This window comes from Juglans regia, chromosome 10, assembly GCF_001411555.2.
Source record: "Juglans regia cultivar Chandler chromosome 10, Walnut 2.0, whole genome shotgun sequence".
Lineage (NCBI taxonomy): Eukaryota > Viridiplantae > Streptophyta > Magnoliopsida > Fagales > Juglandaceae > Juglans > Juglans regia.
Genome location: NC_049910.1, coordinates 11,012,012 through 11,156,190, shown reverse-complemented (window position 1 = coordinate 11,156,190; position 144,179 = coordinate 11,012,012). Strand labels below are relative to the sequence as shown.

Genomic DNA, 144,179 nt, shown 5'->3' with positions numbered 1-144,179 from the left:
GTTAACTTGTGATGTTGCAACCTCTTTGGGACATGGCTTTTAGCAGATTTAGGCTAAGCTGTTTTCGTTTCACACTTGGTGTAGTACTTGATGATATTTGCCTTGATATATGGATGTATGTGATGTGGTTCCGAATGTGTTCCTCCAAGTGTAGATGTGTCAGGTTGTATCAAGGATAAATCCTTGATCCTATTCCACGGGAACAAAAGATTATCAAAACAATCTTGATAATACTATGTAAAATCTGATGGTATATGTACAAATGAACAGAGAATGAGAGCTTTGTAAAATCTTTTAGGAATTTTTACGATTACATCAAAACAGAGTGTATGAAAGGATTTTTGTAATCCTTTTTTTAAGAGTGAGCTGTAAGCATATCTACATTCGAGTCCAACTCGTATTGATGAAGTATCAATTCCATTCCCACAACTTTAGATTTGGAGGACTCTTGAAAACAAGAAATCTGGTTTACTAGAATCTTTAACTGGAGTGGAAACAGAAAAATGTGAGACTCTCAAGAAGTGGTTTTTGTTGTCTAAGAGGCAAACTAACAACTATATCTATTGGTGTCACTCTTCATGGATTGTGTTCTAAGTAAATCTCAATTCCTTAGAACCTTCATATACTAACTCTGTCAAGAGAAATATATTCAGAAAATCCAACAAATAAACCCCAGTCTCCAATTAAAATTGCCAATACGTGCTTATAAAATTGCAAAGCCCACTTCAGAATAAGCATTTGAACAATTGATTCATATTGTAGACCTTAGCTTCTATTGTGCCCCATTGTCAACAACAAGTTGGAATCTAATGATTAACTGCTTGTTGTTTCTAATGTAGACTGCTTTGTAACTTCATAGGATGACGAATTAAAAAAAAAAAATCAGTCTAAACAAGCCACATTCCAATACCAACTACACCAACCATGCTTAGTTACAACACTACTCACTCATTGTGAATGTTCAATTCTAGCATTGATGATTAAGATGATGAACATCAAAAGAGCTTAAACTTGAGATGAAGCTTTTAATGCTGGTTTGTTCGTGTCATTTATAAATTCATTATGGGATAAAGGTACACTCTTCTTTCTCCTAGTCATAGCACCTCCACCTAGATGCTTATAGGATTGACATGCATGTTTATTTTTTCCCGAGTAAATGTTGCATATGTTTTTTGCATTTCATTTTTGCTCATGTAGTAACATAGTGATCTATGGATGTGGTTTGCAATTGCATCTTTAATTGATATTTTCACCTCAAATTTTAGTCGTTTTCACTACGTTGAAATAATTTTTCATACATTAAAGTATCTATGGAGTTTAAAATCATTCGACCAAACATGTCCAAATGCATGATTCTTACCCATACATAATGAATTATGTGGGGCCTGACCAAGTCTATAGCAATTCATTTCAACTACTTTGCACAAAATAGATTACTTCCTCCACTTTTGCCATTATGTCGATTGAATTTTAGTCTCCTATCCATTGGTTCATGCTCATTCCGATATGTCTATGTTATTTTCTTATATTGCCGTACCATCCCTGTATTTGTTGTACCAAGGTCCAATGAATATGTCGAGGGGGTTAAGCAATTCATATCCATGGCTCAATTACGTGCCCTTGCGAGTTCTATTAGGTGTCCTTGTCGAAGATGCTATAATAATTTTTTTCATCCAATTAATGTTTTGAAAGATCATCTGTTCTTGAGGGGGATTGATACTAATTATAGTCAATAGATATTCCATGAAGAAGATGACCCTTTCAATGCCAGGCGGTCACACAATGAGGATAAAGGACCCAAGCTCGGTGACTACATTGATGATGTAGACGAGATGTTAGATGACATCCGGGTAGGATCCTTTATAGATAATAGAATCGGTTTTGATGCTGGCGGTAGTGAAGATGGTACTGCACAACACAACTTTAGTGCTCCAAGACACTAGACCTTTGAACAGTGTTTTGAGTATGCATGACGTCCACTCTCTATATCATGTACAAACTTATCGAAGCTATCATTTATGGTGAAGTTGCTCCACATCAAGAAAGTTAGGGGTTGGGACGTGAAGTCCTTTAACATGGTGATAAAGCTATTGAAATCCGCATTCCCGAATGCTTTCTTACTTGAAGACTATAACGATGCTCGTCGCTTAGAGCGTGGATTGTGATTTAGTTACACCAAGATACATGTATACCCAAATGATTGTATCTTGTTCTGTAAGGAAAATGTCGATAAAGATAACTGCCCTAAATGCAACGCATCTAGGTGGGTCTCAAGAATAGGTAATCAACGAGTACCTTAGAACGTGATGTGCTATTTTTCTTTGAAGACAAGGTTGCAACGCCTTTATATGTCAAAGAAGATAGCACAAGCCATGCGATGGCATAAAGAAGAACGTATCGATAATCTGAGTTGTATGAGGCATCTGACAGATTCTAGGGTTTGGAGATCTTTTGATAACAAACATGATTGGTTCACCAAAGATGGTCATAATCAGGCATGCCAATCATGAGAGAAGGTGCATATTTGTTGTTATCTTGATTAAACTGCATGCATCATATATGTATGCATGCGTTGTTTGAATCTCACTTTGATGTAGTTGCGTATGGGTGATTGGCAGAATGGACGTGACGGTCATATCAACCACATGCATAAGCTGGATTCGATGAGTCTTGTAGAAAACAAATAGACATAAACTAGGGAAGCTCATAACAAGGTATGGTATTGGTATTTTTGCACTAAAATACTGACATATATACAACTATTGCGGCATAGGCCATTTAGCTCTTGATATATAGGCCTTTCTATAAAACTATTATAACATATATTCCAAGTATATATTCCATACCATATACCTAGAATATATGTTATAATACATATATTCATAGTTGATGCAATAGATCATGCGTGAATCTACATAATGACTCAAGCATTTTGGTCTTATATGCAGATGAAGGTTGTTGTGGCATCCAAGTAATTTCAAAATTCATGTGCTGGAGTTTCATTAATAGGTATGCTCTAGGGTGTGAATGAGAAGCCGGATTATTTTCTTATTCTAGCAAAACTCTGTCTTATTAAGTAATGGTAGACTTTTAAGTGGTGGTAGCTAGATAGTAATGAATAATCTCCTATTTCTATTGACTATGTTATTTATCTTCTTTCAGAATTGATGTGATTTTCATAGAATTAAGATGGTTTGACAGGTCGAAAGGACTTCAAAAATCATAAAATCCTCTTACAACAACAGGTTACTACCTCTCCCTCTACATATGCATGCCTCCTATAAATACCAATAATGAAAGGGGCCGGTATTGATCAGAATTTTTGAACATCCAATATCAATATACAAAGACATGTGATGTAATGCATTAACATTAGGTATGTGATGACAAGGCAATCACCCTAATAAAAAGCCAATGGACTTAATATGGTTTTGGCTAGTGCATTAATAATTTGCTGGGTTTAAAGATATTTAAAGGCTTAAGATGCAATAATTCAATTCCCCGCTGATTACATATATAATTCCCAATGAAATGATTGAGTTTGTTGTTGTCGTCTTCCCTATAAAACTAATATGGAGTGATGGGGTATGTTGAGTGTGGGGCGTTGCTTGGTGTTTGAGTACTTCATTAGTCTCCATTAGACATTCATGCAAAGAATGACAATGCAGATGTCCTCATATTTCTACTTATAAAAAAAAAAAAAAATGTCCTCATATTTCTGATGTTACCACGCCTGTTTAGATGGATATTCAAATTAACACTTTATACAATAAAATTATCCAAATATGCAAATTAACTCATTTGTAAAGGTTGACATTATTATTGATTTTATACTTCTATTGTCCATTGCATCTATATAGTTTGTAACAACATTAATAACTGTTGACAACTATTTGTAAATAAAATGGAAAAAAAGACATGCACGTATATATTAAGTCAAGGCAATGGCCATAGGTGATAGATCTAGAAAAAACAGGCTAACCCTTAGGGGTGGGAAAGTCACAAAAAACAGGCAGGATATATATGGGTTTACTAAAGTACTATGCAGAGTTTTTATCTTAAATTTGTTACCCAAATCGCAACTGATTGTGTAACACCCCGTATTTTAGTATATTTTAATGAAGGAATTATTTTTATTGATTCAGAATTTACTCTCTTGTTTTAAAATTATTGGATTTTTAATTAGGCTATTTTTATGATTTTTAGTTTACGAAAATTATTTTTTTGAAGTGCTTTCTTTAAATTAATTATTGTTATGTGTTTAAATTTCTTCTCGAATTAATTAACTTGTTGTTGGGTTTAATTATTTATTTTCATTTTAATCACTGGGTTTGAATTATTTTATTTCACTTGCTGTTTTAAAATCGTTTCCGTTGGATCATTTTTGTGATCCAAGTTATGAGGATTGGACCTCATTTCTTTCCCTATATTTTCTCTTTCATCTTTTCTTTTTCCTTCCTTTTTCTTTTCTTCCTTTCTTTTCTTTCTTCTTCTGCTTTCCCCTCCCGCGCGACCCAGCCCTTCCCTCTCCCCCGTGCATTTTTTTCATCCGCCCAGCCCACCGCCACCGTTCCGCCGTGACTTGCACCGCCCAGCCCAGCAGCTCCTCCACTCACCGGCGACCTTCCCCCTTTGATCTCAGCCTCCCCGGCGCCGTCGTTAGCCTCCACGCGCCACACGAAGCCTTGACCTTCTCTTCACTCCAGCGCCGCCGTCGCACCACCATTGGCCGCCATTTCTTCACCACATCATCCTCGACCTCCAAGCAACCCATTGGACCCAACCCCACCTCCGATCCGTCACCGGTGAAGCACATCCAACTCCATTCCCATTTTGGATATTTTTGCACTTCAACCACCCTTTGCGCCACCCCCCACGGCCAACCACTAGTTTCACCGACATCCCTAGGCCCTACCCTATCAATCTTTGGTCTTCGTTTGCACCCGTTGAAAAGTGGGTATCTGTGACCCACGGCCACAGTGTATTTTACACTGTTATGCAGCTGTTTTTCCACTTCTTGCGCCTCTGTGATCTCCAGAAATTATTATATAGCACTGTAAGTATTTTCCTAAGAATTCTCGTGAATTTAATGTATTTTTTTTTGCACTAGCACATTACACTGTATTTAATTGCTGATTGGTTTTGTCGGACTGAGTCCGAGGAGTAACGGGGTTGATTGGATTGGGTGATGGAGTTGTTAGTATGATTGGTTTAGACCATGAGATTTGTTGGCTGTTCGGGTTTAAATATTGGTGTTTTGTGTATGACGTGGGTTGTGACGGATATTGATGATTTTAGAAAGTGATGACATATTTTTGGAATTACGAGGGTTTTAAGTTTTGAGAAATTAAAATAGGTTATTTTTTTTAAATTTAGGCTTAAATATCGAAATACGTGATTGATTGGAAACTTACGGAAATTACGTCATTATTTTTATAGGTGACGATCTATAGTCGGCTCGACATTTTTTAGGAAAATTTTGGAAAAGTTAAGTCGTCTAGGTAAGCGGGGTTCCTATGCTAGATTTGCATAAAAAGAAATTAACTGAGGTTGGTTTGTAAAAATGTGCATGTTGTTTTAAAAAGAAAAAGTGAAAAACAACCTCAGAATATGTTTCGCATTCCCTCATGAGATACGTATGAAAGAGAAAAGAAATGTTTTTTACATGAAATGTGTAGACATGAGCAATATTTGACATGTTTATGAAATATGAAAAAGAGCGAATATGATATCATTGAGATTTTTATGCATGTGATATGAAATGATTTGGATCTGTTTTGATTAAATAGAAATGATATGAATATGTTTTGCACGTGTTTTGATATGATATGGATATGATGAAACTTTGGCATACTTATCTGTTCTGAATATGGTTCTGATATGATGATACTGTTCACGTGATATGGTTGGTACCACCATAATATGATATGAGTGCACCCACTTTGGAAACAAAGTGGTCTTTTTACGTGTTTTTTCCTGTGTGCACACTCGGGGCTCCGAGATTGAAAAAGGGGAAGTTTACCACATGATACTGCCTGGTTTGGCCACCGGGGATAGCACAACCCTACATGGGGGTTAAACATGGTATATAATATGATATGATAAGATGAAGATGTTCAGTTATGTTATGCTAAAGCGTTTTTGAATATGAAATGGATTCTTAAATATGAATTGTTGATTTTAAGTATGAAAAGATTGAAAAGTCGCTCTGATTTTCTGATAACACGTTTTTATGAGATCTGCATATAAAAAATAAAATGTTTTTGTTTCTGCATACTAAACTTTCTGAAAAGGCTCATGTTTACATACTAGTATATGTTCTCTGCTTACTGAGTTGTTAATAACTCATCCCTTATCTCCACCATCTTTTTCAGATGATTTGAATGTTTCAGTTGAGGATCAAGGATATGGAGCATAGGTGAGAAGAGTTAAGAATGATGGTTTAAGCATAGAAGGTTTATTTGGGTATTGAAAATTTTCATTCAGTAAGCTTGTTATGTTATGATGTTGTGATTTGTTGAGAGATTGATGTTTATATTAAGATTTTGTATTGTCTTAGAATAGTTATTCTGGAGTAAGTGATGTAAATATATGAGTATTTTGTGCGATAGAAAAAAATTAGAGTATGTACTATGTGGAAGAAAAATGATTTTTAAGTGACATGAGTTAACTCTCCGGACCCTCGGGGATGGGGCGTTACAGATTGCCTACCAAAGGGCCTATACAGTGGTTAAGCTGACCACCCCAATTAGTTCTTATCACACAAAAGAGGCAGAGACCAATGCAATTGGTAGGTAAAAAGATAGAGTGGAAGGAGTACTCTGGGAACGAGAAGGCTTAGGTCACTTGCAAGCCAAAGATCCTTAGAAGTTCCAGTAGATTTGAAATCTAATTTCCAGCGTGGGCTTCTTGCAAAGAAAGGAATCACACTACACCAAGTTTCCCACGTTTGAGCTTGGGGTTTACTTTCTCTCTCTGCTCTCACTCCCTCTCTCTCAATGATCTTTTTTCTACTTTTTTCTTACCATTCTGATGGTAATGTATTAATAATATAAATTTTTCATCCAAACCATTCTAGTTTGGGTAAAGTTTATGCAAGATGGAGTGATGGGTGTATTTCACTTTCCAGTTGATGGAACCTCTTCCAAACCATTCATCTCAATTTTGTTTTCCCTGTTTTTTAGCTAACATGTTTGCCGCATTCTGGTAGGGATTTTCCATGTAAATTCTGGTTTATTTAATTTATTTTGCATGCAAGTAATGCATGTTTCCAACATCATGTATGGTAAATTTAAGCTTTTTTATTTTTTATTTTTATCTATGTGGCCTAGCTACTTGTATTCCCCTTTTTAATTTGATGGTAGTGTTTAAAATTTGTTTTACCTACTCACCCATGCAACTACGAGTCTCTTAAAGGTTGATCTTGACTTAACTCGTGTGCAATATCAATTAGAAGTATTTTTTCCAGTAACTTTTAGTCTGGGTTTTGAATGAAGTTGGATTAGTTGTGGTAGTTTGTAATTAGTGGAATATGTCCATGTTGATAGTTTCATATAAAATATGTTCGAATGATACTATGCTGGAACTTCCTCTAATGTTCATGTGGGTTTTCATATTTTTTGAGTATTTGCACGTTTCACCTATAGTAGATGATCCAAGATTCATATATGTTTTAGGCACAACCCACAAGGGCATTTGATTCATGCATCTTTGCTGTGTTAACTCAGTTGTTGGGTGGTACACTGTACTTGGTCATGAAAACAGGGGAATAAAATAATAACTTGCTTATCTACTTATTATTTAGTAGGACTACTATTGCATGTACTGACAATGGTGAGATGGGTAAGAGGAAGAGTATGAGGTGGATGTTGTGGGGATGTTTTTGGTGGTAGAGTATCAAGGTTATGTCATGGGCCTCCACTATTGCATGACGTAGAAGATACGGAACATGACACATCATTAGATGATTCAACTCAACCACCAAATGTGGGTGTAGAGGAGGCTAGGGAAGAAGCTAATGAGGCGCATGATTGTTACTAATGAATGTAAGCTAAAAGATTGATACTTATAACCCATTGTAATGTTTATTCCACTTATTCACTTGGTCGATATAGATCTAATAAAGTTAATGATATTGGGTGCAGATAATACAGATTTGCCTACTAGAAAACGTGGTCGTGGACCAGCAAAAGACAAGCTATTTGAACGCATTCGTAAATTTGGGAAAATATCTTTGAACATTAAGGATGGACAAAGATGTCCATTGTGTGAGAATTACAACATATTTTCTGGACGAGTGACAACGATTGTGAGACTTCATGCAAATATGCGACATGCAAGCTGGAAAATAGTAAACAAAGAGAAGAAAGATGAGCTCATAGAGCGTGTTCGGGTAAGACATTTTAAATTGTAGTTGGCCAGAAACCTTTTTACTACCGCAAACAAAAAGTATTAAAAGACATGCAATCTTTCACTACCTATATTTTTTTATAGGCTGACTTGATATTGGATTGGACACAAAGTTCTCATCGTGAGTATGTGACAAATGCACTTGCTTGAAAATACAATGCATTCCACTACCTCTTACACAAGCACTACCTGGGGTATGCAATGTACGAATCGACACACTTTCTGGTTGGACAACCTGGGTGGAGAAGCCCGTATGAGAACACTTATGTGCAATGTGGTCAAAGGTAAATGTTGTTGTGCTTTGTAAGTTCTACTCGCAGGTGATACATATGCTTTCTTACTTTTTATTACTAGTGTAGTAGGGATCATTTTATAGAATGATATAGTAATGTTTGAAAATTTAATCACAGAAAATGTCAAAGAGAAATAAAAAAAATAGGCGAAAACAACGGGTCAACCATACTGGTAGGAGAAAGCCTTTTGTTAGGATTATGTAGGAAATGGTAAGATATAGTTAGTACATTCATTATTATTTCTAGTTGAGTTATTTCTTGCATATGTGATTGGAGTACCTAACAAATTCTTTGATGATAAAGAATGAACAACCCCCGAACTTGATAGCTTTTTATAAAGAAGTGCATTGGTCAAGAAAGAAAGGTAGATTTATAATCGACATAGTAGAACACAATTACATAAGTGGTTGGAGGTTTTGATGTTTTTAAAAACCTGTTTCTTCTTAAATATTACATAATGGTGTGCATTATCTATAGATGTAGAATCTGATGCTTGAGCGGTTGGATGAGACCGAGATTGATGCAGGGAACACTGATGAAGCTAGTTATGCAATGTTCAAGGAGGTTTTAGGACATCGATCAGGTTATGCAACAGGACTAGGCCACAGTGTAATACCTGAACCATCTCTTTCATTACGTAACAATAGGGATTATCAACACATTGTTGAAGAGAACGAGAAGAACAAAAATGATGCAAATTTGTACAAAAGTCAATTAAAGCCACTGAGAGTTGATTTACTAGAATTCAAGAACCAAGTGAAAGACTATGAGAGATTGATGAACACTCGCATAACTAATCTGGAGTGCCAAAGGGAGTCTCATCAAGAGACTCCCATTGATGCCTAGGCATCTTGGGTACATGAAATCATCTCTTGTTTTGATTTTTAGAACTGTTTTGGAAGGTTGAGTAGCCAGTTGATGGGGATGATGTTATTGAAAAAACTTTTGTTGAGCAACTTAGGATGTGGCTTGGTTGGAAGTGTTAGGAAGATTTGGCCAGTCCATGCATATTGACAGGTGCATATTACTCCAGTCATGCTTGGTTCGTGTATGCAATTACATTTGCCATTTGATATTATCTGCTTATGTCCTCAAATATACATAGATAATTTGTATGCGAATTATGTGACACATGGTAGGATTGGTAGTTGGATATGACCTGAAAATGTCGAGACTTTTTTTATTTGATTATTCTCTATTTTGATACATACCTAGGAATCACTAAATTAGTCCAGAAACTATCCTTAAGGGTAGTTTGTTATTAATGAGATGACATAAATTAGACTTGAGTTTGTCAAGTCTGCTAGTTTGGAAATTTATTGTTAACATGATAGTAATGGTTAACAGTGTTTCTTGATATTTTTATGCAGTAGGTCTATAGCTGGTAGCAAGGGGACTGGAAGGGACTAGTGCTAAAGACACAATGCTACCTGCAGAGAGATAAGAAGCAGTATCATTGTGAAGTATTTTTGAGCCAAGACCACATTTGCTTTTGACAAGTAAAGCAGATCATAGTGGGCCACGATTTGCAAGTTGCCATATACTTGGAAATGCTTTATGTTTTGCTATGTTATTTTATATTGGCTGCTTGCAAAGTTGAACTTTTATCATGTGGAACATGTTTAATGATGATAGAAGTAATATATAAAATTTGTGTATATATGCTGGTGCTGTGTCTTATTTTGGAGTTGATAGAGTTTATATCATACATTTGTACATGCATTTGATGATGGCGATTTATGCAGCAGGGTTAAATTAAAGAATATTCACTATGTTGCTTGAACAACCTATTTCTGATGATTAATGACCATGATCTCATATTGATCATTAGAACAATTGTAAAGGCTAGACAAAAAATAGTTGAAAAAATGATGGCCTCATAGCAATATAGGTGGCAAATATGGGCATTAAAGGTGACTAATATGTAATTAGAAATAATATTGTTGAGGACAATGCAACCCAACAAACAATTTGTATATGAGCTGGAGTGTTCCTTTACCTACAATGTATCCTTGAAGAAAAAGATGTTGTAGTGGCTGCATTAATTGTAGGGAAGTAATGCGTGCATTGGATGTATAAAGAATATTCAGTAGCATTCTCACAATATCTATTTTCCAACACCATCTATTTGTGGAAAATATACATTCATTCAATCTACAAACTATTTCTTATGATGATGATTTCCGGAAATTAGTCTTTATCCATAACTTATAATCGTCAATAATAGTATTCATTCAATGGATATTCTCATCATTAAATCACAACATTATTGATGATATATCTTTGCTGAAATTCGATTTCATGAGAAGATCAACTAATTCATAAAAATAATTTCTGGCGAAACTTTTTGTCTAGAATCATAACTTGCGGCAATTAGCAATTGTAGTAGAAAGGAAATAGCGAGAAACATTCTTAACGCAAAACATCTTTTGTGGCAACATATCACTGCGGGTATTTAGTTTATTGTATGATGTTGAATGCATTGATAGAGGTATTTCTGACAAATTATTTTGTTATTAGCAACGACTAGTGTTGTCGTAATAAGTGTACATTTTCGACCAGTTGGCCTTTTGCCGAATTTCATACTTAAATTGGCATTTTTTTTTTATCTACAAACATGCAGCCATGGTATTTTACCAATATTGCTCTTTCACGACAGTTTTTATGCCAATTGCGGCAAATGTCGTCGCAACGATTAGCCAATTTTGTTGTAGTGAGTGTGTGAGGGAGGGAGGAGCTGAGGGGCTTCGGCTGGCTAAGGGAGGAGGAGGGAGTGGCCAATGAGGTGGGGGGCTTCTGGTGGTGGCGCGATTGAGCCACTGTCGACAGATTTGGGTCGTGATGAGGAGAATACCGAGAGGTCTAGGGGGTTTGGGCTGCGTGAGGGGCAAATCAGGGAGATGAGTGGTTGGGTTTCATAGAGGGGAGGGTCGCCAGCGTGAGGGGCTCTGTGCGGTGGTGCTGCTGGGCTGAAGAGAAGAGACATCGGGAGGGAGAGAGGGGCATGCGACTGCTGCAAGGGAAGAGAGAGAGGGAGAAAGGGAAAATGAGGGGAAAAAACTAGGGTTTGGGGCTTTAAATCCTTACCCTTCATCTTGAGTCTTTAGATTTGATCCAACGGTGGAAAATTAAACACATAAATAAACTAACTAAAATAAGAGGAATTAAAATAGAAATACAACATGATTAATTTAAAACCCAACATTAATTCTAAAAACATAATCTTTATCATTATATAAAATGATGAAGTTTGCTAAACATTTTTAAGAGAAATAACTTCATCTAAATAAATAGAGTTTTTAACATAAAATGAAATAAGGAATATTCAATAATACTATTAAAGGACTAAAATCATTTAAATAAAATGATTTGCTAAAACTATATATTATTCTTGGGGTTTCAAATTATAAAAGGCTCACTTTAAAATTTGGCTTGGTTTAATAACGCTAAAAATACCCCATTTAAAATAGTTTTTGGACATTTAAAATATTTCGAGGGCTTTAAAACACTGGGCTTGCTTTTAAAATCACCCACTATATTTAAAACCACTGCTTCAATATTTAAAATGCGTAGACGAGACTCGTGACCAATCGAGAGAAAAAAGGGGCAGGTTGTTACAGAACCCATGTCAAACCATATATTATAAACAATTAGTACGATGCGTGAATGCAGATAGATAGAAGACAGAGAGAGAAAGAAAGTGGGTTGCATGCCCTGCCAGAAATAGCAAGGTTGGGGCTACGAAGGAGTGGACATAGAGGGATAAAGAGGCAGAAGAAAGTTTCAAGATTCATGTTGTTTCGTTGGAGTTGAGGGCTGCTGTCTAGTTTTTTGGGACATAAGGAATTGTCCAATCTTGTAAATTTCTTTTTATATTTAATATATTATAATCTTCCTGATTAATAGAACTTGGTTCTACAGGTATACTTATAGAGGACCTAGATGAATTTGAGCCGAATAAATAATTCATTGATACAAAGAATTAAGAAAAGATATCTATTTTAAAGAGAATGGGTAGATCAAGATCTTGATGGAACGCACTTGAGACCACCCTTAAAGCTTCCTAGCATCCATAGGCGGATCAACGAATTTTTCTTGGCTTACCAACTCAAGACTCTTAATGTATTCTACGAGCTCTTAACCCCTTTTTTTTCCTTAAAGAGAGGATGCTCATGTGACTGAATTTGTTTATGTTCCTTCCGTAAATCATTGAGGTAATCTTCTAATTCAAGTATGACAGATTGTCATGGTTTCAATATTTATTAACATTTTTTGTTGTTGATTTTCATATTCTTTAATTCTATCTATTACGAAACTTATTTGAATGCTTAAGTTATAAGTCATATTTTTTTTAATTCTATAAGCTTTGGATATCCTATACCATGAACAAAGTAATATTCCATAGTGAAATTGATAGCAAAATAACCATTTTCAAGATGATTTGTTAAATAACAAGATTTTACTTAGAATTGATTGCAAGTCAGCCAACATCTTAAATTAAATGGACTGGTTGAAAGGAAGAGGCCTAAGAGGGAGAGGCCTATTGGACTGAAGATAATTTGGCTTGTTGTGATAGAGAGGCAAGTTGTGCAGGAGAAAAATTGACTTGAGATTGACCCAGTGTAGGATCTTCCTCATCATCACTATTTGAGACCTGTGATATTGTCTCGGTTAATTTTTTTAATTCATTTTTGTTGGTTACTGATGTTAATTGGGTTTGAAATCTGCTTTGTTGAACGAAGACTTCAGGAGCTTTGGTAATTTGAGAAAACATTTTTCCAACATGGTCATAATTATACTTTCCCATCATTTATGGAAACTTGGTGGGCTAAGAACTTAATGTTGTTGTGTGTGGTTTTTTTTTTTTTTTTTTTTTGAGAATAAGGATCACATTTCATTCATAATAGTGAACATACAAATATGACTTAAGAAATCAGTTACAAACGTTAATAGCTTCCCAGCACACTTCCGTGACTGATATGGTCTAGTTTAGACGACAGATCTCTAAAGACCTAAGTCTAAGAGATCCGTCGTGCACATCTCTGTCCCCGACAGAGTAACAGTAACCAGGTGACAAAACCCATACCCCGACCACTCAGAGTAGGGTGCACCAAACCCCATACACCGCCTAAACGGAGAGGGGAGGTCTGACAGGACAAAATTTTTTTTGGATTTTTATTTTCAATAAAAGAAGAACAAGACAAGAAATAAAATACAATGAAAAAACTACTGTAACAACGGACACAGACACTGCTCCAAGCGGTTGCGGTGGCGCATGTAGAACACGCGCCGCTCTGGGAGAAAAACGTCGACCGATCTTGGAGGATCCAGACTCATAGAACCCAGTGGCGCCGCGCGTGAAGATAGCAGAGGACCTCCCGGCGGCGCTAGAGGGCCACTTGCCAAACGTCTCCGATAACTTCTGGCCGCGCGTGCGATCAACTCGCCGCTCCGTTTGGCACCGCCTTCGGTAGTCTTGAAGATCGGCGACTGGGCAACGCCATGGAGAGGCGCGTGCTGATCTATGTTTGCTGGAGGATCTGAAAACAATCTCAATTATATGTTTCCGCATATGCATGAAAGTTGTATAAGAGAAAATATTTTCTGTCATGACTAGTGTATACATAAGCTAATTTTATACATTCTGTTTCTGAACTATGCAAAATGAGTGAATATAAAATTTATGAAAATTTTTACATGAGATGTGAAAATGTTCTGAAATTATTTTTTGAATATGTGAAAAGATCTGAATTTGTTCAATACTCTGTTTTGGATATGTTGTGACATCTGGAAATCTTGGCATGAGATTCTGATTCTATATTCTGATTAAGTCTGATTATGATGTTCTGCTCGGTTTCCTTTACGGCCCAACCACGGGTTATAATAGTGGATACGACCCAACCACGAGTTATAATAGTAGATAAGGCCCAACCACAAATATAATGGTGGTTTATAATCCTACCACGGGAGTTAAACATGGTATACGGCCCAGCCAGGGATATAATGGTGGTTTATAATCCTTCCACGGGGGTGAAGCATGGTACACGGCTCAACCACGGGTATAATGGTGGTTTATGACCCTACCATGGAGGTTAAACATGGTATTTGTCTTGATGTGATGCCCCGATATGATGAAGATGAGGTCTCAGATTTGATATGCAAAAAGATTTTGAATAAGAAAGTTTTATGAAAACTTCGCTCTAAAATTTTTGGTAACATGTTTGATTTTGCATTCTGAAAGTAAATATTTTGTTCTGCATTCTAAATTCTGAACATGCTCACCCCTTATCTGCACAATATTTTTCAGATGATTATGATGGTCCTGCTGGCAAGTAAGGGTAGGCAGTGTTAGAGAAGTTGTGAAGTTCGTAGAGGAATAAGTATCCAAGAGTACAAGTATTTATTAAGGAGTATTTTTCGTTGATTTATGATTTTGTATTATTTTTGGTATTTTAAGTTGTGGAAATCTCGAGACTGTGTATTTTGATGGAATACTAGAGCATATAAATTTGTAATGAAAGACAATGCTAGGTTACAAGAGCTAACTCCTTGGACCCACGGGGGCGAGGCGTTACAGTGCAATGAAGGGTAGGCCTACTGGGAGAGCCCCTACATCTGACCCACCCGACCCTTCCTTTCGCCCCCCACCTGTGCGAACAGGGGCCTCCACCAGCATACCATCAAGGATGGCTTTAATTCACCCATTTAAAAATCGGAAGCACTAGTTCCGGCTAGGCCTTAGGCCGCCCAGGTTTAAACCATCCGCACGGCCCTTAATTTATATAAATATAAATATATATTATAAGTCATAATATCATATATTTATAATAATATATAAACAAAATCCTAACTATAAATACCATTGTTTGTTTCGCATCACATTTCTCTCATTCCTAATTGTTGTGCTCCTCTTCTCCACTTTCGTTTCAGGCTTTCATGCCTAGTGCCCATCATCCTCTTTTCTCTTCTCGTTTGTCTTGTCATTTTCTTCTTCTCTTCCTTTAAGCAAAATTCTGAATTCAAAGACCCACGACTATGACCAAGAGTTATGGGTCTGCAAGTTTATTGGCCCACGACTGCGACCATGTTCACCCTAGACTATAGGTTGAAGATTTGTGCACACATCACTTTATGACTTGTGACGTGGGTTTTATGCACATATTTGTGCGATTATTATTTGATTCTGTTTATTTATTTAAGTTGATTTGTAAATGGGTAAGTTCGAGTCGGTATTTTGTTGGATTTGTTTGATTTTTGTCAACTATAAGTTTTTTTTTTTTTTTTTTTTTTATAGGGATTTGTAAGATTTATAATTTTACTTCGATTGATTTATTTCGTGTTAGACAGGGTGGTTGGACAGGTGTTGGTGTTAATCAAACCGCTTGTCATCCGAACAGAGCACCTGCCGATATTGGCACATGCCCAACTCATCCACCCCCTCTGCCCAAGTGGTGAGTGACGAACTCTACAACCACCCTTTTGGGGGGTGGGTTGCATTCCTAATGAAGACTGATGCTTTTCCAAAATGGTAGTAAAATCTCTTATGCCTATTTCTATCTCTAATTTTTGTTCGATATAAAAAATATACATAATCATATAGCTTTTAGTGTGTAAATTAGAAGGTGTAAACACATTTGGTCAAGTTCTTCTATCTGCACAAGAATGTAAGAGGCAAAGTAAACCAAAAAAAATGATAATAATAGAGAATACAAATGACAATATAAAAGTTTTACAATAATTATTTCAATTTGTTATGCAGATGGAAGAAGAAGATAAAAAACCTGTAATTTTATAACAACTTCAAGATAACTTCGTCTCTTAATAACCTGTCATCATAAAAGCTTTTGCAAACATTAAGAATAAATTAAAAAAATATTAATATACAACAACAACAAATATCACTAACAACAATAATATAAAAACAAAAAATGAATTAAGTTTCTCAAACAAATAAAAACTATGTACAAATATCATTATCAAGAGTATGGACAACGATGTAATGACAAAGATCGTTATGGTTATGAAAATGAGGATGTGATGAGATCATGATGATATGATGAGATGATGATGAATATAATAATGATGTAATGAGATGGATGATGGTTATGATGATGAGGATGAGATGAGATCATAATGATATGAAAAGATGATGAGATGATGATTACTATGGATAATGATGTAATGACATGGATCGTGATGCTTATGAAGATGACGGTCTTATGTGACCATGATGATATGAAATGATGATGAGATGATAAATGATATGAAAATATGATGAGATGAAGATTAGTATGAATAATGATGTAATGACATGGATCGTGATGCTTATGAAGATGACGGTGTTATGCGACCATGATGACATGAAAGGATGCTGAGATGATAAATTATATGAAAACATGATGATGAGATGATAAACGATATGAAAACATGATGAGATGATGATTAGCATGGAAAATGATGTAAGACATGGATCATGACGCTTATGAAGATGACGGTGTTATGCGACCATGATGATATGAAAGGATGATGAGATGATAAATAATATGAAAAGCTGATGAGATGATAATTAATATGGATAATAATGTAATGACATGGATCGCGATGCTTATGAAGATGACGGTGTTATGTGACCATGATGATATGAAAGGATGCTGAGATGATAAATGATATGAAAACATGATGATGAGATGATAAATGATATGAAAACACGATGAGATGATGATTAGTATAGATAATGATGTAATGACACGGATCGTGATGCTTATGAAGATGACGGTGTTATACGACCATAATGATATGAAGGAATGATAAGATGATAAATGATATAAAAAGATGATGAGATGATCATGATGATGAGTATAGATCATGATGCAGTGAGAAGAATCGTGATGGTTATGAAGATGATGATGTGATGAAGTGGTGATTATTTAAAAGATGATAAATGATATGAACAAATGATAAGATGATAAATGATAAGTTAAGTAGGACAAAAGGGTATCGGTGACCTAACACCTTAACCCACGATGCGATGGAGAGTAGGCACTGGGTGAGCCCCTGCATCTGACTTGCCCGACCCTTCCTTCCAGCCCCAGCCATGTGCGAACAGGGGCCTCCACCTACTTACCATCTGGGAGGGCTTTAATTCTCCCACTTGAAAGCCAAAGGTGCTGGTATCTGGCTACACCATGGGCCGCCCCAAATTACAACCGCTCGCCCGGCCCTTAATTTATATAAATATAAATATATAATTGAAGTCATCATGTCATATATATTATATGTCTATATATATAATAATATATAAACAAAATCCTAAGTATAAATACCATTGTTTGTTTCACCTCGCATTTCTCTCATTCCTAATCGTTGTGCTCCTCTTCTCCACCATCCTTCCAGCCCAGCCTTGTGCGAACAGGCGTCTCCACCTGCATACTATCGGGGAGGGCTTTAATTCTCCCACTTGAAAGTCGGAGGCACTGGTATCTAGCTAAACCATGGGCCGCCCCAAATTACAACCGTTCGTTTGGCCCTTAATTTATATAAATATAAACATATAATTGAAGTCATAATGTCATATATATTATATATTATATATCTATATATATAATAATATATAAACAAAATCCTAACTATAAATGCCATTGTTTGTTTCGCCTCGCAATTCTCTCATTTCTAATCGTTGTGCTCCTCTCCTCCTTCCTTTCAGGCTTTCATGCCTAGTGCCCAGCATCCTCTTTTTTCTAATCTCTTCTTGTTTGTCTTGTCCTTTTCTTTTCCTCTTCTTTTAAGCAGAATTTTGAGTTTAGAGACCCACGACTATGACCAAGAGTTATGGGTCTACGATTTTATTGGCCCATGATTGTGACCATGTTCACCCTTAGCTGTAAAGATCTATAGGTTGAAGATCTGTGCACATATTTGTGCGATTATTACTTGATTTTGTTTATTTATTTAAGTTGATTTCTAATTTTGTATGTTTGAGTTGGTCTTTTGATGGATTTGTGAGAATTTTGTCAACGATAAATTTTTTTTGCTTGTATATGGATTTGTAAGATTTATAACTTCACTTTATGTGATTTGTTTTGGTATTAGACAGTGTGGTTGGATGGTGCTGGCGCTAATCAATCGCTCGTCATCCGAACAGGGCACCTGCCGATATTGGCCGATGCCGAACTCACCCCCCCGGGCCCATGCGGTGAGTGACGGTGTCTAAGACCACTCTTCTAGGTTGCGAGTTGCATCCCTAATGGAGACTGATGCTTTTCCAAAATGAAAGTAGAATCCCTTATGCCTATTTCTATATCTAATTTTTGTGCGATATAAAAAAAAAATACTTAGTCATATTGTTTTTAGTGTGCATAAATTAGAAGGTTTACACACCTTTGGTCAAGTTCTTCCATCTACACAAGAATATAAGAGGCAAGATATAAATCACACAAATAATGATAACAATAGAGAATGTGAATGACAATATAAAAGTTTTACTATAATTATTTTAATTTTTTATGCAGATAGAAGAAGAAGATCAAAAACCTGTAATTTTATAACAACTTCAAGATAACTTTGTCCCTTAATAACCTGTCATCACAAAATCTTTCACAAACATTAAGAATAAATTAACAAAATATTAATATACAACAACATCAAATATCACCAACAACAAAGATATAAAAACAAAAAATTAATTAAGTTTCTCAAAAAAAAAAAAAAAAACTATGTACAAATATGATTATCACGAGTGTATGGACAACGATGCAACGACAAAGATCATGATAGTTATGAAAATGAGGATGTGATGAGATCACGATAATATGAAGATATGATGAGATGTTGATGAATATGATAATGATGTAATGAGATGGATGCTGGTTATGAATGAGATCGTGATGATATGAAATGATAATGAGATGTTGATTAGTATGGATAATGATGTAATGACATGGATCGTGATGCTTATAAAGATGACAGTGTTATGAGACCAAGATAATATGAAAAGATGATGTGATGACATAGATCGTGATGCTTATGAAGATGACGGTGTTATGTGACCATGATGATATGAAAGGTTGATGAGATGATAAATGATATGAAAACATGATGATGAGATGATAAATGATATGAAAACATGATGAGATGATGATTAGTATAGATAATGATGTAATGCTTATGAAGATGACGGTGTTATGTGACCATGATGATATGAAAGGTTGATGAGATGATAAATGATATGAAAACATGATTATGAGATGATAAATGATATGAAAACATGATGAGATGATGACTAGTATAGATAATGATGTAATGACATGGATCGTGATGCTTATGAAGATGACGGTGTTATGCGACCATGATGATATGAAATGATGATGAGATGATAAATGATATGAAAAAATGATGAGATAATCATGATGATGAGTATAGATAATGATGTAATGAGATCAATTGTGATGGTTATGAAGATGATGATGTGATGAAACCGTGATTATATGAAAAGATGATAAATGATATGAATAGATGATGAGAAGATAAATGATAAGTTAAGTAGGACAAAAGGGTATCGGTGACCTAACACCTTAAACCACTATGCGATGGAGAGTAGGCACTGGGCGAGCCCCCGCATCTGACTTGCCCAACCTTTCCTTCCAGCCTTAGCCTTGTGCGAACATGGGCCTCCACCCGCATACCATCGGGGAGGGCTTTAATTCTCCCACTTGAAAGTCGAAGGCGCTGGTATTTGGCTAGACCATGGGCCGCCCAAGTTACAACCGTTCGTCTAGCCCATAATTTATATAAATATAAATATATAATTTAAGTCATAATATCATATATATTATATATCTATATATAATAATATATAAACAAAATCCTAAGTATAAATACTATTGTTTTTTTCGCCTTGCATTTCTCTCATTCCTAATCATCATGCTCCTCTTCTCCACTTTCCTTTTAGCCCCAGCCTTGTACGAACAGGGGCCTCCACCCGCATACCATCGGTGAGGACTTTAATTCTCCCACTTGAAAGCCAGAGGCGCTGGTATCCGGCTAGACCTTGGGCCGCCCCAAGTTACAACCGTTCTTCTGGCCCTTAATTTATATAAATATAAATATAAATATAATATATATAATAATATATAAACAAAATCCTAACTATAAATACCATTATTTGTTTCGCCTCGCATTTTTTTCCTTCCACATCGTCGTGCTCCTCTTCTCCACCTTCCTTTCAACCCCAGCCTTGTGCAAATAGGGGCCTCCACATACATACCATCGGGGAGGGCTTTAATTCTCCCACTTGAAAGTCGAAGGCGCTGGTAGATATCTGGCTAGACCTTGGGCCGCCCCAAGTTACAACCATTCCTACGGCCCATAATTTATATAAGTATAAATATATAATTTAAGTCATAATATCATATATATCTATATATCTATATATATAATAATAATATATAAACAAAATCCTAACTATAAATATCATTGTTTGTTTCGCCACGCATTTCTCTCATTCTTACTCGTCGTGCTCTTCTTCTCCACCTTTCCTTTCAGGCTTTCGTGCCTAATGCTCAACATCCTCTTTTATTTGATCTCCTTTCGTTTGTTTTGTCCTTTTCTTTCTCATCTTCCTTTAAGCAGAATTTTGAATTCAGAGATCCACGACTATGACCAAAAGTTATAGGTCAGCAAATTTATTGGCCCACGACTGCAACCATGTTCACCCTTGGCTATAAAGATCTATAGGTTGAAGATATGTGCACACATCACTTTATGATTGTGACATGTGACATGTGGGTCTGTGCACAGATTTGTGCGATTATTACTTGATTTTGTTTATTTATTTAAGTTGATTTGTAAATTTGTATGTTCGAGTTGGTTTTTTGATGGATTTGTGAGATTTTTGTCAACGAGAAGTTTTTTTATCTTTTATATGGATTTGGAAGATTTATAACTACACTTTTTGTGATTTGTTTTGGTGTTAGACAATGTGGTTGGATGGTGTTGGCGCTAATCAACCGCTCGTCATCCGAACAGGGCACCTACCAATATTGGCCAATGCCCAACTCACCCACTCTCCCCCCCAGCCCATGTGGTGAGTGACAGAGTCTGAGACCACCCTTCTAGGTTGCGGGTTGCATCGCTAATTGAGACGGATGCTTTTCCAAAATGGTAGTAAAATCCCTTATGCCTATTTCTATCTCTAATTTTTGTGCGATATAAAAAAAATACTTAATCATATTGTTTTTAGTGTGTATAAATTTGTAGGTTTACACACCTTTGGTCAAGTTCTTCCATCTGCACAAGAATATAGGAGGCAAGATATAAATCACACAAATAATGACATTATAAAAGTTTTATAATAATTATTTTAATTTTTTATGCAGATGGAAGAAGTAGATAAAAAAACCTGTAATTTTATAACAACTTCAAGATAACTTTGTCTCTTAATAACCTGTCATCACAAAATCTTTTGCAAACATTAAGAATAAATTAACAAAATATTAATATACAACAACATCAAACATCACTATCAACTATGATAAAAAAAACAAAAAATGAATTAAGTTTCTCAAACAAATAAAAACAATGAACAAATATCAATATCAAGAGTATGGACAACGATGTAATGACAAGGATCGTGATGCTCATGAAAATGAGGATGCAATGAGACCACGATGATATTATGATATGATGAGATGATGATGAATATAATAATGATGTAATGAGATGGATGATGGTTATGAAGATGTGGATCCGATGAGATCATGATGAAATGAAAAGATGATGAGATGATAATTAGTATGAATAATGAAGTAATGACATGGATTGTGATGCTTATGAAGATGACTGTCTAATACGACCATGATGATATGAAAAGATGATGAGATGATGATTAATATGGATAATGATGTAATGACATGGATCGAGATGCTTATGAAGATGACGGTGTTATGCGACGACCATGATAATATGAAAGAATGATGAGATTATAAATGATATGAAAACATCATGATGAGTTCATAAATAATATGAAAACATGATAAGATGATGATTAGTATGGATAATAATGTAATGACATGAATCATGATGCTTATGAAGATGACGGTGTTATGCGACAACCATGATGATAAGAAAGAATGATGAGATTATAAAAGATATGAAAACATCATGATTAGATGATAAATGATATGAAAACATGATAAGATGATGATTAGTATGGATAGTGATATAATGCCATGAATCGTGACGCTTATGAAGATGACAGTGTTATGCGACTATGATGATATGAAAGCATGATAAGATGATAAATTATATGAAAACATGATGAGATGATGATGGATAATGATGTAATGACATGGACCGTGATGCATATGAAGATGACTCGGTTATGCAACTATGATGATATGAAAGGATGATGAGATGATAAATGATATAAAAAGATGATGATTAGTATGGACAATGATGTAATGACAAGGATCGTGATGCTTATGAAGATGACGGTGTTATGCGACCACGATGATATGAAAGGATGATGAGATGAAAAATGATATGAAAACATGATGATCAGATGATTATATGGATAATGATGTAATGACATGAATCGTGATGCTTATGAAGATGACAATGTTATGCGACTATAATGATATGAAAGGATGATGAGATGATAAATGATATGAAAATATGATGAGATGATGATTAGTATGGATAATGATGTAATGACATGGATAGTGATGGTTATGAAGATGACGGTGTTATGCAACTATAATGATATGAAAGGATGATGAGATGATAAATGATATAAAAAGATGATGAGATGATGATTAGTATGGATGTAATGACATAGATCGAGATGCTTAAGAAGATGACGGTGTTATGTGACCATGATGATATGAAAGGATCATGATGATGAGTATAGATAATGATGCATTGAGATGAATCGTGATGGTTATGAAGATGATGATGTGAAGAAATCGTGATTATATGAAATGATCATAAATAATATGAACAGATGATGAGATGATAAATGATAAGTTAAGTAGGACAAAATAGTATGTGTGAACTAACACCATAACCCACTATGTGATGGAGAGTAGGCACTGGGCGAGCCCTCGCATCTGACTCGCCCAACCCTTCCTTCCAGCCCCAGCCTTGTGCAAACAAGGGCCTCCAACCGCATACCATTGGGGAGGGTTTTAATTCTCCCACTTGAAAGCCGGAGGTGTTTGTATCTAGCGAGACCATGGGCCGCCCAAGTTACAACCGTTCATCCGGCCCTTAATTTATATAAATATAAATATAAAATTTAAGTCATAATACCATATATATTATATATCTATATATAAAAAAAATAATATATAAACAAAATCCTAACTATAAATACCATTGTTTGTTTCGCCTCGCATTTCTTTCATTTCTAATCGTCGTGCTCCTCTTCTCCACCTTCCTTTCAGGCTTTCATGTCTAGTGCCCAGCATCCTATTTTCTTTTATCTCTTCTCGTTTGTCTTGTCCTTTTCTTCTCCTCTTTCTTTAAGCAGAATTATGAATTCAGAGACCCACAACTGCGACCATGTTTACCTTGGGATATAAAGATCTATAGGTTGAAGATCTGTGACACATCACTTTATGACTTGTGACATGTGGGTCTGTGCACATATTTGTGCTATTATTACTTTATTTTTGTTTATTTATTTAAGTTGATTTGTAATTTTGTATGTTCTAGTTGGTTTTTTTTATGGATTTGTTAGATTTTTGTCAATTATAAGTTTTTTTTGCTTTTATATGGATTTGTAAGATTTATAGTTTTACTTTGTGTGATTTGTTTTGGTATTAGACGATGTGGTTGGATGGTGTTGGCGCTAATCAACCACTCATCATCTGAACAGGGCAATTGTCGATATTGGCCGATGCCCAACTCACCCCCTCCCCCCAGGCCCATGCAATGAGTGACGGAGTCTGAGACCACCTTTTTGGGTTTTGGGTTGCATCCCTAATGGAGACTGATGCTTTTCCAATAGAGAAATGCTTCCCAACGGTCCGGCTGAAAAACCCACAAAAATAGCCTTCTATTCAATTAATTCCATGTAAGCCAACACACTGTAAGAGAAATACAATCCACCAAAGAGAATGACGGTAGCATGCTACTAGCCCTTTTGCCTTCTCATTTGCACTGCCCACTTGTGTCTGCCCCTCTATTCCTCGCTGCATCCCTTTGTACTGCCATTAGTCCGATGCCGACGCCAGCATCTCAGTCCAACGACGACGTTGACACTATCTTCCTCGCACCGCCCGACTCTGCCCCTCTCTTTCTCGCTACCTACACAGTCATTGCCAACCATCTCCATCCCAGAAGAGATCTTTTTTATATCCTCTCCGTTTTCGTTTCTTAGATCAAGAAAACCAAAATCCAAGCACCAAATATATATATCGAATTACACTCGAGGCGGCGAAGACTAGGTCGATGATTTCGACCAGTACGATCCAATGCCGTAAGGGGGCGGTTTTATTCTTTTCTTCAACTGCAGGATATGTTCGTGGAACTTAGGTGGAACTGGAATTGAAAAACGACAACCAAAAATAATAGAAAAGGTAGTGAGGTCGGAGATGGAGTTGGTTTCACTGCGAATGGAGGACTCGTGTTGTCAGGGTTGCGATCTAGGTGATCTCAGAGGGAGGAGATGCTATGGTTTACGGTTGGGTTCATTTATGGTTTGCAGCAAGGCAAGGGCTACAACGTTGCTCTGTTTTGTGGTGTGAAAACAGAGTGTGTGTTTGTGTGTAGCTTGCGGCGTTATGGTGGAGAGTTGCGGTGGTGTAGGCAACGGTATAGGGCTGCATGCGGGCTGTGCATCCCTGACCATGAGGGTAAGGGGCCTGGCGATTTCTATTTCAGTCCTGTAGGAGAAAGCTCGGCAACGTGCGGTGGTCTGTCTTCTGCTAGCCACATAGGGTAGGTCTCCATTGGTTCTTTTTGCTGCCCTAGTTTACGTAAGATGGTGGAGGAGTTGTCTGTGACTAAGGGGGTTCCTTCGGGTGCCTCAGTAGTGGGGTTGAAATCAACTGGGGGTTCGGGTGCTAGGGGTAAGGGGCTGAAATAGCAAGAAAATGATTTGGATTTCTGGGGTAGTGCTACTTAAGGAGAATTGTGGTGGAAGGCTTACATGTTATCATTTGATTGGAAGGCTATTTTTTGGACATAAGCAGCCCGACCGGTTGTAAGGATTTCCCTTTCCAATATGGTAGTAAAATCCCTTATGCCTATTTCTATCTCTAATTTTTGTGCGACATAAAAAAAAATACTTAATCATATTGTTTTTAGTGTGTATAAATTAGAAGGTTTACACACATTTGGTGAAGTTCTACCATCTGCACAAGAATATAAGAGGCAAGATAAAATCAAACAAAAAATCAAAATAATAATCAATGGGAATGACAATATCAAAGTTTTACAAGAATTATTTTAACTTTTTATGCAGATGGAAGAAGTAGATCAAACCTATAATTTTATAACAACTTCAAGATAACTTCGTCTCTTAACAACCTATCATCAAAAAATCTTGTGGAAACATTAAGAATAAATTAACAAAATATTAATATACAACATCAAATATCACTAACAACAATGATATAAAAACAAAAAATGATTTAAGTTTCTCTAACAAAGAAAAACAATGTACAAATATCATTATCAATAGTATTGACAACGAGATGATGAGAAGGATCGTGATGGGTTATGAAGATGAGGACGTGATGAGATAACGATGGTATGGAGATATGATGAGAGGATGATGAATATGATAATGATGTAATGAGATGGATGATGGTTATGAAGATGAGCATGGATGAGATCATGATGATATAAAAAGATGATGAGATGATAAATGATATGTAAAGATGAGGAGATGATTATTAGTATGGATAATGATGTAATGATATGGATCGTGATGCTTATGAAGATGACGGTGTTATGCGACCATGATGACATGAATGGATTATGAGATGATAAATGATATGAAAAGATGATGAGATGATCATGATGATGAGTATAGATAATGATGCAAAGAGATGAATCGTGATGGTTATGAAGATGATGATGTGATGAAATTGTGATTAATAGATGAAAAATGATATGAACAGATGATGAGATGATAAATGATAAGTTAAGTAGGACAAAAGGGTATGGGTGACCTAACACCATAACCCACTATGAGTAGGCACTGGGCAAGCCCTCGCATCTGACTCGCCCGACCCTTCCTTCCAGCCCCAGCCTTGTGCGAACAAGGGCCTCCACCCGCATACCATCGATGAGGGCTTTAATTCTCCCACTTGAAAGATGGAGGTGTTTGTATCAAGTTAGACCATGTGCCGCCCAAGTTACAACCGTTCGTCCGACCCATAATTTATATAAATATAAATATAAAATTTAAGTCATAATACCGTATATATTATATATCTATATATATAAAAAAATAATATATAAACAAAATCCTAACTATAAATACCATTGTTTGTTTCGCCACGCATTTCTCTCATTCCTAATCGTGGTGCTCCTCTTCTACACGTTCCTTCCAGCCCCTATGCGAATAGGGGTCTCCACCCGCATACCATCGGGGAGGGCTTTAATTCTCCCACTTGAAAGCCGGAGGCATTGGTATCTGTCTAGACCATGGCTCGCCCCAAATTACAACCGTTCGTCCGGCCCTTAATTTATATAAATATAAATAAATAATTTAAGTCATAATATCATATATATTATATATCTATATATATAAATAATATATAAACAAAATCTTAACGATAAATACCATCGTTTGTTTCGCCTCGTATTTCTCTCATTCCTAATCGTCGTGCTCCTCTTCTCCACCTTCCTTTTTCAGGCTTTCATGCCTAGTGCCCAGCATCCTCTTTTCTCTGATCTCTTCTCGCTTCTCTTGTCCTTTTTTTCTTCCTTTAAGCAGAATTCTAAATTTAGAGGCCCGCGACTATGACCAAGAGATAATGGGTCTACGAGTTTATTGGCCCATGACAGCGACCATGTTCACCCTTGGATATAAAGATCTATAGGTTGAAGATCTGTGACACAAATAAAAACAATCTACAAATATCATTATCAAGAGTATGGACAACGATGTAATGACAAGTATCATGATGGTTATGAAAATGAGGATGTGATGAGATCACGATGATATGAAAATATGATGAGACAGATGATGGTTATGACAATGAGGATGAGATGAGATTATGATGATATGAAAAGACGATGAGATGATGATTAGTATGTATAATGATGTAATGACATGAATCGTGATGCTTATGAAGATGGCAGTATGCGACCATGATGATATGAAAGGATGATGAGATGTGATAAATGATATGAAAAGATGATGAGATGATGATGATGATGATGATGATGATGAGTATCAATAATGATGTGATAAGATCATATAATCAGTTTCTCTAACAAATAAAAACAATGTACAAATGAGAAGGATCGTGATGGTTATGAAGATGAGGATGTGATGAGATCACGATGATATAAAGATATGATGAGATGATGATGAATATGACATGGATCGTGATGCTTATGAAGATGACGATGTTCGGCAACCATGATGATATGAAAGGATGATGAGATGATAAATGATATGAAAAGATGATGAGATGATGATTAGTGTGGATAATGATGTAATGACATAGATCACGATGCTTATGAAGATGACGGTGTTATGCGACCATGAAGATATATAGAAGGATCATGATGATGAGTATAGAAAATGATGCGTTGAGATTAATTGTGATGGTTATGAAGACGATGATGTGATGAAATCGTGATTATATGAAAAGATGATAAATGATATGAACAGATGTTGAGATGATAAATGATAAGTTAAGTTAAGTAGGACAAAAGGGTGTATGGGTGACCTAACACCATAACCCACTATACGATGAAGAGTAGGCGTTGGGTGAGCCGTCACATCCGACTCGCTCGACCCTTCCTTCCTGCCCCAGCCTTGTGCGAACAAGGGCCTCCGCCCGCATACCAACGGGGAGGGCTTTAATTCTCCCACTTGAAAGCGGCCCAAGTTACAACCGTTCGTCCGGCCCTTAATTTATATAAATATAAATATATACTTTAAGTCATAATACCATATATATTATATATATAATAATATATAAACAAAATCCTAACTATAAATACTATTGTTTGTTTCGCCTTGCATTTCTCTCATTCCTAATCGTCGTGCTCCTCTTCTCCACATTCCTTCCAGCCCCAACCTCGTGCGAATAGGGGTCACCACCCGATACGATTGGGGAGGGCTTTAATTCTTCCACTTGAAAGTCAGAGGCATTGGTATCTGCCTAGACCATGGGTCGCCCCAAGTTACAATCGTTCGTCCGACCCTTAATTTATATAAATATAAATATATAATTTAAGTTATAATATCATATATATTATATATCTATATATATAATAATATATAAACAAAATATCTATTTTTATAATAAGATATAAACAAAATCCTAACTATAAATACCATTGTTTGTTTCGCCTCATATTTCTCTCATTCCTAATCGTCGTGCTCCTCTTCTCCACCTTTCGTTCAGGCTTCATGACTAGTGCCCAGCATCCTCTTTTCTCTGATCTCTTCTCGCTTCTCTTGTCCTTTTTTCTTCCTTTAAGCAGAATTCCAAATTTAGAGGCCCGCGACAATGACCAATAGATAATGGGTCTGCGAGTTTATTGGCCCATGACAGCGACCATGTTCACCCTTGGATATAAAGATCTATAGGTTGAAGATCTGAGACACATCACTTTTTGACTTGTGCCATGTGGGTCTGTGCACAGATTTGCGCGATTATTACTTTATTTTTGTTTATTTATTTATGTTGATTTGTAATTTTGTATGTTCGAGTTGGTTTTTTGATGGATTTGTGAGATTTTTGTCAATTATAAGTTTTCTTTTGCTTTTATATGGATTTGTAAGATTTATAATTTTACTTTGTGTGATTTGTTTTGGTTTTAGACGGTGTGGTTGAATGGTGTTGGCGATAATCAACCGCTCGTCATCAGAACATGGCACCTGCCGATATTGGCTGATACCCAACTCACCCCCTCCCTCCCGGCCCATGCGGTGAGTGACAGAGTCTGAGACCACCCTTCTGGGTTGCGGGTTGCATCCCTAATGGAGACTGATGATTTTCCAAAATGGTAGCAAAATCCCTTATGCCTATTTCTATTTGCAATTTTTGTGTGACATAAAAAAAAAAATACTTAATCTTATTGTTTTTAATGTGTATAAATTATAAGGTTTCCACACATTTGGTCAAGTTCTTCCATCTACACAAGAATATAAGAGCCAAGTAAAAATCACACAAAAAATCATAATAATAGAGAATGCGAATGACAATATAAAAGTTTTACAATAATTATTTTAATTTTTTATGCAGATGGAAGATGTAGATCAAACCTGTAATTTTATAACAACTTCAAGATAACTTTGTCTCTTAATAACCTGTCATAAAAAAATCTTTTGCAAACATGAAGAATAAATTAACAAAATATTACTATACAACAACATCAAATACCACTAACAACAATGATATAAAAACAAAAAATGAATTAAGTTTCTCAAACAAATAAAAACAATGTACAAATATCATTATCAAGAGTATGGACAACGATGTAATGTCAAGTATCATGATGGTTATGAAAATGAGGATGTGATGAGATCACGATGATATGAAAATATGATGAGACAGATGATGGTTATGACAATGAGGATGAGATGAGATTATGATGATATGAAAAGACGATGAGATGATGATTAGTATGTATAATGATGTAATGACATGAATCGTGATGCTTATGAAGATGGCAGTATGCGACCATGATGATATGAAAGGATGATGAGATGTGATAAATGATATGAAAAGATGATGAGATGATGATGATGATGATGATGATGATGAGTATCAATAATGATGTGATAAGATCATATAATCAGTTTCTCTAACAAATAAAAACAATGTACAAATGAGAAGGATCGTGATGGTTATGAAGATGAGGATGTGATGAGATCACGATGATATAAAGATATGATGAGATGATGATGAATATGACATGGATCGTGATGCTTATGAAGATGACGATGTTCTGCAACCATGATGATATGAAAGGATGATGAGATGATAAATGATATGAAAAGATGATGAGATGATGATTAGTGTAGATAATGATGTAATGACATAGATCATGATGCTTATGAAGATGACGGTGTTATGTGACCATGATGATATGAAAGGATCATGATGATGAGTATAGATAATGATGCAATGAGATGAATCGTGATGGTTATGAAGATGATGATGTGATGAAATTGTGATTATATGAAAAGATGATAAATGATATGAACAGATGATGACATGATGAATGATAAGTTAAGTAGGAGAAAAGGGTGTGGGTGACCTAACACCATAACCCACTATATATGATGGAGAGTAGGCACTGGGCGAGTCGTCGCATCTGACTCGCCCGACCCTTCCTTCCAGCCCCAGCCTTGTGCGCGAACAAGGGCCTCCACCTGCATACCATCGGGAAGGACTTTAATTCTCTCACTTGAAAGCCAGAGGCTCTGGTTTCGTGCTAGTTTTTTGGCCGCCCAGGTTTCCACCGTCCGTCCAGCACTTAATTTATATAAATAAAAATATATAATTTAAGTCATAATATCATATATATATATATATATATTATATAAACAAAATCCTAACTATAAATATCATTGTTTGTTTCGCCTCACATTTCTCTCATTCCTAATCATCGCGCTCCTCTTCTCCCTCTTCCTTTCAAGCTTACATGCCTACTGCCCTGCATCATCTTTTCTCTAATCTCTTCTCGTTTGTCTTGCCCTTTTCTTCTTATCCTCCTTTAAGCAGACTTTTAAATTCAGAGAACCAAGACTGTGACCAAGAGTTATGGTTTTGCGAGTTTATTGGCCCACGACTGGGACTGTGTTCACCCTAGGCTATAAAGATCTATAGGTTGAAGATGTCTACACATCACTTTTTGACTTGTGACATGTGGGTCTATGCAAAGATTTATGCAATTATTACTTGATTTTGTTTATTTATTTAAGTTGATTTGTAATTTCTTTGGTTCGAGTTGGTTTTTTGTTGTATTTGTGAGATTTTAATTAACTATAAGTTTGTTTTTGCTTTTATTTGGATTTGTAAGATTTATAACTTTACTCTTTGTGTGATTGTTTTGGTGTTAGACAGGGTAGTGGGACGGTGTTGGCGCTAATCAACCGTCCGCCATCTAAACATGGCACCTACCGATTTTGCCGTTGCCCAACTCATCCCCCGCCTCCCTAGCACATGCGGTGAGTGACGTAGTCTGAGACCACCCTTCTGAGTTGCGGGTTGCATCCCTAATGGAGAATGATGCTTTTCCAAAATGGTAGTAAAATCTCTTATGCCAATTTTGATCTATAATTTTTTTGCGTTATAAAAAAAATACATAATCATATAGTTTTTATTGTGTAAATTAGAAGGTGTAAACACCCTTTGTTCAAGTTCTTCAATCTGCTAAAAAAATGTAAGAGGCAAGGTAAATCATACACAAATAACGATAATAATAATAATAGAGAATGCAAATGACAACATAAAAGCTTTACAATAAATATTTTAATTTTTTAAAATAGTAGATCAAACCTAAAAATTAACAACCTATAAATAGTAGATCAAACCTATAATTTTATTTCAACTTCAAGATAACTTCGTCTCTTAATAACCTGTCATCACAAAATCTTTTTGCAAACATTAAGAATAAATTAACAAAATATTAATATACAACATCAAATATCACTAACAACAATTATATAAAAACAAAAAATGATATAAGTTTCTCTAACAAAGAAAAACAATGTACAAATATCATTATCAATAGTATTGACAACGAGATGATGAGAAGGATCGTGATGGGTTATGAAGATGAGGACGTGATGAGATAACGATGGTATAAAGATATGATGAGAGGATGATGAATATGATAATGATGTAATGAGATGGATGATGGTTATGAAGATGAGCATGAGATGAGATCATGATGATATGAAAAGATGATGAGATGATAAATGATATGTAAAGATGAAGAGATGATTATTAGTATGGATAATGATGTAATGATATGGATCATGATGCTTATGAAGGTGACGGTGTTATGCGACCATGATGACATGAATGGATTATGAGATGATAAATGATATGAAAAGATGATGAGATGATCATGATGATGAGTATAGATAATGATGCAAAGAGATGAATCGTGATGGTTATGAAGATGATGATGTGATGAAATTGTGATTAATAGATGAAAAATGATATGAACAGATGATGAGATGATAAATGATAAGTTAAGTAGGACAAAAGGGTATGGGTGACCTAACACCATAACCCACTATGAGTAGGCACTGGGCAAGCCCTCGCATCTGACTCGCCCGACCCTTCCTTCCAGCCCCAGCCTTGTGCGAACAAGGGCCTCCACCCGCATACCATCGAGGAGGGCTTTAATTCTCCCACTTGAAAGACGGAGGCGTTTGTATCTGGTTAGACCATGGGCCGCCCAAGTTACAACCGTTCGTCCGACCCATAATTTATATAAATATAAATATAAAATTTAAGTCATAATACCGTATGTAGTATATATCTATATATATAAACAAAATAATATATAAACAAAATCCTAATTATAAATACCATTGTTTGTTTCGCCACGCATTTCTCTCATTCCTAATCGTGGTGCTCCTCTTCTACACGTTCCTTCCAGCCCCTATGCGAATAGGGGTCTCCACCCACATACCATCGGGGAGGGCTTTAATTCTCCCACTTGAAAGCCGGAGGCATTGGTATCTGTCTAGACCATGGGTCGCCCCAAATTACAACCGTTCGTCCGGCCCTTAATTTATATAAATATAAATATATAATTTAAGTCATAATATCATATATATTATATATCTATATATATAAATAATATATAAACAAAATCTTAACGATAAATACCATTGTTTGTTTCGCCTCGTATTTTTCTCATTCCTAATCGTCGTGCTCCTCTTCTCCACCTTCCTTTCACGCTTTCATGCCTAGTGCCCAGCATCCTCTTTTCTCTGATCTCTTCGCGTTTGTCTTGTCCTTTTCCTCTCCTCTTCCTTTAAGCAAAATTCTAAATTCAGAGACCCACGACTATGACCAAGAGTTATGGGTCTACGAGTTTAGGTCTACGAGTTTATTGGCCCACGATTGCGACCATGTTCACCCTTGCATATAAAGATCTCTGGGTTGAAGATCTGTGACACATCACTTTATGACTTGTGACATGTGGGTGGGTCTGTGGACATATTTGTGTGATTATTACTTTATTTTTGTTTATTCATTTAAGTTGATATGTAATTTTGTATGTTCGAGTTGGTTTTTTGATAGATTTGTGAGATTTTTGTCAATTATAAGTTTTTTTTGCATTTATATGGATTTGTAAGATTTATAGTTTTAATTTGTGTTGGATGGTATGGTTGGATGGTGTTGGCGCTAGTCAACCGCTCGTCATCCGGACAGGGCAATTGCCGATATTGGCCGATGCCCAACTCAAACCCCTCCCCCCAACCCATGCGGTGAGTGACGGAGTCTGAGACCACCCTTCTGGGTTGCGGGTTGCATCCCTAATGGAGACTGATGCTTTTCCGATATGGTAGTAAACTCCCTTATAGGTTTCTATCTCTAATTTTTGTGCGACATAAAACCAAATACTAAATCATATTGTTTTTAGTGTATATAAATTATAAGGTTTACACACATTTGATGAAGTTCTTCCATCTGCACAAGAATATAAGAGGCAAGATAAAATCTCACAAAAAATCATAATAATAGAGAATGCGAATGACAATATCAAAGTTTTACAATAATCACTTTAAGTTTTTATGCAGATGGAAGAAGTAGATCAAACCTGTAATTTTATAACAACTTCAAGATAACTTCGTCTCTTAATAACCTATCATCAAAAAATCTTTTGGAAACATTAAGAATGAATTAACAAAATATTAATATACAACAACATCAAATATCACTAACAACAATGATATAAAAACAAAAAATGAATTAAGTTTCTCAAACAAATAAAAATAATGTACAAATATCATTATCAAGAGTATGGACAACGATGTAATGACAAGTATCGTGATGGTTATGAAAATGAGAATGTGATGAGATCACGATGATTTGAAAATATGATGAGATGAGGAGATAGATGATGGTTATATAAATGAGGATGAGATGAGATCATGATGATATGAAAAGACAATGAGATGATGATGTAATGACATGGATCGTGATGCTTATGAAGATGAAGATGTTCTACAACCATGATGATATGAAAGGATGATGAAATGATAAATGATATGATGAGATGATAAGATGATGATTAGTATGGATAACGATGTAATGACATGGATCGTGATGCTTATGAAGATGACGGTGTTATGCGACCATGAAGATATATAGAAGGATCATGATGATGATGAGTATAGAAAATGATGCGTTGAGATTAATCGTGATGGTTATGAAGACGATGATGTGATGAAATCGTGATTATATGAAAAGATGATAAATGATATGAACAGATGATAAGATGATAAATGATAAGTTAAGTTAAGTAGGACAAAAGGGTGTATGGGTGACCTAACACCATAACCCACTATACGATGAAGAGTAGGCGCTGGGTGAGCCGTCACATCCGACTCGCCCGACCCTTCCTTCCTGCCCCAGCCTTGTGCGAACAAGGGCCTCCGCCCGCATACCAACGGGGAGGGCTTTAATTCTCCCACTTGAAAGCGGCCCAAGTTACAACCGTTCGTCCGGCCCTTAATTTATATAAATATAAATATATACTTTAAGTCATAATACCATATATATTATATATATAATAATATATAAACAAAATCCTAACTATAAATACCATTGTTTGTTTCGCCTTGCATTTCTCTCATTCCTAATCGTCGTGCTCCTCTTCTCCACATTCCTTCCAGCCCCAACCTCGTGCGAATAGGGGTCTCCACCCCATACGATTGGGGAGGGCTTTAATTCTCCCACTTGAAAGTCAGAGGCATTGGTATCTGCCTAGACCATGGGTCGCCCCAAGTTACAATCGTTCGTCTGACCCTTAATTTATATAAATATAAATATATAATTTAAGTTATAATATCATATATATTATATATCTATATATATAATAATATATAAACAAAATATCTATTTTTATAATAAGATATAAACAAAATCCTAACTATAAATACCATTGTTTGTTTCGCCTCATATTTCTCTCATTCCTAATCGTCGTGCTCCTCTTCTCCACCTTCCGTTCAGGCCTTCATGACTAGTGCCCAGCATCCTCTTTTCTCTGATCTCTTCTCGCTTCTCTTGTCCTTTTTTCTTCCTTTAAGCAGAATTCCAAATTTAGAGGCCCACGACTATGACCAATAGATAATGGGTCTGCGAGTTTATTGGCCCATGACAGCGACCATGTTCACCCTTGGATATAAAGATCTATAGGTTGAAGATCTGTGACACATCACTTTTTGACTTGTGACATGTGGGTCTGTGCACAGATTTGTGCGATTATTACTTTATTTTTGTTTATTTATTTATGTTGATTTTTAATTTTGTATGTTCGAGTTGGTTTTTTGATGGATTTGTGAGATTTTTGTCAATTATAAGTTTTCTTTTGCTTTTATATGGATTTGTAAGATTTATAATTTTAGTTTGTGTGATTTGTTTTGGTGTTAGACGGTGTGGTTGAATGGTGTTGGCGATAATCAACCGCTCGTCATCAGAACATGGCACCTGCCGATATTGGCTGATACCCAACTCACCCCCTCCCTCCCGGCCCATGCGGTGAGTGACAGAGTCTGAGACCACCCTTCTGGGTTGCGGGTTGCATCCCTAATGGAGACTGATGATTTTCCAAAATGGTAGCAAAATCCCTTATGCCTATTTCTATTTGCAATTTTTGTGTGACATAAAAAAAAAAATACTTAATCTTATTGTTTTTAATGTGTATAAATTATAAGGTTTCCACACATTTGGTCAAGTTCTTCCATCTACACAAGAATATAAGAGCCAAGTAAAAATCACACAAAAAATCATAATAATAGAGAATGCGAATGACAATATAAAAGTTTTACAATAATTATTTTAATTTTTTATGCAGATGGAAGATGTAGATCAAACCTGTAATTTTATAACAACTTCAAGATAACTGTCTCTTAATAACCTGTCATAAAAAAATCTTTTGCAAACATGAAGAATAAATTAACAAAATATTACTATACAACAACATCAAATACCACTAACAACAATGATATAAAAACAAAAAATGAATTAAGTTTCTCAAACAAATAAAAACAATGTACAAATATCATTATCAAGAGTATGGACAACGATGTAATGACAAGTATCATGACGGTTATGAAAATGAGGATGTGATGAGATCACGATGATATGAAAATATGATGAGATAGATGATGGTTATGACAATGAGGATGAGATGAGATTATGATGATATGAAAAGACGATGAGATGATGATTAGTATGTATAATGATGTAATGACATGAAACGTGATGCTTATGAAGATGGCGGTATGCGACCATGATGATATGAAAGGATGATGAGATGTGATAAATGATATGAAAAGATGATGAGATGATGATGATGATGATGATGATGATGAGTATCAATAATGATGTGATAAGATCATATAATCAGTTTCTCTAACAAATAAAAACAATGTACAAATGAGAAGGATCGTGATGGTTATGAAGATGAGGATGTGATGAGATCACGATGATATAAAGATATGATGAGATGATGATGAATATGACATGGATCGTGATGCTTATGAAGATGACGATGTTCTGCAACCATGATGATATGAAAGGATGATGAGATGATAAATGATATGAAAAGATGATGAGATGATGATTAGTGTGGATAATGATGTAATGACATAGATCATGATGCTTATGAAGATGACGGTGTTATGTGACCATGATGATATGAAAGGATCATGATGATGAGTATAGATAATGATGCAATGAGATGAATCGTGATGGTTATGAAGATGATGATGTGATGAAATTGTGATTATATGAAAAGATGATAAATGATATGAACAGATGATGACATGATGAATGATAAGTTAAGTAGGGCAAAAGGGTATGGGTGACCTAACACCATAACCCACTATATACGATGGAGAGTAGGCACTGGGCGAGTCGTCGCGTCTGACTCGCCCGACCCATCCTTCCAGCCCCAGCCTTGTGCGCGAACAAGGGCCTCCACCTGCATACCATCGGGAAGGACTTTAATTCTCTCACTTGAAAGCCAGAGGCTCTGGTTTCGTGCTAGTTTTTTGGCCGCCCAGGTTTCCACCGTCCGTCCGGCGCTTAATTTATATAAGTAAAAATATATAATTTAAGTCATAATATCATATATATATATATATATTATATAAACAAAATCCTAACTATAAATATCATTGTTTGTTTCGCCTCACATTTCTCTCATTCCTAATCATCGTGCTCCTCTTCTCCCTCTTCCTTTCAAGCTTACATGCCTACTGCCCTGCATCATCTTTTCTATAATCTCTTCTCGTTTGTCTTGCCATTTTCTTCTTATCCTCCTTTAAGCAGACTTCTAAATTCAGAGAACCAAGACTGTGACCAAGAGTTATGGTTCTACGAGTTTATTGGCCCACGACTGGGACTGTGTTCACCCTAGGCTATAAAGATCTATAGGTTGAAGATCTGTCTACACATCACTTTTTGACTTGTGACATGTGGGTCTATGCAAAGATTTATGCAATTATTACTTGATTTTGTTTATTTATTTAAGTTGATTTGTAATTTCTTTGGTTCGAGTTGGTTTTTTGTTGTATTTGTGAGATTTTTCTTAACTATAAGTTTGTTTTTGCTTTTATTTGGATTTGTAAGATTTATAACTTTACTCTTTGTGTAATTGTTTTGGTGTTAGACAGGGTAGTGGGACGGTGTTGGCGCTAATCAACCGTCCGCCATCTAAACATGGCACCTACCGATATTTGCCGCTGCCCAACTCATCCCCCGCCTCCCTAGCACATGCGGTGAGTGACGTAGTCTGAGACCACCCTTCTGGGTTGCGGGTTGCATCCCTAATGGAGACTGATGCTTTTCCAAAATGGTAGTAAAATCTCTTATGCCTATTTTGATCTATAATTTTTTTGCATTATAAAAAAAATACATAATCATATAGTTTTTATTGTGTAAATTAGAAGGTGTAAACACCCTTTGTTCAAGTTCTTCAATCTGCAAAAAAAATGTAAGAGGCAAGATAAATCGTACACAAATAACGATAATAATAATAATAGAGAATGCAAATGACAACATAAAAGCTTTACAATAAATATTTTAATTTTTTAAAATAGTAGATCAAACCTAAAAATTAACAACCTATAAATAGTAGATCAAACCTAAATTTTATTTCAACTTCAAGATAACTTCGTCTCTTAATAACTTGTCATCACAAAATCTTTTTGCAAACATTAAGAATAAATTAACAAAATATTAATATACAACATCAAATATCACTAACAACAATGATATAAAAACAAAAAATGATTTAAGTTTCTCTAACAAAGAAAAACAATGTACAAATATCATTATCAATAGTATTGACAACGAGATGATGAGAAGGATCGTGATGGGTTATGAAGATGAGGACGTGATGAGATAACGATGGTATGAAGATATGATGAGAGGATGATGAATATGATAATGATGTAATGAGATGGATGATGGTTATGAAGATGAGCATGAGATGAGATCATGATGATATGAAAAGATGATGAGATGATAAATGATATGTAAAGATGAGGAGATGATTATTAGTATGGATAATGATGTAATGATATGGATCGTGATGCTTATGAAGGTGACGGTGTTATGCGACCATGATGACATGAATGGATGATGAGATGATAAATGATATGAAAAGATGATGAGATGATCATGATGATGAGAATAGATAATGATGCAAAGAGATGAATCGTGATGGTTATGAAGATGATGATGTGATGAAATTGTGATTAATAGATGAAAAATGATATGAACAAATGATGAGATGATAAATGATAAGTTAAGTAGGACAAAAAGGTATGGGTGATCTAACACCTTAACCCACTATGCGATGGAAAGCAGGGCTACTGGGTGAGCCCCCGCATCTGACCTGCCTCACCCTTCCTTCCAGCCCCAGTCTTGTGCGGAGAGGGGCCTCGACTCACATACCATCACGAAGGGCTTAATTCTCCCATTTGAAAGCCAGAGGCGCTTGTATCTGGCTAGGCCATGGGCCGCCCATGTTTCAACCATTCATCCGGCCCTTAATTTATATAAATATAAATATATAATTTAAGTCATAATATCATATACATATATATAGACAAAATCATAACTATAAATACCATTGTTTGTTTTGACTCGCATTTCTCTCATTCTTAATCGTCGTCTCCTCTTCTCCCTCTTCCTTTCAAGCTTACATGCCTACTGGGCATCATCTTTTCTTCGATCACTTCTCGTTTGTCCCTTTTCTTCTCCTCCTCCTTTAAGCAAACTTCTGAATTCAGAGACCCACGACTATGACCAAGAGTTATGGTTCTACGAGTTTATTGGCCCATGACTGGGACCGTGTTCACCCTAGGCTATAAAGATCTATAAGTTGAAGAAGATCTGTCCACACTTCACTTTTTGACTTGTGATATGTGGGTCTGTGCAAAGATTATGTAATTATTACTTGATTTTGTTTATTTATTTAAGTTGATTTGTAATTTTTTTAGGTTCAAGTTAGTTTTTTGTTGTATTTGTGAGATTTTGCTTAACTATATAAGTTTGTTTTTGGTTTTATTTGGGTTTGTAAGATTTACAACTTTACTTTATGAGATTGTTTTGGTGTTAGACAGGGTGGTTGGATGTTGTTAGCCTAATCAACCACTCATCATCCGAACAGGGCAACTGCCATTGTTAGCCGATGCCCAACTCACCCCGGCCCATGCGGTGAGTGACGAAGTTTGAGACCACTTCTAGGTTGTGGGTTGCATCCCTAATGGAGACTGATGCTTTTCCAAAATAGTAGTAAAATCCCTTATACCTATTTCTATCTCTAATTTTTGTGCGATATAAAAAAAAAAAAAATGATATTGTTTTAGTGTTTAAATTAGATCCACACAAGAATATAAGAGGCAAGATAAAACCACACAAATAATGACAATAAAAGAGAATCCGAATGACAATATAAAAGTCTTACATTCATTATTTTGATTTTTTTATAAATAGATGTATATATATAATAGTATAGATGAAACCTGTAATTTTATAACAACTTCAAGATAACTTCGTCTCTTAATAACCTGTCATCACAAAATCTTTTGCAAACATTAAGAATAAATTAACAAAATAATAATATACAACAACATCAAATATCACTAACCACTAACAACAATGATATAAAAACAAAAAATGAATTAAGTTTCTCTAACAAATAAAAACAATGTACAAATATCATTATCAAGAGTATGGACAATGATGTAATGAGAAGGATCATGACGGTTATGAAGATGAGGATGTGATGAGATCATGATGATATGAAGATATGATGAGATGATGATGAATATGATAATGATGTAATGAGATGGATGATGGTTATGAAGATGAGGATGAGATGAGATCATGATGATATGAAAAGATAATGAGATGATGATTAGTATGGATAATGATGTAATGAGATGGATCGTGATGCTTATGAAGATGGTGGTATGCGACCATGATGATATGAAAGGATGATGAGATGTGATAAATGATATGAAAAGATGATGAGATGATGATGATGAGGAGTATCGATAATGATGTAATGAGATGAGTCATGATGGTTATGAAGATAATGATGTGATAAGATCATATAATCAGTTTCTCTAACAAATAAAAACAATGTACAAATGAGAAGGATCGTGATGGTTATGAAGATGAGGATGTGATGAGATCACGATGATATGAAGATATGATGAGATGATGATGAATATGATAATGATGTAATGAGATGGATGATGGTTAAGAAGATGATGATGAGATGAGATCATGATGATATGAAAAGATGATGAGATGATGATTAGTATGGATCATGATGCTTATGAAGATGACGGTATGCGACCATGATGATATATGAAAGGATGATGAGATGATAAATGATATGAAAAGATGATGAGATGATGATGATGAGTATCAATAAGGATGTGATGAGATGGGTCATGATGGTTATGAAGATAATGATGTTATTAGATCATATAATCAGTTTCTCTAACAAATAAAAACAATGTACAAATATCATTATCAAGAGTATGGACAATGATGTAACGAGAAGGATCGTGATGGTTATGAAGATGAGGTTGTGATGAGATCACGATGATATAAAAATATGAGGATGAGATGAGATCATGATGATATGAAAAGATGATGATTACTATGGATAATGATGTAATGAGATGGATCGTGATGCTTATGAAGATGACGGTATACGACCATGATGATATGAAAGGATGATGAGATGATAAATGATATGAAAAGATGATGAGATGATGATGATGAGTATCGATAATGATGTGATGAGATGGGTCATGATGGTTATGAAGATAATGATGTGATGAGATCATGATTATATGAAAAGATGGATGAGATGGATGAGATGATAAATGATAAATGATATGAAAAGATGATGAGATAATGATTAGTATGGATAATTATGTAATGAGATGGATCGTGATGGTTATGAAGATGACAGTGTTATGAGACCATGATGATATGAAAGGATGATGAGATGATAAATGAGATGATCATGATGATGAGTATGGATAATGATGTAATGAGATGAATCGTGATAGTTATGAAGATGGGATATGATAAAATCATGATTATATTGAAAGATGTTAAATGATATGAACAGATGATAAAATGATAAATGATAAGTTAAGCCGGACAAAAAGGTATGAGTGACCTAACACCTTAGCCTATTATGCGATGGAGAGTGGAGCTACTGGGCAAGCCCCACATCTGACCTTAGCCTACTAGTTGTTGTGCTCCTCTTCTCCCACTTCCTTTCAGGCTTTCACTTCTTAGTGGCCCGTATCCTCTTTTCTCTCTCCAATCTCTCATCCTCCTCCTTCCCATTTTCTTCGCATACTCCTCTAAGGCAACTTCTAAATTTTGAGACCCGCGACTATGACCAAGGGTTACGGGTATGGGAGTTTATTGGCCTACAATTGCAACCACGTTGATCCTAGGCTATAAAGATCTATAGGTTGATGATCTGTGTGCACATCACTTTATGACTTGTGACATGTTGGTTTGTGCACAGATAGAGAGGTGGGAGGAGAAGGGAAGGTAGGGAATGGAGGAGGTAGAGCAGTAGAAAAAAGGTGAGGGAGGGGAGGAGGAGGAGGCAAGACGATGAGATGATCCCGAACATGAGACCTAGTCCTAGTATACAATGGAGAGGTGATCCTTTAGTTTACTTGCAAGAGGATAGAAGAAGCCCCATATGCCCTTTTCCTCCCACTAGTTTTTGTGCAAGAATAAAAAGCCAAATAGATTTGGACAATGCTAATGATGTAAAGGGGGAGGTACTCGCACCTTGTCACATTCTTCCATTTCGAAAAGGCAAAGAGAACATAGTCAGTGCATACTCGTGGTTAGTAGAGTAAACCACCAATAATGACTTAAAGAGAATTCTAATAATATAAATAATATACAATGAAGCAACTTTAATCCTAAATGTTAAGCTAATTCTGGTGAAGTAATAAAAGCCATTTTTCAAGGACGACTGAAATACAATGGAAGAAACATGAACAAAGTAATTTTGCAATATCTCACATTGAGAATGAATATAATGTGCATTCAAGTTTCCCCTAACATCACATGAAATTAGAAGAAATATATGTCACATAAGAAACATAGAGAAAATGAATAGGACCATTCAAGTAGTAGAGACCTAATCTGAAGATAAGCAAACTTTTATTTTGGTATGCTAAGAAATGCATCATTATAAATTTGGCTTTAGGAAAGACTTTATTGGAATTTTTGTTGTTTCAGTATCATTTTGAGAGAGAGAAAGAGAGTATGAGTGTTATTATGTCCAATGAACTCGCTAAGATTACATTTAAGAAAAGAAATTATAAAAGTTATTAGCAGTAGCAACATATAAGTGGATTATAATAGTAACAAGCATAATCTTGTTAAAGCATATATACTTGTCTTTACCACAAAAGGATTAGTCATATAAAGCACCTATGGAACCGTCAAATGACAGAGCAAGAACAAATTAATTAAAATACTATTACCCCCATATTTAGCTAATGCTCTGAAAGCACTGTTCCTTTATCTTGCTTTCTAAAATCAAGTGGCGCAAATAGGTACTGGAAGGATGTAGAAATCCTTGATACTGCATGAAAAATATATTATATATATATATATATATATATATGTACATAGAGTTATCTCATATATCATTGTTAAAAAGAACACTAACACCCAAAAGGCACACATGCACCGGGTTTTAAAACCCATTCTTTATCTCCTAAAGAAAGAATGAATATACTTATATACCCACACTCTCAACGATGACAAAAAGTTCTCTTTGCTCTTTGTTTGCTTTACAATGATGGCAACAGACTAGTCCAAACAACACCTAGTTGCATCTTAATGTGGCTGCAAGCAATCCAAAGTTCCTTAAGAAATGGATTAACATAGTTGGATCCAAGAGACATTAGTGATAGTTATCAGGAAGAAGTTAGGCAATTATGATGATAAAATGAGGCAACTAAAGTGTGCTTGGACTCATTCAATGGTCTTCCCCTAAACAACAATAGCTTTGCAATAACATATAATTTGTACTTTTAAATCATATGATAGTTAAAACTTTATGTTTTGAATTGAATACAGGAAAGTAAAGTCAAGGACAATTGAACATTAGGAACCATCACTAAAAGAAAATGAACTAAAGTAAGAGGAACAGATAAACAATATTACTAGTAACTCTATAAAGCATTCAGAACAATAATTGAAAAACTCACATACACACACGCATCATAACAAAGTCATTGCTCTCAGTAATCTAACATAAGTCTTGGTTTAATTTATAGTTTTCCAAGTTTTGGTTCAATTCCAAATTACATGAGTTTGAAATAATATTCAAACCCATGGTCATTGCTCCCAGTAATCTAACTCCCTAGTACTGCAGGGATAAGCCTCTAAAAATGTATATGTCAGACAGACAAACAAAAATAAAGTTCATAGGCATGAGTTCATGATAAATCCACGTGTAAACAAATTGGTTAAAAAAAATTTAAATACAACAGTTAAACAAAGCATTCAGCTTTTGATAGTGCTAAAAGTTTGATTCTACAGGATACCAAAACCGTTCACACTGATTTAGTACAGCTATAATTAACTTTTGACTCAATTATCTTTGCTGTCCATTCAAACATTCATCCAAGTTTCAGCATTTAACTGATACTCATAAATTTATAGCAAACATGGATCTTAGATTTGAACGGGATCATCCAAGTTGCACCATGGAGTAGAAATATGAAGCAGGCCACATAAATAAAGATATACTTCAATTTTCCTTTCTTCATACCCTAAAAGATTATATAACTCAAGGTAGAAAGATGAACTGATGAATAATATTACTAGTAGCTCTACATATCATTAGGAAGGTTCACTACCAAAGTCACAACGCACTCACACATCATAACAAAGCCTTTGCTCTCTATAATCTAACATAAGTTTTGGTTCCATTTATAGCTTTCCAAGTTTTGGTTCATGCAAAGTCCAAGGAATACAAGTTTGAAAAGTTTGAATAGTATTCAAACTCAAAGTCTTTGCTCTTTGTAATTTAACTCCCAAGTACTGAAGGTATAATGGCAACATCGTAACAAAAAACACTTTTATTGAACAGATAAGAACATCTTGTATTCATCTTCTATAAATTTATAGTCTTGTTTTTTTAACAGATACCTTAATACTGGAAGATTGGATTTCCTTTCCTGGTTTAGAAGTCCTAGACTTCGGACCTTAACTCATCTCTGTTCAGTTTCTAGTAAGGCTTTGTCAATCAAGGATCTCTTAGCCTTTGCAACATGTACAAAAATTTTAAAAATAAAAGAGTCAGATGAAAAGGGAAAAGAAGTAGCTGAATCAAAATGAATATAAAAAAAATCATAGAAGTATTGATTATGCAATTCTTTGATTATATCTAGGCACCACTCAAGAGTTTTTGAAGGTGATTCTCTGAAGAACAAAAGAAAATTTCAATTTTTCACTAATAAAAACATAAAGAGATAGAGGGGGGGAACAACGCATCAATCCAAACAAGAAATTGGTTGCAAAATCCTTAATAGTGTCATCTCCATGTAAATGAAACATGAAAACTTTCTTGTTTAAACAAGAAAAGCAATAAAGAAACTAGAAAGAGCTATTCCGTGATAGAGAATCACCAAACATGAAACAAATTATGATATTTGCTCTTAAGACTTTTTTAAAGTTTAAACCCATATAAAAAGTTATCGCAGTACAATCTGGAATGGCATCATCTACAACATTCTAGTACACAATAGGGGGCACAATATAGGTGTTTTGGATTCAGAGATGAGTTGAGATGAGTTGAGATGGTTTGTGAATAGTAGAATAAAAGTTGAATTATTTATTATATTTTGTGTGGGAATTTGTAAAAGTTGTTTTGGGATTTGGAAAAGTTGAATTGTTTATTATATTTTGTGTGAGAATTTGAAAAAATTGTAATGATGAGATGAGATGAGTTGGGGTGGGTTGAGGTGGGTTTTGAATGCAAACGAGGCAAGGATTGCTAAACTCTGCAGGCAATATATTGGTTACCGACCACATTTTCAACATCTACTTTTTTCTATGAATCCAGATCAAAGCAAATATTCTGATAAAATAGACTGAGTTGAACGAATAATTTTGTCTCAAGTAATTGAAATATGTAGCCACCATAAAAGCACTACTACTATATGGAAAATAAAAATGAGGCAAAAAGGACTCTGTTGCAAAGAAGCTTACCATTGGAATCTTCCCATGAGGAGAGTTATAAGCATACAATGAACCAATCTTCACCAGACCGATCGGGGGGAAAAAATTAAAACAATGGCTGCATTCATTTCACATACGAACACAGAGGTTGTGGGGTGGAGAAGGAAAGGAACTATGGCAAATCATTAATGTCAAAATAAGCATCCTATTACTTTCACTTACAATGTTGTACGCAATTTCAGTAACAAGCATGATGGAAGCCACTGAAGCATGGTTGTTTCACACTCTTAACTGGATACCCAACAGTGGCCAAATCACGCACATGATGTTCAATAATCTCGGTGTGAGTCCCACCGCGTGATAGCTGAGGACCTGGTAGGATCACAAAGAAAAAATCAAAATCGTATGGACTCAACGAATACGTTCTTATTGAAGGGTGTGGATGAGCTGAATATTCCTAGCCAAGAGGATAAGCCAAACCAGAAAAGAATTAGAAGTGGATTTGCATTAAAACTGCAAAATCAAGATACCCCCGTGGAGAATTATAAACATATATGAATCAATTTTCACTAGAAAGATCGGGGGAAAGGAAAAAGTAAAACAATGATTGCATTCGTTTCAGATACGAATTTATTTGAAGATATAGAGAAAACAAAAAACAAAAAACAAAACTAAAGATACATTGCGAATCATTAGTGTTAAAATTTCCCCCCCTATCACCCTTCACTTACATATAAACCGCAGAGGCCTTGGAGACCAACGATCGCAGTGAGTCTGCCTTGCCGTGAGAAATCTTTGAGGTGCTTCTCACTGCCGGATAGCTGAGGACCTGGTGAGATCACAAAGAAACATTAAAATCGTGTAGACTCAAAGGAATACGTTCACAAACAAGGGTGTGGTCTGAATACTCTTAACTAAGAGAAAGAACCGGGCAAGAAAAACCTAGCTAGCAAAAGAACAAGAAGCATATGCCCAATTCGAATAGGAGAAGAGAAAGGGGCGACCATATCGCAAATCTTTAATCCCGCAGACAAAACGGAGGAGAGAAAAAGGCGTGCATACCGTAAATCTTTAATTCGAGCAGACAAATGACTTCGTGCTCGAGCTCGTCTAATTTCAATGATTCTCACGACCTTAGCTCATACTAGAACTCATCGCTACCATTGAAAACTATTAATCAAGAGGCAATGTTTCGCACCAGAAGTACACCGATTGAGCAAAATCGAGAGCAAAGACTAAACCGACGCAGGTGTAAAGAGGAATTCCACCGAAAGTCTCTCTCTCCATTCAAATGGCGAACGATTTCACCATCTGGAATCCTGGATACTTTGGGGTTTTCTGTTTTACCGTTACTGGAATGTTGTACGCTTTATTTTTCAAAATCTTTAATGTTCAAATTGGAAAATGGGGAGAAAAGAACGGCTATAAACGGTGTTTTATTTTTAAAAAATATTTTATTTATTTTAAAAAACTATTTTAAAATAAACGGTGTTATAAACGGAAATTGAACAACGGAAAGAATGCCAACATTTCTGTGTTTTATTTTTAAAAAAATATTTTAAAATAAACAGTGTTATAAACGGAAATTGAACAACGGAAGAATGCCAACATTTCTTTTCTTTTCTTCAACATTTCTTTTCTTTTCTTCCCATTTTCCAATTTGAACATTAAAGATTTTGAAAAATACAGCGCATAACATTCCAGTAAATGCTAACTCTATTTAAGAAAAGTATTAACTGTATTTAAGAAAAATACAATAAATGCTAACTGTATTTAAAAATAAAAAAAATAAAAAAAAATGCTAACTGTATTTAAAAAAGAATTTGCAAAAAAATTACTTTCCACTTGTTAGCTATAATTAAATTTTAAATTTTAAATTTAAAAAAAATTTAACAAAATGAGTCATATATACATATAGTAAGTACTCAAACGTAAAATTGTGGATTGTGTATTTAGCTTATACCTTACTTCTTGTTATAAGATTAATTAGACAAAATTAGGCTTTGTATCACAAAATAATATTGAGTGCCCTTATTTAAGATTCAACTCTTAAGCTCAAATAATAATAAGTTAGAGGAGATAATTTAATTATTTGATTCTAATGATATGTGTATATATATTTAATAATTATTCACAATGCACATTATTATAACTTTTGGTAGTTTAAAGTGAATGTTGCAAAATAAATATTGTTGATTTAGCACAATTGTAGAATGTTCCAGATTCCAATCCAGAGTTTTTAAAAGTGTTCGACACATGCCCAGGATCATTTCAACTGGTGGTTTTGATCAGTTAGCACGTTCTTTTTAGTTACTCTTTGAATTTATTCTAGTTGAGAAATAATGAATCACAAAAAAAACTCATTAAAATAAATTTGTAAATTAACGTAACTTGTATGACAAGTCAAACTATAGAGTTATCATCATTTCAAAATGCTGAAATTTTGTCCTATGTGTACAGCCTAACTATAATCAATCTAATACAATGAAGCTCCAACATCTGATTCGTCAAAGCATGTTTTAATGCACTCATGCTTTCAATTAAACTTCTACTCCTAACATTTATTTCTTATACATGTTCATTTTTATTCATTTCATCCATCACGCAATTAAACATATGGTTTTCTATCATTTTACTAGTAATTTTAAAATTATTATATTTCATTATTGTGGTTCTTTAATGTAAGATTACATATTTTGGTAAGCTAAGCTACTAAGTCGCTAAGCCAAGTGAAAGTCCTGCTTTTTGTTGTTTTCGTAAGCATTTTGTTACTATAGCTGCATAAAACATGGAAGTCTCACATAAGATATAAGGGTTGAGGGGAGGGCCCCGCATCCAGTACATTTGTGCCACCCCCTCATGGGCCTGGGCAGGCAATCAACCCGGCCTAGCGAACGGGCATTTAGAACAGAAAGGGTATGTGGGTAGGACTACCCACCAGCCTGGGTTTCACCCACCCGCCCAAAATACCCTAATATAAAAGAAAGAATAAAAGAACCCAAATTTCATTTTCTTTTCTCTCTTCTCTCTCTCTATCCCTTCGCCATTCAACTTCGACCCCCCCACTCTCAAACTCTTCTCTCTTCTTCATCTCCTCCTCCGTCGCTGCCCCAACCCCCAGCAGACATACGTCTTCTTCTTCTTCTGCTCCTTCTTCTTCTTCCGCTTCTTCTTCTCCTTCTTCTTCTCCTTTTTTCCTTCGTCTTATTCTCCTCCTCCTCCACCACTTCTTCTTCTTAAAGGCTACGAGACACCCATAGACAATGGCGTGGTTGTGGGTCTGAAGCCATGAATGGTTGTGGGTTTGTGAAGAGACTCACAACCATTTGTGGTCATGGTTCTTTTCCCTAAGCCACAGGCATGGCATGGTATGGCATGGCCATGGGTTTGCTCAGAGGACCATGGCCACTACAAGACGTGAGTCTCTGCACAGACCCAAAGCCACATCGTGGTCTTGCGTTGCTGCAATGCTTTTCTTTTTGTTTAAGCTGATATTTTTTGGATCTGTGTTTGTATATTTGTGTTTTAATGATTGATTAGCATATTTGAGAGATAGATTTGTGAGTTTGGTGAAGGAATTTGTGAAATCTTGGTTGTTTAGAGGATTCTAGACGGTTTGCATGGTCATCCGTCCACCCGGTAGCTAGATGGGATCGGGTGTCAAGGTCCATACGCGGCCACCTGCCCATGTAGAGGTGTGGGGCAGGGTGGTTGGCTGCCCGTCCGCTAGGGACGGGTAGCAAGCCTATAAAATATCATGTATACACAATGTTTTGTATTATACAGACCAATTCCACATCGTTGTAACTAAAAACACTGCTTCCTTTTTATTTCAAATGCATCCAGATTTTATGAAAAATAATGCTTGGCTAAACTCAAATTTCTAAGTCACTTGAAACTCGCAACCAACCAGTAAATACAGAAGAAGAACATGTTTTTAATAATTTTTAAAAAGCATCAAATGTAAGTGCAATTTTGTTAAAAAGCTCGCGCAGATAATGCTATAATTTTTAAAAATCACCGTAATTAACTTTAAAAGTATTTTAAATGGATGATTATCAAAGAGAAAATAATTTATTAATAAAGGACTAAAAAAACTTTTTAATAAAGCTCTACAATTAAAATATCTATTATAAAAAGATTTATTTCCTATCGTAATCCCATGCAAACACCAGGATTAAAGAGTAAAACATACCTTGCACCCAAATACCATTTGAATTATATATTGCTTCACACTTTAATATTTGAAGGTAAGTAGCTGCACATGATCTTAGATACAGAGATAATAGAGCAAACTGTTTGTATGGAAGTGAATATCAGAGAGTAATGGCAGCTATATATGGTAGAAGCTATTCTCCAATGAGTGCTTAGATAATCACATTTCAAGTTAGCCTTCCTCATAGAACGCATTAAAACTTCTACGCAAACGAAAGAGAGTAGAGCCCGAGCTTGGAAATACATTACCCTTGATCCTTTTAAACAATAGTGAAAATACATTACCCGAGTAGTATATTTATGTGAAAATATAACCTATATATTCAATAGTGATTATATTTCATGCATTTCGATTATCTAATCATATATATACACAAACCATATATGTTGCAAGATAATCCCCAATATTATCTTTTAATATATCATGAATCTCAAAAGCAATTTGAGATAAATTATGGACTTATTATTAACTGGAAACGATATGAATGTAATTCGGAGGGAAATATTGAATCATGAGCTTTCTATACAAAGAAATCAGAGGGCTATGGACTAACAATCATCATGCATGTAAGAGATCATGCATAAACAATGGGACAAACATGAAAACAAAAAGTAATAATAAGAAAGGAAATGCTCATAGCATTTATATATTGGAAGTGCACTTAATTGATCAATATTTAAGAATGCACTTGAAGGGGTATTTAGGAAGTACTATATAAGCGATTTATATACCCAAATGATTGATAAAATAGGGATATTGTCATTTTTCTTTAAAAAAAAAAAAAAAAAACTCATTGTAACCAAGTTATCAATCTCTCGCAATGATAATGTATTTCTAATTTTAAGAAAAAGTGTGCTTCTGTCATATGTGAGCGAGCTTCTTACTTATACCAAAAGAACTAGTTAAAGTTATAATTGGAGTTCCTAGTTAAAGTGTGTCATTATGTTTTGTAACTTAATTAAGGCCAACAAATGAGATAGGTATGATTAATTTAGAAATAATTAGATATATCTCAATATCTATCAATATATATATATATATATATAAATCATTTTTTAAATCACATCTTAATATAAGAGTCATTATGTTATTGATCATGGCTTGCATTAAGACTACATGCACTCACACTACACAAAAAAAGGGTTTTTCCAGCACTCAAGAGGTACATGCAGTCTGTTGTGGGGTAAAGGGGGCTATTTCTATATACCTTAAAGGCATTTGCCCAAGATGAATAATGTAAAGGCAGGCCCTAGCTTTTAGAAATCCAATTTAATAAGCACTTAAAAATGAATTGAATTTTTCAGTCTATCGTGATCCCTTTTTTATCAGTTCATCAGAACTGGAAACATGATCATCAATCTTGGCAAATTTTTGGGGTCATGCTTGGGGAAGACATACTTCTGAAAAATTTCCTCAAGTCTTTAGTGTTTTCCTTAAAGAAGTCTTTTTGTATTAGCCCCACAAAAAGACACACACACACACATATATATGCCAACTTATCCCAAAATTAAAATTGTTTCTTGGATGTCGGTAATGACTTTGGAAATTCTAGGGTTTGAATCTCTTGGTGACTGCACAAGGGAATAATCTCAAATACGAATGGAACTCATGTTACTGAAACACAGAAATTAATTTCCATACTGTGTTATCAGAACAGGTACACCCCAAAAATAATTAGGGCTAGAAACTTGAAATTATCTATAAATTAGTACTAACTAATTACCAGCAGATGTATTGGCAAAATATATATTTTTTATAGGGTCAAAAAATGTTCGAGCCACGGACATTGAATGTGGACCACAAAATGCAGATATACATGCAAAACTCGTGCAAAAAAAGGGGTAGATTTCACAACTGCACAGCCAGAAATTAGTCTACAAACAAAAAGCTTTTAATTTTGTAAAGAAACACGTGCGCAAAATCGATTCATTAAATATGAGTATATGAGTTGCAGCCATACATGTGGTGACGGAAGGACCCACGCTATCCCGCAACTGAATCTCGACCAATGTTAGTTGGAAGCAACTGACCCAAGTCCCAGGGATTCAAAGAGACGAATCACACGGCACAGTATGGCTTCGGAGATTCTGTCTTGACCGTAGCTTCCGCGGGAGGAAAATGTGGTCAAGGAGAAACCTTTGGGTGGTCGCACGAAAATGAAGATAAAATCGTTCGGAGGACGTGGGTGGAGTAGCAGCTAAGCACAAGTGGAAAGGCAAATGGAGACAGAATGAGGAAGAACAGAGAGAAGTGGAGGGGGAAAGAAATCAGGGGGAAAAAGAAAATATTTTTAGATGATTTGGCACCTGACCTAATTACGACGATTTTATGCATTGCAACAGGTGTTTTCTTTTTCCGGCAAATTAAATCGCTGTAAAAACACATATATTCGCTACAATAAATTAAGATAGGGACCGACTTAATTTTTCTGTGCTTTCACAAAAAAATTTTGCGGCGAGTTTTAAATCGCCGCAAAAGCTACTCTACTGTGGTGATTCTTTTTGCAACAATCAATAAACCGCCGGGACAGGCCTTTTTTCTTGTAGTGGTCAGCCGCCATCAAGCGTTTATCTTTGAGCGTACCGCTAGTGCAAATTTTTTTTTCTTTTTTTCTTTCAAATATTTTGTAAATATCTTCAAACATTTAAAAAAAAAAATACACAAATTTACTAATAGTCACTTCCTTAATCATTAAATAAAAAATTAAAAAAATAAAATAAAATACATTGAGGGGACAAAACCATGGGGCAAGTTAGCATTTTCATATATATTAAGGATCCACCCTCAAAACAATTGATATATTTAACAACAAAAAAACTTAATTTTAAACGAAAAGGTATATTTATAAGCCTGTATTTTAACACACCAAAACACATCAGTAATGCGCAGGATGTAGAGACATGTCAGGTCAACTAATAAATAAAATTTTGAATTATATATAACTAATTGGAGTCTCACAACAAGTTAGGTGTTAACATATCAAAATTGCAAAGTCGCGTAAACTTATTCTATGGATGATGGCTTATCTTATTGAGAGAAATCAAGTAATTGAAGCTAATAAGAGAATAGGGATGTGACCAACCACTCATTTTCCTTCTGGGTTGGCCACGAACCTCTTCTAATCGTTTTAAATCTCAAATATTTATTTTAAATCTAACGAATGATTTTTAAATTAAGTCAAGTATTTTAAAAGCTTTCAAATATGTTATAAGTCTAAAATTATTTTAAAAGAGATATTTTTAGAGTTAATGGACTACACCTAATTCACTACTAAGTTTTTTGCGGTGACTTGTATACCTATTGTCGCAAATTTTGTTACTGTAGTGGCACTTTCTTTCTATCGAATAGGAAAATCGCCACAAAAGATACTTTTTGCGGAGAATATTGTCGCTGTAAAAGTCTTGTATGGCCAATTAATGCTTATTAGCAGCGAATCAAAAGCGCCGAAAATAGCATTTTACAAAATTTATGAAAAACTGTACAAGGCTATTTGCGGCAAATTTTAGTTGCCGAAAATGAGCCCGAAATAGCAGTTCCAACCATTTTTGATTCGTTGAAAATGAGATTTTCATCTTTTGCGGTGACTTTTTCAGGTTTTACAGAAATATTAACTCGCCGCAAAAGACTAATTAAATTTAATTACCTCGCATGTTTTCCCCTTGGTCATTTCCCTCCAACCGTCTCCCCCGCCCCTCCCACTCTCTCTCCCCAATCCCTCTTCTCCCTCAAGCTTCTACCGTAAACAACCCGTTGCCAACGACCCCACCACGCCACTGTTATGGTTTAGGGAATTTTATGAAGTTTACAGTGTAAATTTGTAGGCTCTTCGAGGGGCCTGGCCTCCAATTTGTACTCGTAATTTACTTGAAAAATCTCAATACCTCATTCATTCCTCTTCAACATATAAATAATACTACAAATGAGACTAAGTCAAAATAACCCACGGACTCCACAACCTGAGACCCACTAACTCATAGTTGACCCACTTAATAACAGACTCAATATAGGGACTTAACTGACTCATAATGGAACGTAAAATATTGACTCACGTGGCCCATCTAAGTACAATCTGGAACCACTCGAATGGACTCTTTGAACGACTTAAATACTAGACTCAACAAATAAAATAGATCCTTGGACTTATGGCCCATTCAGGCCCACACTTAACACAACCCGGTCCACACAAAGCTTCAGACATTAACCCTAAGGATTAGGGTTCCTCTTCGACGGCTCATAACATACTTCCCTTCTTCAAAAGACCTTGCCCTCAAGGTCTGGGAAACGGTGCTGCAACTCTTCTCGATCCACCCACATAGCATCTTCTCCTGCCATGCCCTTCCATTGTACCAGCATCGCAACCCCTGCCTTCCTCCTTTTCTTGAGTAAACGTCGATTGAGAATCAATTCAGGTTCGAGTTCTAATACTCCTTCTGCCGTAACTCTAGGTAACTTTGCTAATGGTTGAATCTGTTCTCCGAGTGTCTTTTTGAGACACGAAACATGAAATATCGGGTAGATCTGTAATTCTTTGGGTAGGTCTAACCAATACGCCACCTTGCCTATTTTTTTTCACCACCGTGTATGGCCCATAGTATCTCGGTGATAGCTTGAGATTTCTTCGTACCGCAACTGACATCTGTTGGTATGGCCTTAGCCAAAGGTAAACTCTGTCTCCTTGTTGGAATTCTCGATCTCTTCTCTTTCGATCTGCATAAAGTTTCATTTTTTCTTAAGTTTCCTTCAAGTTTTCTCGGACTAACTTGTTAATGAGCTCCCGATTTCTAAGTTCTTCATCTACTGCTTGAACTTTTGTTGACCCCGGTTCGTATGACATCATTCTTGGGGGTGGTTGTCCATACATGACTTCATATGGCGAAATCTAGGTAGAGGTATGTTCCGAGGTGTTGTATGCATATTCTGCGAGAGCAACCACAGTGCCCAGTCACGGGGTCTGTCTCCTGAAAAACTCCTCAGGTAGCCTTCCAGCCCATTGTTTACTATCTCTGTTTGGCCGTCTATTTGGGGGTGGTAGGCTGAGCTGAGTAATAACTCAGTACCACTAATCTTGAATAGTTCTCTCCAGAACTGACTAGTAAACACTGGATCCCTGTCACTCACAATTGTTAGTGGAAAACCATGTAATTTGAATATATTATCAAGAAATACCCTTGCCACCATAGCTGCTGTGTAAGGGTGAGAGAGAGCCATGAAGTGAGCATATTTGCTCAACCTGTCCATTACCACCATTATCACTGTATGCCCTCTTGACGGTGGTAGACCTTCAATGAAATCCATACTTATATCATTCCAATTCCTTGTAGGTATTGGTAAAGGCTGGAGCAGGCCTGCTGGGTGAATGTTTTCCACTTTGGTTATCTGGCATATATCACATTCACGGATGAAAGCCCTGACATCCCTTCTTAATCCAGGCCAGAAAAACTCTTTTTTGACTCTTGCATATGTTTTATACACCCATGTGTGGCCCCCTAATGGACTATTGTGGAACTGTTACAGGATATCACGCTGGAAGGCCACCAAATTCCTAAGGTGCAACCTGCCTTTGTAAAAAAGCAGGCCATCTCTGGTTTGGTACTGGGATTGGTCCAAGAGACCCTGATGGCAGTTGCTTAAAAGCTCCTGCAACTGGGAATCTTGGGGGTAAGCTTTCCTTAACTCTTCTATCCAGTGAGTTTGTAAAAGGCTTATGGCTTGGATGTTGGCTTGTTGGGTTTGTTTTTGGTGGATGGTGGATGGTGGATTCTGATTTTGGTGGATGGTTATGGGTGGTTGGGTTGGTGTTGGGTTTGGTGGATTGGGTTTTTGTTTCTGGTTTTTCTGTGATGGGTAATCTTGAAAGAGCATCAGCTACTTTATTGGTTTTGCCACTCTTGTATTCAACTGAAAAGTCATACCCCAACAGTTTTGAGACCCATTTTTGCTGAGCTGTAGTACCTACTCTTTGCTCGAGTAGATACTTTAGTGCTTGTTGATCTGTTCTGACTTTAAAGTGGTGCCCCAATAAGTAATGTCTCCATTTTCTGATTGACATCACTAGTGCCAGAAGCTCCTTTTCATATATAGACAACATGAGAGTTCTTCCCTTTAACCCTTGACTTAAGAAAGCTATGGGTTTTCCTTCCTGCATAAGCACAGGTCCAAATCCTTCTCCTGAAGCATCACATTCAACCACAAATTCTTTAGTGAAATCTGGTAAACGTAGTACAGGAGGGCTTACCATTGCTATTTTAAGCTTCTCAAAGGCCTCTTGTGCTTTGTCTGTCCATATAAAAGCATTTTTTTTTTCAATAGGGCAATTAATGGAGATGCAATGGCTCCATAATCTTTTACAAACTTCTTGTAATACCCTGTTAACCCTAGGAATCCTCTTAGGGCCTTCAAACTTTTGGGTAGGGGCCATTCTTGCATAGCTAAAATTTTATGGGGGTCGGCTTTCACTCCTTTGGAGATTAAGTGACCTAAATACTCAACTTCACGACAACCAAACACACACTTGGACTTCTTTGCATAAAACTGATGGGATCTCAAGGTTTCTAGGACCATATGCAAATGTTGTAAGTATTCATTCAAAGATTTGTTGTAAATCAGAATATCATAAAAAAAAACCAAAACAAACTTTCTTAAGTAAGGCCTGAAGACCTCATTCATCAGCCCTTGAAAAGTTGATGGGGCATTAGTAAGCCCAAAAGGCATCGCCATAAATTCATAGTGACCCTCATGGGTTCTAAATGTTGTTTTATGTATGTCTTCTTCATGCATTCTAATTTGATGATAACCCGAACACAAATCCAATTTAGAAAAGATTTCTGCCCCATAAAGTTCATCAAGTAACTCATCAATATTTGGGATAGGGTACTTATCTTTCACTGTATTTTTGTTTAGTACACGGTAGTCCACACACATCCTCCAACTTCCATCTGTCTTCCTAACCAGCAACACCGGGGATGAGTAGGGGCTTTGGCTTCCTCTGATTATCCTACTTTTTTGCATCTCAGTCACCAACTTTTCTATCTCTGTTTTCTGATAGTATGGATACCTATATGGGCGTACACAAGCTGGTTTTGATCCCTCCAACGGCTCAATCTTATGGTCATGACTCCGAGGTGGAGGCAAGCCACAAGGTTCAGCAAATACATCTTCAAAACTATTAATAACCTGTTTAAAAACATGTTCCTTTTCCCCTTCAACCTTCATCTTTTCTTCACCAATCAAGTGCATCCATAGTCCTTTCACAGACTCTTTCTTTAAATTTGGAACATGTTTCTCCTCCTCCAATGCATTAATTGGTGGTTGTAAACCCTGTAATTTAACCTTAGCACCCCTGAAATCAAACTGCATAATAAAATTAGAAAAATTCCATAAAATTGATCCCAAATTCTTCAACCAATCCACTCCCAAAACCACATCACAACCTCCTAAAGTTAATAAATAAAGATCAGCCATAACCCTCAAATTCTGTAGATTTATAGGAACTGCCCTATAGTAACCTTAGCAAGGTAGGGTATCCCCATTGGACACTTTAACTGTCAGCTGGCTTTCTCCCACTAGTAGTTTTGACTTCCTTGCTACATATGAATCCACAAAACTGTGCGTGCTACCTGTGTCAATAAGAATCAAAACTTTTTGATGATTAATAATGCCTTTAACCCTCATGGTTTTAGGAGATAATGAGCCTGCCATGGCATGTAATGATATACTTAACAATTCACCCAACTCTTCTTCTTCTTCTTCAACTCCTTGATATTCTATGATTGCTAACTTCCCTTCATTAGACTCAGTTTCCTCTCTTTCCTCCCCTTCTATCCCTCCAACAGGAACAACTTGGGTCTACTACATTTGTGGCCAAGGTGAAACTTCTCATCACAATAATAACAAAGTTCATTCTCCCTCCTTTCCTGCATTTGGGCTGGGGTGATCCTTTTTATGGGAATGGTGGGCCTTCTATTTGGATTGTAAGTGTTGATAGAAATTATGTTTTCAGGCCTTGATGGTGGTAGGGGTAATCTGAGTATGGGCGGTGGTCCAGGTAGCTTGGGAATATATGGGTGATTGGTTAAATTCTGGTTTTGGTTTCTGTTTGGCATCCCTTTGTTCCTCCTAATCACTTCTTCCTCCTGTAACTTAGCCAAACCAAAAGCAGTTGAGATTGTATCAGGTTTAAGCATGGTTACCATAATTTTTAAATCATCCCTCAGGCCACTGATAAATGTACTAATGCGAAATGCTTCTGTAAGCCCTTTAATCTTATTAGATAGAGTCTCAAACTCAGTTTGATACTCTTCTACCGTGGTTGTTTGCCTTAGTTTGGTGAATGCTCCAATTGGGTCCTCATAAGTGGAGGGTCCAAAGCGCACCCTAAGTGCTACAATAAAATCATTCCATCCTCCTATAGAACCTGAATCCCTTAACCAAGAATACCAAGACAGTGTCTTTCCTTCAATGTGGAAGTAGGCAATCTGTAATTTTTGCTCATTAGGTGTCTCAAAATACTCAAAAAATTGTTCAGCTTTAAGAATCTATTCCATGGGCTCTAACTCATCAAACTTAGGGAAATCCAATCTAAGAGTTCTAACATGTATACCCTCATTCCCTTCAAACAATGGATTATTTTTTAACTGACCTTTTGGATTGGATGATCCTTCTCCCATGTGTGTATTACTTGACTGCACTGCTAATTGTTCATAGCTGGCTGCTAAGTTGTTGAGTTGCTACAACACAGCTTACAGCATATGTTTCTGTTTGCTTTGTTCTTCATACAGGTGCACCGTCTCTCCTTTTAATGTGGCAACAGCTTTTGCCAATTGAGCGTGGCGTGTACCTTCAGCCATGGCGCAGGAACGCGGCTCTTAGACCACTGCTATGGTTTAGGGAATTTTATGAAGTTTACAGTGTAAATTTGTAGGATCTTCGAGGGGCCTAGCCTCCAGTTTGTACTCGTAATTTACTTGAAAAATCTCAATACCTCATTCATTCATCTTCAACATATAAATAAAACTACAAATGAGACTAAGTCAAAATAACCCACGGACTCTACAACCTGAGACCCACTAACTCATAGTTGACCCACTTAATAACAGACTCAATATAGGGACTTAGCTGACTCATAATGGAACGTAAAATACTGACTCACGTGGCCCATCTAAGTACAATCTGGAACCACTCAAATGGACTCTTTCAACGACTTAAATACTGAACTCAACAAACAAAATAGATCCTTGGACTTATGGCTCATTCAGGCCAACATGTATTTACATGTGTTTGTTGTATTTAGTAGAGTCAGTACCACTTCTGACTTATGGCCCAAGTGGTTTGATTTGTGCCTAATTGAGAGAATAGTGGATGCTTATGTAACTGTATATAAACTCCCTTTGAAGGTGGTCAAATAGAAGCAGTCCAGAGTATTGCTGTCCAAAAAATACATGTTGAAATTTCCCACCTCCATTTTGGTGATCATTGTTTAGAGAGTTCTTGTTCTTGCATGGTTGCATTAATGTTGAAGCTGCTATTGCACCCACTCCTGCCTGGAGCATATTACTATTGATGTCTAGCATCTAAAGTTGATTAGAGGAGCAGTTACTTTTTACCTAATGTGCAAAAAATATATCTGTTAGGCTATGATGTAGATAATTGCCTATGGATGGATCAGATTTGTACTTGCTTTCCATGTGAATGCACCATTGTCTATAGTATGTGTATATGATAGTACATGTGTATCTTGTGGGGATAGCTTCTAATAGGATGGGTACCAGGCCATCACGTGTCCAAAAACATTATTGTAAGAGCACCATTGACCAGTTTAATGAATGAACAGTTAGTTGAAACTAATTAAATTGTGCACTTGGATGAATTCATAATGTCATATATTAAATTTGTAAAGTCTCATTAATTTTGTTATTATGTTTTGATGGGGGTCCTACACAACAAAATCAAGATTATATGCAATAGGTAATTACCTAATATTGCCTTGTCTTGTCATTTTTGTTTTCCAGATATAAAATATATTTCTTGTGACAATGCATTAGATCATTAGTAATCTATATGCAATGTGATTTTTTTGGGTGTTCAGGAGGTAAAGTATATGATGTTCCTGGTCTATTTTATCAAAGTATATGCAATACCTCTAAGTTAAAGAGGTACTGCATGCGTTGTTGGATCATAATGACCTTTTTGGGTGTGAGTTGGGAAGTTCAAGTAATTTATGTATTCTGTTTTTGTGCATTTTTTTTTTATTTATTTTGTGAAAAACCTTTTCCGGCGAATAAAATTCGCCGAAAATATTTTTTCATCCATTAAACTTATTTGCTGTGATAAAAAATTGTAGCAAAATCTCTATTTCAGAGAAAATTATGCGTTGGGAATACTTAATGGCGGTGATAATTCATAATCACTAGAAAAATGTCTAGTCATTTGCGGTAATTTACTGAGTATTTTGTGATGAAATTTTTCATTGCTATTGACTTTTCTCAACAATTTAGTGATAAACAGATCACACTAGTTCCGGCGAGTTTTGTGCATTTGCGACAACTAAAATCGCTGGAAAAATTAATTTTTCTCAACGAGTTTTGCCTATTGCTGGTTCAACTTATAAATAAATAAACAATTGCGGTGAACGCTCAGTGCAGTAGAAATTGTTGGGAAATATTAAATGCAGCGATTTTATGGGTTATTTGCGACGATTATTAGCGCCGAAAAAGACAGTTTTTCTTGTAGTAAATGGTGGTGGTCTGGCCGAACGCCCCACATTATACCTACAAGAAATTTTATATCTTTTATATATTAAGATTTATTTTGAATAATCATATATAATACAATCATATCACACTTTTATCTCATTTTGTAAATGTAGCACTTTCCATCACCAAGGATTATCTCTTAATATAAAATAAAATATTAAAAGTTGAGGACAATACTACCTCATCGAAATGGGATAAAACTAGATGAAGATGTCAAGCATTTCCCTTAATTTTTTGGCCCTCCTATTTTCATTTTAATTTGATGTATGCATTATTGCTTCAAAAAGATTAAAACTAAATAAAAACTAAATTTTAGTTGTACAAGAAATACTATGGTTCTTGATATAGGCCTTCAAGGTGAAATAAATACAATAAAAATAATTTAAGTTTAATTATATGTGCAAATTAGTCGAGATATTTCATCTTCAAAATTTCTCTAAATAAGAAATAAATCATTTGAATTTTTAAATTACAAATTATGAAACTTCTTCTTTTGAAATGAATATTTTCTTGTATAAAATAATATTATCTTATATTTGAGTTTTTACAATAGATTTGTTATCCAATTCCTAATAAAAGAGATCTATTATCTGACCTTTATAATGTTATATTCTCAAAATTTTGATATCAAAAATGGATTTTGACGTTCAAATTTCTAAAAAAGATCATTATAAAACTGCCTTTAGACTCCCATTAAGATATTATGAATAAAAATGTTATGTCATTTGGATTAAAAACTACTCCCAACGAATTTCAAAATATCATGAATGATATATTCACTCATTTTACTCACTTTTCTATAATTTACATAGATGATGTATTAATCTTCTCTTCATCTACTGAGCAATATTGGACACATTTAAATATTTTTGTTTAAATTATTAAACAAAATGGATTAGTTGTTTCATAACCAAAAATAAAATTATTTCAAAATAAGATTAGATTTCTTGAACATAATAGTTATCAAGGAACTATTACGCCTATTAGTAGATCAATAGAGTTTGCTAATAAACTTGCTCATAAAATTAAGATAAACAACCATTACAAAGGTTTTTAGGAAGCCTTAATTATGTTTCTACTATCAATCTCTTAGGTTAATATGTGAACTTTAGTTTAAATAATTAAAAATGAATTCACAGTTGTGGACAAAAAAACATACAAGCATTATAAAATAAATTAAGTCTCATGTTAAGCAACTCTCATGCTTAAGACTTCATTCTCCTCATACTTTTAAAATTGTTGAGATAGATGCTTCTGATCTCGGTTATAGAGGAATCCTGAAGAAAAAATTATCATCTAATCCTACAAAAATTATTCTCTTTCATTTAGGATGTTGAAATCCTACTAAGAAGAATAATAAAACTATTAAGAAAAAAATTTTAGCTATTGTATTATGTATTCAAAATTTCAATATGATTTGGTAAATTGATATTTTTTTCTTAGAATTGATTACAAGTTAACCAATGAAGTTTTGATTAAAAATGTGAACAACTTGGCTTCTAATTAAATATTTGTTAGATGGTAATCTATATTAAATATTTTTTATTTTGATATTGAGCATATTAAATGTGAGTCTAATTCTCTTCCTGATTTTCTTTCATGAGAGTTCTTACAAGAAAAATCATGTCATCTTTAAAATCCAAAATCAAATCCAAAATCTCATACGCTAAGCCACCATCTCCTCCCTATCCTTCAATATGTCCTTCTGCAACTCCAAACCATACACGGCATTGAGAACATTACCACCATCAGTAAGGTCATCTTACAACCAATTCTCACAGTTATCTTTTTCAAAATTATCGACTATATTCAAAAGTACTCCTCAAACTATTAGCCCTCCACTTCTTTCACAACGTTCGGCTTCTTCAATTGTTATTAAATCACATTGGCATCCAGTATTTTTAATTTAAATTTCGAACCATATGAAGAATAATATATTTATCTGTACTTCTTCTAGAAATTCATAATATATATTTTGAATATAATCTCTTTCTATTTTTAAAAAAACTCAGAAAAATAATAATCTTTTATGTTTATTTCATTTTTTCATAAAATCTTGTTTAAGATATTCTTTATTAATTTTAAAATATTCTTTACAGAGTGCATATTTAGGCATCATCTCCACTATTTATGAATATGTTGGAGAAGAAAGTTCCCTAAGTTGTTCATGAACACATGAGGTAGAAGGTATATTGGTATTAATAATGTAAACAAGTGTATCTATAATATTTTCAAAAATAATTCTTTGAATTTGGATATCCAAATTTTGTGACTTATTTTGAGAAACTGAGGTAAATACAAACCTAGGTGTCTAGTAACTGAAAGGTGCCGGTGTAGAGTAATGAAAAAAATGATCTTTTAAAAAGTTGAAAAGATATTTGGATTGATTTATTCGATTTTTTATTAATGTATTCAAGATAATTAATAGCATTATTTTCTACCTTAGATAATGGGGTTATATTATCTAATTTCCATTCATTAGGAAAGCTAATCTAATTTCAATTAATTTGTTTAGAAATCTGAGTACTAGAGTTTGATATGCTAGATTATAATAATAATTATATGTTATTTTCTATTCATTAAACCATATCCTGAAACCTTTTCTAAATTAGACTCTCTCCATTTATTTTATGTCAGTAATATAAAGAATTAAAAGCATAGTTGTTCAAAGTGGGGTGGTGGCGCAGTTGGCTAGCGCGTAGGTCTCATAGCTTTCTGAGTAATCCTGAGGTCGAGAGTTCGAGCCTCTCTCACCCCACAGCCCTATTTTTTTCCGCGTACAGTCAGTTCGTCGGACTCCGTTGACGCCTTCAATCCGCATAAATGATAAACCCTAAAACGCAAATATCCAACGAATATTTTTTCGTCGCCTACTTGTAACAGTTTGCCAAAAACCCTACCTACTCCATCAGAGGAAGGCTACTTTTTTCTCTTCCAACTCGAACCTAGAAGCAAAGATGGTGAAGAAGAGCAAAAGTAAGCAAAGACCCTTTTTCCTTCCACAATCCAATCTCTAAAATCCTTCCCTTCCTCTTCTGTTGCTTATTTTTCGTCATTAATGTTGTTTTTCTTTTTATCAGAGAGCAAGAGCAAGAGAGTACCATTGAAGCAGAAGCACAAGGTCATAAGGAAGGTGAAGGAGCACCATAAGAAGAAGGCCAAGGAGGCCAAGAAGCTAGGCCTTACGCGAAAGAAGAAGCCTGAGAAGGACCCCGGCATCCCCAACGACTGGCCCTTCAAGGAACAGGAGCTCAAGGCCCTCGAAGCCCGCCGCACCCGCGCTCTTGAGGAGTTGGAGCAAAAGAAAGCCGCCCGAAAAGAAAGGGTACTCCTCACCTTTGCCTGCCTCTATTGGATTCCTCATGTAGTGTTAATGGTTGTTTTTTGGTTTGTTTTACGACTTAATTCGTTTGTTTTTTACATGGTTATCCATGTGCTTGTGCGTATTGTGAATTTTCCTATTTTTATTTCTCGATGTCGATTTCGCATTGTCGAAGTAAATTGGACCGATCCATGAGAGATGCTGGTGATTTTGAGTGTTAGAGTACATATGCGTCCTCTCATCTAACCGGATCTAGGAGTTGTTGAGCATAAAGTCTGGAGCTTTGAACCTTGGTCTTGGTGGTATGCTCCCTTCAGTTCCAAGGTTCAAACTCTCTTGGGTGCAAACAATTTGTAGTGGCCATCGGGCTAGAGGAAATTTTCCTTGGATTATCTGAGATATATTGCGGGAAACTTCTTGCTGAGGGCATTTGCAGCCCTGTGATTAGTCAGGATTTTGTTTCCGGAAACCGGTGCCAATAAAAAAAGACTTTGGAGATGCTGTAGACAATTTACGTCTCAGCTTGTTCTTTTTATTTTTTTGATAGATACCATCAGCAAGTTATTTTTTTTTGATAAGTAATATACCATCAGCAAGTTATTGAAGTGATTATTCAGTTTTTTACCTTTCAGAATTGTGATGTGTCACAATTAAGATGTTACTTGAATGCTTGTCCCATGAATATTTGTTAACCTTGCATATGTATGGAGGGAGAGGAGAGGAGAGGAAGGGTTTGAGTTACTCTTTCCCCTGTTTGGATTTATTTTGGAAGGGAGGGAGAGAGGATTTGAGGGTATGTTGAGGTATCATGTACTCCCTCAATGCTCCCTTTCCAATTGTTCAAATTAAGGGAATTTGAATGGAGATGATGCTGATATTTACTGAATTTTTCTGTACTTCTCTTTTATCGTTAACCATTTATGAAAATTCTGAAATGTTCAAATAAACCCTAATTGCTTATGTTACTCTATTTTCAGTTTGGGTAATACTTCACCAATTCTTCTTCATTTCACCCTGCAACCTAACAAAGGGAGGGATATCTATATTCATATCCCCTCCTATTATTTATTAGACATCGGAATGAAGATAATATTTACTCTCCTGGTCAATATTTTAATCAATGTAGACCATTTTTGGACTTCCATTATATCCATGCAACAGTTTATGGCTTTTTCTCTATACTTTATCCTTCATTTTTAATGGACCCATATATATTTTTTCAGGCTCAAAAGAGGAAGTTGGGGTTACTAGAGGATGATGGTATCTCCAAATTGGCTGAAACTTCTCCAGAAGGACAGAATTCCAGAGAGGGAAAGGGTAGCAAGCATTCCATGGGAACTGGGAAAAACCGGGGTATGGTTGATGCTAATATTATACAAAAATGTGTTGTGTTGGAAGATGATTTTCCCCCTTGAATTAACCTCTACAGTATATTTTCAATACTTCTAATATATCTTTTTTGATACAGATAATGCAGACAGAGCTTTCTACAAGGAGTTGGTTAAGGTCATTGAAGCATCAGATGTTATTGTGGAGGTTCTAGATGCTCGCGATCCCCTAGGTACTCGCTGTGTTGATATGGAGAAGTTGGTGATGAAATCCGGTCCTAATAAGAATCTAGTGTTGCTTCTGAATAAAATTGGTAAGGTTTTGTTCTCTCTCTCTCTCTCTCTTTCACTTTCTCTCTCTTTAGCTGCTTGATCATTATTTAGGCCTCATTTAGATAGTGAAAGTGTTTCATCTCATCTCATCTTATCATTACAATTTTTTCAAATTCTCATACAAAATATAATGAATAATTCAACTTTTTTAAATCCCAAAACAATAATAATATTAAAAAATAATATTTTAACAATATTTTATTAAACTTTCAACTTTCATCTAAAACCATCTCATCTCATCTCTCTATTCAAACTGCACCTTAGTGTAGACAGAAATTTTAGAGAATGATAAAGTAGAAGCAGTTAAAAAGCACAAAATGATTAGTAGAACTTAGATTGGATGTGTAATGTAACAACTTGACCGAAAATGTTGGGGATCGTTCTAAAGAGTGGAAGAGTGGACATATATAACTCTTGAGTGTGTTCTATATGCTAAGGTCTGGTTTGGTTTTACATACCTTTCAAACTATCTCATCACATCTTATCTCAATATCCAAACACTATTCAAACACAAACATTTTTCAATTTCAAATTTTCAAATTTTCAACCTTTTTATCTAATCATTATAAATTTCCCAAATTTTCAAACAAAACAAAAAAACAATTGAAATTTTTTAAATCCCAAAACAAAAATAATATTTAACCCTCTTTTAACTCTATGATTTTTTTATTCAATTTTTTTCTCTCTCCTTTCCCTAAACCCCATAAAAAACTTAACTCAAATCATTTCACTACTATTTACAAATTATCTCACTATTATTTACAAATTTATCATCTCATCTCATCTCATCTGTATAACCAAACGAGGCCTAAATCTCACTATCAAACAACGATTAATCATATCTTGGCTTCCAGTTAAGTTTATAGACTATATCATATGCAGAACATCAGGAAATGTTTTGACTACTTTTTTGTTTTTATGGTTGTAATCATTACTTTTATATAAAAGAATAATTTGTATTGCTACTTGTGTCTCAGATCTTGTTCCTCGAGAAGCTGTTGAGAAGTGGCTCAAGTATCTTAGGGAAGAATTACCAACGGTTGCATTTAAGTGCAGTACTCAACAGCAAAGATCAAATTTAGGGTGGAAGTCGTCATCCAAGGCAGCAAAACCAAGCAATCTTCTGCAAACGAGTGATTGTCTAGGAGCTGAAACTCTTATTAAATTGTTGAAGAATTACTCGAGAAGCCATGAGGTATGCCTATCATCGTTTTCTGCGACTACCATATATTTCATGTAGAAAGCTTCTCTGAAGTTTTAGAAGATTTTTCATGGGAGTGTTTGTTCGGTACAAAGATTCTGTACAGCATCAATCTTTCCTATGCATTTGGTTAGGCTTTCGTCTTGAAAAGCATTTTAAACTGAAAAATTACACGTAATGCATCTTCATGCTTGTGTGAATACAAATTTTGCAATGGGTTCATGAACATGAATGCTATCAAGTAAAAAAATTGTTTAGCTTTCTGACCCAGTGAGTTATGCACGTCTGGTACTAGCTTCTGGTCCTTTATATTTGAACAAATTTTCGTTTTAGGAAATTGCGACAAAGATTTGATGTCTTATTTTTACAAGTAAAAGAAATATATAATGTTAATCTTGATGATAGCAATGATCATGACTATGATGATGATGATGATGATCCATAAAGGATTAGAGGAGTTTGGGCTATGATTCTGTTTTATTTTTATTTTTATTTTTTTTTCAGAGTGCTACCGTATCTTTTTTCTGATAAGTAGTATGCTACCATATCTTTTAAGTATGGATGTTATGGATCTAAATCAATGTTTTGAATACCGTACCAGAAGCTGTACCAGTCAAGGCACTGGAACGAAATATTTCGGTACCGGTACCGTTTCGGGATAGCGTTTCGGGATAACATTTCGGGATAGTCGATATATAAATAAATTATATTTCAAAATTATATTCTAAAATAATAGTCTATATATAAATAAATTATATATAAATACATATATATATAAATTATAAATAGTCTAATCTGAATTGGGGGTCAAAAAATGAGCTTGTAGTTTGAAAAAATTTAAAAAAAAAAAAATGAAGGCCGAAATATCGGCCGGTACAGGCCGAAACACAGGCCGAAACGGCCGGTACGAAATACAAGTAGTACCTGTACCGGCCCAATGGCCAGTACGGCAAATACCGGCCATACCGGCCGGTACGAAACGATTTTCAAAACATTGAGCTAAATTATTAGATGCCTGCCAAAGTATATTTGTGGTTACAGTATCTTAATGTAGTTTCCATGCCATTTCTTTTAATTTGGGTTTTTGAGTTTGGCTAAATCCATAATAATATCGACTGAATCCATCTGCTGTACACGGTTATCTTTAACAGATCAAGAAGTCAATTACTGTGGGTATTATTGGCCTGCCCAATGTTGGTAAGAGTAGTCTCATTAATAGTTTGAAGAGGTGCCATGTCGCCAATGTTGGTGCTACTCCTGGATTAACAAGATCAATGCAAGAAGTGCATTTAGACAAGGATGTCAAATTGCTGGACTGCCCTGGTGTTGTAATGCTTAGATCTGAAGCAAATGATGCATCTGTAGCTCTTCGAAATTGCAAAAGAATTGAAAAGTTGGATGATCCAATTGGTCCAGGTGACTGAACTCATACTCATTTTTTGCTGGCTTATCTGCTTTTCTGCTTGAGTGCCTTTCTTGTGGTTAAGGAATGGTTTAATTATACAAAAAATTGCCACTTCATTATTTTTTATTCCTCTCGGGGGAGGGACAGTTGGGGTTTTTTATTCGGGGGAGTTCAGTTGGTGGTATATTGATAGTTTTCTTTGGTGTTGGCTTGAAAAGGTTCTGAATGATATTATGATTTCATAGGTTTAAGTTAAGATGGGAGATTTCTAGCACTTATCATCACTACCATGCATGCCATTCATGGGACCTCCTCCCCTTCCTCAAAAACCCGCCCCACGTGGAAAAGAAAGAGGATTTTTATTCATTTTTTCCCTCATTGTTGCTTATAGATTTGTTTTCATGGCAGGAATTTCATTGTATATTTTTTTAGTTGGCTGAAGACTAATATATCTCAAGTTGTTTTTATAACCTCTGATCAAAAAAGTTGTTTTTATAACCTGATTGGCAGATTGAACCTTTTCTTCTATTTTCCTGCACATAAATTGTAATTCTCATATTTTTATATTTTGTAGGATAGGGATGTATTTCCACATATCTATTCCTGGGAAAGAGAACTTGTAGCTGGTGTACCTCTTTTTGCATTTTTAGATCTGGAAATGATTAAGGCAAAGAGAGTGAGCATTGGTTAGAAAAAACTAGAGTGACATCAACTTCTCTTACTTACATCTCCTTTGCATTTTAAGATGAAATGGTGGATGAAAATTCTGGTTCATATTCTATTATTATAATCTTTTGATGAGTGATATTTATATTTATATTTACACATATATTAAGAGAAAAGATGAGTCCAATGTTTACAGAAAGTATACTCAGGTTTCTAGCTTCCTTGCTTATATTTAGTCATATCAGCAGATTTGAGAGTCATACTAACGCCTGCCCCATCTGTGCAGTGAAGGAAATTCTAAAGCTTTGCCCTGCCAGACTGTTGGTAACTCTGTACAAGATCCCAAGCTTTGACTCGGTTGATGACTTTCTGCAGAAAGTGGCTACAGTTCGGGGTAAGCTGAAAAAGGGCGGGATTGTGGATGTTGATGCTGTAGCAAGAATTGTTTTGCGTGACTGGAATGAGGGTATGTATCTCTAGGCTATTGTTTTAGTATGTGTGCTCTAGAATACACAAAGTTACAAAACAAAAAACGAACCCCCCACCCCAAAAAAAAAAAAATTTGAAAAAAAAAGGAAAACAACAATATTATATGTGCAAAGTAACTTTTCTTATATGATTTTGTGTAGGTAAAATTCCGTATTACACTATGCCCCCAACTAGAAATCAAGGAGAACCTTCGGAGGCCAAGATTGTTACTGCACTTGGGAAAGAGTTTAACATTGATGATCTTTATAACAATGAATCTTCATTCATCGGAAGCCTCAAGTCTGTTGATGATCTGAATCCTGTTGAAGTTCCTCCAAGCCGCCCTCTCAGTTTTGATAATGACATGCTAGAGGTTTGTGATCTCCTTAGTAACTCAAGGGTTTACAAATTTTTATGGTCTTGGGCGGTCAAGTGACTTAAGGGGCTCCAAATCCCCTCCCCAGGAAGAAAATATCATTTTTTTTTTTATATCCGCAGACATGGTGAAAAACTGAATATGAAAATTACTAAATCTACATGCAATTTAGTTCTAAATGGAGGTGTCATTACTGGCTTGAGAATGCAGGCAACTACGTCATTACTGTCTTAACTCTTTCTTACATTTTTTATGAATCAGAACGATGAAGAACCAAAGCCATCAACTCAAGGTGGTGAAGCCCTCAAAGGCATGGCTGATGATGGGGACGATGTGCCCATGGCAGGTGAAGAAGGTGAAGCCAGCAAGGACAAGGTTAAAACTGCTACTGGCAGGCAGAATGAGAAGCTATATGCAGTTGAAAGTATACTTAATACAAAGATGAAAAGAGCTGAGAAGAAGAGAAGGAAAAAAGCTGAAAAATCAATTCCAGAAAATGCAATGGATGATGACTATGACTTCAAAGTGGACTATGTCAACAAAGGATCTGCCATGAATGTCGGTGATGGGAGCGAGGGTGAGGATGATGGCAATCAAATAATTGGAGAGGTAGCCATGTCTGGTGTCGAGTTCGTTGATGAGTGATGGAGAGAGAGTAAACCGTGACTAAATCATGCTTTTCTTTCTCTTCAAATAAACAGCACGCTCGTTATTTTAGTTTTTTGGCAAGATCCCATATTGTTGGATAGTCTAGTTTATGTTGCTATGGTGACAACTTATGGTACCTGAAAAAGAGGAAGATAGTTTGTCACAGGATCCTTTTTGAGAAGTGATCGGCCATTTTACGAATGAAATCTCAGAAATTAGATTTTCAGCACTTGGTACTTTAAATCTATGACTAATGATATATATGCGCTCCAAATTCACAACCGTTGTATAAAAAAGTGAATTCCATCGTGAAAAAGTGAGGTTTTGTCACATTTTTACAAATAAAAGTTTGTACAAGGCCTTATACATTTGGGATTTATACTTAGCACTACTCTAAATCTATAATTTCCTATCAATTGCCACCCTTGTGAAGAAAAAGTATCATTTGCACCCTTTCAGTTTTGGTAATAAAATGGACAGCTCATGGTTAAAAGGTTTAATCAAATTAACATCTAATAGTCTTAAGATTTTTTTATCAATGGTTTAACAATTTGTATTCGAACAGGAATAACGTCATGAGTTCAAATCACGGAATAAAGGGTTAATTTATGGGTATTATGTATGGGCATAATATTAAGTCATTAAATATTGATAGATGAACGGGGTTACCACTGGATCAATATCGATAGAGTGGACTACCATGAACATCGGATTTAGAAGTGTAATGAAATATTATGATCTTGAAGAATAAAGATTAATCAAATTAGAATCTAATAATTCTAAAACTTTTGGATGAATAATTATATTTTTAACAAGTTTTTCTCATGACTTTGTAAAATGTCCCTTTGTATACATTCATCGTCAGGGAAAATGGAAATTCCAAGGATATACATAAAAATATTGGTTTGACTCAATTGCGAAGACGATCTAAAAATAAGTTTCGTTTGATTACATAGATAAGATGAGATGAAATAAAAGTTGAAAGTTGAATAAAATATTATTTTTATTTAAAAATTTAAAAAAATTTAAATTATTTATTATATTTTATATAAGAATTTAAAAAATTATAATAATTACTTGAGATGAGATATCACGGTAACAAATCAGAGATAAAAAATTATAATAATAATAATAATAAATAAATAAAAAAGAAAAAAAAAAGCCTTGAAAGGAAGACGAGTAGAGTTCTAGCGACGCACGAGAAATCATTTTGGAATAAATGGAAACATGATGGGATTAGCTTTAATTGTTTTTAATCATTTTTCTTGGAAGGGGAAACCATATTAGCTAATTTTGATCCGTCAAAGTTTAACCAAATTTTAAATTTGACCGAATTTGAGAGTTTCAAAGAGAAAGGATATTTATAATTGTGGAGTGTATAAGTATTGTTTAATTTTTTTTTTTTTTTTTTTTTTAAGTGAGTAAATATAAGATGACTTATATAAAAAAAAATAATTTTTTAATAATAAATTTTTATTTTTTTTAAAGTGATTTGGTAATATTTCCGTACTCTATAATTATAAATAACATTACTCTTCAAAGAAAGATAGATATATAAAGTAAATTTTATAATCTTTATTATTCATTTAATATTATTCAAAATGTTTATACGGATATTTATTCCATTTTTATGCTTTTTTTTTTCACTTAAGATTTTTAAATTTGAACAATAGCTTGATGAGATCTTTTTTCAATTGATTGGAGGATACCACTAGTGAGTCAGTGACTGTGAAACATGCTTTATTCTTTTTTACGATAGAGAGATGATACTCTTTCATGGAAGAAGTCCTACTCCTCCTCGGTTTATCCATGATATAGCCCTGCACATGCATTTTAAAAATTAGAGAAGTGATATTTATAGTCGCCGAATGAATAAGCGTCGTGTAATTCTTTTAAAAAAATAAATAAATATAAAATTTATATAAAAAAATTAATTTTTTAATAATAAATTTTATTTTTTTTAAATAATTATACGACACTTATATATTTCACACTATATATATATATATTATATATATATGTAGCATTTTTCTAAAAAATAATACATGCAAGTCCCCATCTCAAAATTCAAGAACTTAACCTCTCTATGCCCGCCTTTATTAATGCATGTTTAGATCTTAAAACGATTTCATCTCATCTCATCTCATCTCATTATTATAATTTTTATAAATTCTCATATAAAATATAATAAATAATTCAAAATTTTCAAATCTCAAAACAATAATAATATTAAAAAATAATATTCTAATAATATTTTATTTAACTTTTAACTTTCATCTAAAAATATCTTATTTTATCTCATCTTACTATCTAAATGACAACAAAGTAAACCTTCTAAATTTTAAAAAAAAATTAAAAAAAAAAATTATGAAACATAAAAGAGTGTCTCAGGATATTAAATAATTGACTGTGAATAAATAAATACGTGAATCTTGTTACGGTCCTAACGATATAATTTAAAAAAAAAAAAATTAGGACAAGTTGATACCAGAATATAGATCCTTGAATTCTGATTCACCATTTACCCCATTTAGGTTTAGTTTGATTATTGGAGTCAACTCATCTCAAATTAATTATTAATAAGATTCACTACTTTTTTAACTTTATATAAAAAGATTAAATTCATTTTAACTTACTCCATATATTCAAATACACATCTCAATCTATTTACATACAAATACATCTTAATAAAATTCATAAAATATTATACAATTCACAGATCAATTCAAATTATTTGATTTTACCTCAGCATCTAAATGCAATCTTAATCAACTATTATATGTGTTGAGTTAAGCTTAATGATATAATTTAAATAAGAGAAATGATAGTTACAATCGTGAGTGCGCAAAGACCGTACAATCACTTTAAAAAAATAAATAAACACAAGATCCATATAAAAAAAAAATTAATAATGTATCAAACTCTTTTTCAAAATAATTGTATAGCACTTGTGCACTTTACAATTTCATATAGTATTACTTTTTAAATAATTAGAGGGAGATCTGTATACGTTGCCACCGTGATCGGTATTAATCCAAGAAATAATACTAAATATAGGTTTAATGTATTAACTCTGGCAAACTTCTTAACAATTTTGAAAAAAGCGAGTTTCTAGAATTGTTATCGTTGTATTCAAAACACAGATAATTTTTTCAAAACACAGATAAAAACACAGCTAAAAGCCTAAAATTTGGAAAAAATTAGTGAGTTTCTAATTATGTTGCCGTATGTGTTGTATTCAAGACTCACATTTACGAACTTCCAAAACCTCCCTTTCTACCTACGTCTCTCCATCTTTTGCGGGAACACCAAAAGCTGTCAACCCATTTCAGTTTCGCCTCCATTAATTCCCTCTGCCGGGTTCGTGGCTTTTTGGTGAGTTTGTTGAATCTTTCTTTTTTCTTTTTTTAAGTTTCATGCATGGGGGTTTTGTCGACGTTGGGATTTTGGTTGAGCTTGCATTGTCGATAAGCATTTTGAGTCAATGAAAACTTTGTAGCTATATCCATTATCGAGTTTAGACGAAGCTCAAGTTTTGCATTCTCTCTCTCTAATTTATTCGATGAAAACTTTGTAGCTATATCCATTAATATCGAGTTTAGATGTTTTTTTTTTCCTCTTCAAATAGTTTATCTAGCTAGTGCATACATCATTTTTTGGGATGTATTGCAAAAGTGGGAATTCAAGGACAAAATAGGGGAGAATAACGGAGAAAATTCTTTGTACAAGAAATGAGTTGTTTTCCCTGTTTTTCATCCCATGAGAAGAAATCATCAAAGAAGGTCGATGGCGGAAGGAAGGAAGAGTTGCCTGGTGCCTCCCCTCGTAGAGACGCAGCCATTCCACAACAGCCAAGGCTGGGTCAGTTCATCACCTTCACCTCTGCAATTTCATGGAAGCATTTTATAATTACTAGGTTTTCTTTAATTAGGTAGATTGTAGTGAATGGAAATGGCTTCTCTTAAGCGACCGCCTTAAATATTATGAGACTGCTGGGTTTTTAGCATAATCCTTTTAAAAAGTTGGTTAAGTAAGTGATTAAATTACCATTTTCAATTAATCTAAGTTCTTGAAACAATTTATGATTTAACATGGTATCATAATACCTTGTCTTAAATTCTAATTCTAATTTGGATGTACTCTAGGAAAATCTAATTAAATTGTCACATTCACAAAAAGAGTTATCTTGTTCAGAAAATCAAAAGCCAAAGGTGGCACCAGTTGAAACCACCAACAAGAAGGATTCCTGTAAAGAAGTTGCCAACAACAACAATGCAGCCCAAGCTTTCACTTTCCGTGAATTGGCCACGGCGACAAAGAATTTCAGACAAGAATGCCTAATAGGTGAAGGTGGATTTGGAAGAGTTTACAAGGGGCGACTCGAGAAAATTGGCCGGGTAGGTAAAAGCAGTCCTGTTTGATGCTTTTTTTCTAGCCCTGAAAGCTTCCACAGTTCATGCAAAACTTTTAGAAGATTTCTAGTAGTGATCTTGCGGTTGTTTCTATTCAGGTTGTGGCAGTGAAGCAACTTGATAGGAATGGATTGCAAGGAAATAGAGAGTTTCTTGTTGAGGTATTGATGTTAAGCGCCTTACACCATGAAAATCTCGTGAATCTGATAGGATATTGTGCTGATGGGGAGCAGAGACTTCTGGTGTACGAGTACATGCCATTGGGGTCTGTGGAGGAACATCTACTTGGTACTACCCCTTTTATATTTCGTTTCTAAAATTAATTATTACAAGGTATAGATAAATATGGGGGTGAGTATCAGAGGTTTGTGGCATTTTGCATTCCAAATGATCAGCCTCAAACTATAAAAAGTTGCAATGTACGTTCTTTATTGAGATCCGACAGTTAAGATTTTGTCATGGAGTAAATCTATTCATCATTATTTTTCTCACCATCCTCATCATCCCATGATGTGGCATTAGATGATAGGTTTACAGATGAAATATAATAAATAGTCTCTAATCATCTAATGCCCACATTGTGGGATGATGAGAGCATGATAAGAATTGGGACGATAAGTCTCATTACTCTTCTGTCACGTTACCTATTTCTAGTCTATCTTACCAGTCATAATTAGACAATGATGCTATTTGTAGTAGAAAGATACAAGATGTTAAGTTTGATAGTTTGGGACGTAAAGTGTAAAACCCCCTAATGATTTTGTCACGTTACCTATTTCTCTATGCATCTTTTCCCAATAACCATGTGTACCCTGCATCAGAAAACTACACACTATTGATTATCATGAAAAATATTTGGATGTTCAGATCTAGCACCAGGGAATAAGCCATTAGATTGGTTCACAAGAATGAAAATAGCTTTACAAGCTGCCAAGGGCCTAGAATATTTACATGGTGAGGCCAGTCCACCCGTAATATATCGTGATTTAAAATCCTCAAACATCTTGCTGGACAAGGATTTCAATGCCAAACTTTCTGACTTCGGATTAGCCAAGGTTGGACCTGCTGGGGACAAGTCTGTGTCTTCAAGAGTCATGGGGACATATGGGTATTGTGCTCCTGAGTATCAGAGAACAGGACAACTCACAGTGAAGTCGGATGTGTACAGTTTTGGAGTTGTTTTATTGGAGCTAATCACTGGAAGGAGAGCCATTGACAACACGAGATGTACCGAGGAGCAAAATCTAGTGACTTGGGTATGTTTCTCCTGTTTCTATTAGGCCATTCTTTTTCAAATTTATGTTATATTGTCAATTCATTGACTAGAAGGAAAAAGATCACAGACGCATAAAATGAGCCCTACGACATTTATTATTAACCGTATGCATTTTTTGGACAGCATTAAATGCTTAATAAATACTGTAGAGTACACTTTATGTGTCCATCTTTCTCCCAGTTGAGGGAACTTGAAGATCTTTATCAGACTAGAATGTACTGAATTTGTTTCCTCTTATCAGGCACGACCTGTATTTAAGGATCCTCATAGATTCCAAGAGCTAGCCGATCCACTTCTTCTTGGAGATTTCCCTGTCAGAGCACTACACCAAGCAGTAGCAGTTGCAGCCATGTGTCTCCAGGAGGAACCATCAGTTCGACCCGTAATGATCGATGTTGTCAGTGCTCTCAGTTTCCTTGGGACCGGTGGTCCAGATGCAGCTGCAGCATCCTTTGACGACCCTTCTCCACCATCTAACCAAATAATGGTGGGTGAAAATGGGAATCTTCATGATGAAGAAAGCACAAGTGAACGACAACGAGCTGTGGCAGAAGCCATAGAATGGGGTTCAACTTCCAGACATAATGCATCACGGGGTGAAAGTGTTTCTTCTTTGTAATTCTGCAATTCTGCATGGTAGTGTTGTTCCACATGTATGATGTATCTCTATGCTTCGATAATCCCTATTTGTTTTGGCATCTGTCATAAATTTCTCCCATGACATTCTTTCCCTTTTGTTCCACAGTGCTAGTCTAATACATCTTTGTAAGTCATGGTTTGTCTTACCATAGATATGGACGTGAGAGGTGCTGTTATATCCATTTCTACGTGTTTTCCATTTTGTGATCAGCCACTGTTTCTTTCAAATAATAGGAAAGAAAATAGAAATCTTCTAGAAATATGAGAAAGCTACAAATTATTTCTGTTTTTTTCCCCGAACCTTAGGACAAAACCAGAATTTTTATATTTTTCATCCCAGTTCATGTATACTTTCAAGCAGGGGCACCTGGTATATCAAATACATATTGTAACCCTCAGTCCTCACAATGGCTGAGAACAAAATTATTATGTTACCTCTTTCATGAAAGTTTAAGTTCCATTGAAGGTAACTTGGGGCTGGTTTTCGTGTTTCAAATGACATTTCCACGTCAGGGGAGAAAATTCCTCAATTAATATATATATTTTATTCCAAGTCATAAAGAGCTATAACGATAGTGCCAAAAAAGACATGCAAGGTGTAATTTATCCTAAAAATGCATTACTAAGATGAGCATAGCTTTCCTTGCCTTGCAGGCACCTCCTTATATGTGAATAGCAACTGCCAACACCCAAAAGCTTGTATTTCCTCTGTTGGAACTTTCTGTTCAAAGGTTTGTTTTCTTCTAGAAAAGATGTAACAAAGGTCACTTCCTGATAGAGCACATAGTGACTTAGCATCCAAAGAAGCTTATGCAACAAACTCTCAACAGAATTGCACAATAGACGTGCTAGAATAAAGTAGAAGATTCTCGAATATTTTCTATAATAGAATACGAGCACATTTTGTAAATATTCTCTAGAATTTACTGTTTGAAATATAGGCTCAAAAAGTCTATAAATACTGTACTATTGTATTGAGAAATTATTCAAGAATGAAATGAATTTTGCGTAGTCAAAAGTCTCTCTGTAGCATTTCTTCAAATAGGTGTAGTGCTTTTCGCTTTATGGTATCACAGAGCCTTTAGGACTCATGTTCATCTACTCAATTCTCCATGGCCTCACAGAACCCCACACCTACTCCTACCATCACCTCCTCTACTGCCCACCTCATTATCATCAAACTTACCTCTACAAATTACCTTCTCTAGAAAGTCCAAGTAATACTGTTTCTCAAGGATAACCAACTATATGGTTTTGTAGATGGTTCCTGCCCCAAACCTCCACTCGTTATTAGTGATTAGCCTAATCCTGATAATGAAAAATGGATTCTCCAAGACCAATTGATTATCTTTGCCCTCAATTCTTCCCTCACCAACAGTGTTCTTGCCCATGTTCTTGATTGTTCAACCTCTAAGGAGGTATGGACGGCACTTCGTGGCCTTTTTTTGCCCAAACAAATGCATATCTTATGCAAACTCATATGCAATTAGCCACTCTCAAGAAAGGCTCTGAGTCAATTTCTGACTATTTCAATAAAGCCAAAGCACTCTATGCCTCTCTTCATGCTGTCGGTCACCCTCTCCCTCCCTTTGAATTCAATATTTACCTCTTGGCTAGCCTTGGTTCTGACTATGAATCGTTGGTCATGTCTATCTCTACTAGACTAGATCCACTCTCTTCCTCACAAATCTTCAGTACCTCCTCAATCATGAATCTCGACTTGCTCACCAAACTCAATCGATTATTTCTAGCAGTCCACTGGCTGCACATTCCACTAAAGTTCGGCCCTTCTCTTCACCCACACCACCAGACCGAAGCCGTGGCTATGGCTTTCGGTGAGGTCAGGGTGGAGGTCGTGCTCCTAGTTCTTCTCCTTCCTCAAATTTCTTTACAGCTCCTTCCTCAAATAGTCCGATGTGTCAGGTTTGTCAGAAAATGGATCACATTGCTTTAACCTGTTACCATCGCTTTAATCAGACTTATCAGTCCCCTCCTCCACAGTCTCTTTCAGCCAACTACACGACCTACCCTCACTTCCCTGATTCAACCAACAGTTGGTTTCCTGATACAACGGCCACTAACCATTTTACAGTTGATTTCTCAAACTTGAATCTAGACTCCCACCCATATCACGGCACTAACCAAGTCAGCATAGGAGATGACTCATCCATTTCGATTCAAAATTCTGGCATTGGCATTCTTCCAACTCCATCTGGCAAATTTCTTCTACATCATTTATTTCATGTTCATTCAATTTCTCGCAATTTATTATCTGTTCATCAATTTTGTTTTGATAACTCAGTTTCTTTTGAGTTTAATTCATCTAGTTTTCTTGTGAAGGATTTACGCACACAGGAGGTTCTTCTTCGGGGAACCGTTAAGGAGGGCTTATATGTGCTTCCATCTTATGCTTCGGCTATGACTTCTCCACCTAAACAAGCACTTATTGGTGAAAGGACTTCTCCACAAATATGACATTCCCGTCTTAGTCATCCCTCTCCACGTACTACCTCATTTACTATTCGGAATTTTCAACTTCTAGTTAATACAAAAAATAACTTGTTGCCTTGCTACGCCTGTCTCCAAGCAAAATCCCATGCACTACCACATCCACATCCACCGTCACCATCCCGATTCACTCAACTATTTCAACTTTTATTTTTAGATGTTTGGGGATCAGTGTTTGTGCTGTCCTCTAGTGGTTTTCGTTTTATTTGTCTATTGTTGATGACTTCAGTAAGTACATTTGGTTTTTCCCTCTTCGTGTCAAATCTGATATTACTACTATTTTTCTAACTTTTATTGGATATGTTGCAAATACATTTTCTTCCAAAATAATTGCAATTCAAACAGATTGGGAGGTGAATTTCGTCTCCTTCCAAAAATACTCCAAAATTTTGTCATCTCACATCGAATTGCATGTCCATATTCGCATGCTCAAAACGGTACTATTGAACTGCGTCATCGCCATATTTATAGAAACAGGACTGTCATTAATAGCTCAGTCTTCTGTTCCTACCAAGTACTGGGTTGATGCTTTTCAAACTGTTGTTTTCCTTATAAATTGCATGCCCACTCCTATTTTGCAAAATATTTCTCCATTTCAAATACTCTTCAAACAAATTCTTTATTATTTTTTCTTACGTATTTTTTGCTCAACTTTCTGGCCTAATTTACATCCCTTTAATCGTCATAAACTAGACGTGCGTTCTCAACTCTGTGTTTTCCTAGGTTACACATATGATCATAAAGGGTACAATTGCCTTCACATTCCATCTGGACGCATTTATATTGCACGTAACATTTGGTTTGACGAAAATTGTTTTCCATTTGCTGTCAATACAAGTCCCTCTATACCTAACGCTCAGACCTCCATAACTCCCTTGGCCCATCCTGACTTATACACCTTTCCCCCTAAGCCCAATACACTCCCTTAGCCTAGTATCTTTTCCGATACTAACTCACACTTGTTTTCACAAACTTTATCTCCCTCTACTGACTCTCAGCTTCTGGCCTCATCCCCCTCTTTTGGCCCAACATCATCAATCCATTACATCCAACTTACCCACTTAAGTTCCCGAGTTTTCCCTTCATTGTCCCGAGTCATCTTCTTTCCCATCAAACCCTAATATCTCATTTCCCTTACCAGCGATGTCACTCTCTGTCATTGCCTCGTCTCCTCAGTCAAACATGGTACCCACCTTATCTCCTATTTCATCACTAATTCTATTCGAACCTAACTCCATTCCATCTTCTCCTTCGGTTCATCCCATTGTCACCCGCTCAAAAACAAACATCCATTGTCCTCTACGTCGTTCCGATGGTACCGTACCTTGGCCCCCTCCAAAATCTGTCTCTCATCTTATTGAATCAAAGTCCATTCTCGAAGAATCCTCCACATACACAGAGGCTTCCAAATTTCCTGCCTGGCATGCTACCATGGCCAGCGAATTTAAGGCCCTTCTCCACAACCAAACCTGGACCTTTGTCCCTCCATTCCCCAATCAGAATCTTCTTGGCTCGAAATGGGTTCTCAAGACCAAAAGACATGCTGATGGCACCCTAGAGCGACGAAAAGCTCGACTGGTTACTAAAGGGTTTCATCAGTAGGCTGGTCTTGATTACTCTGAGACCTTTAGCCCGATTGTCAAACTAGTAACGATTTGGTTGTTGCTCTCCATTGCTGTTTCCCATCACTAGCCCCTGCATCAACTCAATGTTTAGAATGCCTTTCTTCACGGCGACTTAGAGGAGGACATCTTTATGCAGCAACCAGTAGAGTTTGTAAATCTTGACTTTCCTCATCATGTGTGTAAACTCAAAAAATCCATTTATAGCTTAAACAAGCCCCATGGGCTTGGTTTTCAAAACTAAGTTCGAAATTAATTGCTTTAGGTTTCCATGCATCTGTTTCTGATTCCTCATTGTTCATTTATACATCTGCTTCAGCATCTGTTTATGTGTTAGTTTACTTCAATGATACCATAGTTACTGCCTTTGATCCTTCCCTTATCACTGTCATCACTGCACTTCGCACTACATTCCCAATAAAAGATCTTCGCATGTTACATTATTTCTTAGGAATCCAAGTGTCACACACCTCTGCTGGTTTATTTCTTTCTCATTCACGTTATATTTTTGACTTACTCTTACACACGAATATGCACAATTCAAAGCCTGTGTACACTTGAAGGCTCTTCATTTGAGGATCCACAGTTTAATCGTAGCGTCGTAGGGAGTTTCCAATATCTTACCTTCACAAGGCCTAATATTTCATTTGCCGTAAACAAAGTCAGTAAGTTTATGCACTATCCTCGTCTTCCCCATTGGGAAGTTATAAAACGAATACTTCAATATCTTTGTTTCATAGCTTCCTTTGCCTTACATTTCTCTCCTACTTCATCTTGTAAACTTCATGCATTCTCCGATGCTGATTGGGCTAGCTGCCCTGATGATCGGAAGTCCACCGGTGGTTTTTGCATTTTTTCTGGTTCACACTTGATTTCCTAGGGCTTAAAGAAGCAACCTACGATTGCACATTCTTCAACTGAGACTGAATACAAGTCAGTGGCAAATACAACCTATGAGCTACAATGGTTACAATCCTTACTAAAGGAATTATGAGTTTTTCTTACTAATCCTCCTACTTTACTTTGTGACAACCTAGGTGCTACTTATCTTTTTGTGAACCGCATGTGGACCTAGATTTTCATTTTGTGAGGGACCGTGTGGCAGCCAAAACACTCAATGTATCCTTTGTCTCTAGTCGTGACCAACTGACTGATATTCTTACAAAGCCTTTGTCTACTGCTAGTTTCTCATTGTTGCGTTCAAGTCTTATCATACTTCCTATGCTGCTTGAAGCAAGGGGGGATAATATTGCACATAGTGACTCAACATCCAAAGAAGCTTCTGCAACAAACTCTCAACAGAATTGCACAATAGACGTGCTAGAATAAAGTAAAAGATTCTCAAATATTTTCCATAACAAAATACGAGCACATTTTGTAAATATTCTCTAAAATTTACTGTCTGAAATATAGGCTCAGAAAATCTATAAATACTGCACTGTTGTATTGAGGAATTATTCAAGAATGAAATGAATTCTGCGTAGTCAAAAGTCTATCCGTAACATTTCTTCAAATAGGTGTAGTGCTCTTCTCATTACTCCCTAACAACATGAGTAGTGATAGGCTTACAACCCAACCCTAGCAATGAATATATGAAGTGTAGTAGGTCATCATCAAGGACCTCGCTCAGAAGTTCTTTTATAAAATAGAACGGCACCCCGTAATTTTATCGTTTAGAAACTTCTCATTGTTATGAGCGTCGAGTGAAATCCTAGACTTTAGGGTGAATGTCTGAAGCCACGTGAGCTGGGTCAGCATATGTCATGGGTCAAGTTTATTTCCGTTATCGTTGTGCACCACGATGTGGCTAGTGGGTCTGTTAAATGTTGTGGGTCAGTTATCTAATTATGGGTAGTTTAGTTAGTTGAGTCCGATAATCATCATTTGACTAAGTCTATTTGTATTTTTCTATAACTATTTCTCAGTTATCAATTAATGGGTGATCAGTTTCCTTCACTTTGAGTGTTTTCATTGGACCTCAGGCCCCTCGAAGAGTCTAAGTACTTACAATAATTTACATTACAAATATCAGCCACCATAACACTCATACAGCGAGAAACCGAGTTATCTTGCAGCTTTGAGCATGGAATTTACTTCCTTGTTGAGACCTTAAAAGTTTAAAGTGAGCCTTCACCTGTAGCTATACATCACAGGAACAAAAAGGGGATTGTCATTATGCTGCACACAGTTCTCTTCTATTTCTTAGAGAGATAACAAGTTTGGAAGGCTTAATGCAAGAAATACAAAACAAGTTCAATTTCCAGATAGCTTGTTTAAGCACCTCAAAAGCTTGTTGGGAAAAGAGGCTGAATTTCTGAGTTCTCTAGTCAAATTCTCATTCCGATACTTAATGGTGGCATATTCCTTAATTTGTCTTAGATTTTTTTTTTAAATATATATAAAAAAAAAAAAAAAAAAGATAACACCTTTGGCTTTCAGTTTCTCTTTATTTTTAGAAAAATGCTAGAGGTAGGCATGCCTCGGGCCTCCGCGCGGACGACTTCCTACGTGGACTCAAGACACACCGTTTTGAAGTAAATAAAACGGTGCGTTTTGGGGCCACTTATATGCATGCCTTCGACCCCAAAACACACCGTTTTACACTTTTTCTTATTTCTGGTTTTTGGTTCTCCTTCCCCAGAGAACTCTGTTCTCCTTCGTTTCTCCCCAGATTGAAGCCATCGCAGGTTCGTTTCTCTTCCTCTCTCTTGGTTTCTCTTGGTTTCTTGATCTTTCTTCTCATTTCTCCTTCTTTGTTTCTCTTCGTTTCTCCTTCCAGGTATCTCTCCCCTGCCCGATCTCTCTCCCAAACCTAAATCTAACCCTAACGCAGCTGTGCGACGCCGAGGAAGAGAGTTTCGCACTCCAGTTATTCACCAGTTTCGCACTCCAGCTAGGTAAATTTCCCAACCCTAACCCAATAGACATTCCTTAATTTTTAAGAATGTAGAAAATGGGTTGCAAATTGAATGGCATTGGATATGTTAAATCATAGGCATCGATATATATAAACCGATTATTTATTCGGTATATATTATTGTAATTCCTTAATTTCTATGAATTTAGGAAATGGGTTGGAAATTGATGGTATTGGATATGTTTCCAAAAATTGAAGGCATCGATATATATAAAATCAATTATTTATCCGGTATATATTAGTGTAATTCCTCAATTTTTATGAATCTAGAAATGTTCCTTGAAGAGATGTTCCTTGAAGAGTTGTTGATAACATGTAATGCTGGCCTAATGTCATGTTGAGATTGATTGCTATGTATTTTTACTCAATATATACAAGTCAAGTGGTCATGGCAGAGAAGCCAGTCTTTTTTGAACTATCTTACCTTTGTACTACAGATGTTTAAGTTTATGACAGTACTCTATGGATTGACATTGTATATGCAAGTTTGTTTTCCCTGTTCAGCAAAATCTCATTTCAGCAAAATCTCTATGATGTTTAATTTTATTGAAGGCATTCTCATTAGCTGTGTGATAAGGGATGCTTGCCTTCTTTCTCACAAAATAATGCCATTATTGGGCCTAACATGCACAAAAAGTTGGAACAATCTGATGGAAACTGTCTGGAAAGTAGTGTTTATTTTGTTGTTGGTCAGATATTTCTTTTTGGGAATCAATTCTGTCTGGGAATCAATTCTTGCTTATTTGACCAGTCCAATAAGAAGCCTGAAAAGTGAAAACTTCCCCCAACTCATTGATTAATTAATATGCCGATGATGATTAGTATAAGATAAAGGCAATGCTGCTCAACTCCATCATTTCGGCTCTTTTTATCACATCACTGTAATCTCTTATTTGAGGTTTTAAACCCCTTTGCACAATGTGCTTTAACTATAGTGTAAGCAACTTTTTCCAAATTGACTTTCAATTCTCAAGAGGAAGTAGTAACTCATTCTGCACCAAATTTGATTTCATCATGAATATCCCACGTGATTTCATCATGAATAGTGATATGCAAAGTTGAGTTCATCGTCATAGATTGTCAAATAAGGAACTGCATACAATATGGTTCAAGGTACCAATGGCCAGTTTACAAAAACCATGGTTGTTTTCAAATTCCAACACACATTTAGCAAAAAAAAAAAAAAGGTTCCAAACACACTTCCATTTCTTCTACCTCTGTGTGTAGTCTTTCACTTCATTTCTCTCTTTTTGACCAATCTTACTACTATACCATCAGTGGGAACTTTGCTTTTTTTGGTTGGGAAGTGTCTCTGTCCTTTTCACTTCTCAGAAGTCGATGTGCAAAGCAGACTTGATTTACTAGAGATTTTAATTTCAAATTTCTCTACCAAATCAAATCCTTTGTCATATTAATTAAATTGAGGGTCTGCACATGGACTTCTAAATAGAGTTTTTCTTATTATATTAGATTCAGCTGATATAAATCCAAGCTATAAGACTCGACGCATTGAAAAAGAAGGGAAAAAAAAGTCAGTGCCACTTATTGTAGGAATTAAAATAATTTAAGTACAATGTATATTACCAATCAGAGTGGCGCAGCGGAAGCGTGGTGGGCCCATAACCCACAGTTCGATACTTAATTCCTTCGTTTTGCTTTGCCCTTTTTGTTTCTATAAAACATACACAAGATATTACCTAGGGAATAGCTAATAATGTGATGAGACAATATCTATGCCAAAATCTGTATGTTATTGTATCATGCTGGTTGTCTAAAATAATGGGCAACCATATATTTCATGAAAGATTGATTTAAGACTGGTAGGTTGCAATATGGGCGTGTGTAAATCTGCAAGCAGTAGATATGATTGAAGAATTGTCTGAGTGTGCCACAACCCATTATTTATCATCAACTGTGTCATCTACAATCCATGGGTGACCTGCGCACAAACTATTGTCCAGCTGCTATATATGTACTTGGAAAAAAATCTGCTATATACAGAGGCAAATGTATTGTTGGAGGTGCTGTTGTACTTAGATTATATTGTTGGATGTGCTATGTACAACCTTATACAAACTCACTGAATATATTGTTGGAGGTGTTGTTGTATTTCGTTGACAGATTTAAAATGTCTTCATCAGTTGCGTCAACATCGTTGCTTAATCATACATTGAGTGATGTCCCAATGTACAGCTGTGGGAAACAAGCTGTACTTAGAATATCAAATACTCGAAGAAATCCGGGGCGAGCATTCTTTGGGTGTCCACTCTACAACAAAGAGGTAGACGCAGTTAATAGTAGTTGCGTGTTTTTGTTTTCATATTAATGTTTTATTCAAAATTTTGACGTCAGAAATACTTATACATTTATTTATGTATAATCAGGGGTTACCGCACTGCAAGTTTTTCAAGTGGTCAGATAGTAGTGAATACAAAGAGCAAGACTTTGTAAAGAGAGAAGCATAAGTATTAAGGAAAGAGGAAGAACTTAAAAAGAGAGAAGCAGAATTAAAGAAAGATGAAGAACTTAAAAAGAGAGAAGCAGAAGTATTAAGAAAAGATGAAGAGCTTAAAAAGAGAGAAGAAGAGATTGAGAAGAGGGAGTTGGCACTCCATAATCATCAAGCCCAGTTTCGCATTCAAGAAGCCGACATGCGGCATGCACGCAAACTATTTCGTGTATTTTGGCTAATAGCCATAATTATTTACTTGTATTTGATACTCTCACTGGGTTGACGACTTTGTATCTGTATTTGAAGAAAACTTAGCGTTTGTAAGTCGAGACTTAAAAATATATATATTTGAGACTTTAATCTGATTTGTATTTGATCTTCAATCTCGAGACTTTAGAATGTTTTAACGTGACAATGCTTATTAAAAGAGTATATATATGGCATGAAAATAACTTACCAGCCTGATATCATTTTGTCAGAATATTTGACAAGACTAAATTACAGGTTTATTGATTACCTTTTTTTCACTTGGACATAAGAAGCAATATCAAATACAGTATAATCTCAACTCATAAACTAATGCCACATAAATTGAATACTTGGATACAAACTCACGGGGGCATAAATAGTATATTTGGATACAAAATGTGCAAAACGTGGATTCAAATACTAAGATACGATACAAAACGTATACTTGCACCACTAATACATAACATACTTACTCCAACATACCAACACCAACACGCAAATTACCCCTAACACAAATGCATACAAACCACATCCAACACTAATTACAACAAATCACCACCATTAACACACAACAAAAGTAGGCATAATGGATCTATAAAGTCTTGCTACAAGAAGCTGCTTGGCTGCATTCCATCTGCAGTCTCCGGCTGCGTTCCATCTGCCATTTCCGGCTGTGTTCCATCCATTTCTAATTGCATCTGTGAACATAATAACAACCAAAGTAAGACCCATATAAAATTAAACGAGTTTAACCAATAAAATGAATTCAAGTGATAATTGTACGCTTTCTTGTATCCCTATCACTGGAGTTTGTTGTCCACTTTCTTGATCCACCATTATGGGAGAGATAACATTTTCTTGCACCCTCATTTCCGATATCCCAAGTTGGTTTCCACTGCTTTCCAATAGTTCAGTATCCAATCTACGCCTCTGACAACATAAAAAATAATTAAAGTTCACAAGTGAAAATAATAGCATATTATCAAATACTTAAAGATGATCATCAGGATACTATGCTCTCACCGGTCTATTTTTTCCCTTATCTTTTTTCTTATTCACAGCCTTAGTTTTAATTTTCTTCAATTGTTCCTCCATCGTTGACATCCTCCTCTTACACGGGGGTCTTCCCTTGCCTCTGACAACATGGGGACTTAGCACCTTTTTGGAACTTCCTTCTGTGGCTGCATTCACGGTACTTCCTCCAACATTAGAATCTATGTCCTTGGAGTTCGAAGTGCACCATACCTCATTCATTGCATATAACTTCGAAATCATTTCCTCAGTATGCCCATCGCACGAAACTGCATTTGTTACTACCTCATTGAAAGTTTTCAATATACGTTTATACCTAACAGTTTCGAGTCTCTGATCAGCAATGTCATAACTTCTCGAAATGAATGTATACTTACGTTTTATGTCTTTTCTCCACCGGTCCAATATGTACTTTTCCGGCAACTCACGAACTTTCTTAACTGAAAAGATGGCAAGAATATGTCTACAAATGATCCCTCGCATCCCAAACAACCCACAAACACACTTCGCCTCACATTCGGTCTCATTAAAGTAAAGAGTGTATGTAACCTCCTTGATGAAATCTTCAGTCTTAACTTGATCATCGACCGAGTAAGTTGCGATTACTCCATCCATTTTCTCGAAACGACAATGACAATATATCATTCCCATTATCTCTTGTTGAACCTCTCTAAATTTTGAATTTGTGTATACATCTTGAAACTTCTTCTCAAAAGCCAAGTGTGATATGCAAGGAACGGTGAAGTTAAATGAATTGAAGTCAGCTTGGTTTTCGTTCTCAATTTTTTTCTTCAATGCATTGTCGAACTGATCAACAAACTCTTTAAGGTTTGTCCTGGCATGCACGTAACCATCAAAGAAAGCATTCATACTCTCACTGCGTTGAGTTGTACTCATTCCAGCCCAAAACGAGTTCTTTAAATATACCGGCACCCAAAACTCTCTTTCCGCATATAAGCTTTGCAACCATGCATTTTCATGTAAATTGAAAGTATCCTTCAAGCTGTTCCAAGAATTCTCAAACTCCTCGATTGTAAGAGAGTCATAGACACAAGATAGTAACTTACTTTTCAGGCCACATTTGTATTGAGCATGGGAACCAAGCTTCTCAGGCACCTTTTGCAATATGTGCCACAAGCAATATCTATGCCGCGTGTTGGGAAAGACAATAGCTATCGCATTTTTCATTGCGCGATCTTGATCTGTTATGATAGTATTTGGCGCTTTTCCATCCATACAATCGAGCCAAGTTTTAAATAACCAAACAAACGATTCATCCTCACTTGAAATAAGGCCTGCACCCAAAAGGATTGACTGTCCATGATGGTTTACACCCACAAAAGGTGCAAATGGCATTCCATACCTATTTGTCAGGTATGTGGTATCGAATGTTACTACATCTCCAAAGTAATTGTAGGCCCCTCTACTACGGGCGTCCGCCCAAAATACACTTTTCAGTCTATCATCATCATCCAATTCCATGAGGCTGAAAAAACCATCATTCTTGTATTGCATCCTTCTAAAATACTCAAACAACGCTTGAGCACCACCTTTACCAAGGCGCAAGTGTCGTGCCTTGTCAATATAATTACGACAATCTTTTTCTCCAAATGGTATGTTCTCAAACCCACCCGCCTCAGTCACAAGAGCATGGAAACTTTTATTCATCCGTATACCAGCCTCATCATTAATATCCAACACCCTCTTAACATTTTCATTAACTTCTCTGTTGCATCTGAAAAATCTGGATTTTCTTGGACTAAGCCCATGATTGTGTGTGTTAAATACGGATGTGACACACAGCTTCCCATCCTTTAACATGACATTCATCCTTGCCTTGCAGTCTGTCTTGCTTGTTGGCCGAGGCTTGGAGACGTTTGACACCCTATTTCGTGCCTTGCCACCCCGAGCACATCCCACAGTGACATATTTCACAGTCCCATCTTTCTCCCTTTTACTCCTTTGTGTCATTATGCCAAAACCACATCGTTTTTTTATAATGTTTATAGTAATTCATCAACTCATTCTCCGACTCAAAAGTCATCCCTGGCTTTGGCTCCTCAGTGGTATCACCCCCATCAGTGCTAGCCTCTTTGGTATCAGCCGTATTACCCAAAGAGGCAGTAGATTGCGCTTCAACTTCTATTGAGTCTGATGTGGCCTCACTAATTTCTTCAATAGAGTTACTTTGCTGCACTTTATTTTCCTGTAAATTAGGAGAAAAAAATATGGCATGGCAAAATATGTTCTAAATAATGTAAAAGAAACTGCATGTGGAGAATCAAAAACATCACCTCACTGTCACATGGATATGGGTTGGTAGAAGTTGGAGGAACAAATGCTGGTAAAGCTGAACAAGAGCTAGAAGCGACACTAGCACTGCTCTGTACACTAGAACTCGCAGCTACACTAGAGCTGACACTACTTGCAGAACTAGACATGGGAGTGGAAGTAGAGATCCATGGGTGTTGCTGCAGTTTTCCAAATAAAATGTAAACATAAATAATTAACCCAAATATTCAAGTACAACATTAACTACAAATGCATACTCTAAAAAAATGATTACCTGATTGTTCCATGGATATGGGTACGCATTTGGAGGAGGTCCCATCATTAGCATGGCAGAACTATACAAGGCAGCAGAACTACTTAGGGCAGTAGTACTTGACGTTGCAGCGGCAGTAGAGCTCCATGGGTGTTGCTACAGTTCTCCAACAAAAATTAAATATAAATAGTTAGACCAAATATTCAAGTACAACATTAACTACAAAGGCATACTCTAACAAATGATTACCTGGTTGCTCCATGGATATGGGTTGGCATTTGGAGGAGGCACAAAGGGTGGTAACCACGCATGAGACATTGGACCGTAGTAACTTGGCATGTAATTTGAAAAAGTTGGATATAGTGGTCTTGATATGTTGTCCTAACATATAGCAACATAATGTTAATCAACCCAAGTGGACAATGACTACACATAAAATAAACACACACCAACTGTTGAAAGATGTTTACAATACCTGGATTGATGGATTGGTGATATGAACTGTTATGCAGGATGCATCTTCTTTCTCTTTCTCCATCTATCTCAACGATGAAATCAAGATGCCACGCACCTACAATATTATATTGAAATCTTTTAGTTGGGCACTTAAATATATTCACGGTACTTTTTACTATATTTTGGACTCAACATATTTTGACACAAACTGAATGCAAATCTTTACCATCAAAATAGGCACTTTTTCAAATTGAATGTAAATGTTAATCTCGAACAAAAATCTCCCTCTCAGATGCAAGATGCAGGACAACGCTAACTTTCCTATTAAAACTTAACAAGAAGAAAAAATAGACTAAAAACCAGAATATTCTTAATAAAATCAGTTTCTTTTTTTCATTTTTTCCAAACAACAAGTAAATTGATGCAAATGCTAATCTCGAACAAAAATCTCCCTTTCAAATGCAAGATGCAGGACGTATGCTAACTTTCCTATTAAAACTTAACAATAAGAAAAAATATACTAAAAAAGCAGAAGTATTCTTAATAAAATCAGTTTCTTTTTTTCATTTTTTCCAAACAACAAGTAAATTGATGCAAATGCTCATCTCGAACCAACTGTGTACATTTCGGATGCAAGATGCAGGACATATGCTAACTTTCCAATTAAAACTTAACAATAAGAAAAAATAGACTAAAAAACTAGAATATTCTTAATAAAATCAGTTTCTTTTTTCTATTTTTTCCAAACAACAAATAACTTGATGGAAATGGATTGCAAGAACTAGATTTCCAGAATTACCAGTTTTAAATGTACTATAGATTTCCAGAACTGGCCGTTTCTTCCACAGACGGCAGATGGAACTTAAATGCTTACTCACGGCGGAGACTCACGGCAGATGGTCACGCACGGCAGATCCCCTTCCACAGACGGCAGATGGAACGTAAATATTGGTGAGATTTGGTTTGGCGTTGGTTCCGAATTTTTTTCCCCAAAATTCTTCTCAGTTTCTCCCGCTCCTTCGTTTGCGTTCTCAGTTCTCAGTTTTGAGTTTTTTTTTTTAATTTAATATTTAATTGCTGACGTGGCATTTTGCCACGTCAGTTTCGTCCGCGCGCAGCAATTTGTTCTTCCACTTCAAACATATATTTTTTTTCAAGTAAAAAATCACAACATCGTCAACCATAATACCATAATGACATCGTATTCATGCTCAGTTCTGATGATGTCAACCGTAGTGACATCATATTCATGCTCAATTCTGAATAATTCCATCGGATCGATAAAAACAAGTTTAAATTTAGATGCCCCACAATTTGGGCACAACTTAATCAAGTCAAACCATAAAATGTCGATATAGATAATGGGTCTTCCTGTAGACCCGCAATAGAGAAATTAACACTAGTACTCTTGAAAAGAATATGTTTCCTCCAGATACTAACTCTGTGGCATTGCTGCATTTACATTCTGATATCTTTGCATAACTCTTCTTGTTGCAAGCGCAGCAGCCTCACTTGCACGCAATGTCCCTGTTGCCATGATTGCAGCGAATTCATTGCTTATCTCCTCCTGCACCTTGCTCCGAGCATTCCCAAGAGGGTCTCCCGAAATCCCATTGATTGCAGACTTCTCCTTTGCAACGTTGACAGCAGGTGGCACTTTGTTTTCGGGTGTCCTAGGCTTCTCGGACTTGGACCGTTTCTCTTCAGATTTCACTTTGTTATCACTCGCTTTGATGTCTGTGGTGGGTCGCGAAGACTGCCCAATCGAAGGCCTAAATTGTGGGACTTGGGGAACAGCACCAGATCTCATTGTTGTCTCCAGATTCTGTATCATGGGCACTGCAACATAAATTCTGACGATTAAAGACAGAAGGACAATATTCCTTATTTACTGATCCAAAAAAAAAAAAACAATAACAACAACAATATTCCCATGAATTAACCAACAATAAAAATAACTCCATTTCCTTAATTTTGTTAATTTGAGAAATTTCTTTATCAACAGGCATAGAATTGGAAACCCATTCAGACTGGGGAAGGGTCCTCAGAAAGGGGAGAAAGCAATGAAGAAATAAATGTAGAGATGGAACCAAGAAAAACGGAAGTTTCAAGTAACCCTCCTCCAAGGTAGGGAGATTCTACAAAAGCCGTAGCACTAAGAATACCATTTGCTCAATCCGGTAACACCTCCATGTGCGCACAGGAGGAGGGCAGATGGCAAATACTTTAACATTAACTCAAACAGAAACTACAAGCAAAAGATAAATTTATCCAGCCAAAAAAAAGAAAAAGCCCGCCATCCAGTAGGTTAAATTATCACAGGAAGATGCAGAACCTTCGACCACTAAGCTACCTGGGATTAAAACAAAAGATATCACAGCAGAGCAGATGTCTAAACCTATTAACATCTCACACAAAAGGAGAACAACAAATGAGATCAATAATAACTTACAAATAAGAGCTCCCATTGGACTACTCATGACTTCGTTAGGAAGCTGAAGAATGTAGTCTGGAATGGTAGCACCAACCAAAAACTGAGCAACATCATTGCTAAAGTTATTGCAATTGTGTGTGAGCAAGCTATATGTTTCAGCGGTATAACGAGGGCTTATTTCCTGAAGATACATTTCAAATACATCCTTTGGCACATGCGTAACTCCCAATTCTACAACCCTCATTGGTGTACCATATGGTGTCAATCCAGCAGGAGCATGTTGTATGCCTCCCCCAAAGTAGTATTCATTACCGTAAACAACAACTCCGGTGTGCCTGTCATGCAAAAGATATTTAAAAAAAAAATGTCTTGGATTAAAGTACTAAACCACAGTCAATTATTCCTTCCTGTAAAAAATAAAGGATATACATCTTAAACGAAAACCACAAATAATCCTTAGAAGCATCAATCCAACATATCCTTAGAAGGAAAAATGGCCTAAATATTTAAAGAGAAGCACACAATGATTAAACAAAAATGCAACACCACCAATACGACCTAGTTAACACCTATCTGATCTGTGTATCAGCATTTGATATGTCAGTTACACACTCCATACACACCAACATAAAACTTATATCATGCTTATCAAAGGTACTGCCACATCTGTACCATGACCATGAATCAATAATGCGTGCACTCACCATACACCCTCAATAGCCTTCCCCAAAAAAGACGTTGAAAGCTGCCGAGCTAGTCCTTGGCTAAGGTCATAAACATTCAAGGCAACCTTGTGATCCTCCTGCCGCGAGTTCAAGGAACTAATACATAAGAACTTGCCGAACACGATAGGAGCAGAAACACAAATACAAAGGACGGTAAACCTTATAAAAGTAAATAAATTACGATAAAATTAAAAGAAGCGCATACCTCGGCCATGATACTACTGAATCAAAAAGTTCAGAACACGATGCTTTATGAATCGAAAAAAAAATTGATCGAGATGACCTATACAAACCAGAACAAGGACCAATTAGTGTGGCCTATGAAACACATCAGAGCACAATACCAGCCACGAAAATGACAAAAAAGCAAATCAAAACGACTCCGACTTCGATACAATGAGGTTTAAGAAAGCGAAGCAATCAACAAAGAAGATTTCCATTTGTTTAAGCTTCCGTTAAAAAGTCATAAAAGTCTTCTAAGTTTGCATAGAAATTGGTCTCCATAACTAACCGCGAGCCGAAGGCCCAAATCCCAAACATCAGATAGAGACTCCACAATATGTATACACATATATTCAAGAATTTGAAAAATAACAAGAGTTGACGAGGATAAAAAAAAACCAACTGAAATCCTCGAGCAGAGGAAACAACATTAGAAATCGGATCTCACAAACCAAAGGCAACTTTCAAACTCCCATGGGAAATCCATCAAAGCTCCTTTCCAAAACTCGAAAAGGAAAAAAAAAAAAAAAAAGAGAGAGAGAGGGAAGAAGAAGAAAACTTCCACAGGGCTACAATTTATATTCAATTGGAGAAAAATCTGAGAGATCGATTCTGGTTTGACATGTTTTGGTAAATAAAATCGTAAGATATAGAATGTACCTGAGGAAGAGGAGCGAATCACGAATCCTCAGCCTTGAGGAAGAAAACGCGTAAAACTGGAGCCAAACGGAGAATGAGAAAGTGGTGGGGGAACTCTGTTTATTTATATAAAGAGAGATCAAAGATTCTCTCTACGACCACCGGGAGGGGACTACACGGATTCACGTTCTTTCTTTCATGGCCTTCTAGATTCTGCCATTTCCAACACGTGGTATAGTAGCTGTTTTGACATTTCCAAACGGCGAATTGTTTTTTTTTTTAAATGATATTTTCTAATGGGAAATGCTATATCTCCCGCTTGGAGCTCCCGCTGGAGATTAGTGTATTTTTTATGTATTTTTTTTTAAATTGTTTTTTATATAGATTTTTTTAATAATTTTAAATATTTTTAAAAAATAAAAAAATTCAAAATATTATTAAAAAATACTTTCTTAATCACGAAGTAAAATAAAAAAATATTAATAAATATTTTTTTATTTTACTTCGTGATTAAGAAAGTATATTTTAATGATTTTTTTTTTACTTTCTAATTAAGGAAGTATTTTTAATGATGTTCTAAATTTATTTTATTTTTTAAAAAATATTTTTTATAATTTTTTATTTTACTTCATGATTAAGAAAGTATTTTTTAATATATATTTTTTTATTTTCTGATTAAGAAAATATTTTCTGAATGATGTTTTAAATTTATTTTATTTTTTAAAAATATTTTAAAATAATAAAAGATCTATATAAAAAATTACTTAAATAAAACACATGTAAAATAACACTACACCCCAGCGGGAGCCCCCAGCGGGGGCTGTAGCACCACCCTTTTCTAATTGCTGTGCATTTTTTTTACAAAATAAATAAATTTAAAATTTAACATATTTTATTATTAAATAATGTATAGTTTTAAATAGTAAAAGTCGTACGTATTTAAAAATAAAATAAAATTTATTATTAAAAAATTAATTTTTTATATATATTTTTGTTTTATCTATTTTTTTTTTTAAAAGTTTATACGAAACTTACATATACCGTAAATATGGTATCTATTATTATTCAATATACTTTCTGATTTTCAAATTAGGATTGTTATTGTTAACTTTAAATTATTTTTTTATAAAAATAATTTAGAAAATGAATATGTGATACATCATATTGTAAATATAATATATTATATCACATTAAATTATGTTAATTTATAATTATTTTTTAAATAGATCAAATATTAATCTTTTTAACATATGAGTTAATTCGGAGTTTATTTAAAATGACAGTTACCTGTTCACGATCATATTAAATTCATTGAGTTTATTGTCACCTACTTTTGACATTTGTACATCTCTCTTATCAGTACTTCCGGTCTCAAATTTCTCTTTCACAAGGCTCTAGGGTTGGTTTTCTTTTGGGGTGCGGCTACTCTGCCGCCCCATCTTGACGTAGTTTTTTTTTTTTTTTTTTCATATTTTTTTAATATATTTAAATACATTTAAAAAATAAAAAAAATACATCAATATATTTAAAATTACTTTCTTAATTATTAAGTAAAAATAATAATAAAAAAAATAAAAAAAGACAAACGATTAAATAGAAGTGTTAAATAGAGTGAAAATAGTAGTATTTTCCTTTCTTTTGTCTATATTTTTAGGAGGAAAATGATTAATCTCTACTTTTTAGAGTTCATTGTCACCTACTTTTTCGGCAACCTTCTGAGGACACATCTGGCCACAACATCTTAATCAATCTATCAGTACACTCTCTTATATTTATTTGGGTAGTTACAATATCTCAATATATATATATATATATATATATATATATATAATAAATTAAAAATTAAATAAAAATATTATAAAATTGACAAATTATTTAAATATAATTTATTATAGAGAAGTAGATCCGAATACCAATCAGGATATCAGGTCATAACTAGATCCGTGTTCAAATTTTAAAAGTTGGCCTGTTATTCACTCAAAGAAATGGGTACAGTATGGGTTTATTAATTTTTTTATTTTTATTTAAAAAATAAAGCCTTTTTAAAACTTTTGTAAATGTTTTCATAGTATTTTTTTATTTTATTCGGATATTCGTGTTTAACAATTAGATTTTTTTAAAATATATTTTAAACACAAGGCTTTTATTTTATTTTTTTTAAAATTAACAATTCAAAAGACTTTTTTTTATAGGCCTTTATGTTTATTATTTTTTATATGTATTTTTTATATAATGAATATCTTTAGAGGCATTTTTTAAACTTTTTTATTGCCCATTCAAATTTTTATAATACAAAATAAATAATAATACATCAACACACATAATACATGCATACTATATATTACATTGTTGTTTACATCATAATGCAAAATATCAATTTACAAAGAACAAATATGAAAATTCTAAATGACAAATAAGGTTGTGAAAATGAAACATATTAAAAATGTCTCACATGATTCAGAGCCATCATCCTAGAGATTTGGAGGTAGTTCAATTGTGGTTGGATTTAGATTACAACTGAAGCTTCTAACAGATATTAGGTGAGTCTAACAGATACACCTATAAAAATATAATGGCCAAGAAACCATCTTAAGAACACAAATTATCATATTAGTTTTTCTTCTTTTTAATTTATAAAACAAAAAGATGCATTCTATATTTCTAACTTAATATATATTTCCATTGATTATAGTTTTTTTTAATAAAGTATTTGAAGACTTTTGCTAAACTTGTCTCATCTCCGTGAGATGCTAATTGTATTGAGAATATATAACAACAAATATTACAAGGAATGAACTATAAAATGGACGATATAGAAGATGTTCAGGAGGATTTGTGGGGATTACAAATATTCAAGAAACAAGTTTCTATACATAGTGTACAGACAAACTCCTAGAGTTACGACGTGTGAGCTGTAGGACTATCACTCCCCCTCAAACGAGGCAGAGGTTGTAGGCCAAGTTTGTTGCGTAGATGATGGAACGACAGATTTGAAAGAGGCTTTGTGAATATGTCTACGAGATGGTGTTGAGAAGGAACAAATTTTGTTTGAAGAGATCCTACTGCCACCTTTCCACATATATAATGGAAGTCCAGCTCTATATGTTTGGTGCGGCCGTGAAATACTGAGTTTACAATCATGTGCAGGGCCTAATATTATCACAATGCAAAACAGGGGGTGAGGTAGGTGAACGTTGAGGTCACGAAGCAAGAAGGAAAGCCAAGTAAGCTCTACTGTAGTGGAGGCCATAGATCGATATTAGGCCTCAGTGCTTGATCTAGCTACGGTTGGCTGCTTTTTGGTATTCCAAGATATGCAGTTGCTACCAAGAAATGTGCAGAAGTCGGTGGTGGAGTGGCGAGTGGTGGGGCAACCAGCCCAGTCGACATCAGAGAAGGCGTATACGTCCAAAGTGTTGGAGGAGAGAATCTGAAGACCATAGTCAGCAGTACCATGCACGTAGCGTAAGATACGCTTGACAAGCTTGAAATTTTCAATCGTTGGTGCATGCATGAATTGACATGCATAATTGACACGATAAGAAAGATTTGGACGTGTGCATGTTAGGTACTGAAGACCACCAACCAAGTTCCGTTTGTGAGTAGGATCGTTGTATGGTTCATTTGAGGATGGTTCAGTGCGTCCTTTGGAAGGCAATGGTGTGGAGATGGATTTGCATGAACCGATGGAGGCATGCTCGAGAAGGTCTGATACATAACAAGTTTGAGATAGCACCATGCCAGTGGGAGAACGTTGAATCTCAATGCCAAGAAAATGATGGAGAGGCCCAAGGTCTTTAATGGAATATTCTATGCTAAGTTTACTTATTGAGATGTCATAATCTCATTGTGGTGTTTTACCCTACGGTTCTGTCTTATAGTGCCGTAGAGTCTGACGCCGAGCCCGAGTTTGAACCTGAGGGGCCGACTCCACCAGAAGTATAAGTTGCTGATTTGTTGTTCAGCGTTTTGGGATTTGTTTCCCCTTTGTTATTTTTTGTATTTAATTTATTTTTCGGATGACTGTATAATTCTTATAAAGTTATTTTACTGTTTTTGAACAAATTCTGGTACTGAATAAAGAAAGACTTTTTATTTCTCCACTGCGAATATTATTTTGTACACTTATTGCATGTTGAACACACTCTGAGCACTGGTTGATCGGGTGCGTGATCCGTGTGGTCATCATCCCGGTGTTACGAACTCCACTAAAATAACACGTGGGGGTCGAGGGCGCCACAGGTGGTATCAGAGCGGTCTGGCTCTGGGTAATACCGTGAAAATACCTAGGTGCAGTACCAGAAAATTTTATTATATTTTAAATTGTTTATTTGTTTTAAATATTGAGATTTAAAAGACGCATTTTATTAGAAGGATGGACCGATCAGGAATGCCACATCCGGAACGTGAGAACGACGTGTCTCATGTTGATGAGAATCTCGTTTTGGCTAGAGCCTTAACTCGTATGACAGAAGTTCTTCAACAGAATTTTCCGCCGGAAAGGGAGCAACAGAACGGTTGTCTGTATGAACGCTTTTTAGCTCATAGGACCCCTGCTTTTTCCGGACAAGAGAATCACTTCGTGCTGGGAGGTGGATTAGCGATCTTGAAAAGACGTTCGAGAAAGGAGAAGAAGAGAGGGTTGGCTTTAGCTTGCTTGGAAAGGGAAAAGAAAAATTCATTTATTTTCTCTTGGGTGAGGGTCGACGGGTATGGGGGGAAAATGCCTTAGGATAGTTTTTTTTTTTTTTTTTCTTTTCTCTTTTGTTGACTTGCCTTGGACGATGGGTGGGAGGAAAGTGAAGTAAATGGCTTCCTTGGGAAGCCTACGGGCTCAAGTCTAAGGAAAGAAAGAAAAAGAAAAAGATTTAGTTGACTTGGTCAACACTTATTACATAAGCTTGGGAGGGAAAGATGAAGACTTTTCTTTTTCATTCTTGGTTGCTTCCTACATAGGCTTGGAGGAGGGAAATGACATTTTAGTCTTTGTTTCCTCCTTCCAACACAAGAAACCAAATGGATGGTGGAAATCTATCCACCTCAAGGGTAGTTTTCGCCTGCCAATCCAATGGTAAAGAATAATTGAGTCATTTTCTAATAAATAAAATTAAAGAACTTAAGGAAAAATATTTTAAAGTCTTAAAAATAATACCCTTAATTTATTTTAATCAATCATATTTTAAAAATAAAGTTTACTCATTTTAAAATAAAATAATTAAAAGTAATAAGAATATTTGTCTCAAAATATTTAACTTGAAGAATTAATAAAAATAATGTAAGGACCTACGTTGTAGGACTCAGGTATTACACAAAAACTCTTAAACAAGAATAGTCTAGTTGATTTCCAAACAATCTGAAGTATGGAGAATCCATCTGAAGTGTTTTGGTAGGAAGAAATTTATCAGAAACACTGCAGTAAAGAAGCACTCAACCTTGAATGAGCAAGGAAGACGAGAATGAAACATCATAGTGAGACCCAAATCAGTGATGTTTATGTGCTTTCTTTCGGCTTTGTCGTTCAGGCATCTTTGGGCATGCAGATTGGTGACAAATACCTTTGGCTGCAAGATGTTTGAGAAAGATTTGATCGTTGGACTCACCAACCTCATCAGTTTGAAGTACACGAATTTTGGAGTTAAATTGACACTCAACATAATTGCATAACACAGTGAAGCTAGCTGATAAGTCTGACTTGTGGTGCATGGGAAAAAACCAAGTGAAGCCTATGAAGTCATCAACAAATATAGCGTAGAAGCGAAATTTCTCATGAGAAAGAACAGGGGCTGGACCCCATAAATCGCAATGAGTATTTTGGAAAGGCAAGGTCACTTTATTCTCACTACTGAGAAATGGAACTTTATAAGATTTTCCCATTTGACAGCTTGTACAAATGGGGATGTTGTCATTATTTTTGTGACTTAACATAGAGATAAGTTTACAAGAATGTAAATTATTCAGGACTTGAGGGTGGGGATATCCAGGTCGGAGATGCCAACGATCAGAGTTCGCATATCTAACATGTTTGAGAAGCAAGCACTAGGTTGATGATCAAGCATGTAAAGGTGGCCACTCCTATGCCCCTCTCCATTACCCGTTGTGGTTCCCTGTCCTTTATCACAAAACCATCACCATTAGATATCATAGTAAGTGGGTAATCAGTTGTAAGCTTGGTAATGGATAACAGGTCCTTCTTAATTTTAGAAACAAGTAACACATCATTCAATGAAATTAAGGAGGAACAAGTACTAAGTTGTGGTTGACCAGTGTGAGTAATAGGGAGAAATTCACCATTGCCCACCATGAGACCCTCGGACCTAGTATAAGGTTGAAGAGAATGTAGCATACCTGGGTTGTTAGTGACATGATCCGTAGTTGTTGTGTCAGGGAACCAATCAGTGTCTTGTGCATCAGCAAGCGTAACAACAACTAAAGCTTGGGGAATGCTATCTCTCATGAAAAAGTGATTAAATCGATTAAAGCAGCGGAGAGCGGTGTGATTTCTTTTGTTACAGATTTGGCAAACTAAGACATCATCCTTTTCAGTTTTGCAAGAGATGGAGTTGGAGGAAGATCTGGACTGGCCATTTGACGAGCTGTAGGATTTGTTAGCCGAGTTTGAAGAGCCTTAATTGAAACCAGGGCCCCTAGAGTTGAATGAAGAGTTGCCTTGACTACCATTGTGCCTTTTATTTTTATTGTTGTTGCGTTGGCTATAGAAAGCCATCTGAGGTGTTACTTTAGCATCTGAGTTGTGCCTTTTCAGCATAACATTCAAGCAGGGTGACCATTTATGAGTAGGCAGGAACAGGGGGTCGAAGCATGATAATGGTGAACATTTCATAGTCTTTCCCAAGGCCGTGAAGTAACCACCATGATTTTTTGTTGTCAGGGACAGGTTTTCCAATCGCAGCAAGATCATCGCAAATTGTTTTGAATTTGTGAAAGTATACAGACAGTGAATCTGTGCCACGAGCAATCGACGTAAGTCATTGCTTTAAAGCAAGGCTTCGATCATAGGAGTTACGGGCAAAGGCATGAACTAGAGCGTTCCAGACCTTAACGACAGTGTTGAGGCTGACGATAATGCCGAGAACCTCTTCGGATAGAGTGGCAATAAGCCAAACTTTAACCCAAATGTTCTGATTTGTGCCATTTTACAAAGGCATGATCGAGTTGGGAACCAACATCATCTCTGTCAACATATTGAGGAGAGGGCTTGGTTTCACCAGAGATAAATCATTGGCGATCATAACTCTCAAGAATATTCAACATTTGAGTTTTCCAAAGAAGATAATTTGTTGAGGTGAGGCGAAGAGAGACAAAATTGGTGACGTTTTGGGAGAAGGGATATGGGTAGTCCACCTGTGGAGTGAAAGCGGAAGGAGTGGAGGTAGTGGACATGTTTGAAGGTACTGTGTAGAGAGTTCTTGCAACTTACTATTCCCTCTCTGATACCATGAAGACTTTTGCTAAACTTGTCTCACCTGCGTGAGATGCTGATTATATTGAGAATATATAGCAACAAATACTACAAGAAAGGAACTATAAAAGGGATGATACAGAGGATTTTCAGGAGGATTTGTGGGGATTACAAATATTCAAGAAACAAGTTTCTATACATAGTGTATAGACAAACTCCTAGAGTTAAGGTGTTTGAGCTGTAGGGCTATTAGTATTTCCATTGATTAATAACTTAAGTTTTGAGGCACTATTCAGGAGCAGAGATATGGACTCACTTGTATAGTTGTGCAGATAAATACAATGATACTCAGAACTCCACATCTCTTTTTTCTTTGTATCACAATGCACTCGAACTCAACAACACCTCGAGTCTCAGTTTGCAATCCAAAGTATCGACGCTGCTATGCACCATCAAACATATTTATGCCGATCTTGCTTGAAACAATAACTCCAACCCAACATAACAAATGCAGCAAAGATAAATGCATAAATGCTATCTTAACACACAAAAGAGCTATGCCATTGATATCAAAACAAACATTAGAAAATTGCATAAAACAAAGAACACGTGTACTATTTCAAAATGTGATCTGAAAAAATAAAAGTTTAGTAATGGACGTGTACATGAAGTATATACATTTTGCTTGACCAATTCCATATACTGCAATATCATCTCCTTTCTCATGTGGATGAAGCAAGACATTGACAAAGTATGCACTAAAGCAAGACAAAGATGCTACTACAATTGCATACAAGCCAAAAGCATACAAATTCATGAGAACAGAAATATTCTCCCAACCGATAATAATAAAATAGAAATCTAACTTCACCTCATAAGAACTATATAAGAAATTAACTTTAACTTATCAAACTTTCAAATGAAACTCTTAAGGGGTTCTTCAATATCCTCAAGTGGAATATGCTTAAATTGATGAAGTTGAAGAACGATGATTACCTTGAGAAGAAAAAAAAATGTAGATGTTAAGTTAAATGGATAAATTAGTATTAAAAAATCAAAATTAAAAAATAAAAACATTAATTTTCGATGTTAATGCCTTCTACATGCTCCTCCACCTCTCAAATATTAATTAGTTTACAACCCAACCAATTTTGCATGCAGATTATTGCTTGAATAGTCTCCGGCACTAATGAGTTTCGATATTGGACCAATACACGTCCACCTGCGCTGAATGGAGACTCGATGCAACGGTAAAAATAGGGATGGCCAATACATCACGTGCAATCTCTGCAAGGATGAGACATCTAAATGAATTCCTCTTTCACCAAGTCAAAATCTCAAACTCGGGTGTTTTTGGTTCAATCAAATTTGACAAATAAATATCCACCTCCGAGCTAAATATCGAATTGTTTTGCTCCTCAAGATATTACTCTAGAGCTGTATTAAAATCTTCATAGTTCATGTCGTCACCAATAATACTTGAGAAACTTCTATAGGCCACATTTGATCTTCTACTAACTAGTCCATGAAACTTGTGGAATTGCTCAATCAAGCGATTCATGAGCAATCTCACTTTGGCCTCAATTCTATCTCCGCATTCATCCCATTTGCACCCTTTTAACGATTATGCCAAGGACGTAATCTTGTATCAAGAGTCAATGACAAAAGCTACATAAACAATCATGTTCATTCTATCTGTGTTCCCTCAATATTTATCAAACTTTAGCTTCATATTAGGCACCATACTCATCAATACACCATCCTCACTCTTACACACTTTGTTCAAAGTGTGCTCAATTGTACAAAGTTGTTGAAATAACATATTTGAAGTCACGTACAATGAGCTGGAAATTTTCAAGATGACATTATAAAATTCTTTTAGAAACTTAATAAAAATTCGAGCCATTTGCCAATCTTCATACGCATGCGCCAAAAGCTGTGAATCCTTCACTCCCATTAGTACAAAAAAAATTTCGTATTTTTCAATAACACTCAGCATTAGGTATGTTGAGTTTCATCTAATAGGAATATATAACACACCATTTTTCAACACTCAATGTTCAGCTCGTTCGTACATGTTTTAAACATATCAAGTTTTGCAGATGAATATCTCACAAATCTTATTGCCTCTCTAGTATTATTTACTGCATCATATATATTTTTTAAACAATCACATACAATAGAGTTAAAATATGTGCAGCACATCGAATGTGTATAAACTTGCCCCCCAAAATTGTGAACTCCTTATCTTTTATGTTCATGTTCACATAACAAAAAACGACATCATTAGAGGATGCATTATCTACAGAGATTGTACAAAAGTGGTCAATCTCTCAATCCATCATACAAGACTCTAACATCCAAGTAATGGTATCATTCCTACGATTAGGAATATGGCAAAACATTAGGATTTTCTTGTTCAAGATCCAACTTCGATCAATAAAATGACACGTAGCACATATATAATTCTTGTTTTGCACCGATGTCCATATATCGGTAGTCAAACAAACTCTTTGATTGCTCAACAAAGCCTTCAACTTTTGTTTCTCCTCATTGTATAAACTAATACACCCTTTTTGCAATGTGGTTTGGGATGTCAATGTGTATCTAGGCTCTAAAGTACTCAAGAGTTCAACAAATATAGGATGCACTACAATCTTGAATGTCAATTCACACTAGATAAAATAATTGACAATCATCACCCTTATTTTTTCATGGTCATATTTTCTTAACTCTTAAGGACTAGATCATATACCATACATCCCAACAATCAATTGTGATGGGATTTATCATTCCCAAGATTTTTTTTTTCTCTAATGGGAAAGGCTTGATAAGAAAATCTTAGGTGGTGAGACATTGATGAAGGGCTATTTTTATAATGGCATCCATATAGCCTAAATCAATAATTGCATTGGGCTTTAAGTTCAATAGAATTAACAGGTTCAATCTTTGTAAAATGATCTCATACTATAGATTGGTTGGCAGCCTTCTTGACTCTTTTTGCCTTTAGGGGGAGGGATGGTGTGAGGTTTGTGGTATTCATGGAGGAAGGCACTGAAGGACTAGTGTTTTCCTCCATATCTAATGAAATATGAGGAAGACACTAAAACTATCTTCCATCTGATTTAAACATAAAAAATAAAAAGAGAAATATAATAAAAATCAAATGAACACCAAAACAAATACATATAACAAATATAAATATATATATATATATGAAATATATACAGATAGAGATAAAAATAACATAATTGCATTATAAAAAAAATTATATTTTCTTACAAATTTATAAATCATATAACAATAAAAAGTTATAACCTAATTGGAAAAAAAAAACAAATGTGAAAGAAAACAAATAATATATGCAAAAGAAGCTTGATATAAGCTTAGAAAATGTAGTTTGATTTAAGTCTTAAACAATAACCAAAGTTCATGATACAATCATAGTAATATATATGCAAAAGAAGCTTGATATAAGCTTACAAAATGTAGTTTGATTTAAGTCCTAAACAATAACCAAAGTTCATGCTACAATCATAGTAATATACATGCAAAAGAAGCTTGATATAAGCTTACAAAATGTAGTTTGATTTAAGTCTTTCACAATAACCAAAGTCCATGCTACAACCATAGTAACTAATATATTTCTTCTTCTTTTGCAGAATTAATTGATAAGATATAAAAAAATTTATGTCGTTGTTGGCTCATCTGTTCTATATCTGCACGGAGTTCAATTATCCATTCTTTTTTTAAATTTCTTTAGCCATACTTTCTAAGAATGGTAAATGCTCCTAAAAAAAATATAGAATTATTATAAAAATTATGTTTTGATTTATAATTGTATTATTTGAATTGAAAAAGTTTTTAAAATATAGCATTATGTTACTTTGCCAGCATGATTCATGAAATGAATTGCTAAATAACCCAACGCTTTTTTTGCAACATCACCAAATACCACTGCAGCTAGTTGTTCTGTACCATCATCAACTTCAACATACGCTCTACAATTATTACCAATAAAGATATAATTATTTGTTAGAATATATAGAAAATATATGTTAAACTTTTCAAGCAAGGGATGTGAACTGAAGGTTTAGAAAAAAGGTACATATTGTGGTTGTACAATGCTCATGTGCTTGCAATGGTAACGTGGGAATTTTTCATTGTAATCATAGTCTGTTCATTATTACATCCAATGCAAGACATATAAAAGAAGATTTGCTGGAGATCAAGCATGTTTATCTTGCCTTTCACCCAAAATTTTAGTTTCTATATGATATTTATAACAAGTATTAAAATGATTATGTTGTAATAATCGATAATTAAAAACATATTGTTAAGAATATAATTTATTATTCCAGGTTGTGAAGCCTTGAGACGTCCTGCAACATCAGAAATGTTTATTAATTTCCGGACAATATGAGCAATGACAGATATGTGTGTTGGATCCAAAGATTTTATAATCACATCTTCAAGCAAGAAATCATTGATTTTTGCCCTGCAAAATTTAAGAGAGATTAAAAACAAATAATAATTTTTGAAAATGTAATAATTATATGTTGAAAACAAAAATTAATAAGAGTTTGTTTTAAAATTAAATGAAAAGAAGAAACATGTATTACCATTCTTGCAATGATGCTGCAGTAGGAATTGTGGGATTTATTGTAAACATACTTGTTGGTTGAGATGACAAAGAGAGTTCTAGGTTAAAACGATGTGTTAAATGCAAATTACAATAATGTTAAATAAAAGCATTCCATATTTACAAGGAATCATTCACATCGAATAGTTGCAAAACCCCACCCAAACCCCGATTGTCTTCTGCAGAAAGTACCACAAACTACAATATGGTCATCCAGGTAAGGATTACCCTGCTATATCAATGCGGTCTCATTAAAGCAAAACCTACAACCTCTCTAAAAAGACAAACCCATCCCTATATAAATATAAAAATACAACATTGCATTGTACTTGAAAAAATTAACTTCATACAACTCAAACTCTACAAAACAAATTTAAAAAAATTTGATCTATACCAACAGAATATACAAAAAATAGACTTGAAAAAATCACAGAATAAAAAAATGTTTACAAGAAGAAAGACAGCAAAAAATCATAGAATAAAAAAAAATAACACTGTAACAAAAAATACACACACATATATATAAAATATAAAATATTTAAAATGGTCTAAGAATATTAAAGCTTTATGATTTGATGACTTGATATCAAGCATGCACAGCTTCATGCATCAATCAGATGGGCATATTTAATTAAATATGACTATTATTAATTTAAATGAACTTTCACACCCGACGTTATGATCGGCATGTGTATATATATATATATATATATATATATATATATATATATATATATATATATAAGAAACGTATACTGCGTGCAATTTCTAGGCTAGGCGACTACTTTTGCCACTAAATAAGAGGATCGGAGAGACACTGCATATAGAGCCCCTGCCTTCCTACCAAATTATATTAATTAAGTAGGTACCGGACTCAGAAAATACATGTACAAAAATAAAAATAAAAAACAAAACATATGTCGTTCATTGCTCTTAATTTCAAGAATAGACTGAATAGTTACCCATACACATTAGTTGTTTACAAGCTATATATATATATATATATATATATATATATATATATGAAATTGAATATTGTTATATCTATATATGCGTAATTAGATGTAGTACAATCGGGGTGGGGGCAACTACCCCACAACACACTTTCCGTCCAAGGAAAGTGTGTTGTGTGTGTAAGAATAAAGAGAGAGAGAGAGAGTTTTAAATTAAAACCAAGGCATGTATCTCCGGAAAGGAAAATGAAAAAATATCAAAATATCTCGAAAGACTAAAATACCAACAGTTAAACATACAAAAACGCTAAAACAGAAGGAGAAAAAGGAGAAAACATACACAAAAATGGGCAGCTACAAAGACGTTATAACGAAATAGTTGAGAAAAGCAAACCTTAAAATAAAACTCCCATGTGAATACTATTGTTAGAAACCCTCTACAAAAATATAAACAAAAAGTTAATGTCACACAATGAATATATTCACAATAAAAAATAATAAAATAATACAAACAAATTACAAAAGGTTGTAAAAAAAAGGGATACCAACCTGAAATAAAGGCCAAAACCAGTTAGTCGAAAGACAAAAACCAATTAGTCATCATAACATCAAATGAAAAAGATAACAATTTAATAAAACAAAAATAATATAAAGCAGTTATATACAGGAAATCCATTTATTAAAATAAGTTCTATACTATATATTAATTTTATAAATGCAGTTATAAAATTATAACAAAAAATCACTAAAGATTTATATAGAAATGAAAAAAAATTTACAAACGTAATCCTCAAACTAAATAGCCCAAGAAATTTACATGCAGTGCAGAAAAAGTTAGAAAAACCACAACATGCAAGCAAATAACATACAAAAAGAAAGCAAATAAAAAATTAATAACACATGCAGTGCAGAAAAAGTCACAAAAATCACAATATGCAAGCAAATAACATACAAGAGGAAAGCAAATAACCAAACATAAACTGACTTCCATCTAACTATACAACAAAAAAAAGCCTCCAACACATAACATGCAAATCTAAAGGGAAAAAAAATGAAAATATTCACAATAAAAAATAATAAAATAATGCAAAAAAATTACAAAAAGTTGTAAAAAGGGGGATACCAACCAGAAATAAAGGCCAAAACCAATTAGTCATCATAACATCAAATGAAAAAGACAATAATTTAATAAAACAAAAATAATATAAAATAGTTATATATAGAAAATCCATTTATTAAAATCCGTTCCATACTGTATATTAATTTTATAAATGCAGTTATAAAATTATAACAAAAAATCACTAAAGATTTATATAAAAATGAAAAAAATTTACAAACACAATCCTCAAACTAAATAGCCCAAGAAATTTACATGTAGAGCAAAAAATTAATAACGCACATGCAGTACAGAAAAAACCAGAAAAACCACAACATGCAAGCAAAAAACATACAAAATGAAAGTAAATAAAAAATTAATAACACACATGCAGTGTAGAAAAAACAACAAAAACCACAACATACAAGCAAATAACATACAAAAGGAAAGCAAATAATCAAACATAAACTGACTTCCATCTAACTACACAACCAAAAAAACCTTCGACTCAAAACATGCAGATCTACATGGAAAAAAAAACCCCATCAAACATAAAAAATATATATATATTTTCAAAAATAAAGAATAGAAAATAACTCACAACATGTAAATCTACAGGAAAAAAAATTAACAAAGACAAACCCAACACTACAAATAAAAAACGCGAAGAGAGAAAACCCAAACTCAGAGAACTCACAACATGCAAATCCACAAAAAAAAAAAACCATCAAACAACCAAAAAAATCGAAGACAAACTAGGGGTGTGCAAAATTCTAAAAATTCTGACTCTGTCCGGCTTCCGCTCCGACGCCGACACAGACGGAGTTGGAGTTGTCGGAATTCGGAGTAGCTCCGAATAACTATTCGGAGTCAGAGTCGGAATCGGAGCTACAAGGAGCTCCGACTCCGACTCCGAAATTTTTTTTATAAAACCCATTTACAGCTGGGTTTTTAAAAAAAAATTTGAACGACACCGTTCCACTTAATATAGAATGGCGTCGTTTCATATTAAAAAGGGGGAAGAAGAACGGCGTCACCCCCCTTCTTCTTCCTTCTTCAGTTCTTCTTCCTTCTTCTGCTTCCTTCTTCCTTCTCCCTTCTCTCTTGCGTCTCACTGAACCAGTGAAGCTGTCTCGCGCCTCACGTCTCGTGTCTTTCTTGCCAGCGTGCCGCCGTTCGTCATTGCTCCTCTTTGCCGCCGTTCCTCGTTGCTCCTCTGTTCAGCTTCCACCTACGGTGAGAGTAAGGCTATGAGCCCTAAATTTAATTCAAGCAATTTAATTCAAGCACGTCTCTTATGAATTGGAGCCAGCAGTTGTGATTCTTGTGAATTTGTTGTATTGAATATAGTCCCAACAAATCACGGCGCTCAAAACCCTGAATTTTACATTGTATTGAACACTCGCGCTCGAGCGAGGTGTCGAGCGCAAGTCGAGCGCACGTTGTATTGAACATTGGCTCGAGCGATATGTCGAGCGGAAGTCGAGCGAACCTCTCTGGAAGAGTTCTACTCGAGCGCTACGTTGAGCGCACATCAAGCGAACCTCTCTGTATGAGTTCTGCTCGAGCGCTACGTCGAGCGAACCTCTCTGGACAGGTTCTGCTCGAGTGTCACGTCGAGCGCACGTCGAGCGAACCTCTCTGGATGAGTTCCGCTCGTGCGCCACGTCGAGCAAACCTCTCTGGATGGGTTCCGCTCGAGCTCACGTCAAGCGAACCTCTCTGGATGGGTTCTGCTAAGTCGAGCGCACGTCAACCGAACCTCGATGTAATAATACATCGATACAATAATACATTATGATACAATAATACATGTCTTATACAATAATACAATAGCCTAGTTTATTTTTAAACTATTTTTTTACTTCTAATTTAATTTTTTCAACTTCATTGATTGTGATATGGATCTTACACATAGTGGAGATGATCGTTCACAAGGGGATGTGGTGGATGCCAATACTACAACTCCTACACCGGTGGGTACTTCCACCCCTAGAGCCACATCTAGTGCAGCTACATCTAGAGCAGCTACATCTTGTGCGAGTAGTCGACTCCCACTCCCTGTTGATATAGAGGATGAGGATATGTTCAACGAAGAGGAGGATATGTCCATTGAGCAAGATCAACCACCACGGCCTTCTAAAAAGAGGTCGTGGACATGGGAGCATTTCACCAAAATTTCTGGTGATATTACGAACCCGGTAGTAAGATGCCATTACTATGGATCACTTTGTGGATGTCATTCGAAGAAGCAAGTATCAGTGTGTTAATAGCACATCTAAATGGTTGCCAACGATGTAAGATAGCGAAGGGATTGCAAGTCACTGATCAGACCAACCTCAGTTACCAAACTTCTACAGCCACTGATGGTACACAGACTAAGAAATTGGTCATCCCTCAATACAGTGAGAAGATGTTGAGGGACATGCTTGCAGAGATGATAATTACTTATGAGATGCCATTTACCACAGTCGAGAAAAGAGGCTTTCGAAAGTTTCTAAATTTTGTTGAGCCACGATTTCCCATTCCATCACAGTATACAGTGATGAGAGATTGTATGAAGAGGCATGCGAAGGACAAGGAGGAGATGAGGAAGATTTTTATTACCACAGGCCAGAGAGTGTCGTTTAGGACTGACACATGGACTTCCATACAGAACTTCTGCTACATGTGTATCACAGCATACTACATTGACAGTGAGTGGATTTTGCATAAAAAAATTATTAGTTTTAAAGAAATTGTGGATCATAAAGGTGCATCCATTGGGGCGAAGATGGATGATTGTTTAAAGGACTGGCGAATTTAAAAAGTGATGTGTATTACAGTTGACAATGCCAGTGCGAATGAAACAGCAATTGATTGGTTTAAGCAGAACACGACGGTGAGAGATGATGTCATTCGGGCCCACGAGTTTATTCACGTTCGATGCTGTGCTCATATCATTAACCTCATAGTTATTTAGGGATTAAAAGAGGTTGATGATTCCATAACCCGAGTCCGCAACATTGTACAATATGTGAGGGGTTCCCCTCAAAGGCTTGTCAAGTTTAAGGCAATAATAGAATATCTGAAGATTGAATGTTCTAGTATGTTGTGCTTGGACGTTCCGACTCGATGGAATTCTACATACATGATGTTGGATGTGGCACAGAAATACCAAAAAGCATTCGAGCGGATGGAGGTCGAGGATAGGGGCCTGAAGTATGCTTTGTTGGAGCCAGCAGGACAGGGGCTCGGTGCGCCGGACGCACATGATTGGAACAGTGTGAGTTATTTTGTTGAATTTTTAAGAACTTTTTTATGAGATAACCATGCGGCTATCTGGATCCAAATATACGACTGCGAACTCATTTTTCAGCGAGTTCTCGGAGCTTCACTTCCAGTTGAAAAATAGTTGTACTGACTCTGCGGGATTGTTATCTGCTATGGCTACGAGGATGAAGATCAAATATGATAAATATTGAGAGAATATTGAAAAGATAAATAGATTGCTATTTGTGGCTGTGATCCTTGACCCCCAAGTTAAGTTGGCCGTTCTAGAATTTTGGCTAAATTCCGTCCTCGGGGCAGTGAAGGCTGCAGAGTTTATTAGGATGCTAAGAAGTGATGTTGATGACTTATATAATCACTACAGTACTAGTACTCAGCCTTCATCCACAGCTGGTAACTCCTCACATTCGAGGCCGACAGGATCGATAGTTTCTTCAGGTGATACTGACCCATCTATAGGAGTTAGAGAGGCCATCGTATTATACGGCAGTATCATCAACTCATGTCAACAAGGAATATTATGCATTGTACATTTGAGGTTGAACGATATTTTATGGAAGCTATCGTGGCACCTAGTGATGTATTTCAGTTATTAATTTGGTGGAAAGTTAATTCCACCAAATATCCAGTCCTTTCCCATGTGGCCCGAGATGTGTTAGTTATTCCTGTCACTACGGTTGCCTCAGAGTCGACATTTAGCACTGGAGGTCGCGTGTTGGATACTTATCGGAGTTCATTGTTACCGTCAACCGTGGAGGCCCTCGTTTGCACACAGAATTGGATAAGTGAAACGCCCATTGGACTAGATACCGTTGGCGTTGATGCCGAGAGCTATAGGCTTGAATCAGGTAAGTTTATATGCTTTTAAATGATGATTTAATTATTTTTAATGTTTCTAACTTTTACTTTTTATGATTTTATAGATCTAATTGTGAACCCTAATATAATTACCGATGATTGAGAGTCTGGAACGGACGCCACTTGAGAGTTGGGATGGAGTTGAGAGAACCCCCTTCCTTGGTAAGAATCAAATTATTCTTTTACCGTGTTCAATTTTTTATTATCAATTTTTTTTCATCTATTGATTGCAACTTTCTATTTTCATTTCAGGCATGACCAATGGAACAAAAAGCATTTGAGTGAAATCCATGTTTAATTTTTATGTAGTTATATTTCAAGGCTGAGTCATATTGTTATTACGTTATAAATGAGACTGTTATAACTTATGGCTACATCATACATATTATTTACTTTTTAAACTATTTATATAGCTATATTTATGTAGTTATATCCCGAGCAAAGACGTGGGATAAGTACTCTTTATTCTATAATTTCTATTAGTACTTATCCATCCTCTCTCAAACGTTTATAATTTATTATCCAACTGAAATTAATCGAATTATACAATTTCGTACCATCATTCTTCTCTATAAAATTTTAAATTTGTGTAATTTTGGACTCATGAGTCATAAGCACTTTTAATGCTAAATTTCAGGCGGACATAAAACAAATTAAAGATATAATCAAAATTCAGTAACAAAATCAGAAGGAATATTTAAATTATTGAAAACTCTTGAATAAACCAAATATTTGTAGATAGTTAACTTTTAAAAAAATATATATGTTGCTCACTATCTGAAACGAAATTGAACAACAAAATTTAAATAATAAAAAAAGAAAACAACAGAAAACAACAACTAGAAATTTATTTCTGAACGGAGTTCAGAAATTTAATTCGGAGTCGGAGCTCCGCCTCCGTTCGGAACTCCCTCTAACCACCGTTCGGAGTTCTGATCGGAGGTCGGAGCTCTGAACTCTGATTAGAATCGGACTCCGACTCAGTTTGGAGTCGGAGTCGGAGGGGCAATTCGGCTCCGACTTTTGTCGGAGTCAGAGGTCGGAAACGAAAACTCCGACTCCATCGGAGCCCACCCCTAAGACAAACCATCAACGAAGAGAAAAAAATAACTCACAACATGCACATTCACAAAAAAAAAATATCAACGAAGACAAACCCAATGCTACAAATAACAAACTCGAAGAGAGAAAACCCAAAAAAGAGAACCCACAACATGCAAATACACAAAAAAAAAAAAAAAACCATCAAACAACCAAAAAAATTATATGTTTCAAAAAAAAGAAATGAGAAGCAAAAAAACCGAGCTCAAACAACGTGCAAACCCACATGACAACTCACAACATGCAAATCCGAAGGAAAAAAAATCAAACAATCAAAAAAACTTCATCTCTTAAAAAATCTGTAAATAACGAAATCACTAACAAAAGGCATCAACAAAACAAAAAACATGAAAAAATAAACAGCAAACAACATTTAAAAAAAAAAACCTAACAAACCCACGAAAAAATATATTTTTTCACAAAAAACACAAAAACCCACAACATGCAATTCCGCAACATGCAAATTTGAAGAAAAAAGTTAATTTTTTCTTAAAAAATACAAAAATACAAAAAATCCCAAACATCCAAACCCACAACATGCAAATGCAAAAAGAAAACTTTATTTCCTCGCAAACAAACAGCACCCAACATGCAAATCATGTAAAATCCCCAAACAAAGGGCACCCAAAAAAAAAAACCCAGCAAACTATTGTAAAATTTCCAAACTAACAACACTGAAAAGGAAAAAAAATCGAAAAAAGCAAACCAAAGAGAGAAGCCAGAGAGAGAGCGTCGATTTCGGAGAAGAGAGAAGCCGCGAGAAGACGACTCAAATGCAGACAGAGAGAGAAGACAGAGCGTCGCTTTCAGAGAAGAGGGAAGAGATAGTTTTCAGGAAGGAAAAAGGCAGAAAGAGAGAGTTAAAGTAGAACAATAAAAGCAGAGAGAGATATAGGGTTTGAAGTTAAAATCGAAGTATATATCTTGGGAAAGGAAAAGATAAAAATATTAAAATATCCCGAAAGACCAAAATACCCCTAGTTAAACGGACAAAAACACTAAAACATAAGGATAAAAATGAGAAAATACACAAAAAATGGGACAGCTACACGGAGGACGACAAAATCACTATTCATGTCTATCCACACTTATATTAGTATAGATATATCCAAATAAACAATAATAACTATAAGATTCACTGCCCTATAATAACAAGAAAATGATGAACACATTTATTTGCTCATTAAAAAAAAAGATAAATAGACATGGCCAACTTCAAGCCGCCAATAATAAATGAAAAATAAAGATCCATATTTATTATTGGTAACTTGCACTATAAAATAACCAGTTCAATTGGGTAAATTATTTGTTAATCCCCACAAGGATGTGCAAATCGGGTTTATATGCCATTACACCTACCATCTAGCAAACAGGTCAAGTAAAAAAAAGTAACGGAGTTTGCAATTAAGGGAATAATATTAACCAAAATCTGCTTTTAACTTCTTTGCTTGCTCAAATATCTTCTCATGTGCTAGTTGTTGTAACTCCATTGATGAACCAAGAAAGGGCCAAAAAGAAGACTACTTTTTTTTCTCAGGAAACGACTCAATTAAGTACAGATTTGGTTTATTGCTTTGATAATTTGCTTCTTAGTTTGAGTGCTAGACTTTGTTTCAGTTTTTTGGTTTGGCACGTTGTTTCATTGAAAAATTGGAATGCGGTTTAGGCCCTGTTTGGCACTTGGACTGAACTAAGATCAATTTTAAGTCTAATTTTAAGTTAAGTCTAAAATCTAAATATCCAACTCTCAAATCACTAAAATCGTCTCAATTCAAAACCTATTTATATATGGGACTCAAAACCTTTTTCAACTCAATACCTCTTTACATGTGAAACTCACAACCATTTCAACTTTCCATAATTACATCTAAACTCATTTTAATATCCAAACACTCATCTTATGTGGGTTCTATAAAACTCACTTCACCATCTCAACTCACTACTATTTATAAAGAATTCAACTCAGCTTAACATCCGAACGGGCCTAAAGGTATCCTCTACCCTTTCAAGTTGGAGGACTTCATTGACATCAACCCATAGGCCAAATGCAATTTTGGCAAACAACAGGCATTGTATAGATGATTTATTATAGACTCTTTGAGAGACATAACTTTGAGCACAGAAATAGTGGCATTCATATGGTCTACTTCGGTTTTATCTAACTTTTCTAAATATTTCTAATATCTATAATAGCCCCAGTTTTCAGTGATAGTCAAATGTGCTCGGTGCATATTTTCCCATATTATCATTTTAGACTGGACCATAATTTTTGTGCCATTTTTTTTCTTCTAGAACATGGTTCAAGTCAGGAAACCCAAGTTACACAACAATCTCACAAATAAAACTAAGCCGAGACCTACAATTTCAAGGATGGACTAATCAGATCTGTGCCATTTGTTTTTAGGGGATGCAAGACCTCTACTCAGATATGTTTTTTGTAGACTATGTGATAGACCTGCATAAAGAATTCATTAAAATCACAGCGAATCACAAATCACAGCAAATGACAAGAAACCCAAGATCAGGGGACAAAAAATTACAAATACAAATCACAAGAAATCACCTTTGTAAGTTGGGTTCCTCTTTGGAGCTCAAATAAATCTATTTTCAAGAATGTGGTCACACTACAATTAAATTAAAATTAAGATTGGGAGAAATAATAAACTATTAAATTCTAAAGTTTTTTATTATACAATTTTAAGTTTCTAAATATATAATTTAAAGTAAAAAGATTGATGATTTATATGAAAAATAATGGAGATGATTTATCCTCTAAATTTCATTGAGCAAAGAAAAGTTTATTTAGGTCTTAACTGTAGTATTCTATGTTTAATGTGACACCAAGATAAATAGATTTTACATAAAATTTGATAAATTAACTCATATATTAGAATGAAAATGATATTTTAAAAGATCATTTGATATTTTTCACAAAAAAAATAATTTCTAAATATTTCATATTTATAAAAATAATAATAGATAAATATTATTCTATAAATATTATCGTAAAAAATCTGAAATAAATATTAAATTGTGTTTTTAAAATTTTATTTTTACATTATTTAGCAAAATAGTAAAATTTTATTTTATATATATTTTATAATTTTATAATATTTTTTTTAGAGAAATAAAAAACATCGACCTACATCCTCAACATATCGTATTGAATTAAAGAAAAATTTTTTTTTTTTAAATGTGTTGCATCTTTCAGCTGATAGTTCAGCATTACCCTTTTTTTTATTTTAGATAAACATATTTGGTCCCTAAAACAATTTGCTGTTACGGGCCCCAACTAGCCTATCTCCGTCGTCTGTACGTTCTCGTGATTGATGCTTGTCCTTTACCATTAAGAACTGCTCTTCCCTAAACCGTCAACCCTAGCTCTTTTTGTCTACACCTTTTACTGGTCTCTTCTACCAAAGTGGCTACGCGGTTCCACCCAACACTTCACCCTCCAGTATCGATTGCCACGGAGTCACAGACTGCAATATTTGGCTTTTCTCTCGCCCTCTCTCTCTGCATGAAATCAAACAAACTCTTGCACTCACAAACTACAATACCAGTTGAACAGAGATGGGAAAGTGCATGAAGAAATTGAAGATCGCAGGTGATGTGGCTCTGATCATGGAGCTCTCCCATTTACCCCATGCGGCCTCCATTGGTGTCTGTACCAGAGCCAAACTCCTGGCCCTTCAACGGCTCCAGAAAACTACTCTCTTACCCGCTGTTGCACCCAACCCAGATGCATCCTCCCTCTCCTTTTACCAGCTCCGCAGCCGCCGCCGCCTCCAGAAACCTCCTTTATTCAGAAAACAACAGCTGCATCAACATCAACTACAGCCCACACAGCGTTGCAGAGAGAGCCCAAGCCCCAGGCCCAATACGAGGCCCAGGGTAGGGCGGGTGGACGAGGAGGAGCAGGGGTGTGTTGGTGCATTTCCGAAGGGAAATGAATCAGAGGATAGTAATGATTTCGGGGTTGAGGCTTCGTTTGGAATGGAGCTTGATGGTGGCGACAGGTAAATGTTTTTTTCTGAAATGGGTTTGTTTTTTTTATTAAGTTATTTTCCATTTTAATTTTTACTTTTCCTATCTGTTTCATCCATTTTTTTCTTTTAATGTGATTTTCAGTTCATGGGTTCCTTGCTCAGTTGCTTGGCCTTTTGAGTTTTCCTTTGGGCTTATTTCATGAAGTTTTCTGTTGGGGTTCCTGGTGTTGTTTTTTCTTTCGTCTTTTTTAATGAAGCTTTTCTTTTATTTTTTATCACTTCTGGGCTAAAGACCTTTTTGCAGGGGCTTTCAATTTTTCTCTTTTTGAAAAGGAGCCTCCTTTCTTTATACATCTCGAGTCGAAAAGGAAAGAACTTCGTTTTTTTTTTTTTTTTGTCCTGAAAGAATTTACATTTATAATTTCTTTTCTAGCTTGCATGAACTGATGGAAGGGACTTGAAATCTTAGAAGTTTCCAGTGTTGTTTAGTTCTGGTTATGCAACGTAAAAGAAAAAAAAAAAGGTTTGATGAAAGCACATTTCTCTGAAAACTTTGGTCCTTCCGTTTTTTTTATAAATCTTTGTCTGGCTTCCTTCTTGCACAGGCACAATCATTTTTGTTTCTTTCATGGCTTCTTTTTTCACTGTCACCAGGATATGAGATACGGAGAATAAAGCTTTATAGTCCTGTAAAACGTGTGTTTTTTAGTCTTGATCGCGTCCTTAAGTATCTTAGATGGAAAAATTATAGATAGTAAAAAGTAGTTACTCTATTTTCATTAGAAGGTCTGCCGTTTTAGTTGTTTTTTTCTCCTTTTCCACTTTGATCCAATTTATCAATGTTTTATTGTTCCTGAAAAAGCATGAATTCCCTCACTTGTGAGAGGGTCCTTATCTGCAACTTGAGTATCTCTTAGAAGAATTTATTAATTTCCAAATTGACATTTCCATTACCAAATCCTCTTGCTGCTCTAAAGGATTAACGAGAAAGTGAAATGACAAAAACATTTCTAACGAGAAAGTGAAATCATAAGTCTCTGCATATGATTTCCAAAACCACCTTGCTGAAAATTGGTGCTCCTTAACTATAATGAAAAAGAAGGTGAAACTAATTGTTGCAACACTGGCAGCAATATATTTTTTTTGTTTCCGTGTTTGTGTTTGTAATGACATTGTATTCATGGGTTCTAGTTTCCGACTGAAACATGTGTGAGGAATACTCTGTTTGGGTGGCTTGTAGTATTTGACAGGGTTGGCAGATCTCTTCCTAAACACAGTTGTGCCAAATTGGTGCTTGTCATATTAAAAACATGTTACTTCCTCAGGTGGGGTTTGTTGCACCACGGATATGTGATACCCCATACTGAATGATAAGATTTAGGTATCATTGATTAATCCTTTTGGAGTATAGATCCAGATGTGGCTTGGGCCTCCCTTGGGGTGTTACCGGATAAGTATGTGAATGTTGCTTTAGTTTTTTTGTTTTTTTAGATGTTATAAAATGGCTGTGATTTAAAACTGTTTCTCGTGTAAATTTGTATACGAACCCTTTTTTTAAATTATTATTTTTTTCTCTGTAAGCACAATTGTGAAATGTTTTGGTGTGCATATAGGAGCACCAGGCACAGCATGCCATGCAGTTTGATTAGGGACTCAGATTCCATGAAAACCTGTGGTTCAACCTCCAGGCGAACAATTTCTACTGAAACTAACCAAAGAGTTAGGAATGACATGAGAAGAAACATCCCAACAACACAAGAGATGGAGGAGTTTTTTGTCTGTGCCGAGCAGCCACAACAGAGAATGTTTATTGAGAAGTATGATACTCTCTTTTTTGCACTCTTTGCTCGAGAGCTTCTATTTCTTTCTGCTCGAATGTCAATTATGATACCTACAAACTCCGGGTTAACTTTATAAAGTCCGTTTATTATTTGTATTTCTGGTTTTGTAGGTACAACTTCGATGTGGTGAATGATTTGCCCCTTCCAGGACGGTTTGAATGGGTGCAGATGGTTTCCTAAGCAAAGTCCAATGTGTTAAGAGTTGCCATTCCCTGCAATTACTCAATTGATTCTTGGCTAGGGCATTTGAAGTGTGTAGGGCAAGGAAGCTAGAGCTAACATGACAGAACTTATGAATAGGGATTCATTAGGGGTGGAGATTTGAGTAGGGTAGTTTTAGGGCTTTGATAGTTCCATCAATGGGAATATCTCATTGCTAGATTTCATTTCCAGTCTTTTCTTAATTTTAGGGTGTTGTGTATATTTAGGTAGGGATAAACCATTCTCTTTGGATTAATGAAAACTCCTCCCTTATTTTGGTGCCATGCGTTTTTGTTACTGATATATAACCTGCAGTTCCTATTCAAATCTAAGCAAGATTGTTTTCTGCCATGGATGTTTCAACATGATCTCAAATCATGAATGGTGCATTTTTTTTTTTTTTTTCAAATAAGCAAAATCAGGTCTGGCAGTTGAATAGGGAACTGGGTCCTCTGTGCTTACATAGCACATGGTGGTGGGGTTGTTTTCAACACTTTTTTGGGATTGTTTTGTTGCATGTTGCTTCAGAGTTTCAGGTTCTTCTTTCTGACATGACACCATTGGCATGATGTTTTCATTGAATTTCAGATTCTTGAAAATTTTCACTCTTCTCCCTTTTGACTTTTGGGGTAATACAGCTGCATCAGTCTGTCCAGGGAACATATCATTTATTTATTGGGTATGCATGGGATGCCTTTGGATGTGGAGTAAGCTCTTTTTTGCCCTATTCACATGGGAACACCGGACCTTTTACGCACTGATTACATCATCAACTGCGGTTCTACTTTATGTTCAGCATAGATTTTAGTGAAGGAAAAAAAAAAAAAAAACATTTTACAACCTCAAATTATAATTTTCTATTTCAAAATATTAATTTTCTAGAGGAAAATGTTGATATTAGATTTGGGATGTGCATATAGAGGATTCGAGTCATGGTAGAAATGAGAAAAAAAGAAGTTATTATTATGATATTATCTATCTTTCTAATTGTTACAAGATGAAGAAGGGAATTGCTTTCATTTTATCTCCTTAAAAAAAAAAATTTCAATTCATCTTAACTCATTTCATCTTATTTTTATAACTTTTTTAAATTTTTACATAAAATATAATAAATAATTTAACTTTTTTAAATTCTAAAATAACTTTTCTAAATTTTCGCACAAAATATAATAAATAATTTAACTTTTATTTTACTATTCACAAATCATCTCAACTCATATTTGAATTTAAACCAAATCAAGAGGTACAAATATGAGGTGACCCCTCAAAAAGCTAGCTTTGAGGTCTCCGCTTCTTCATCCAATGAACAAACAACTTTTCTAAATTCATCTCATTTAATCATTATAATTTTTTTAAATTTTCATACAAAATAAAATAAATAATTCAATTTTTTTAAATTCTAAAATAAAAATAATATTAAAAATATATATTCTAATAATATTTTATTTAACTTTTAATTTTAATCTCATTTCATTTGTAAAAACAAACGAAGTCTCAATATTTCAATCTCCAAAATTTGATTTCATGCTATCTAACTCTTCAATGCAACTTGCAACTCTACTAAATTCTAATAATGGAAGACAGGAAATTCTTCTAATAATGAAAAAATGGGAAATTCTTGAAGGTGTTGAAAGTAAAGTGAAAAGTGTGTTTGTCTAATTAAAGCTATCATAAGTGAAGCTAGAGTTTAAGAGCATTCCCATCCGATTCCCTAAATTTTTCTCTAGATTTTAGCTAAAAAGGACACTCCCTATAATTTTATCTTAAATTTTACTCATTTTTAAAAAACCTTCTACATCTCATTCCCTATCCTTTCTCTATTCTATTAAAATAATATTCTTATATTATTTCTTTATTACTTTTTTCTCTCACTTCCATTTTCAAACTTCACTACTTAATATTTTTTCTTATGTTTTGAACTATTATTATAGTGAATATTTTAAATAAAAATTTAAATTATTTTTTTAAGGGTTTAATAATATTTTTAAAATTATTATTTTTATATTTTTGTAATTATTTAAATTATTTTTAAAAATATTATTTAAAAGTATAATAAATATGAGTATAAGAGAAAATGTAGTTGATTGAAAAAAGAATTTATTTTATTTATTTGAATAAAATATTAATAAAAAATGATTTAGGGAATGAATAATAGTTCCCTATATTTAAGGAACTATTGTTCATTTCCTAAATCAAAATCCTAAAATAGGGAATGGGATGGGAGGGGGTTTTCGAGCTTTTTCCTAAAATTATCCCTATAATTATCCCTAGATTGTGTTATGCGAAATTGTAGCCATGGGAGGACGTAAGCCCAACTAAAAAAGTGCAGATAAAGCCCAGACCGTTTTAGTTTCTAGGTGGGGAAACCATAAAACTTTTCACATCCTGTGACAAGTTTGGACAATGAGATGATATGAAAATTTTATAAATAACAATAAGATAATTTGTGAGATGAGATAAATAATTTGTAAATAATAATAAGATAATTTGAGTAATATTTTATAAGATTTTAAAAAATGAAAGAAAAAAAATTGAATAAAAAATATTATAAAGTTAAAATATTATTGTATATAGTTTTTTAATATTATTTTTATTTGGATATTTGAAAAAGTTAAATTATTTTTTGTTTGAAAGTTTGAGAAAATTATAATAATTAGTTTGAAAATGTTGTAATGATTAGTTAAAAGTATTTGTATTTAAGTAATATTTGGAAAAGAGATGAGATGATATGAAAATTTTGGGATGGAAACCTTTTCCAAACAAGCCAAATAGTCTATGTTTGGTTGATTGGTGATCTCAACCCATTTCAAACCAATTATTGTTGGGATCCACTATTTTTCAACTTTCCATAAAAAAAACTTAAACTCATTTAAACCTATTTTATACATTTACACATATATCTCAACTTATTTACATTTAAACATATCTCAATAGGACTTATAAAACAATGCTATTCACAGATCAACTCAAATCATCTAAGATCATCTCAGCATCCAAACTCAACCTTCAAGTATGTTAGTGTTAGATTCCCACAAGTGTTAAGATCTCACACTACTTGAGAATGTTTTTTTGTATAGCCTTGGGTCTCATATATATAGCATATTCATTGTTACTGTTAAGCCAACTTGTATAACACATCATGTTGAAATCTATATGCTTCATTAATCACATAATAAATATGTTATACAAGATGATCTATATATAGGAGGCCAAAGGTCATACAAGAGGCATTTGCCAAACAATGTCGGATTATAACACTAACACACAAACTTTTCTTCGGGGCTCGCTGCAACTTCTTTTAGTTACTTCTCGTCATCAACTCATATATATCCTTACTATGTCACATCATTCGAGAAAGTTTCTTGACGTTGTTAACAAGCTCAAGTTCGTTTCACATACTCCTTTGAGGGAGTTGTTAGAATAGTTAGTGTTATAATCCAACATTGATTGAGAATGTCTCTTGTATAGCTTTTAACCTCCCTTGTATATGTAAGCCACCTTATGTAACTAACGAAGCATATTAATTTTAAAACACATATTTCATTTGTATGAAGTAGAAACAATGGTAGTGTGTGTAGCGCACACATGTTACCTACTAGGGAATATTGACGTGTTAATAATGTGGAATTTAGAGGGCTTCTTATATGTATTGAAACTGTAAGTAAAGGAAAAGGATAAACGCTCTGTATTTAATTTTTTTTACTTATTGATTAAGGAAATGACTATTAGTGTATTGATATATTTTTTATATTTTTTAAAAAATTTTAAAAATATTTAAAAAATATGAATAAGAGAAATAAAAAAAATTAAAAAAGTAAATTTTGCCTAGCTAGCACGTCTAGCGATCACTGATAAGCGGCACCCTAGCAACACTCTTTATCATATTTATAATTTATATACAACTTTAAATATAAAGATACGTCCATTTATGAATTTACTTTTGAATAGTGAGACTTATAACATATTTATAATTTATATACAACTTTAAATATAATAATATTTTAAAAAAAATTTAAATCCATTGAATCAAAGATAAGAATTTAAATAAAATTTAAAATAATATTATTTTATTATATAATTGTAAACTAGAAGAATAATTCTCATTAGAAAAATTATAGGATTAATACTCTCTTACTAATTTATTATTATTTTTATATTTATTTTTTTAATTTTTTATTTTACTTAATGATTAAGGAAATAACTATAAAAAAATTATATATATTTTTTATTTTTTCTTAATAATTAAATATGTTAAAAAAATATTTAAAAAATGATAAAAAAAAATAAAAAATTCTAATACATGTAAATAACCTGTCATTACCCTTCTCATTAGAGGTAAAACAGGAACGGGAAAGTCATAGGATGCCTTTTAAGATGTTCTGTCCAATCACAGAATCAGTTCTGGATTCAATTGTTGTAGTTATTAGCTTTGCTTTTGTTTGGGTAGAGAACAATGAACATCATCTATCGCTATCCGTGAGCAATCAGGAATCACGACTCGGCGTGCAATAGTAATGATTAGGATTGACGTTCGCATGCATTCTACCGGTAGCTTTTGCTGCTCCTCCCTCCTGCTTTTACAGCTTGAAGATTCCTCTCTCTCTCTCTCGGAAAGCCGGTCATGCTTTCCGAGCTTCAACTTCTCCCCTGTGCATGTACTAATTTCAAAATCAGTACAGCAATCAGGTTTTTAAATTTTTTAAAATTAAAATTTATAATTTTAAAAATTCACAATTAATTACTTTCAATATTCTGTTATATTTTTTAATTGATTAACACGTGACATCAATATATCACATCGACTAATTAAAGACTAATACATGGCATAAGAATTAGGGGGGAAAAATCGATGATTTTAGTTCGTTTTCGATTCGAATCGATAATCACTACATATAGATAGAACCAACCGAAACTGATTGGTAAAAGTAGAGAAAATCGACAATGTTGGTTTCGGTGTGATCCTTGTTGGTCGTCAGTGTCCCTTCGACGTCACGAATGGTGCAAAACTTAAAAATAAAGAATCGAAAATGCGAATCGCAATAAGAGAGAGATGGCTCACCGTGTAAATTACGACCGTGCGATGAGAGAGAGAGATGGGTGGTAGATGGTAGAGAGAGAGAGATACATCGCTGCGTGAGAGAGGAGAGATAAAGAGATGCGTTGTTGTGGTGCTGCGTAACACTTGAGAGAGAGAGAGAGAGAGAGAGAGAGAGAGAATTGGGAGAAGAAAATTTGAAGAAGAAGAGAAGAAGGAGGGATTAAACCTAAATTGAAACGATGTCGTTTGGTATATTAAACCAAATGTCGTCATTTCATTTTAATTTTTTTTTCCTAACAAATACGTGTGAAATGACGTAGTTTTATTCAATATATATATATAATTTATATAATCGGTCAGTTTAGTAGTTTGGTCTAGCTTCAAATCAAAACTGAATTGCCAATGGTAATTTTGATATAATTCTACTGTTAACCGATCGGTTCTACACTAGTTTCAGCCAATTTCGTACTCCGATAGCTAGTCTGAATTGATTATGGTTAGTTTTAATGAATTAATAATAGATCAACCCGTTTTAAGATCTAAAAGATATACACCACATCTGTATTGTAACAAAAGGATTATTTAAGTTCTTATATATATATATATATATACTATTTAAATTATCTATTGGACGCAAAGGAAACAATTTTGGTCTTGAATCTATCCAAATGTCTTATCAAAAGCACTCACAGTCTATTTGAAAATACAATTAATTTTAAATATTCTTAAATTATTTTATTATTATACTCATTAGTATTTAATCATTTAAAATATTTTTAACATCCAAATTGAGTCTCAAGTCTAGTTTGTATTCGTAACTCATCTCATCTCATTATTATAATTTTTTAAATTTCTATACAAAATATAATAAATAATTCAATTTTTTCAAATTTCAAAACAACTTTATTAAATTTATATATAAAATATAATAAATAATTTAATTTTTATTTTATTATTTATAAATCATTTCAATTCATTTTAATTTATCTCTAAATTCAAACCACTCTTCAAACTTCACATGAATGATAATGTCTATGACTACTTGAAAAAAAATGTCTAAGACCATACATGGCCACACATGTTCTTTTTGAGATATTGACTTGAACAAACTTCTTTTATTATTTATTTACTTTTGGGTAGATAGGAACGGTGGAGGTGGTGAAAGACATCATATCATGAAATGATATCTTTGAGGTAATAATTCGGGGGTGGGGCCAATGATAATCCCAAGATGACCAACTTGGAGAAGGAGGTGGGTAATCATAAATCATAAATATTATAAAAAGCCCACACCTCTCCCCATTTCTGTCCGTGTTATGAGTGTGCTTTCCTTTTTTTGACTTTTTCTTTGTTTGCTTCCTTTCACTTGGAAAGTGAGAATTTGAAATATATTAATTAATTTTAGATATTTTTTCCTCTTCTTGGAAATTAACTTTGCCTTTGCATATGGTATCGAGTAGCTAGCTAGCCTCCTTGAAAATGGAACTTCACACTTTTTGAATGGTTCCTAGTATTTTCATAAAGCTATTATCTAATAGTAGTACTAGGCCGTCGCCAATACTGCCGCTTGGAATATCGTGTGTCTAATAAAAAAAATAAATATAAATAAAAATTATTATTAAGAATAATTATTTTACATATATAATATGATATCATGTAAATAATACATCTCTTTAAATAAATATTAAGAATAATTAATTAAAAATAGTCACACAATAAGTATAAAATATGCACTACTATAATAATTTCTCTCTAATATTACTCATAAGAAAAATTAAATATATAAATAGTTAAAATGAGAAGACAAACTCAAGTGACATACTAACATTTCTTATTATCTAATCTCATATCATAATTTTTTTTTCCTAAAACATAAATTCTGAATTATCAAAATTCAAACTGAAAATTATCAATTTTAAATATTTTGCATCGTCAATTTAAATTTGATCATAAAAACTAATTAAAAATAAGACGTGAAATCAGATCAAAACATCCATAATTACTCTATATAAAGATACAAATTAGCAAAGTTTCTTTTCTTTTTGACTTTACTTATGCATATGATATTAGATAAAAAGAAAAAAAGAAGAAAAGAAATATATGTTTTTCACTATCAAGAGTGGTGGCTCAATGTTCTTGAATTACTCTCAAGTGATTTGACATGTATATAAGTCTTAGGTTCGAACTCAGACATGAATTCATCTTTGACGGTTGATACTAGCACTTGTTATGATTATGCTAAGGGAGGAAAGTAAGTTCCGATTAACAGTGACAATTCATGTTTTCGTATTTTCGGATTCATGTATTCGTGTCGCATCAAATCATGAATATTAGATTAAATAGATCAACTCGAACCCAAATCCTTAAGTTAAATATTTCAAACTTTTAAATCCTAACACAATCCATTTAGATAACGAGTTATGTCGTGTTATCCATTTTAACTTATTTAATAATTGATTAGAAATAGATCAACACAATACGACTCATTTAAATACATTTCATATAAATTGATTGAACTAATAACATGCATTACCCATTTGACCCAATTAACATAATCTAACTTAAAATTAAAATCTATATTTATTAGTAGCCACAATATCTTAAAAAAAGCCTACATACTAACAAAAAAAATATTAATATTTTTCAATTTTTAATATATAATAAAATCAATATTACAAACCTACAATAATAAATATGAGCATAAGTCCAAAAGTACAATTATAACAATAAAAATATAAGTGTGCTGAGAAATACAAATATTAAACTCAACAATAATTAAATTATGATTTTGAAATAAAATATAAATGGGTCAAAATGAGTTAATTTTGGGTTAAGGGAATTAACTCGTTTTTAAATTGTGTCTTAATGGGTCAATCTATTTTGATCCAAACTCGTTAACATCAAAATCAAATCCGCTAATTTTATATTGTGTTCATATTAAATTGTTGTGTCATAGATTGTCACCAATACTTCCCATTATCCTCTTCTACGTTTTTTTTTTGAAAAACAAATCTAAAACACTCTTTTGGATATTTGTGCAAATAGAAGAAAATAATGGGCCACAAAAGCAAAATTAGAAAAGACAAAGGGTACACTTTTCACCGTTAAAGAGCGGGGACAAAAAGGTGAAATAAATCCAAGTTGTCGAAAAGCGAACGGCTACTTTTTTCCCCCGTGTTCGGAACGCAATGAATCAGTTTGACTTTGCTTCCAAACACGCACACAGGCACAGAAACTCCTCCTTTTGCGGCCCATTATATGCTCAAATAAAGCCAAAATCTTTACCCAAACTTTTAAAGAAAAATGGTCAATCTTGGAGTGGAGGGGAGATTATGGACAATTCATTCTGAGAGTTATATCAATGTTCTTTAAGAGAGAAATAATTTTGGCGGGGGGTGGGGGTGTCGGAGGTGGGGGCGAAAGAATGACCCACAAGAGAGGCCCATTTGCTTTGGACAATTGCAATCTATGGCTTTGAACACCGAATGTTTGACGAAAATGGCCGAAGAAGAAGTTCGCCAACACCAACATCTCCAACTGGGTCTGTCTTTTGTCTCTTTCCCCAGTTCACTCCCTCAACCCCACCACCACTACCACCCTCTTTTGCTCTCTCTCCCCTGATATTCCATTTTCTCTCCTGAGTTCTCTTGCTCTCCATGGACCGTAACGACAAGCAGCAGCTTCCGCTTCAGCACCACCACCATCAGCAGCTGTCGTTGGCCAACTGCGCACGGCAGCAATGCAATGAATGGTTTGTTACATGCATGTTTTGTAAATTTGAATGTTTAATTCACTTGAATTATCATATTTTTACTTCTACTTCATATAGGAAGTTTTTTTCTCCCATCTCTTTTCACAATTGTTTGATATCTTGTTCTATGCTTTGATTTGTAGTCCCTTTCTTTTCTTTCTTTTTTCTCGGCATCTCTGATCTTGTCATCAGTTCTTCCTCTTGATGCTCACGTGTAATCCGGAATTTTATTGTTGTTGTTTCATCGTCGCTGGAGTGATGCAATAAGCGATTCGTTTCAACAGTCTTAAATGAGAACTGTTTTTTATAAGTGTGAGATAATTAATTTGTATGCATATACATTTATTTTAAATAGGCTTAAATGATATACTGGATGGTCTGTTTAAACTCTCTATTGTGATGGTAGGGCTTCATATGTCACCCGTACAATTTTTTATTTTGATTGGCTACAATCTGGAATTAGTTCATGAGGTCCGAGATAAGCCTTAAAGCGGGAGGGATAAGCCTTTGAACTAAAAAATTAAATAAAAACACTCAAATTATTGTAATACGACCTTTCGTTTAGAACTCTATAAAAAAATTTTCCGCTAAAAAAAAAATTTATAACTATTATTGTAATACGAGCTTTCATTATCATCATTACTATACTGTACCTCTTTCCATCTTAGTTTACTGGGTTCCATCTAATATGGTTAGCGTTTCCTTTTGATTTTCTGCTAAATAAATACGTTGCACCACTTTGATCGAGTTTCCTCTCTTAGTGATACTTCCCTAGTATTGTTTTTGTTTTTCAAAAAAACAAAACCTTCTCCAAAATGATGGCATTTATGCCTTTTTCAGCGTATTCCTCTTCCCTATATTTGCGTATAATATGAATGATCCGAAGTGAAGAAGTTACTGATCTATAAGATATGTACATATGGTACATCTAACACATCAAACGATGTGCCTTATTTATAAGTTTTCTTTTGCAGATTTAAGAATCTTTACAGAACTCAATTTTGAAGGTTTTTTTATGGTTGGTATTTATAAATCTTTATAAATCCTCGTTCTAACTTCGTAACTAAAATTGTAATACTGACAGCTTGCAACTTTTTTTTAATATTCCAACAAAGTATGCGTTTCTTCCAAATTCTCCTATACCCTTTCTAATTGTGAGGTTATATATCTATAATTATTATCATGGTGATGAGGCTCTGGCTGACCGTGAGTTCTTCATGTGCTAAATCAATATATAACTTTCACTAATGCTTTATTAAATGATGTAAACATATAGTCTTAGAGCTAGTGGTGATCCCTAAATTTGGATTACACTTAATATTAGTGTTTTTTACATCTATCTTCAAGTAAATATACTGTATTAGCTAGCGTAAAAGAAGGATCCAAACACTATCAAGTTAACCTGAACTCTACATGTTCATTTTTCCCGTGGTTGCAAGCATTTTTGTGTAAACAATTGGCTGATAAACTGTTGTAGGATTTTTCGGGATGTTCCAAGTGATATTACCATACAAGCGAGTGGAGGAACATTTCCATTACATAAGGTAACTACTCAGTGCTATTCTATTATAAACTTGTTCATTATGTTTTGATTGAGAGCATGATTTTTGTGATGGTTAAGGCTCCTATTTAATTTTTGGTGCTACCTCTGTTCAAATGCACTTTTATGGTTGTATGCAGTATTATCTTTTATAAGCATACAGTATGAGTAAAGTATATGGCAATATATCGTCGTATGTTTCAGGTGTGTAAATCTAGTTTGTTTGTTCTTCTCAGTTATTCTCGAGAATATCAAATGCAGGTATTATATACTAGTGAATATTACCTAACATCTGCGCACTTGATCACTAAACTAGCAAGCTTAGGCGTTGCTCTTGTATATGTCCTAGTATAATTGGGCTCTTGCCTATTCTTATGATCAATAAAATCTTGTTTACCAATAAAAAAAAACATCTGTGCCCTTGGGTTATAGCTGTGTGGAATGGGACTGGGATTGTTGATCCTAGTTTCATATTTTGCCTCAAAGAAACAATGTAAGATTAACTAAAAACCAAGTTTCTCGGAGTGTGACTCATATTTGGAAAGAAGAAGAATAATAATTTGTATGCTGTGGGGGAAAAAACAAAGAGAGAAAATTGGGAGCCATCACTTTCATCCATTCTGATTGTCATTGATTAATTGGGAAGTATGGAATGATTCCAGTTGTCCGTAATTTTCTTTTGTTACTCATTTGATTATGATCAATTCCTAAAATTGTAGATGTTTCTTACCAGAGTTTCAAATATGATAATTCTTTCCTTCATCATCAGTTTTAAACAACATTCCATTTAGGTTACTAAGAAATATATATTCCCACCACATTAGACTCACATATTGCTAAAATCATGATTCTTTAAGAACACTCTCTTGGATTTGTGATGCTCTTCCTCATTGTGTGACTAGTGTCATAGATTCCACAGTTAGGTACTAACTGAACAGAAGAGATCCTGGAGTGAAGCATTTTTCCTCTCATGGTCCACTGCTTGGCTATCTTAAAAATAATTATTTAAAATGGCCATAGTAAATTAATGTGCATTTGACACAGACAACCTAGCTTAAAAAATACAATATTATAAATAAAGAAGGTGAGCGACCATAACCTTCTCTTTCCAGCCATTATCTCACGGACCTCCTAAGTTCCTAACCACTAAAAAAACTCTAATAAGAAGAACGGTCTAAATAATCATTTCTTTATTTATAAGAACTTGCTCTATGTGTAGTGGTTATGTTGTTCTTTCATAGTTTTCATAATTTCCAATAGTCTTAATTCTTAAATGCAGTTCCCACTCGTCTCTAGAAGTGGGCGAATTCGAAAGTTAGTTGCAGAACATAGGGATTCTGCTATCTCAACAGTGGAGCTTCTTAATTTACCAGGAGGTGCAGAGTCGTTTGAGTTGGCAGCCAAATTCTGTTATGGGATCAACTTTGAAATTACGTCTATGAATGTTGCACAGCTATGCTGTGTTTCTGATTACCTTGAAATGACTGAAGAGTTTTCAAAAGATAACCTTGGTTCTCGCGCTGAAGAATATCTTGAGAGTATTGTTTGCAAGAACCTTGAAATGTGTGTTGAAGTTTTGCAACAATGTGAAAATCTACTCCCTCTTGCTGATGAGCTTAGAATAGTTAGTCGTTGCATAGATTCAATAGCCTCAAAGGCTTGTGCAGAGCAAATTGCTTCAAGCTTCTCACGCTTAGAGTATAGCAGCTCTGGGAGGCTTCATATGAACAGGCAAGCCAAGTGTGATGGTGACTGGTGGATAGAAGATCTCTCTGTTCTGCGGATTGACTTGTATCAAAAAGTCATGACAGCAATGAAATGTCGTGGGGTCCGTCCTGAGAGTATTGGTGCATCACTAATGAGTTATGCCCAGAAAGAGTTGACAAAGAAATCCAGCTTGTGGAATCCATCTAGCCAGGCAAAAGTTGATTTGCTTTCAGTTCCAACTGGACATGAAAAACTTGTGGTTGAGACAATTGTCAGCCTCTTGCCAGTGGAGAAACTTATTGTTCCAATAACTTTCCTTTTTGGGCTTTTGCGAAGTGCAGTAATGCTTGATTGCACAATTGCTTGTAGACTTGATCTGGAGAGGAGGATTGGGTCCCAGTTGGATATTGCTACCCTTGATGATCTTTTGATACCTTCTTTCAGGGATGCAGGTGATACCTTATTTGATGTTGATACAGTTCATAGGATTTTGGTAAATTTCTCACAGCAAGATGATAGTGAAGATGATATGGAAGATGCCTCTGTATTTGAATCTGACAGTCCTCATTCACCTTCCCAATCTGCCTTGTTCAAAGTTGCGAAATTAGTGGATAATTACCTTGCCGAAATTGCTCCCGATGCAAATCTCAAGCTGGCTAAGTTCATGGTTATTGCAGATGCTTTACCAGCACATGCACGTACCATTCATGATGGGTTGTATCGAGCCATTGATATTTACCTGAAAGTATGTATTACTCATATTTTTATGTTTTTAGAGGGGGCTTTACATTGTTTATTACAAATACTCATTCTTGATTCTTAATCGGAACCACTCCCTCCTAAGATTTAATACAAGATATAGTAGTGATAAACATCAAGAAAGAAAGGAAAAAGTAAAGTTAATTATTTTCTTATTTGATAGTCAAACCAAGTCTGCTTTTGAAATATATTTTGCTGATGCTTCTATATCCTTTCTTGTAATTATTCAATGAGACTGATCTGGAGTAAAGAGGTTCCGTCTATCCTAACAATTGGTTTTTTGAATCTCAGTATATCTGATTCTTATGTGAATTTCAGGCACATCAAGGGTTATCAGAGTTGGATCGGAAGAAGCTATGCAAATTGGTTGATCTCCAAAAGCTTTCTCAAGAAGCTGGTGCACATGCTGCACAAAATGAGCGCCTTCCTCTCCAGTCTATTGTACAAGTGCTCTACTTTGAGCAGATAAGGCTCCGAAATTCCTTGAGCTGTTCCAATGGAGAAGATGACCAAAAGCCAGTGCACCAGTCATGGCGGATCAGCAGCGGTGCACTAAGTGCAGCAATGTCTCCCCGAGACAACTATGCATCATTGAGACGAGAAAATCGTGAACTAAAACTTGAGCTAACACGGTTGCGGATGAGACTAAATGATCTCGAGAAAGAACATGTTTTTATGAAGAGGGATATGGAGAAGTCCAACTCTCGTAAATTTATGAGTTCTTTCTCAAAGAAAATTGGTAACTTGGGCTTCTTTGGACATAGTTCTTCAAGGGAATCAAGTTCCCCATCAAAGCATTCGCATAGAACAGACTCTAAGGTTATTGAGAGAACATGTGCAAGCACAGATTAAGTAATTAACATCAATGGGAACTTTGTTTTTTCTTTTATTTATCACCTGTTATCTCCTGTATTTGTTGAGCTTTTGCATGTTTTGTCTTTGGTGGGCTTTTTACTTTGTAACGTTTCTTCTTTCCTTTTAGTCCACCTTGTAAATGAGTTCTGGTGCTTTGAGTTAGCAAGAGTAGGGGATCTTCTTGATTGTAAGTGATGGGCTTTGGTAATTACTGCTTTAATGTCTACACAAATGTAAAATAATCTTTGATTTGGACATGCATAAAATGGTCATTTGCTGTTATTTTTGTTAATTAAATTCATGACGAATGATAAATTGTTTGGTTCCAAACCGTACATGCCTTTGGGCTTTACGAACATAACCTTGTTATATCATTTGTTCTTTCCTCACAAGTAAATCTCTGTTAATCCTTTAGTAGTTTTAGAATGATTTATTAAATTCCAGAATAATCCCAACTGAAACTTATTTCAAGATTACTATTTTCCTGTATTTACGCCTCTTAATTTTTTCATCACCTTCTTCCACCGTGTTTCATTCTCCCTAATACATTTTTTCAGTTATACCTGATTTTTTTTTTATTGGCACCGGGTGTCTAAGAACAGCATTCCGACTAATTCCAATGGTGCATAGGCCCTCGACAAGAATTTTCCTATAAGTGCACCTCGGTTAAATTCAAGAGAAAAAATTCCTAGTCTGATGGTCCCTAAAAATTGTTTGAACCCAAGAGGATTCGAACCTTATACTTGAAGGGAGCATATTACCAAGACCAAGCCCTTTACCACTTGAGCCAACCCCTAGTAGGGGTGAAAACTTTTCGGTCCGAACCGGACTAATTTCACCCCTACTCAATCTCAGTCCATGGTGTCTTAAAAAATTCAGTTTTCGGTCCGGTCTTGAGGTGCGGTTTTTTTGGACCGGACTAGATTGAAACCGACCAAATCACTTACTTATAAAATTTTTAAATATTTTTTTATATATAATATTATTTTATATAGTAGTTTTTATAAGTTAATTATGTAATTTTCTATAATCTATCACCATTGACCATATAAAATGTAAAATAATATGCTATCAATTAACTAATACATCATGCGATAAATCATATGATAATATATGTTTTTATATGTAGATACATACTCTACTAAAATACAAAGTTAGTAACTATTAACATAAAAATATAATTATAATTAATTATTTTTTTAATGAGTTAGTTACATAATCAACATTAAAGAGTTCACTTAATTTTGATTTTATTAATTTGATTAATTTTTTTGCATTTAATTTATCTACCAAAAAAAGAAAAGAAAAAATATTCTTAGCTCATATGGATAGAATTGGACCGATTGGACCGATAGCTAATAGTCCGGTTCGGTCTTTTTGGATAATCGTTCCGGTCTAGTCCGAAAAAAGGGTGAACCAAAATTTTTGGTCCGTGACCCCGGATTGGACAGATTACACCCGTCCCCTAGGAGTTGTTATACCTGAAATTTTTAGCCACTTATAGATGTAAAACTGGCTTGCTTCCTTGATCTCTCCCTTTCTTTTTTCAGGTGAACTCTTTTACTGTATATTCTATAATCTATATCGTTCCCAAAGCAAGATACTTGAGAATCTCGAATATGTTAGCAGACCCAGAGTTTTCATGTACCTATTACTGGCCCAATGAAAATTTCAAAAGCTTCCAAAGAATCTTGCTTGCAGCAATGATAGCAAAGATTGCTAGAACATTGTCTTAGTAGTTGTTCAAAGTGAAGTATTTTGTGCTCCTACGTTTGTGCCGTTCTCCAAACTTTGAAGTTAATATCTGCATTTTTTGTAATGATAGTATAACAGAGCTATAAATGTTACATGTCAAGAATTGTCCACAATGAGTTTCATTGTCTATGATGCTGAGGACACTAAACGAGTAATAGTTAATTATGAGATATAATATTAACAGATATCAACAAGGCTTTGTTAGGTTGCCAGTAGAATGGGTGAAGGGAAAACAATTGTGCTTGATTCACCAATTTTGTGTGTTTTTTATTTTTTGTTAATGCTAAAGTTTTTGACATAAATGCAGTGTCCAAAATGCTAAACTTGGATACTCTGGTCCTTGTTCAAGACAAAACTAACTGTCTGTGGTTCTTGTTCAAGGATGCATTTTACAATGAAACAGAGCAAATAAACTATGATAGTATGCAACGATTGGGTGTCTGTGGTTCCTTTTGGGATCAAGTCTGTGGTATCATCAAAAACAGGAAGACCGAGGTACTTTTACCAATGGCATATCAAAGACAGAAGAACACGTCTGAGATTTCACACGAAAACTAAACTTTCGAGGAAAACTGGAAAACAAGCACATATGTAATCGCAAGAAAGAAGTTACCATCGTGCATTCCAACGATGTTAACAGTTTTAAACACAAAATAATTAACAAGGGGTTATCCACCACTCATTGAGCTTATTGTAAAAGTCCTAATTTTCCATCATGGTATCGAAAGTTATGCAGATTTGGCATAGAAGCGAATGCCGACAGCCAAACCCAAGATTAGAAGGGGAACCAAAAACTGGAGTAACTTGATAGTGAACTCTGCTGTCTTATCCTGATTGTAATGAGGCTGTTTGGGAGGAGTGTACTTGACCTTGGCGGGGATGGTAGATGAATCAATGTCTCCTACATAGAACTCTTCCATCATTGCTCTCGCACTGCTACTGTGGCCAACATCCTCAAAATCATCAGTTGCGTCCTTTCCTGCAAACCAACCGTTAGAGCCATATGAGCAATTATTTGCAGATGCATAATGAATAGAGAACTGCTATAGACACAAAACTTATACAAAAATAAACCTACAAATTGGCGTTGTTTAATGGGAATCCGTTAGATCTAATTTACAATAAAAGTAATTTTACAATCTGACGTATCACATTAAACCACATCAGCTTGTGGTTTGCTTTTGTGGCTAAAGTATTTTCCTAATGAATATATGCCAAAACACTGCAGCTTTCATCGTACCTGTTGCAGACAACAAAACATCTTCGCCACCAGGATGATCATCCAAGAATTTTGACACATCATATACCTGTTCCCAGCTTTCAGCACATTAGCATACAGTATTCAAGGATGTTGCAATTGAAGACCACAATGTTACACGTCAGATCAAAAGAAAGCAAGCACAATGAAGATAAGAAATATTAGAGTTCATCCATGGGCACAAAAGTGTTCACTGTTCCTTAAAGCTCCAGCCTTTTGAAGTGCTCCCACATAGTTCAAAGGCAGTTTTCTTAGACGCCCAGCACATGAACTTTCTAGCATTAACCAATAAACAGGTAGAATAAAAACTGTTGTGATATTTGAGGTAAAAATGGCACTGTCCACTAAGCTATTTGTATCCCTTAATTTGTCTATTAAGAGGATTCCACTTTTGAGTCCAGGAAACTCCATCATATTACCCAAAATATACCACCAATTTTGTATTCTTTTCTAAATTTCTAAAAGTGATTTATCTCATGCTTTCTGGAAATTACCGTATTCCTCTACCTAGCTAAAGCCTAAAGGTTAGTCCATGAACATATTTGACTTTAGTAAATACAAAATAATCCAACTGTTCCCAGCTATGAACCTTTGTTCCTTTATTAAGAATTAAGAACTAGGATTTTAAGGCTCAATCCTCTTATAAATGGAGGTTTAATTATCAACGAAATCATTTTTGGCCTGTTAGTTCCTTTTTAGTCTTCAGGGTTTTGCTTATACACTAAGAGGTTTTCCCTTTATTTCCCCCAAAGAATCTTAGGACTTTGATGGAGAATCAAAGTAAATCCTCATCAGGATCCCAACTACTTCATAATAGTAACTTACTTGAGAAACGATGCACAACTACCTGGTGATCAAGATGGCCTAAGAGAGAAGACCAACTCCTAAAAAATAAGAGTAGTGCCGAAAAAAACACACCAAAAATTCCTTTCACATCCTCAATTAGGCAAAGCAAAAATTCAACAGATACGAGGTATGTTAATGGCCTAAACGTGAAAATGGAAAAACAAAACTGGGAATCAAACGGGGAAAAAAGGAACTTTGCCACACATACAAAAAATATAATCTCCAAACCCAGATGGAAGGTATTCAAATCTCCCTAGATCCAATTCTCAGTTATCTAATCCATTGGACAACATTACATTCTTAACAAGCTCACAGGAAAAGAACAAAGCCCATTAAAGCAAAAACAAAAACCCAGGAGAGTTAAATCGAATCAACATAGAGAGAATCTGATATACCTTGCCTGCAATAACAAGCCAGCAGTCCTTTGGGTTATTGTGCTCGGAAACCTCAACTAGAGTGTAGAGTTTGCGTTCTCCACCCATTAGCTCCAAGGAGAAAAGATTACTCAAGCTTTCTCTCTTCAAATGCTTTGAAACAGGGCACCGCTTGTGTAGTGCCTCTCTGATCTGATCCCCAAAAGCTCTGCTTGAATTTCTGAGCAAAAATAGAGACCTGGGTAGTTGAAGTTAAATATTAGATTTGACCGGGATAGTGGGTTGGTAGTGTTACCGTAGTTGGTACGCCTGTAATGAATTGTCACCAATGACCAAACCACCTACGACATTTCGTCACTCTTTCAACCTTTTCTATTTCAATTGTTTTCCAAATTGCATGCTTTTGCTGAAGATCTCTATCATATTTTATATTTTAATTCTTTTATATGCAACCGCCGGCGTGGAACCGGCTGATGTGGTACTGTCATGTCAGCTACTAATTTAATATTAAAAAAAAAAAAAAACCGAGTGAGTGAAATATAGAAGAAAAATGGAGGGAAAGTAAAAAGAAGAAAACATTTGATAGAGCTCGGCTAAACCTCCGAATCTTTTCATCTAAACCAAGAACCGTCTGTGTTCGCCGCTATGGACTGAACCGGTTGTTGCCGTCGCCATTCGTCACACATTCCAGATCTGAGCCGCCGTCGACGTGGGTTGGATTTTTCAGATCTAAGTAGTCGCAAATAGGTTCTTCTAGTATTCCTTCAACTTCTTTTAGACTTGATTTTCTGTTATTCTTTAAGATGTTCTTAGCAAAACGAGTTGAAAAGGCGAAATGTGACTTCTTTTTAGCAAGCAAATTTCAGAGCTTGAAAGCACTATTTTGTCTACAAAAAGTCTATTTACAACCCATTTTTATCATATGCGAACAAAAGTTAACCCATTTTCGGTCATCTAATTAATTTTATATATATAGTGTTGAATATAGGAGAACACAACAATAGTAGCAGCAGTCGGTGTTTCTATTGCTGCTGATGTTATGGTTCTCAAAGATCTGGGAGGCAGTAGTAGCAACAGCCATGAATGAACCCAGGACAGAACACAGAAATTCTTGTAAAACCAAAAGAAAACAATAACAATGATACAAAGTTCTGAACATATGAAACCCAAAATGAAGAAGAGAAGTTAACATGTGGGTATCCAATGATTGGATTGCACTTGCAGAGAAGAAGATCATATCTAGTGCAGAATATAGGAGAACCAGAAAATTGGTTCTACATGAATATTTATTTAATGTTACACTAAATATTTGTATAGATAGCAATAAATACTGCGTCTTTCTTTGTTCAACTTGAAAAATATTTTTGTAAGAGAGAGAAATTGCTAGGCAAACAAGTTTGAAATGAATAGCCAAATTATTTTACAGAAGGTGGGGGTGAAATCACTGCACAGATTCCATATTTAATGTAACAAGTAATTAACTAATATTCTGTTTTGGAGCAAAGTATATAGAAAATGGACTCACATGTAGTTTATATCTGATGCTCACCTTTGTTGTGTTTTCTTTGATGATATCATTAATCAGTTTCCAAGCAAAGTATATAGATAATGATCTTTGGTTCACCCATGAGTTTCAATCAAACTTGGTGTGGCTGATGCATGCTTGATCAAATAAATTGTGACCTTTTTGTAAAGCTAAAACAAGCAGGCATCAGGCTCACTCCATCCGTCCATCTGTTCATATTACTAGAACTGTGACTTTACTGTGCTCAATACTTGAATTTGCTTTCAAGTAAACAAGTTTAGCTTTACTTTAAACAAGCCTTATGATTTTGCTTTTCGAAGCTTGCTGCTTTGTTTCTACCTTTTTGTTCATTATAATTTTTTTTATATCACTTCTCTTTACCAAACTCCCCAAGTCATCTTGGATTCCAATCAATTCTTAGGTTTTTTAACTAGTTGATGATAGTCCTATCTTATTTGAAAGTTCTTATATATATTTTTTTGAAGTGGAACAGATTATTTCATTGTTTATAGAGATGAGTACGTGGAATTTGAAAAGTTGATCCAAGAAGATTTGCAGGAGGTGGATGACTGTTTGGAAGAAGAGGAGGTGAGGGTTATAAATTATAATTGCTAGCCTTCTAATCTGCAGGAGATCTCTTCACACTACAAAATTTAAATCATTGTCCTGGCTTTTACATTGTTATTGCAGAGTGATGTTGCTGAAATGATAGAAGAGGCTGAATCTGTTGAGTAGAAGTAAGTTCGGCTGTGTAAATACTTGGTTAGATTTTCACATGCTGTTGGTCCAGCCTTTTTATGCTTAATGATCTCATTCGATTTCCTGCAGGGCCTATAGAGAGAAAGTTGAAATGCTGAGGAAGAAGAAATTGGAAATGCAGGTTGCTAGGTTTTTTTATGGTGATGATGACAGTGATGAGAATTTTGCAGTTGGTTGGAGAGCTCAACACTTGTGAAAAACATTTTTTTGCGCGTCACCAAACATAAAACTATAAATTATTGTAAATATTTTAGTGCCTTTCATAGAGGAGTCAAACTATAAATTATTGTAGATATTTCTTTTTAAAGGTGTAATTTCATGTTTGAATTTAGCTGGATGACTCATGCATAGCAGGAGGTGTTTTTTGTTTTAGACAATACTCGAATTTTTATTTTTTATTTTTAAGTGGGTGGCTCCTTTAGGTTTCAGCTAAAAAGCAGAGTGTTCAATAGCCTTTGGTAGCTGCGTTAATGTTACCAAGAGAGAGACAGAGAGCGTCCCTAGCAAATGAAATTAGTTTTGGGTTCAAGTGCTTGAGTTGCTTAATTTGCAAGAGAGTTTACACAAGAATATTGTGCTGCTGTGTATGAAAGCTGCTGGATGTTTTTTGTTTTCTTGAGCACATGAAGCTATATACGGGTGGTCCTAATTGGAGGAGGATTGAATTATGGCAGTCTTAGAATTATGGCTATGTATATGTATATGACCGGCTATTCAGTTTTACTTTAGACTTACGGCAGTCTTGGAATTTTGGGCATAATCATTCACTTCACAACACCTTTCACTAAATGCTTGCACATGATATAATTATAACTTCAGGGAAAAGATAATATTGGGGGAAAAATTAGAAAAAGTGCAAGGTAGATTTTGCTTTCAAGAAAATTGAATCAATTCCAAGCATTTGAGTACCATTACCAGTACCAACGTTGTTACTATTTTGTGTTCCAACCCTTGGAAGAAAATAGAATCAATTCCAACACCTAGCAGTTATAGTTCACATTTACACCACATAAAAGCAGTACAACACATTTATGAATTTCAGCAACTCAAAATCCAATGCTCATCAAATGGAAATTCATTGCACTACTTTTAATTTTCATATAATTCTCCACAGGATTCAAAACAAAATTTCTTAACAGAGCCCAAAATAGAAAAACAAAATATAAACAGAGCCCAAATTGGAGAGAGACAAGGGCGGCTTGTTGACCTTGCTCTTGCCACCGACAACCAAATTGATACCCATGGCTGCTGATGCTAGTGTTGAATCATGCCATGTTCTGGTGAAGAACCCAGGCCTTTCATCCGATGACACTAGGACTGCATATGACCGAGGTTGCACTATAGTATTTTGGTACCTTACAATCGAAGCCACAACCCTTGGGTGATGCATGATATCCAGATCAGTAGTTCGCATGCGTTTACTCTGATCATAGATGCTTGAATCCGGTAATATTCCTCTTTTGATAAAAATATTTTTCTTGGCCATCTCGGTGTACACCGACTTCGACTCCACATCAAACACCATTTCATGAAGGGCGTCATCGGTGGCAACAGCAAGCTGAGGGCCACTCAAGGATGTGTGATGCCGACCCTCATCTTTTGGACTGCATATGCCTTGCCGAGAGGCTCCTTTCTGGTGGAGAAGACTATGACGATGTGAATGGAGAGAAGAAGGCAGGGTCTGGATCGAGCGGGAGAAAGTGAAGGAGGGAAATGTGAAAAGGCAAAATATGCAGGAAAACAAGATATCTAATTCAAAATGCAAACGACGTCGTTTTGTGCCACGTAGGACATGGTTACGCACCGGTTCCCCAAACCCAGTTGCAAGTAGCTTTTTTCTTTATATTTTATATATTTTTTTAAATTTTTAAATTTTTTAATATATTTTTAAATTTTTTTGAGTTTATTCTTTTTAAATTATTTCAAATTTTTTATTCATTATTTATATAATAAATATTTGAGAATAAAAAAATAATTAAAAAAAATATAAAATGTGAAATATTAAGAGGTTGAGAAGATTTATCGTTTGCTGAAAATAGAACGCCGCTTAAAGACGATATTACTACCAAGAAGGCGTATAGACAAAAGTGAGTTGAAGTTGCAGACAAAAGTGAGTTGAAGTTAGCTTGTTTAAGATATTGATTAAAAAAGTGAATTGAAGTTAGATCGGAGAACCCACGATCAATCCTTAAGATTTAAGAGAAATGTCACAAAAAAATTCTATAATTTTTTTTTTTTTTTATAAATTAATGTATTTTAACGTGATACGTTAGATTGTAAAATTATTTTTCTTATAAGGTTCATGCTAATTTATAATTTTATTTTTATAAAATTATTTTATAATTGTATCACTTCTTAAAACTTAATTTATAAAATTTAAAATTTTTCAATTTTATTTATAAATTAAATTAAATCATATCAATAATATGGAAAGTGTGTGTCCCTATCAACTTACAAATAAGATTTTTTTAATATTATATCATAATAGAAAGACCACGTGAGTAAAGTGAGAATGTGATTATTTATATTTGCTGCTGCTGAATTATTATTTAATAAATAAAGAGTGTAGTGTTTTATATATATATATATATATATATATATTATATATATATATATATATATAAAGGATAAGTATTTATCTGTTGGGCCATTAGCCGGGACCAATCAAATTAGAGCACTATGGATAGTTGAGGGGCAAAAGCCCATCAAGGCCCAAAGGCTCCATGAACAAGAATGCCTAAGAAAAGTGGGAAAAGGTAACGACATGGAATATGGAGCAATCATCAGTCCGTTATAAATATGAAAAAAGACACTCCATGTAGACTCTCTAGACTACATATAAAATTTAGGTGATCTAATACTTTGAATACTGATTTAACCATCGGAGCTCAACAGCTATTTTGAATTGGTTGTTATTTATGTTTTGGGAGTTTCTTTC

General features: G+C 34.9%; 8 protein-coding genes, 2 long non-coding RNA genes and 1 other non-coding gene across 11 annotated transcripts; 6 read left to right on the top strand and 5 right to left on the bottom strand.

The window, feature by feature from the left end:
* Nucleotides 1–7,815: 7,815 nt before the first annotated feature.
* LOC108991661 lies at nucleotides 7,816–10,314 on the top strand. Its single transcript, XR_001996180.2, has 4 exons — nucleotides 7,816–8,045; nucleotides 8,145–8,392; nucleotides 8,494–8,693; nucleotides 10,073–10,314. It is a non-coding gene; the product is annotated as an uncharacterized LOC108991661 (long non-coding RNA).
* A 36,592-nt stretch (nucleotides 10,315–46,906) lies between these two features.
* On the bottom strand, nucleotides 46,907–48,139 carry LOC108991670. The gene is made up of 4 exons (XR_001996190.2): nucleotides 47,924–48,139; nucleotides 47,593–47,690; nucleotides 47,084–47,233; nucleotides 46,907–46,979 (listed from the first exon to the last, which is right to left on the bottom strand). It is a non-coding gene; the product is annotated as an uncharacterized LOC108991670 (long non-coding RNA).
* Nucleotides 48,140–64,500: 16,361 nt separating this feature from the next.
* On the top strand, nucleotides 64,501–64,586 carry TRNAM-CAU. The gene is given in 2 exon segments: nucleotides 64,501–64,538; nucleotides 64,551–64,586. It is a non-coding gene; the product is annotated as a tRNA-Met (tRNA).
* Nucleotides 64,587–64,592: 6 nt separating this feature from the next.
* LOC108991715 (guanine nucleotide-binding protein-like NSN1) lies at nucleotides 64,593–71,801 on the top strand. The gene is made up of 9 exons (XM_018966085.2): nucleotides 64,593–64,804; nucleotides 64,909–65,153; nucleotides 66,374–66,503; nucleotides 66,619–66,792; nucleotides 67,789–68,006; nucleotides 69,164–69,428; nucleotides 70,370–70,549; nucleotides 70,713–70,924; nucleotides 71,189–71,801. Exons 1-9 carry the CDS (start codon nucleotides 64,786–64,788, stop codon nucleotides 71,570–71,572), a joined length of 1,827 nt encoding a protein of 608 aa, XP_018821630.1. The 5' UTR covers nucleotides 64,593–64,785; the 3' UTR covers nucleotides 71,573–71,801.
* A 2,595-nt stretch (nucleotides 71,802–74,396) lies between these two features.
* LOC108991644 (probable serine/threonine-protein kinase PBL25) lies at nucleotides 74,397–78,059 on the top strand. Its single transcript, XM_018965971.2, has 7 exons — nucleotides 74,397–74,411; nucleotides 74,819–74,950; nucleotides 75,343–75,436; nucleotides 75,770–75,972; nucleotides 76,086–76,275; nucleotides 76,855–77,243; nucleotides 77,505–78,059. Exons 1-7 carry the CDS (start codon nucleotides 74,397–74,399, stop codon nucleotides 77,880–77,882), a joined length of 1,401 nt encoding a protein of 466 aa, XP_018821516.1. The 3' UTR covers nucleotides 77,883–78,059.
* Nucleotides 78,060–88,028: 9,969 nt separating this feature from the next.
* On the bottom strand, nucleotides 88,029–91,765 carry LOC108991645 (protein FAR1-RELATED SEQUENCE 5-like). The gene is made up of 8 exons (XM_018965972.1): nucleotides 91,703–91,765; nucleotides 91,477–91,608; nucleotides 91,249–91,383; nucleotides 90,977–91,153; nucleotides 90,704–90,888; nucleotides 88,674–90,642; nucleotides 88,434–88,580; nucleotides 88,029–88,348 (listed from the first exon to the last, which is right to left on the bottom strand). Exons 1-8 carry the CDS (start codon nucleotides 91,763–91,765, stop codon nucleotides 88,256–88,258), a joined length of 2,901 nt encoding a protein of 966 aa, XP_018821517.1. The 3' UTR covers nucleotides 88,029–88,255.
* Nucleotides 91,766–92,856: 1,091 nt separating this feature from the next.
* On the bottom strand, nucleotides 92,857–95,875 carry LOC108991738 (desumoylating isopeptidase 1-like). Its single transcript, XM_018966117.2, has 5 exons — nucleotides 95,725–95,875; nucleotides 95,048–95,125; nucleotides 94,822–94,919; nucleotides 94,136–94,452; nucleotides 92,857–93,522 (listed from the first exon to the last, which is right to left on the bottom strand). Exons 2-5 carry the CDS (start codon nucleotides 95,054–95,056, stop codon nucleotides 93,119–93,121), a joined length of 828 nt encoding a protein of 275 aa, XP_018821662.1. The 5' UTR covers nucleotides 95,057–95,125; nucleotides 95,725–95,875; the 3' UTR covers nucleotides 92,857–93,118.
* A 3,087-nt stretch (nucleotides 95,876–98,962) lies between these two features.
* Nucleotides 98,963–99,442, bottom strand: LOC108991646 (uncharacterized mitochondrial protein AtMg00810-like). The gene has a single exon (XM_018965973.1). The coding sequence runs from the start codon at nucleotides 99,440–99,442 to the stop codon at nucleotides 98,963–98,965; it is 480 nt and encodes a 159-aa protein (XP_018821518.1).
* An 18,903-nt stretch (nucleotides 99,443–118,345) lies between these two features.
* On the top strand, nucleotides 118,346–121,395 carry LOC108991610 (cyclin-dependent kinase inhibitor 4-like). The gene is made up of 3 exons (XM_018965935.2): nucleotides 118,346–119,062; nucleotides 120,646–120,849; nucleotides 120,984–121,395. The coding sequence occupies exons 1-3, from the start codon at nucleotides 118,617–118,619 to the stop codon at nucleotides 121,051–121,053; spliced, it is 720 nt and encodes a 239-aa protein (XP_018821480.1). The 5' UTR covers nucleotides 118,346–118,616; the 3' UTR covers nucleotides 121,054–121,395.
* An 8,103-nt stretch (nucleotides 121,396–129,498) lies between these two features.
* On the top strand, nucleotides 129,499–134,876 carry LOC108991746 (BTB/POZ domain-containing protein At5g48800-like). The gene is made up of 4 exons (XM_018966134.2): nucleotides 129,499–129,863; nucleotides 131,341–131,407; nucleotides 132,683–133,855; nucleotides 134,188–134,876. Exons 1-4 carry the CDS (start codon nucleotides 129,769–129,771, stop codon nucleotides 134,719–134,721), a joined length of 1,869 nt encoding a protein of 622 aa, XP_018821679.1. The 5' UTR covers nucleotides 129,499–129,768; the 3' UTR covers nucleotides 134,722–134,876.
* A 2,073-nt stretch (nucleotides 134,877–136,949) lies between these two features.
* Nucleotides 136,950–139,228, bottom strand: LOC108991604 (cytochrome b5). The gene is made up of 3 exons (XM_018965928.2): nucleotides 138,979–139,228; nucleotides 137,720–137,786; nucleotides 136,950–137,458 (listed from the first exon to the last, which is right to left on the bottom strand). Exons 1-3 carry the CDS (start codon nucleotides 139,063–139,065, stop codon nucleotides 137,208–137,210), a joined length of 405 nt encoding a protein of 134 aa, XP_018821473.1. The 5' UTR covers nucleotides 139,066–139,228; the 3' UTR covers nucleotides 136,950–137,207.
* Between the last annotated feature and the right edge of the window lie 4,951 nt (nucleotides 139,229–144,179).

Bases quoted from the DNA above. Each gene is read 5' to 3' on its own strand.
- LOC108991715 (XM_018966085.2), top strand. The intron at 66,793-67,788 runs GTAAGGTTTTGT...CTTGTGTCTCAG, and splicing joins GTTGCTTCTGAATAAAATTG to ATCTTGTTCCTCGAGAAGCT. The intron at 68,007-69,163 runs GTATGCCTATCA...TATCTTTAACAG, and splicing joins ATTACTCGAGAAGCCATGAG to ATCAAGAAGTCAATTACTGT.
- LOC108991644 (XM_018965971.2), top strand. The intron at 75,437-75,769 runs GTCAGTTCATCA...TATCTTGTTCAG, and splicing joins TCCACAACAGCCAAGGCTGG to AAAATCAAAAGCCAAAGGTG. The intron at 75,973-76,085 runs GTAGGTAAAAGC...GTTTCTATTCAG, and splicing joins GACTCGAGAAAATTGGCCGG to GTTGTGGCAGTGAAGCAACT.
- LOC108991645 (XM_018965972.1), bottom strand. From the start codon at position 91,765: ATGGAGAAAGAGAAAGAAGATGCATCCTGCATAACAGTTCATATCACC. The intron at 88,581-88,673 runs GTGAGAGCATAG...TTATGTTGTCAG, and splicing joins ATAAGGGAAAAAATAGACCG to AGGCGTAGATTGGATACTGA. The intron at 88,349-88,433 runs GTACAATTATCA...TTATGTTCACAG, and splicing joins TGATAGGGATACAAGAAAGC to ATGCAATTAGAAATGGATGG.
- LOC108991738 (XM_018966117.2), bottom strand. The intron at 94,453-94,821 runs GTGAGTGCACGC...TTTGCATGACAG, and splicing joins AAGGCTATTGAGGGTGTATG to GCACACCGGAGTTGTTGTTT. The intron at 93,523-94,135 runs GTAAGTTATTAT...TTTATGTTGCAG, and splicing joins TCCAATGGGAGCTCTTATTT to TGCCCATGATACAGAATCTG.
- LOC108991646 (XM_018965973.1), bottom strand. From the start codon at position 99,442: ATGGTGCTATCTCAAACTTGTTATGTATCAGACCTTCTCGAGCATGCC.
- LOC108991610 (XM_018965935.2), top strand. From the start codon at position 118,617: ATGGGAAAGTGCATGAAGAAATTGAAGATCGCAGGTGATGTGGCTCTG. The intron at 119,063-120,645 runs GTAAATGTTTTT...GTGTGCATATAG, and splicing joins GAGCTTGATGGTGGCGACAG to GAGCACCAGGCACAGCATGC. The intron at 120,850-120,983 runs GTATGATACTCT...CTGGTTTTGTAG, and splicing joins CAGAGAATGTTTATTGAGAA to GTACAACTTCGATGTGGTGA.
- LOC108991746 (XM_018966134.2), top strand. From the start codon at position 129,769: ATGGACCGTAACGACAAGCAGCAGCTTCCGCTTCAGCACCACCACCAT. The intron at 129,864-131,340 runs GTTTGTTACATG...AAACTGTTGTAG, and splicing joins CGGCAGCAATGCAATGAATG to GATTTTTCGGGATGTTCCAA. The intron at 131,408-132,682 runs GTAACTACTCAG...TCTTAAATGCAG, and splicing joins GAACATTTCCATTACATAAG to TTCCCACTCGTCTCTAGAAG.
- LOC108991604 (XM_018965928.2), bottom strand. From the start codon at position 139,065: ATGGGTGGAGAACGCAAACTCTACACTCTAGTTGAGGTTTCCGAGCAC. The intron at 137,787-138,978 runs GTATATCAGATT...AGCTGGGAACAG, and splicing joins GGCTTGTTATTGCAGGCAAG to GTATATGATGTGTCAAAATT. The intron at 137,459-137,719 runs GTACGATGAAAG...GTTGGTTTGCAG, and splicing joins TGTTTTGTTGTCTGCAACAG to GAAAGGACGCAACTGATGAT.